At 35.3% G+C, this 144,179-nt stretch overlaps 5 protein-coding genes across 6 annotated transcripts in view; 1 reads left to right on the top strand and 4 right to left on the bottom strand.

Annotated features, from left to right (window-relative positions):
• Nucleotides 1-11,466, bottom strand: part of LOC115975493 — a 12,427-nt gene extending 961 nt beyond the window's left edge. For both annotated transcript variants that reach the window (XM_031096279.1, XM_031096280.1), the window contains exons 1-8: nucleotides 11,243-11,466; nucleotides 10,986-11,037; nucleotides 9,825-9,898; nucleotides 8,300-8,401; nucleotides 6,319-6,462; nucleotides 3,773-3,824; nucleotides 2,517-2,590; nucleotides 35-130 (exon numbers count right to left, since the gene is read on the bottom strand). In XM_031096279.1, coding sequence (XP_030952139.1) covers nucleotides 35-130; nucleotides 2,517-2,590; nucleotides 3,773-3,824; nucleotides 6,319-6,462; nucleotides 8,300-8,401; nucleotides 9,825-9,898; nucleotides 10,986-11,037; nucleotides 11,243-11,367 — 719 coding nt within the window. In that variant the 5' untranslated portion in view covers nucleotides 11,368-11,466. The remainder of the gene's footprint in view (nucleotides 1-34; nucleotides 131-2,516; nucleotides 2,591-3,772; nucleotides 3,825-6,318; nucleotides 6,463-8,299; nucleotides 8,402-9,824; nucleotides 9,899-10,985; nucleotides 11,038-11,242) is intronic.
• Nucleotides 11,467-21,353: 9,887 nt separating this feature from the next.
• LOC115975491 (ras-related protein Rab7) lies at nucleotides 21,354-30,305 on the bottom strand. Its single transcript, XM_031096278.1, has 7 exons — nucleotides 30,060-30,305; nucleotides 29,946-29,972; nucleotides 29,601-29,700; nucleotides 29,337-29,483; nucleotides 25,229-25,309; nucleotides 25,008-25,153; nucleotides 21,354-21,705 (listed from the first exon to the last, which is right to left on the bottom strand). The coding sequence occupies exons 1-7, from the start codon at nucleotides 30,110-30,112 to the stop codon at nucleotides 21,642-21,644; spliced, it is 618 nt and encodes a 205-aa protein (XP_030952138.1). The 5' UTR covers nucleotides 30,113-30,305; the 3' UTR covers nucleotides 21,354-21,641.
• A 19,446-nt stretch (nucleotides 30,306-49,751) lies between these two features.
• Nucleotides 49,752-81,848, top strand: LOC115975490 (cleavage stimulation factor subunit 77-like). Its single transcript, XM_031096276.1, has 23 exons — nucleotides 49,752-50,016; nucleotides 50,135-50,218; nucleotides 50,304-50,366; nucleotides 52,587-52,696; nucleotides 53,897-53,997; nucleotides 55,940-56,001; nucleotides 56,522-56,662; nucleotides 56,805-56,933; nucleotides 57,595-57,641; nucleotides 58,353-58,416; nucleotides 60,382-60,502; nucleotides 60,797-60,855; nucleotides 60,944-61,012; nucleotides 61,669-61,809; nucleotides 62,667-62,731; nucleotides 62,885-62,981; nucleotides 66,170-66,229; nucleotides 67,296-67,448; nucleotides 77,674-77,740; nucleotides 77,836-77,937; nucleotides 79,147-79,302; nucleotides 79,616-79,837; nucleotides 81,539-81,848. The coding sequence occupies exons 1-23, from the start codon at nucleotides 49,999-50,001 to the stop codon at nucleotides 81,700-81,702; spliced, it is 2,295 nt and encodes a 764-aa protein (XP_030952136.1). The 5' UTR covers nucleotides 49,752-49,998; the 3' UTR covers nucleotides 81,703-81,848.
• Nucleotides 81,849-96,168: 14,320 nt separating this feature from the next.
• LOC115975489 (laccase-15-like) lies at nucleotides 96,169-114,747 on the bottom strand. The gene is made up of 10 exons (XM_031096275.1): nucleotides 114,492-114,747; nucleotides 113,823-114,071; nucleotides 112,555-112,706; nucleotides 108,143-108,387; nucleotides 102,008-102,133; nucleotides 101,292-101,892; nucleotides 100,819-101,177; nucleotides 99,913-100,124; nucleotides 99,055-99,103; nucleotides 96,169-96,343 (listed from the first exon to the last, which is right to left on the bottom strand). Exons 2-8 carry the CDS (start codon nucleotides 113,913-113,915, stop codon nucleotides 99,919-99,921), a joined length of 1,782 nt encoding a protein of 593 aa, XP_030952135.1. The 5' UTR covers nucleotides 113,916-114,071; nucleotides 114,492-114,747; the 3' UTR covers nucleotides 96,169-96,343; nucleotides 99,055-99,103; nucleotides 99,913-99,918.
• A 19,894-nt stretch (nucleotides 114,748-134,641) lies between these two features.
• On the bottom strand, nucleotides 134,642-140,619 carry LOC115975488. The gene is made up of 2 exons (XM_031096274.1): nucleotides 140,129-140,619; nucleotides 134,642-135,163 (listed from the first exon to the last, which is right to left on the bottom strand). The coding sequence occupies exons 1-2, from the start codon at nucleotides 140,480-140,482 to the stop codon at nucleotides 134,951-134,953; spliced, it is 567 nt and encodes a 188-aa protein (XP_030952134.1). The 5' UTR covers nucleotides 140,483-140,619; the 3' UTR covers nucleotides 134,642-134,950.
• Between the last annotated feature and the right edge of the window lie 3,560 nt (nucleotides 140,620-144,179).

Below are 144,179 nucleotides of genomic sequence, written 5' to 3'. Positions count from 1 at the left end.
AAAATTCAAAAGTCAAACACTTTACATGTGATACCTGTAGCCACTGTAACTATTCAATAAAACAAGGTAGATTGGATCTTGGGAATTGAGCTGGAAAAGCTTCGAGGCAATGTAGACAGATGTGGTAATGCTAAAACAATGAAAAATACAATATATTAGTAATCAATCCAAACTACATTGGAATCGAGAATAATTTTATGCCCTATGCTGGTGTTAAAAGAGCATGCACCCAAAACAATAACATAGGAACCTGTCCAGTGAAAAAGCTTCACACTTGTAGTTTAATATTTTTGTTATTACTATAATGTTCTACTGTAATAAGACGAGTAAATTCTTATCTCTTCTTCTCACAACTTTATCAAATGAACATTCTCTAATGATGGTGTAAGCCTAATACTGAAACACCCGTCCATCTATCTCTAGACATGGTAAAAAACAGGTACGAGTTTTGGCAAAACACATGATATGCAATCTTGAAAGAACAAGAGAGAGGCAATGCAGTAGTCAACGGCAAATATCTAACATTGAAATTGTAGAACTTTATCATTGACAGAGAGAAATATCAGGATGCAATACTGATTTAAAGGTCAACTGTTCAAATTCAAAGGTGGGGACAGGTAAAAGCCAAAGTCATATCTATATCCTTGAAATTGATGCATCAATTTTTCAGCTACAATTTGTTATAAATAAATTATTAACAGCATAGATTATTAACATTAAATTATGAAAAAACAAAGAAACTCCATTAGATAAATTAATTCATGGTTTCTGTCCCAGATAGGAAGTAATAAACAACATCATATCATCATGTTTTCTGTCCATGATAGGAAATGACCACAGCAACAATAACAACAACAACATCAGCAACAAAATGCCGGATGTCAAAACCATTGTTTTCAACAACCATTGTTTTCAACAATCATCATCTTGGGAAACATAGAACTAAGCAGTATTATTTTATTTTTATTTTTGATAAGTAGGAAAGATAGAACTAAGAAGTATTGGCAATACGAAAGTAATAAAATGGGTGTATTTGGTTACAATCCAAAAATCAGCATATGTGCTAGTTATGATTGATGTATAAAACAAGAATGATGTTATCTCATAATTTTATGTTGGGTTAATTGCAGAAATTCACCCTAAATTATGATGGTCCTTACACTTTGCGTTCCAAATTATGAAATTTGCAATCACCACCCCAATTGTAACAAATCTTGCAAATTACAACCCACTGTCTATCTGGATGTTAAGTTTAACGTTCAACTGCTTTGCACTAAAATGACAAAACTGCCCTCCCAAAGTGAAATTTACCAAACAGCCCACAGGCCACAGGTCTGTTGCAGAAACTCAGATTTTGATTCCTTTCTGTGAAACTAAACTCATAGAGGTGTTTTCCATTATCAAAATTGCCCCCATATTTTAACTTCTTGAAAAATGAACAGTGACATGGAGTTTAGTGGCCGAGTGGGTGAAACACATAATTGTACAATTATTTAAATTTTTAAGATTTTAGATTTACAGTGACAATCTTGCCCATTCATGTGTAGTTATAAATATGGGTAAAAAACCACCCTAAACCTCTCTCGCTTCCACTCTCACTACAATATTTTATTTTAATTTCAACAATCTGTGGGTGAGCTCAAAATTTTGTTTGCAGTCAAAGTCTGGGTTCTTTTGTGTTTGGTATTTGATGGACCTGCAATTGGTAAAAATGGGTTTCGATTTCATTCATAATAGAAAGAAGTTGGTTCTTCTATTCACCGCTTTTGGCTTCGTCATTTACAGTCTCTGAATGGTTTATCATCTACTTTCAGTAACTCACAAAAGTGGGAATTTAAAGCTTTTTGTCAGCCTTGCTTTCTATAGCCGAAGCCTTTTACTATGCTGGGTCTAGATTTGCTTTTCTTGATGTGGGAAGATGAATTGTTTGAGATTGGGTTCACTCCATTTACAAGAAATGAGCTATAGGGGTGCACTAATTTGAAATAGGGAGGCAATAAGAATGGAGGGTAGTTTAGTAAATGTAACTGTGGGAGATCAATTTTTACATTTAACTGGCTGAGGGTTTACACATGACTTAAGACTTAACATCCAGATGGTAGTGTGCAAAAGTTACAAGGTGTATTACAATTGGGTGGTGACTTCAAGTTTTCATGGTTTAGGTTTTGGGGTGCAAAGTGCAAGTACCCCAAAGTTTAAGGTAAATTTCTACAATTAACCCTTATATATTTATGTAATAAAAGTCCAAAATTTGCTAAGTACATTATAATATAATTACATATTTATAAGCAAAAAATTATAGATTTACATAGTTTACTAGAAAATTTTAAATTTAATGAAGGAAAATCCCAATATTGATTTGCATAAGGCATTTCAGTCAATAAAGTTCCACATAGTACTCATCAAAGACAGTGAAACTCTAGTTTCATAACATTACACACGTAACAAATTACATGTTTCCATTACCAGATAAATCAAAGGGCAGCTAATATTTGAAATCATGAGTGAGAAATTACCTGCCAAATGATACCAACAGAATTATCCAGATCATTGCAGAAATCCAACTTGATTCCTTGTAATAAACCCAAACCTGATATTTAATACAGAAGGATGAATATACTAATTATTCAAAAAAGAAATCATAATAATGATACAAAAATCCAAAAATGTCATGCACTTACTTTCTAGGAAAACTTCAGACATATTGCTGTTGTATTTCATAATCTCAAAAGTTTTTTTTTTAAATAATTAGGAAGAAAAGAAAGAAAAAGTTGAATTTGAGTAAAATTATTGTTGAGCAACATATTACTGATCCCATTCATCCCAAACCAACTGTATAAGTCAAAAAAATATAAAATTTTGCAAGGGGCTCAAAACACACTCAAAGTTCATTTTGAGGTTCTGCATCATTGCTATGGGAACCATTTGCACCTTGATAGTGCTCTCTTGAACATCTGACCAGCCATTAACTGTTTGCTTTTTACAAATAGGAAGTTGATTAAACAACCTCTCACTACTACTCTGCCTAGATTTTAAAGGACAATTGCAGGCAATGAATACACACTATATATTTTTTGTATTTATGAAAGATCATATGTCCAACAAAAGATGGAGCTTAAAGCAATGAATTAACATGAAATTTAGAATTTTGTATTGCAATACTGTTATCATATACTCCCGTTGTTCCATTTTGTTTGTTCAATAGATAGTAACATACAAGACTATATATATATAGTAAAAGATATGTGGTATGGAATACATATTATCAACTAGCAAAAGATATGTGGTACGGAATACGTATGCATTTCATTTAGTTCAAGGTTTTAAATAATGTTTTAAAAATTCGGCATAGCAAACATATATTGACATACATACATATAGATATTTTACATATTTGAATAAATGTTTTACATATTTGTTCACTAACTATTGTCCATTATTCTATTTTTACTTTGCCCAAAATATTTGTCCAGTTTTAAAAGTCAATGGTTATTAATATACTGATTTCCAAGCATACCCCTTCCATTTTGAAAAACGTTTATATGTTTCTTTAAAAAAAACAAAACACAAAATGATGTTCCCTTTAAAAGTGAAAGTTTGTAAGACAAACAAAACAGGACGTAAGAAGATGAAAGTTTCCATGCACATAGTTACTTCTAAACTTTCTAATTAAAGTTGACCAATTAATTCTCCTTCATCGCAATTTAATGGTGACATTATTTGCTTTCAAATAGCTATGAAACTGCAGAGATGAAGGCACTTAGAAACATACCGATAGGGCCACAACATTGATATAAAAGTCAACAAGTGTTGCTATCATCCACCTGCAAGTATTTTATCAAAATCATTACATTCACCTTACAAGTAAATGACCTTCACAGACAAACTTGAAAAGAGACATATTACAGACACAAGCATGCAAACGTTGCCAATGAGCTTTAGCTCAAATGGCATCTCCTCCAACTTAGAGAACAAGGTTGCTGGTAAGGCCTTGAGTTGAAAACCCATTGCATGAGTAAAACATGCCAATTTAAAAAAGAAAAAAAGCTAAATGCAAAAGTTCTGCCAAATATTGCATAGTTAGTATACCATTTGAGAATGACAAAATTGTTGAAAATGTACACATATTTGTTACAAAAAGTGAATGAAATGATTAATATATATATTCTTTTTTTTTTTCTACTAGTTAGGCATTGGAGCCTCGACCTAAAGCTGACCATTTAAAAAACCCATTGAAAAGCTTCTATTATAACCCACGTATAGAGTGCTCCACTTAGCTTCTATTAGCGCAGTCAGCAAGGCCATAAAGTATTTAGTTGGAAGCATAAGCCCGGAAGTTTTTAGAAACTTTCACTTTCAACACGCAAAGAAGATGGTTATGTCACTAAGCATGCCAGCATAGAGGACACTAAAAGCATAAACAAGACAAAAACTTACTGCAGACTTAAACAAACTTTCAGTCCCCCTCTAGCATTTATCTAATCAGGTCATAACCTAAGAGGTCTTTTTATAGGGAGATTCAGGGAGCTACTATTGTCTCTTTCCCATGGAAAGGTATTTGGTCCATGAAGAATCCCAAGAGGGTGTCATTCTTTTCGTGGACAATAGCATCAGGAAAGATTTTTACTTTGGATAACCTTAAAAGGAGGAATTTGTCATTGTTTAATTGGTGTTGTATGTGCCAAAGTAATGGGGAAATGGTGGATCATCTTTTAATCCATTGCAACGTTGCTTATGCTTTATGGGGAGATCTCTTTCAGATGTTTGGGATTCAGTGGGTCTTGCCAAGGAATGTTGCTTCTTTGCTATTTATCTATATAAATTGGTTTGGCAAATAGGGTTCCGATATTTTAAACATGGTGCCAGATTGTTTGATGTGGCTTGTTTGGAAGGAGCAGAATAGTCATACTTTTGAAGATATGGAGAGCTTATTGGATCAATTGAAAACTTTGTTTGCTTGTACTCTTTTGATTAGTCCTAGATTTGGGGTTTCACACAATGTTCTTCTATTTTAGAGATTCAAGTTTCTCATAGATTTTCATTTTGAGTTTTCTGTACTTTTTTAACACTTTTTGTTCATCATCGTGAACATAAAGTTTATTTGATCATTAATAATACTACATTACTTACTTATCAAAAAAAATAAAAGGGGAATGCCAGCAATCTCCAACAAAATCAGACAACCCAACCAGAGCATTCCATATCAAAATATAAAATTTAAGAATCCATGAAATAATTTCTTATTATTCTAGATCTTAATATAATTTCATGTTATTCTAGATCTTAATATAAAAGACAGAATATTCATAATTGAAAAGTAACATACAACCAGACACAATAGACAAAATTTTACTTAGTGCATTTCTCACAAAATTAATAACAAACTAAGAAGGACTCATAGATGTTTAAAAAATTCTGACCAGATTTTTCCTCCTCACTCCAAAAGAAAAGCCTAATGAAACAAAACTTGAGCACATACCACTGGTTCATGTAACGTGAGTGACCCTGAAACTATCTTATCTTATGCTAGGTGCATAACCTGCCATCCATCCCTTCAATGTGCAATACTAATCCATGTTCTAGGTGACTTGCAGATTTACCGTGACATTAGCTACTGAAAATAACTAGTAGGAATACAACTTAATTTATTATTTAGAACTACCAATTTGAATATGATGTTTAAGATAACCTAGGCATTTCATATGGCTCCTAAAAGATAAGATGGAAGACTAGGGAAGACATTCCTGGCCTGTCTCACTAAACATGGGGTTGGGGTATGTTTAGATGTCTACAAAGTTCAGTCATGCCTAATTCCATAGGCAGAAACGTCTTAAAACATAGACATCATAGCATGACAGTATCAGAGCCTGATAACCAAAAATAATTGCATATGACACAAGGTTAGGCCAAGGACTGGAAAAGATATGCTATATTCTACAAAATTTAGTGCAGCAGGTTGCTTGCCTGTACTGACATGATTAGAGGTAACATCATGTTTTCTAAATATAATTTAAGAATTCGTGCTAAATAATTAATATTTCCAATCATCTGACGAATTCTTTTATATAAAATCTTTTTGGCAAAACTAAAACTTACCTGTTATCCCAAACATAAATACAACACAAGAAGGAAAAACAAAAGTATGAATACAACATGCATGAACTCTCTTCTTTTGTATTTGTTATGAACATTTTTTCTACTCTAACAAAAATGAGAAGAACCTGATGATATACCTATAAACGATAATATAGAACTGTTATTGACAAGTAGCATAACCAGAGGATGGTACTATCCATAATGATTAAAATAAATACTTACGGAGTTAAAAGCTCTTTGCGAAAGGGAGAACCATCAGTCAAGAGAGTATAAACCAAAGTTCCCAACATCAAACAACCCAAAATAACGAAAAGGATCCTCAGAGTCACAACAAAAGAATGATTCCTCTTTTGTTGTGTGTCATCCCTACACAATGAGTATTTTTGAAGTAAATCACACTTTTGGAGAAAAGTGAATGGAAAAAAATAAATAAATAAATTTACTGAAACATGCAATCACATCTTTCTTCATTGACAAAATCCTACAGCACAAAAAGGTATGATTTATCTAGTAACCCATTGAAGAAGGCAATAAAATAATGATTTACCTGGAAACTTACTAAGATTACTAAAGCAAAGCTCCATCCTTTTTTTTATATTATAAATTCCATCCAAATTTTTATTTTAAAGGATGCATAGCATAATTTTCTGTTTACACAAAGACAGATGATCTATCACAATTCAAAATGATACATAAATAATGCATGGAAAGAGATGTTTTAACTCAGGGATAGTGATTTTAACTCAACCACTTGTTCAACATGGTTAATCCATTCCTCTCTCTCTCTCTCTCTCTCTCTCTCTCTCTCCATATGAGACAGAGAGGGACAGGATGCAAATAAAACAACTATTGTGTCTCTCATACTTTCTTTTCCAGCTGAATAGCACATCAACCGCCTTATTTGGCATCATCCTTTGAACTACAAATAAAGTGAAGAGAATGATCATAACACTCTCACATAGTAGCAGACCATCTAGTGACTCACTACTTGATTTACTCATGCAACAGCAATCCAAAAAAATAACATTCCTTTTGATGAAATTACCCACAGTTAGGATCTTTTCCGAGGCAATTTCTCTTGGAACTTTTGTATGCCAGATACTCTTCCAAGGAAAATCACACCCATAAAACCCTCTAATTATCTTATAAAAATAATGGACATCACAGTGACCACTATGGGTCAACCTCCAAGCTATCCTATTGGCCATACTATTTGATGGAAGATCAGAATATAGAAGATCAAAAGACAAATAATATAATTTGAGGTCCCAATTCTGACACACGCATACAAATCAGATTCCATGCCTGAATCCTCCCACTGTCCAAAGAGTCCTAAACACTGGCTAAAAGGAACAAATCATAATATAGATCATTTGGCAAAACATGAGCACAACACACTTGTTACACTTCCTGCTAAACTTGATAGACCTTAAACCTTGCACCCATGACAGCCTAACACTTACGACATCTGCCATAATAAATCCCTATATCTCACACATAGGATGATCCCCCTCCACATTATAACCATTTCCCCAGCTATGTGGGATCATAGGTACTTAGTTTTCTAATTCCCAACCTTCCAAATCTAATGGGAGAGCAGACAAGATTTCAATGCACTAAATCAAATTGCAATTTATCTACAGCCCACCCCATAGAAAAATCTCCTATATAACTTCTCTAATCTATTAGTCAAATGGGTTGGGATGGTGAAAAGGGAAAGAAAATAGAAGGTAAGTTATATAAAGTACTTTGATGATAGTGTTCCTTGAAAAGTTCAATTTTTCCCATCCTATCAAGAACCTTTCTATCCTCTCTACAATAGTATTAGTAAAAATTTAAACTCAATGAATTCAAAAGAAATTTGGTACCTTTTTCCACTCTCAGATAGTACACAAAAACAGCTTGTGAACCATACTGAAATTGTAAACCAACAAACTGAAGTACCTCAATCCTCTTCAATCCAGTAAAGGAACAAATTTAAGAAATTATAAAAACAACAGTGAACTGAATCTTCATGCCTCCACAAATCTTAACAGGGAAAAACTAAAGGAGAAAAGGGAAATTGGAATAACTCCAAAATTTAACATAGAAGACAAGCTTATAGATGATTTAAAACCTACCATTTTATTTCAACACAAGTGCATAAGAACATCTACCTGCATAAGAAAACTAAAAATGCATACCTGTAAATTTATATACATACTTGCCTGGATGCCGCAACAGAACATAATCCATGGGATCTTGTAAATTTTGTTCAGATGGAACCTTGAGGAGTTGCATGAGAATGTAGGCACAAGTAGTAATGCTGAAAATTAAAAACCATTTTACTTCCATCGAAAGATTGGTAGTGCCATAAGCATGATAAAAATAATGCTCAAAAGCTCATTTACAAATTTGATACTTCAACAATAACACAATATATACATAAAAAACTTAAAATCTTTGAAGATGCAAAGGAATCAAAGGCTCTCAATGCCGCTTTCACCTTAGAAATATTAAAATATATATATATGAACCAGAAAATCAGCGAGAAACATGTTCATAAAATGAGTGTAATGTTATGATGGATAAATGGAAATACAAGAAAAGAAAAAAGTTGAAATAGAGAATTTTGCTTAATAATAGGAGTGGCCCCTATAATAAAAGGATGAGGAAGAGTCACTTGAGATGATTTGGTCATATACAAAGGAGAGTGATTAATGCACCAGTTAGGAAGAGTGAATTGATTCAAGTCAAAGGGGAAAAAATATAAAGGAAGAGCTAAAATAGCACTAACTAGTAAAAAAGGATATGACAATTACGGAGGTGACAAAAATTATGATTTCAAATAAGATAGAATGACAGAAAATTATACATGAGGGCAACCCCAAAGGTTTGGAACTAAAGTTTGTTTGTTGTATTAAATAGAAAATATTGAGCCAAATTTGCAATTATGAAAAAAAGGAGAATAACAAAATAAAACCAAAGCTTCAAAAGCACAAAGCAAACTAAATAATTTCAAAAATGAAGCAGTCAGAATAATGAGATAACATAAATTTTTCTGTTTTGAATAATATTAACAACTTTTCTAAAACATACGAATAAATAAGACAGCATAAGATAATTGTATCTCATAGATCATATCCAATGTCAGTAGTACTTCAGCATTACCAATTAATTTTTTCCATGTTTCACATATGTCAATCATGTCGCTTGATTCCATAACCAGAAAAGTACTACTGTTTACATAAGTCTGACTAAAACCTTGACCATGCGAAAAAAGAACAAGGAAAATTCTAGCAAAACATTTTGGAGAAAATCAAAATATAAAAACTGCAGAACTAAAGAAGGAAAAACCAGGTTCCAAATACAAGAGAAGTAGCAACTAAAAAACAAGTGCGTAACAATCTTTGTCAAATATTAGTCATGATCCAATCATTCATTGAACTCAGCAAAATAATTTTAGAAAAGTACTCTTTTTTTTTCTTTTTTTTTTTAAGTCTATGTCACTCAAATAATCCCCCATTCCCTGAAATAAATTAATGTTCAAACCTATTCTTGTTTCTAATACTTTGATGTTATGTTCATTTGAATAACAGAAAATAGTTTGTGGCTCAACATAATCTCATGGGATAACTGAACACAGCCTTCAAGTCGATAGACCTTCCTACAATATGTCGACCCTAAGTTGTAACGTTTTCAAACAAAAAATAAACTTCAACAGATTTAAAAGCAAATAACAAAAATACCTGCCAAAGCATACTAGCAGAATTATCCACGGTATTGCAGTGATCCATTTAGGTTCCTTGTAGAGAATCCATGCCTGATATGGTAGATGAGTATGTGAATTCAAATAAAATTTTATTCAACAAGCATAAATAAGACTGAAATTTTCTAATAAGACAATGTCCTATGACTATAATTAGGTATCTAAGCTTTCAATTAGTTCATGCACTTCATGTATAGTATAAGATACTTTGGAATTTTTATTACACATGCATATATTATGCAACAAACAATTATATGTCCATTTTGAAGTAGACTTGAGGACATTCTATATATAAATTGATAGCATCCAATCATGGTTTTAAATATCAAACGAAAAGCCCATAAGCTCTTCAAGCACTAAAACAACAAAACAACGAATTCATGACCCTTCCATCACTACCTCCAACTTAGAATCTTCTACAATAAACTCTAGAAATAACATTAAAAAAAAAATCCTAGATAGATTGCTTCATCATACCTTGTAAAAAATTAATGAAATTTTGATGGTTCATTCATAGTACTAGCTAGTTTTTTTGTCTCAAGTTTCTTAAAACATATGTTCACAAGTTTTCCTTTGTTTCATTTTTTTTAAGCACAATATTAACTTAAATGAAAAAAAAAAAAAATATATATATATATATAGGATTTAAACCTACAAAACACATGCTCCTCCATGATGATTGCTCTTCATCTCATACTCTCTATTTGATTAGACAAAATAGAAAACAAAACTTTCATTGTTCTATCTTATCATTCCAATTACCCAACTCTTAATTTAAAAATAAAAAGACACAAAACAACTATTGAGTTTCCAATTAGGGGGCATTTGGTTTACCGTGATGTTACGTTATGTCATAATATTACATTTTTATAATCTTATATTAACGTAATCTCTAGAAAAAAAAATATAACATTACTTTTACTTACCTATCAAAAAAATATATATATATATAACATTACATTATTTAGGAAGATAATAAAATTAAAATAATATGATATATTTTATAATTTTAAATTATGATAATGTTAGAAAAAATAAAATAAACTAAAAATTTAATTTCACGTCATCGCAAGGCCTCGTCACAGCAAACCAAAAGCCGTGAAAATGTAGATGGTGAATAATACAATTGCAAAAAACATACCGCAAGAGGTACAACGTTGATATAGAAGTCAACCAAGGTTGCCACCATCCACCTGATCATTCAAATTTCAATTTTTAGTTTTGGTGTTTCTTGAACCAAAAGAAAAGAATTATCTCTAAATATATATATATATATATATATAACCCTTAAAAAGTAACAGATTTTAACCAAGAATAAGCAATTAATCCACAATAAATTAACCAAAAACTAAGGCTATTTTAGTAACATGGTGAGAGAGAGAGAGAGAGAGAGCGTACGGGGTGAGGAGGTCTTTACGAAAAGGAAGATCATCGATGGAGATGGTGTAGATGAGAGTAGCCAACATAAGACAACCCAACACTGCGAATACACTTCTTAACCCAATTTCCAATGAACTCGCCATCGCCCTCCCTTTTGCCAACTAAACAAACTAACTAACTAACTAACAAATATTGCTGCCAAGGCAAACAGACTCAAAAAGAGAGCATCGTTGTTCTGAAAAATGAATATATATATATATAAAGAAAAAGTGGACACCACTGCTCCACGTTGCTTATCGGGTAACCTCCTGCAATTATCCGTTATTAAAATTAGCTTCATCACGCACATTTTACGTTTTATATGTAGCTTTTTTATTATTATTTTAAGTTTAATGTAATTTTTCAATTTAAATTTATTTATTGTTAGTAAGGTTATATAGAAATAAACTTTTAAGAAACTAAAATTTAAGATTTGAAAATAAGTAAACGATTAGGTTTAGCATGCTCTAGTTTTTAGGAATAAATGTATTAAACATGCGTGATATATATTCAAACAATAGTGTGGGGCCCAAATGATTTATGGGCCAGACCCATCTACCCGGGGAGGATCCAAAGGCCCAAGCCAAGGAGGGCTATGGCCCAAGCTCGACAAGATAGCCTATGGATACCGCCGAGGGCAATTCAGTCCTCGGCAGACCCAAAGTCCTCCCAGAAAGAGGGGTAAAAACGGTATAGGACTTAAACTTGGAAGAAAGATCAAAAATATCCAGGAAAAGCTGCCCTTACTGCCATTCAATACTCTTAACCTGACATAGCCGCGTTCTTTGGCTTTTACAACCACCCCCAACGACTTTGGGTATGGGCTGATGGGACAAATATCAGCCTTGGAAATGTTAACTCTATACGTGGACGAAGGACAGTGAACACAGGCGAATATAAAAGGAAAAATCAGTAACCTAGAGAGGGGGCTGGGAAAAATGGCCAAAAACCAGAGCCTCCCAGCCCACCTCCAGGAGAAAGACTCCATGGGTGAAGGTAACCTAGACACGCACGAATACCACGAAAAACCCACCGCCTGGCGATCAAGGCCTAGCCTTTTAAACCCACGCTCTACAAATGATATTGTTTGGGCCTTTTTACGTGGCGCGAACCCGATACTGTTACGGTCCATCGCGAATCGTGTCCTTACAATTGGGGCCGTCTGTGGGAAAGGCTTGTGTGTTGGTATAGGAGGTGGGTCGATAGAGTTTCTTTGTTATTTCTAACCGTTGGTTATAGAGTTCTAGTATAAAGTTCTGCTAGGGGCTACGTTTCTTGACTAGGGGCTTGGCTGAGGAGCTAACTCCCTTAAAACCAAGGTCCCCCGTAAAGAGCAAACTAGGCACTTGGTAGCGTTAATCGTATGGATAAACTCTAGGGGCTTGGCTGAGGAGCTAACTCCCCTAAAGCCAAGATCCCACACAAAGAGAAAACTAGGTTTTGGACAGAATCAAGGCATTGCATAGTCCTCGGACTCAAGCCTATGGGAAAACCAACTACCTGGATGAGGAAAACTAGGTTTTGGACAGAACCAAGGCATTGCATAGTCCTCGGACTCAAGCTTATGGGAAAACCAACTACCTGGATGAGGAAAACTAGGTTTTGGACAGAACCAAGGCATTGCATAGTCCTCGGACTCAAGCCTATGGGAAAACCAACTACCTGGATGTGGAAAACTAGGTTTTGGACAGAACCAAGGCATTGCATAGTCCTCGGACTCAAGCCTATGGGAAAACCAACTACCTGGATGTGGAAAACTAGGTTTTGGACAGAACCAAGGCATCGCATAGTCCTCGGACTCAAGCCTATGGGAAAACCAACTACCTGGATGTGGAAAACTAGGTTTTGGACAGAACCAAGGCATTGCATAGTCCTCGGACTCAAGCCTATGGGAAAACCAACTACCTGGATGAGGAAAACTAGGTTTTGGACAGAACCAAGATTGCAAGCCTAGACTCAAGCCTATGGGCAAACCAACTACCGATGGAGGAAACGGTTTTGGACCAGAGTCCAGAGCTTGCATAGCATCGGATCAGCCTATGGGAAAACCAACTACTGGACAGCACGGAAAACTAACTGGTTTTGGAAGGTTGCCATAGTCCTCAGGCTCAGCGCTATGGGAAAACCACTACCTGGATGAAGAACTAGTTTTGGCAGAACTAGGCTGCATAGTCCTCGGACTCAAGCCTAATGGGAAAACACTACCTGGATGCAGGAACTAGGTTTGGACAGACAAGGCATTGCATAGCTGGACTCAGCTATGGGAAAACCAACTACCGTGGATGAGGAAATTAGGTTTTGGAAAGAACAAGGCATTGCATAGTCCTCGGACTCAAGCCTATGGGGAACCAACTACCTGGATGAGGAAAACTAGGTTTTGGACAGAACCAAGGCATTGCATAGTCCTCGGACTCAAGCCTATGGGAAAACCAACTACCTGGATGAGGAAAACTAGGTTTTGGACAGAACGAAGGCATTGCATAGTCCTCGGACTCAAGCCTATGGGAAAACCAACTACCTGGATGAGGAAAACTAGGTTTTGGACAGAACCAAGGCATTGCATAGTCCTCGGACTCAAGCCTATGGGAAAACCAACTACCTGGATGAGGAAAACAAGGTTTTGGAGAACAGGCATTGCATAGTCCTCGGACTCAGCCTATGGGAAACACGACCTGGATGAGGAACTAGGTTTTTGGCAGAACCAAGGATTGCATAGTCCTCAGGACTCAAGCCTATGGGGAAACCAACTACCTGGATGAGGAAACTAGGTTTGGACAGAAAAGGCATTGCATAGTCCTCGACTCAAGCTTATGAAAAACCAACTACCTGGATGAGGAAAACTAGGTTTCTTGGACAGAAACCAAGGCATTGCTAGTCCTCGGACTCAAGCTAATACTTGATGAAGGGAAAATAGGTTTTGGAGAACCAAGGATTGCATAGCCTCGGACTCAAGCCTATGGGAAAACACCTACCTGGATGAGAGAACTAGGTTTTGGACAGAACCAGGCTTGCAATAGCCTCGGACTCAAGCCTATGGGAAACCAACTACCTGGATGAGGAAAACAAACTAGGTTTTGGACAGAACTTGCATAGTCCTCGGACTCAAGCCTATGGTAAACACTACTGTCCTCTAGGTTTTGGACAGAACCAAGGCATTGCATAGTCCTCGGACTCAAGCCTATGGGGAAACCAACTACCTGGATGAGGAAACTAGGTTTTGGACAAACCAAGGCATTGCATAGTCCTCGGACTCAAGCCTATGGGGAAACCAACTACCTGGATGAAGAAAACTAGGTTTTGGACAGAACCAAGGCCTTGCATGGTCCTCGGACCCAAGCCTATGGGGAAACCAACTATTTAAAAAAAAAAAACTATGGCACATAAACCTCAAAATCCATCCGAAGAGAACTCCTCGTTAACAGTTGGGTTAATCCCTTAATTGCACGGATTCCCCGGTCTACCTTCGGATCCCCAGTACCAAAGGGGTTGATGCGATACGGTGCAATATATTACCCAAAAGCACAATCAAAGTCCCTCGCTACTCGGCTACCCTCTCGGACGAATTATTTAGAGTTTATCGTTCTCGGACATTGGTCTAGCATGCATCGCACAGCACTCAGCGGTTATCCCGTTTAGTTCCAAGAGTTTAATTTATTGAGGATTACCCTTGTTATACTTGATAATATTTGTGAGTTTAAACCAGTAGGAATCTGTGTTAAGGCATTTTTCTGCCCGGAATATCATTAAGGGCAAGCTTACATTTAATATTCATGCACCAAGTAGTTGTTGCAGAGAAGAAAAGTATGTATAAAGAAATAAACACATCTTTTATTAAGGCAAAGGAACAGTACAGTGTACAATGAAAAGCTGAAACAAGCTTACATTAAAGCTAACTACGTAAGTAAAGAAAAATACAAGAAAATGAACATAAAGCCGAGGAGGTGGCACAGAGGAGAGGTTGGCTACTGCTTCGAGACCTTATTCCTCCTCAATGCTTTTGCACGCCCATAACTCAGGCAGCAAAAGAACCCAACGTGAGCCTCACACCGCTGAAGGAAAGGTGCAGGGAGCCGGAAGTTGAGGAGCCTTCACCAAAAATTTGCCTGCAAGAAGGCAGAGGCGCTGATGGCGGAGAATCTTTCTTCTGACACACCAAAATTCTGGCATGAATAGAACCTGCTTCGGATTTTGACTAAAAGGGGGAGAAACACCCTTTCCCCTCCGTTGAAACGGAATGTTCCCTTGAATTTACGCCTCCTTTGCCCGTACCTCACTACTTTGAGTCTTAGGAGGACACGGCGCCTCCGTGGCAGATAGAGTTCCTTTTTCCCAACCCTCGCCTCAAACATGATATACCAAGGGAGGAAACTGAAGGATTTGCACGCAGGTAAGGCAACTTTCTCTCCTATTTATTTAAAAAGATAAGGTGGTGGCATTTAATTCACGCAGCGTCCCAAGGAACGCTACAGACAAAATGTCTCCGGCTCGATTTCCCACGCCATCTGCAACCATGAGATTAAAGGAGTCTCGTGAAGGCGCACCTCGAACACTGGGACGCCAAAAAGTACCGCGTGACCAAAGACTACGGAAATACCTCTTAATTTGTGGGCCCAGTAAACTTGCGGCCCAGGCCCGTTCTGCATGGGGGCCCAGGGACAGAACCAAGACATTGCATAGTCCTCGGACTCAAGCCTATGGGAAAACCAACTACCTGGATGAGGAAAACTAAGTTTTGGACAGAACCAAGGCCTTGCATGGTCCTCAGACCCAAGCCTATGGGGAAACCAAGTACAAAAAAGAAAAAATTACAAGTTTTGGACAGAACCAAGGCCTTGCATAGTCCTCGGACCCAAGCCTATGGGGAAACCAAGTAAAAAAAAAGAAAGAAAGAAAAATTACAAGTTTTATAACTGCTCGGATGGGAAAAGTCCCCGGCTCAGATACTGTAAAATGTTAAGGCCAATAATAGTGTTAGGATGATGGTGGGGCACTCCACTATTCGGTAGCCTAAGGGGGCTGTTCATTTTTGTGGGTGATATGTCTTCGAACGATTACTTCCTACACCGCATAGAGCATCCAGTTCTAATCTCGGCATTTTTTCGGGCAATTACCGTTATTCATAGGTACGCATTGCTAGTTCAAGCAATTCTGTTAAAGTTGTGGTGACTTATTTTTATTAGCAAGTATTTTGGCCTTAGTTGTCATCGATTCAAATGCTATATTGTTGTGCTGAGCAGCGTTTGCAAATTTGTAAAAACATAGAGACAGAGCATGCGAAGTAAAATAACAACAATTTTTATTAATATGAAAAATTATTACAACGTACAAAGAGGGGCTCAAACAAGCCTATACAAAAGGTGAGCTGCCGAAACAACGCTAACATTCGCAGTACAGATAAGTAAACAGCCAGGTGTCTTTTAAACTCGTCTTCAAAGTCTCTCCAATTTCTGCCTCAGTATTGCTCATATCGAAAGAAGAACCTTCTTTGGAAAAAGATGAAGGAGAAGGAAGAAGAATTTGAAGGAGAAGGAAGAAGAAGATGGAGGAGATGAATGAAGAAGATGGAGGACATGAGTAAAGAAGGAGGAGAAGAAGAGAGAAGAGATGAAAAGAAAGAAAAAGGAGTAAAAGAGGGAGAAAGAAAAGCACCAGGATGGAACTGGTGCTGGGAAGACTAAGAAAGGGAGGCAAAAGGAGGCGCCAGTGAACGAAGAGAGGAAGAAGCAGGGGCACTTAGTCCCTGCCTCGATCCTGACTCCCAACACACTGGAGCCATATTAGGTATGCTCATGAGAGCGCGGTTGGTACTGATGATGGGTGTTCTCGACTCAGTCACGCCGAAAGTTTGACGTGACGAGTCCCTGCTTCGGATTTTGGCTGAAAGGAAGGTAAGACGAATCTTAAGCCTCCGCCATCCTTGCCCTGACCGAGCCATTTCGAGCTTTATTAGAACATGACGCTTTGAGGAGGGGTATGGTTTCTTCATCATTTGTTATGGTGAATGTACTGTGATTTAGTGTATAACTACTGGGTTAAGTAAACGCTAAGGGAGGCAAAGGGTTTCAAATCTCAGAAAAATAAAAGGGTCTCTGCACGAAAGTGATAGCCTCCTACTTGTCTTCTTATAGGAAGAGCAAAACGGAAGGCATTAAATTCGTTCAGGTTTCCAAAAGAATCTGAAAACGAAGATGTGTCCGTTCCATTTCTCCGCCTCGTCAGACGAACCGTCGAATGTAAATGAGTCTCGTAAAGGGAAGTCATTAAAAGCGTGTTTTGAATAATCAAACGACGAGAACGCGTCAGGAGTAAAATCAAAAAACGCCTCGTAGATCAGTATATTTCTTGGACAGACGGAAAACCGTCAGCATTAATGAAGGGCCGAATTAAAGGAGCCATCATAAAAGCTCGGCATTACCAAAATCCCCTTTCCAACCAAGAGGTTGGACAGCCGGGTTTTGAGGGGCTATTGTGGGGCCCAAATGATTTATGGGCCAGGCCCATCTACCCGGGGAGAATCCAAAGGCCCAAGCCAAGGAGGGCTATGGCCCAAGCTCGACAAGATAGCCTATGGATACCGCCGAGGGCAATTCAGTCCTCGGCAGATCCAAAGTCCCCCCAGAAAGAGGGGTAAAAACGGTATAGGACTGAAACTTGGAAGAAAGATCTAAAATATCCAGGGAAAGCTGCCCTTACTGCCATTCAATACTCTTAACCTGACATAGCCGCGTTCTTTGGCTTTTACAACCACCCCCAACGACTTTGGGTATGGGCTGATGGGACAAATATCAGCCTTGGAAATGTTGACCCTATACGTGGACGAAGGACAGTGAACACAGGCGAGTATAAAAGGAAAAATCAGTAACCTAGAAAGGGGGCTGGGAAAAATGGCAAAAAACCAGAGCCTCCCAGCCCACCTCCAGGAAAAAGACTCCATGGGTGAAGGTAACCTAGACACGCACGAATACCACGAAAAACCCACCGCCTGGCGATCAAGGCCTAGCTTTTTAAACCCACGCTCTATAAATGATATTGTTTGGGTCTTTTTACGTGGCGCGAACCCGATACTGTTACGGTCCGTCGCGAATCGTGTCCTTACAAATAGTATACTAATTTTTAGGAAAAAAAGTTTATTACATAGTTTTTTTTGTTTTTTAATTTTTTGAATTACAATTTTAACCCTACTTTTTATTTTTTTAAGAATAAGGATTATTTAATTAGATTAGGGATATTTTTGACATTTTTCGAAGGTATAACTAACTTTCTAAATCCTCTTAACATATAGAAATAGAGATGAAATATCACTATTTTTGTCATACACCTTGTGAATAATAATAAAAATTTAAAAAAAAAATTATGGATTCATGAAATTGACTTACTGCGTTACAAACTGTCACTTATGATAATTGTGACAAAATTTGTGATTTTTTATGTAATACTAGAATTACTCATTATGGTGACCTATTCCATAGCCGCAACAAAATTTCTCAACATTTTTCACAACATTTAAAGTGTCAGGCTGTCAACCCCATCCTATGTTAAAATAAAATAAAATAATAAAATATTTATTGAGACCCACCTCATGAATGAGATAAAAATATTATGACATTTTGTTGTGTCTTTATACTTTCTCAATTATGACATTTTGTTGTGTCTTTATAATTAGAGGAATGTCTATTTCCATGTCAATTACCATCATTAATTTTTCTCACATTGCTTACGTGGAAACACCAAATTCACAAGTCACAAGTAATTATTAAATGTTCTCGATATGATACTCTCTTCTCTCACATTTAACATAGGAGGGAGCACAACATGTTGATGTTACTTTTTAGATAAAACTTAAATATAGTGCTTAGTAAGTACCTTTTATACAATACATTAGATTTTTTAATCAAATTCAAATGCATAACTGTTTTAAATTAAGTTATTCTTAAAAAAGATAACATTGTTTATGCTTCTTTAGTCAATGCTCCTAATAATTTGGCATTTGACATGTTTGGAGTTCCCAATGCTTGAAATGTGGTAAATTCCTTAATTTGCTTAGTTTAAAAGTATGTTTAAAAATGGACCTCAAATGACTCTAAATAAATGGGTGTTTAAATGTGCACTATTGCCTCCTTAAATTTCATCATTTGTTTATGCACAAGTTCCTCAAAAAACTGACGCTGTCTTGCATAATTTAATTGCTTTACAATTACATGACCAGTTTCAAAATGGTGTCATTTTGCGTTTTTTAATGGTATCCAAAAATAACGTTGTTTCGGTGGTTACATGTTCAGTATTATTTTTCTTTTTTTGAGAAAAATGTTCAGCATTCTTTATTGTTATATTGGTTAATTTTTGGTAACATAATGTCGCTAAGTGATATGATAAAATGATGAAAAGGGAGAAGTCATAAGCTTTGGTTTGAAACAACGACACTGGACTGGAGATCATTGTTCGAATTCGAAATACTATTTCAGATCACAAGCCTCTCTTCAATTAAATGGTTCTTCTCACATGTAAGTCCTTCAATAATCAACCTAGAGTAACAAAAGGAATTTTTGTTAATAATCTAAAGGGAATGGCGTTTTTCAATTTCATGGAAGTACAATTGTTAGGTGCAAAGACCAAAGTTGGATATGTTGGTTCTATCAAGACTCTTGAATTGATATGGGAGATTGATAGCCCAAATGTCACTTTCAAAATCAAGTGATATGTATTTTTGATGTGTTCATGACATTGAAATATTGAAGTCCTTCTACGAAGTCCATTAATATGTCAGTCTATCCAAGTTTGTTCAAGTGTAGGCAAAATCTCCAACTTCCATCTTTGGCTAGTTTCACACTCCCTTACATGCCTTGTGACAATCTTGCTCCGTTTTTTTTTTTTTCTAATAGAAGTGTCTCTTGGCACTTTTTTGTGAAGATTTCTTATAGCCAAAGTTTCCAACTGTGGAGGAGTCATGGATGTGCTGCAATATACTTGGCTTTAAGGAGGATTCTTTTCCCAACAAAGACCCTTACTTTGTAGAGCATGATGCCATTCTTCAAAAAGAATCCCTTCAAGCTGTTGTGTTGTCACCTTTCTAATCTTAAGGGTTGCAAGGATGCCCTTGCTGTCCTCATCCTTCTCATAGCATATCTGATCTTCCAACTCTTCAATCCAAAGGGTGATGAAGTATCTGCTTCTTCTGTCGGGGCTTCCTCTTCTTTTATGGACAAGCCATCTTATCACTCTATTGTCCTTCCCCACTCTTATACTCAACCAAAAACATGTAGCCAATAATTTTTTAGCTTTTAATTTATGTGTAGGGGTGCCAGTTTTCTATTCTAATATGAATGTGACTGGTCAGTTTTAATAGTTAAAAGAGTTTACCTAAAAGTTTCTTTAACTGCAATGACCGATGCCAAGAGCTTCTTATAAAAGTGAACATATGGTTGTGAAAGGTTATGGACCTCCTTTCGCGAATCAAGCCAGCTCTTAATTATGTACTTGATGCATCACATCTTTTATAAATATCTTGGAAAAATCGGTAGGCCAAGAGCCAGTGGGTTGGAGACAACTTTCTTGAGTTCTTCAAACGTTTCTTCCGCTACATCATTTCATTGAAAGGACTTCTTTTTCAATTAGGTTTGGTTGATTCTTTTGGTTCACCCACGGACCAATCAAAAATATTTTAATCCCATATATTTTGATGCACTTTAAGATTGGTTTTCAACCAAGAAAAATTACAGTATTTCACAAAAATGGGTAAAACACACGCACAAAAAGATGTACTCCAAATCTTCAATTTTTCACATTAGAATGGTCTCATGATTTGCGAGTACATTACAATTTAGTAGTTCTACCCATTCTTCAGGTTAACCTTTTTTTTCCTTTTTTTCTTTTTTGGGGAGTGTGGGGTGGGAATGCTCTATTCTGCTTATGGTAAAAATAAAAATAAAAGGCCAATTAGGTTGTGCATAGCTAATTAACAGATAACTACAAGTTACTATAGCTTTTGAGTAGAGTTGTGATGTGCCTTTGTGTTAGAACCCCTTTCCTTCTCCCTTGTATGTGTGTATTTGTTTCTCAAAAAAATAAATATAAATAAAATAAAACAGATAACTACAAGTTCAAACACTCTTTCCCTAATCTATGCTTAAAATAACTCATGGTGAACCAATCCAAGATAGGTTTCTACAATTCCGGATTCTTGAAGTCCATCCTAACCAAAACAAGACTACTTTTTTCCACATGGCAATTTCAGTGTCAAGCATGAACTTGCAAGAACTTAGTTAACAGGGTGTACAAAACCAAAAAAAGATGAGAAAAAAAAGGAAAGAATCACAAGGCCCACAAAAAATGACGTCGCAACCAAAAACATTGGGTCAGTCAAATTATTTGATATGCCAGATCAGCATGCACAACCACCCCTTGGCTCGGACTCTGAAACAGCCTCAGGGATTCCTTGGAAATATCTGCAATTTAAAATGGAAGAATGAGCGTCAAAAAAGTCCATTGATGCATCTCATAGGCTGCTCCAAAATCTTAATGATATTAGGATATAACACCAATAGCAGAGAGAAGTACATGACTTCAGTATTATCCATGGATGATTCATATTTAACAGAAATTAAAGAGGGAAAAATAAAATCCCAATTCCCAACTATCTGTTGCATTTTAATACATACTATGGTATAACACAATAGAGAAGGGAAAAAACATCACAAGAATGCTCCATTGTACTAATGAAACAGCTGAACATAGACACCTTTTTTTTTCCCTCCCATCTCCAAAACAAGCTTTGTTTTTTAGCAAACAAATTGTAAAATAGTAATTAGGTAATCCAAGGAAATTAAAACAGTCCATTATTTTTAGATAGTATTTGACGTATTTGACAAGTATAAATATTTTCAAAATACAGAATATATGCATCACAATAATACCTATACTGGTTTTTTTTTTTTTTAAATGGTAAGTTACACAAGCACCCAACCCTCATCCCCACCCTCCACCTAGCACTTAGAAGGGGAGGAGGTACCAGTTGAGCTAGAGCTCAATGGCTTACTATTGAGTCGTTTTTGAAATGCCAATCTGCCCCACAATGGCCTTAATGAGAAAATATGAATGAACTTAAATGCTACAGAAAACAAATAAGGTATATACCATGTAATAAACAAAATGCTGAACAATAACTTAGATAGACTCAAATATGAACAACCAACCAACACAACAACAATTGAGATATAAAAGACAAACATTGAATTTTGCAAAAAAAATCACATTTTTTTTTATAGATAAGAATAATTTTATTAAAGAGAGGCTACTTCATGTACAAAGGACACAAAGTAGCCTAAAGAATTAAAAGAATTATATACAAAAAATCAACGACTATAAATGATGCAATAGAATCACTAATTGTAAAACCCCAAACACGAGACCACTCATATAAAGAACTAGTGAAGGTTGCTACAACAGAATCCTCATACTTTACACATCTTCAAAAGTGTGCTGATTATGCTCCCTCCATATATTCCACATCAATCATAATGGACAATATTCCAAATATCTGACTAATGCTTACCAACCCAATTTCTCCAACCAAACATAAGGTCAATGACCTTTTCCAGTAGAACCTACTGTATTCCAAAGAATCTAAAAACAAAGCTCCACAGGTCATATGCAACAGTACAGTGTATCAATAGATGATCCACCTTCTCCCACTACACAATTCTTAGTCCAAAAACTTACATGAAGAATATATCTTTAACTATATGAAGGAAAAGAAGGAAAAAATATATTAATGAAAGGAAATTGAAAATGATACATGATCATTAAATGGAAATGCAGTTGTAGGACCTTGTTGAGAATATATTTTCAATTTTTTCTTATCATTCCATTTTTTACTTATCAAAAAAATATAACTTCAAGATAAATTCAAGTCCCATAAACAGTAGTACTAACAAGTAGATCAGAGTCCAAAATCTCAAAATACAACTACATATTCTCTTAATATCAAGGCATTTAGCTTAACTGCCAAAAGAAGAAGAGAAAAAGAAAAAAAAAAAACCAGATAGAAATAGGTGTCATAATACTAAGGTTCAGAAATTTTCATCTTCCCAAAAGAAAATGAAGTAGTTTGTCCGAAGGAAAACTTTCCATAACTTCAAAATCTATTCATTTTCACAAGAAACTCAGAATTGATACAATTTTCATAATCTGGGGAGTTGTAAAACCCTAAAAAGATTAGTTGACCATGGGTCCAACACCTTCTACAAGGCAGTCATCATATTTACTTGCCGATGGGTTGATTTCCTATCAGATAAAGAAGACGAAAATCCTCATAGACAATCTTCATTGCCATTAGCTTATGGTCAGCAATTACCAATGTATATGTAATGCAGTAAGTTGCATCACTACCACTGTGCAAACAATGGCCAGAACCAGCTGAATGGCCACACAATAAAATTAATCACTGATATGCATCATCATGCACATCTAATTTTTGTGCTCACCGACTGTTCCAATTTCCCTTGACCTTTCTCACATCTACCAAGCTATTCTTAAATTTGATCATAAATGCCACCCTCTTTTCTTCTCTTGGAAATGGTTTGTGATTAATTCTGTTAGCAAATATAAACAATATTCAAACTACCTAAAAGACTAAAAGAATATCCATAGTATAACCTCAAATATAGCGTACCACCAGACCTCATGGCATTTTCTTATGGGATTTTCCGCGCCTAATTATTTCATTTTACAGAATTTATTTTCCACCCTTCAAGACTTTCAACATCTTATTACAACCATAACTATATGGGAATTATTCAGACATCAAGGTAACGGCTATCTTGATCATGTGGTGGGCCCCCAATGTGATGAAGGAAAGGATCACAGTGTGAGAGAGATCCGGCATGTGAGAGAGAGAACGTTGTGTGATAGAGCAAGACTTCGAGAGAAAAAGGGAGAAAAAAGTAGTGGATAAACTCAAATAAATAAATTAAAGCCAATTGCTAAGTACAGTGCTGGTCAGAAATGGATTAACACTACGCTCACATACATTTTGCCTACAGTGCTGGACTAACTGAATGGCTAGTCCTATGTGGTGCTCTAATACCTTTCATAATCATAAAAACAGTTAATACATTTTATTGACAGGATAAAATGATACTAGTATATATTTATGAGCTAATGAACATAAGTTGAACACTACCAGTGGTAAATAGATCTTACCAAAGATAAGAGATAGACAGGTACTTCAAACATAAGCTCATTTATTTTTTTAACTAAATTATATGCATTTCTCACTTCCAATAAATGAAATTTAATGTGGCATTGTTGAACTGCACAGGTTTGAAGTCCTAATAAGGGTAGTTTTTCTTCTTCTTTTTTTTCTTTTTTTCTTTTTTTTGATAAGTAAGTTCTAAGGATAGTTTTTATCGGGCGCACACCCTTGATGCAGTACAAGCAATGATGACCTCTCACTAGGAATATCTCATATTCCTTGACCCCAATTTTTATCTCTTTAATTGTAGTAATTGTAGCCACAAAAATCATGCCTTGTTAGACTCCTGTAAAATATGATCCAGAACTCATTTCCATGGAGTGCTTCTGAACCCATGTTCATCTCAAAACTTGTGACTGTTAATACTTAGAATATTACTAGCACTGTATGTTTGCCATGGGGTTCATTTCAAACCTATGCCTGTTAGTACCTTACAACAGTGATATATAATGGCAAGCCAATCAAAAAAGATATCAACACTCAAAATAAACTTACATGTCCTGTTCACGCTCATTGGCTAGAGCAGTCTTGGCAATACATAAGAATGCAGCGTCAACATTATAATCCTCTTTTGCTGATGTCTCAAAGTAAGGGATGTTGCCTTTTGAAGCACACCACTCCTTTGCTTTCTTCTCAGAAACCTGGACAGAAGATAATTTAGGTTAACATCTAAGGAACAAAGAAACATGGATAGCACTGCAACTGTATATCCTTACCACTCGACTATTCCCACCATCAACATCAATCTTGTTTCCAAGCAATATAAACGGAAATGTCCTTGGGTTAGGTGGATTTGCCTGAAAAACAATGAAGGTGGAAACCAGTTCAACATTCAAACGGAAAAAGATATAAGCACCTTTTGAAAAACTAAAGCAAAAAATCATAGAGACTAAAACTAGAAATAAAAGAATCGCAAATAATCAACTCAAAAACTGCAGACTGTTAAAATTGCACAGGAACTGATCAACAAAGCATGTAGTCTGCATTTAAAGGTGATGGAGGAATCAAAATAAGTGAAGAAATTATATTCCTACAATACTTCAACATGTAAAGCCAGGTATTAGGATATAATGATGCAAATCATCATATCAGTGGATCATGTAAAGCAGGGCTGTCAATGGATCAGCTCAAAAACCATATACAATCTGAATTCAAAACAGTCATAGTTCCACTATCATGCTAAATCAGTTCAGGCACTAGTAACAATAAAATCATATATGTGTGGGTAATTTTGTATTATAACACACCTATTAACAAGAGAAGGAAAGTTTAGATTTACATTATGAAATTTTAAAGACTCCAAATCTGAATTTTCAAATTTTGTCAGATTCAAATTCAAGTGCATTTTTTTTTATGATTCCATTATGTCCAGACTTTCCATTGGATTCTGTAATATATAATCAGATCGAACTTGAATCCTATTAGATCCAAATCAGCTCCAACCTATTGACAGCCCTAATGTCAACTTACGAGCTTTACTGAATAAACTTTAACCAATCCACTTAAGCACCTAGCCAAGAGGCTTGAGGCGACAAAAAGGTGCTAGCCCAATTAAAGCAAAGCATGAAATTATAAATATAATTATTATACATATATAACTTAAATCATATATACCTAATATATTATAATCAAATGTCTTTTAATTGATTTCGGTCTATTAATTGATTTCAAAATAGGCTTAACATGGTTTAGGCTCTAATATTTTTTTTATTTTTTTCATAAATAGGTTTAGGCTCTAATAATTATTCTAACTATATATTTAATTAAAAGCTTTTAAAAATTAATTAATCAAATTATAAGTTTTACAACAACTTTCTGTAGATTAATTAATCTAAAAATAGGTTTTCTAAACTAATAATCTAAAAATAGGTATTATGACAACCTTCTAAAAAAATTTATATATATATATATATATATATTTAAATGAGGCTCTTGCCTTAGTGCTTTTTTCATGGCTAAAGGTGAGCGTCTCACTAAATGAGCCTCGCCTTAGAGCCTTAGTGGTGCCTCACCTCACGTCTTGCCTTAGAGCATTAGCAGGGTCTCACCTTGCCCAAGCGGCTCGCCTTTGACTACCATGAAAGGCATCGAGGGGTGCAAGAAAAACCAAAGGCACCAAATACAGCAACCAGAATCGACCATAATCATCAGTTTTGATTGGTATTCTCTCCTCCATCAGAACTATCAGTGCTGGTATTCAGAAAACCAAAAGATTTAGTTCAGTGGTCGGTTTTGTAGGTCAGCAAAATGATATCCTCCAAAACTGACAGAGATGCCCCTTAGATGGGAGATAATGGAGATGTGAGAGAGGGAATCTCAGACACACCAGCATGCTTGGTTTTAAAGGTCAGTCTGCAAAGAGTGAAGGATAAAGGGTTGGGAAGGCAAAGTGATTGAGCAAGGGAGATGAGGTTTTGGGCCATTTAACTTGAGACCGTGTTGATGGGGGCTTAATGAGATAGTTTGATTTCCCAAAATTCTAGGCTATCCAAAAAGAAGACATTAACAGGCCCATTACTTATGGAAGAAATCAAGCCCACTGTTCTACATAGAAAAGCATTTAGGTTTGTTCCCTTAGTTGATCTCCATCGTCCATTTGAATTTTCGATCCATTATATCCTTCTTTAAGAACTTTGACCGGAACAAACCAAAGCAATGCAACATGAAAATTAAAGAATAGAAAAATAAAAGATAGAGAACCTAGGAGGCAGCACCTATGTCTGGTTAAAGTCAACACCAAGTAAAAGAGGAACTCTAGGAGTTAGCACCTAGGGGCTAGGGTTGGGTGGAGTCAGTACCATACCATTGAGACAATTTCAAGAGAAATCTGTATTCATCATCAAAAGAATCCATTGAGCCCATTCAAGCCCCTCTTGCTGCGTAAGGCTTCAAAGGTACTCAATCTACCACTACCAACAAAATCGACCAATGAACTGATATTCCTTCAGTTTTAGTTGATTTGATTTTTTAATCTGCCAGCCAGTGATCGGTTTTTAAATTTCAGAAACTGATGATGTCGGTTCAGTGGAACAAATTCCTCAACACCAACCGAATTACACTTGTAATAGTGACTCTTCAATAAACAAAAGCATCATCTTCCTTCAACTTTGAAAACTGACAAACACATCAGGGCCTAAGATCAGGCCGAAAGGTGTAGTCGATGGACAACAGGTGAATATTCCTGTACTGCCCCTTGTTGGTCCCAAGGGACGGAGGAGGCTAGGTTAGCCGAAAGATGGTTATCGGTTCAAGGGCGCAAGGTGCCCCTGCTTTTTCAGGGTCAAGCAGTCTAGGGAATCAAATTAATTTTTTTATCACTGAGATTTTGGCAAGCTACTGTTCATGGTTCTAATAAAATTTTAAAATCACACCCCCCCCCCCAAAAAAAAAGAAAAAAAAAATGAATAATGGAAAGCTCCAATGGCACAAATTCTAATAAACACAGATTTAATTCTATTTGAGATGGGGGGGGGGGGGAAATAAATCTCTCCTTACTGTATAAAGTACAAAAGCTGACAAAATTTTTAGCAAAAGAACAAATAAAGTAAGCAAAAAGTGTTATAATGATGTACTGTGAAAGATCATGCTGAGACAATATCTATTTTAAAATTCAGACAAGAATGAGCCATTTGAAATGCAATGAAAATCATTATTGTTTCCAAAAGGAAGGTAAGAGTTCCAAAATTTTCCCTTTCCAATGGCATTGCCTAAACCTCTCTAACAAATGATGTACTGTGCAAGATCATGGTGAGACACTATCTATTTCAAAATTCAAACAAGAATGAGCCATTTGAAATCCAATGAAAGTAATTGTTTCCAGAAGGAAGGTAAAAGGTCTGAAATTTTCCATTTCAAATGTCATTGAATAAACCTCTCCAACAAACCATTCATAACTATAGATAATGTCAATCTTAGCAAAAGGAAGTGCCATTTGAGTTGGAGCTTGTTGGCATGAGAGCCTATGTTAAATGATTTCAAATATGAAAGTCTAACAAAAGCATGTGTCAACAATGGGATTTGTTTTTTTCAATAGAAACCAACAAGATATCAGATGCTAGTAGGGGAACTACAATTGCTGCACCAACTAAATCTAAGAAGTTTTGGTGAAGTTCACACCTGCCTGTTAATTAAATAGCAGAAGATATCGCTTTCCCACCTACTAATCCCATAGTTCAAGCAAGAAAAATTTTCTCAATTTGAGGACCCCCTTAGGAAAAGTAACCTCCTTTCCACATTGTTTCATCTTGCATTCTCTTTTTTAAGAGCTACAATAATGGGGTGGGGGAGGGGAGATTTGAACCCTAGACATCTCCATTGGAAACACTAGGAGGTGCTAGTTGAGCAACAAGGCCCTTGATTTGCATTCTTGCACCATATTGCAAAAATATTGAATGAAATATAAAGAACTAAAACGCAAATCATATATTTAACAAACCTACTCTCTCAAACAAATAGTTTTTGCATGAATCAGTAGTAATGAAATAGACTAGAAAGTTATACTTATACCTAGAAATGAAGCACTCCGAGCCAAAATAATGTGTAACTAACACTTTTTCTTGTACTTTCATTATTAAGTGATGCTCCCACTAGAACATTTCAATTTCTTCCTCTTATATTATCACTATTAAGTGAATGCTGCCACTAAAACATTTCAGATTCTTCCATAAACATTCCAATCACTCAAACGATAACTGACAAACTAAAATTTTTTTTTTTACGTGAAATAAAACAAATTGCCTTAAAAAGGAAAAGTGGCTGTTAGCAAATCATCAAAACCAACAAGGCATAAAGATTGAATAAAGGCATTGACAAGTGACAACCAACCTGTTTAAGAAACTCCTCATGCCAATTATCAAGAGTATCAAACGACTTCATGACGTTAACGTCATAAGCTAGAACACAGCAATCTGCGCCTCTATAAAACGCAACTCCAAGACTTTGAAACCGCTCTTGGCCTGCGGTGTCCCATATCTACCAACCAGCATGAACCCACAATGATATCAGACATTAAACATTAATCCCCCATTAAAAAAAAAAAAAAGAAAACTAAAGTTACAATTGAATAAAGCCCAAATACCATTTACCCACTTGTAGAGTGACGAGCCTGTCATCAATTTGGAGCTCTTTCGTGACGAAATCGGCACCAATTGTAGCTTTATACTGCTGACTAAACTTCTTATGCACATATCTAACAGCTAGTTAAAGATCCACAACTACAAACATTACCCCATAATAATTTCTTAACCATATTAACAAATGGCTCAGCTACAACACACTATATATTCAAAATTTAATCACCCAAATTAGCAAGCAGAACCATTAAAGAAACCAATCCAAAAAAAAAAGAGGAAATTAAAAACTATAAATCGCTTAAATATTGAAATACATATATGATAATCTCACAGATCAATGAGTTGAAAGTTGAAAGGATACTGATTCATCAACGAAGTCTTGCCGACCCTGAAATCCAAAAACTAAAAAGAATTAATACAATAACATAAATAATAATAATAATGTGTAAAAAGAAAGAAAAGGCAAAGTACGTACCCACTGTCGCCGAGAACGATGACCTTGAGCAAGGTACGCCTACGCACTGACATGGCGATTTGATTTCAGAATTTTTGAAATCTAAAGCTTCTTTATATATATATATATTTTATAATTTGTGCGAGTAGACAAGTTCCTTTTTATAGAGAGTGGATGAATTGAAAAGGGAACAACGAATGAATAAAGCGAAATAAAAGGATGTTTCCTCTGCTTTTGTAGTTTTGTTGTGTAACTTTTACAATCGATTAATTGAGAGTTTGAGTTTTGGTTATGATGATTTGTTGTGTATAGACACTTGGAATACTGACACTTGGACATGTTTAATTCTGCACTACCGGAATACTTTTGCACTAACTTTTTTTCTTTTCTTTTTTTGAGAAAATTTTATTGTTTTTTTTAACAAACTGTAGATGTGGCCAATATTAATTGGATCAATTTTTCACTTACAAATAACCAATAACTATATCAGCAATTTATAACTTTATCATTTTTTTTTTCTAGAAGAATGTTAAACTATTTTACGACAGTTTTATAGATTATTATTATAACAAATTTTTACTAAATTTATTATTAATGTCACTTTTTTATTTATTAATAATTATTTAACATATCAGTCCGTAAAACATTTTATAAAAGAATTTGTAACTCTAACATTTCCTCATTCTTTCTCAAAAAAAAAAAAAAAACATTTCCTCATTTTTCTAATATAGGCAATGCAAACAACGACAACGTCATGCAGAGAGGAAGGTTCTTGTAAACATAGCATCCAAAATTCCCAACTTCATTCTAAAAAACAAACAAACCCTCATTTATCTCATCTAGGGCATTCGGCATTCCCAACAACCCTTTCTTGACCCAGCGATAGAATTATTTGGGCTTAACACCGGCCCAAATGTCTTCTTAAAGCCCAGATTATTCTTCAACAATGCTCACCATATCAGATTTTTTGAATAGGCCACATAAATCTACTTCGGTGTTGCCTCTAGTGGGCTTTGGAATTGAGCCCACTACCAAAGGCCCAACTTGCTGGGTAAATTCCACGTGGCGCTCACTTTATCTTAGGAAAACTAGGGCATGTGTTTAGCATTAGTTTATTTAATTTTTTATTGATTTTTTTTTTTTTTTTTGATAAAAATGTACTCAAATATCTTGTACTTTGAAAAAGTGAGAAAAATTAAGAATTCAAAAAACTATACATAAAAACTAAAAATTTGTCAAATAAAACTATAGGAAATGGCTTTTTAAGCTAGTATTTAGTGGAAAATCTTGTATGAGATGATCTCATGAGACAATCTCAATAAATACTTTCTCATGTTTAGCTTATTTTCTACACTATTTGCAAACATCACATGGATCCCCATGAAAGAAGTTTATTTCAAGTTTCAACTAGCTTATTTCTACTACTATTGCGAGTCCCACTTAGCTTGTTTTTGTTCAAAAAGTCACTACTTTGCAGGTTCCACTCTGGGTGTAAGGGAGTACATCTCGGCCTTTGGGGTGGACCGTAGCGGAGGTTGAAAAATGAAGTTACCACCCAAATTAGGTCTAGGGACCATATTGAGCCTTTTGGGCCAATCACTTACATGCATAGGTCTGCATACCAAATTATGGATCCGGAATTTTGGTACAATTTGGAAAGGTGTTAGGCATTCAAGACCGCCCGGTTTGTGGGCCAGCCTCCATTATGTGTTGCTAGACCATATTTAGATAAAGAAGTTATTAAAAAGCTATAATATTTAACCTAAACATACATCACTTAAGGAAAATAAAACACACAATATATTAAAGATCACATCACATTATAAAAGGAAACAAATAAAACACAATCATACAAATATATTAAAAAAGGAAAAGATAACAAATAAACAAACGTAAAAGGAAAAATATCACGTATAAACCAAACAAGGAAAATAATTAAACACAATTAACTAACCTAAACGAGTCAAACAGAATCAAAGAACATGTGAAAGATGATTAAAATAATAAAAACAAGATTTTGCCTTAATCTAGGTTCGGGGTGCATACGCATACTCAACTATAAGTACGCATAGCCGAAACCATATGCATACTGTAACAACCTAAAGAAAAGCGCTAGTCACATCTGCGCTATACTTCAAAAGAACTAATCACAAATGAGGCTCTTTGTAATTGTTAATAAAACTCAAATCTACCCAATAAATACCCGATGTGGGACTCATCACACACCCACACACATCACACAATCAATCAAATTGGGACATTACAATCTCCCCCACTTAAATCTCTAACGTCCTCGTTAGGGCCCACTTTGTGGAGTAGTGTCTTCGAGCCCACACGGGGTTATCGGGCCGACTCTGATACCATATGTAACGACTCAAGGAAAGACGCTAGCTACATCTGTGCTATACCTTAAAAGAACTAGTCAAAATTGAGGCTCCTTGTAGTTGTTAATAAAGCCCAGATCTACCCAGTGAATACCCGATGTGGGACTCATCACACACCCACACACATCACACAATCAATCAAATTGGGGCATCACACACACATACTTGATAATGCGTACGCATCCTTTAACACAAAACTAAAAATTCACATTTTTATTGATTTAATCATTCAAACATATTAAAACATAAATCAAATAAGCGTGTTAGAACCCTAAACACTAAACTAGCACAAAGAAAATAACACAAAGCATCAATATAAACAAATAAACATAAAACAAAACAAATAGCAAACTAAACTAACACAAAATAAATAATCATGTTAAATTTTACATAAAACCAAAATAATAAAACAAGAACAATGAAAAGCATAATATAATCAACCTAAAATCATATTAACACATATCAAAAGAATTAAGGTCAATAAACAAATCAAATAAAACAAATATAAAAACTATGTTAAGAAACTCAAGTGAATCATATTAAACAAAGAAAGAATTCATGAGAAGAACACTCGCCTTGCTTAGGATTATGAGTTTGAGATTATTTAACTAACCCCTCAATGCCTACAACATAAAGATTAGATTAAGGGAGCAAATGAATTAAAGAAAACAATAGTTTTTAGAAATCACAACCCAAGAACAAAGTTTAATTGAAAAAGGGTTTTGAGAAATCAAATTAGAACATTAGTTTCTACCTTAGAACTAACAAAAGAGAGGTTTTGAATCTGTAAAAAACGTGCTAAAGGACTGTCTTAGGGTTTTAAAAGGGAAAATAGGGTTTTAGATAAGATGGAGGCCAAAAAAATAATTCTCTCTAGCTAGGGTTTTGATTGGAGACATAAAATGAGTATTTATAAGTTAAAATTACGGTTTTTAAGGCTTTTTAGAGATTTTTGGACATTCCGAAGGGTCTAGGGCTGCCCACATCAAAGAATGATGTTATGGGCCCTAAAATTGAAGTTTTGGGCTTCTAGAAATGACCCTATGTATGCATGGTCGGGGCATGCGTACACATGCATGATTCATGAGTATGCATGCATCCCCAAAAACCCTACCTAATATGACAACTCTGATAGCCCACTTTAACCGGCCATAAATCACTAAATATAAATTCAAATTAGGCAAATTTTGTGTTCAAATCACTACCCAAGATGTCCACTTTCCAATGAAATAAACCTCACTCAAAAATTATCTGTGTATAAAAAGTTATGGTCAAAACAATGAGTAAAGGTCATTTTTCAGTAGTGATTTCAAAGTGATTTGAGCAGTTTGAGTTGTGATTACTTCCAAACTATTGTAAAGTCTTTAATTTCCCTTGATTGACATATGTCAAGCTCATCACAGGGGTCAGGGACCAAAATTTATTAATGGGGTATGAAATGAGGTGTCTACACCCACTCCTTGGTTTTTGCTCACCTCTTTGTTTAATATTGATCCCACTCTTTATTATTTTTTTTTTACTATAGTGATTTTAACAAAAAAAAATCAACTTTATAGCTAGATAAGTTATTTCTAAACGAACACTTTTAGTTTTAGCTTCCTTTTTTTCTCCTACTCTTTATGGGTCTCACGTGGATCTTGCAATAAAGGAGGTTGTTGTTTTTTTTTTTTTTTTTTTTTTTTTTTTTTTTTTTTTTTTTTTTTTTTGGTAGTGTAGACACCCTATTTCATTCTAGCCTATACTTGGTGTCCCCAGTCTCAATGATGAAACTCAAAATTTTACCAAAATGATCAACACCGTGTCTTAAAGCCCAACAAATAACCCTAAAAAAGGCCCAGACCCATTTGTAAATACTAAATTTCAAATTTGAGAATCAAACAATCAAAATAGTTTCACAAATGAATATTTGTATTGATGAATGAGTTGGTATAGTTCCCTAAAATTAAATCCTATTGCAACCTAATACTCCTCTAATTCGATCTTGTTGAAAAATCTTTGATTCAAGTATAATATTGATTTGAACATCAAATGGTCATCAATTTGATTGGGAAACATATCAAAAGATCTTTGAAACAGAAACAATGAATCTCTAATTGTGTGTTTGTTAGGAATCCTTCGTTCTTTGCATTCTTCATGTGTTTTTTGAATGTTCTTTGTCTTTGAAGATTGTAATGGAAGTTCTTTAGGAGGCTTGAATCCATAGATCTTCACTAGCTTGTAATCTCTTTAAGTTTTTGAAAGCTTTTGAATTTGATTCCAGTGCACTTTAAAATCTAGGAAGATGACTTGAATGATTTCTCTTCAAATGTTTTTTGTATTCAAGTGTTGAAGTTCTTGAAAGCTTTGGAACTTGATTCCAGCAGAGCTTCAAGTCTTTTGAATGTGCTCTCACAACACTGAGGAGGACCTCTATTTATAGCAGTCATGGGGAGGTGTGATGACACATGATTAACTAACATTGATGATATGTATCATAATTAAAATGGAGGGATTTAAGGTTTGTTTGGATACCGTTTATTTTGCTGAAACTGAAAACTTATTACTGAAAGTACTGTAGATAAAGGTAAAAATTAGCTGAAATAGTATAGTGGGGTCTACGAATAGTACCAAAAAGTGTAGTGGGGCTCATGAATAATAGCAAAAATAAGCTGAATAGTGAAATAATTTTCATTTTTCATTGGTATCCAAACGAAGGCTTAGGATATGTTTGGTAACTGTTTTTTTCTCTTATTTTTTGTTTTCAAAAACAATTTTCTATTTTCAAAACAAAAAAACTTGTTTGGCAATTCAAAATGATCAGAAAACAAAAACTGTTCTCAAAACTCAATTTGTGAAGGAAACTGAAAACATGTAAAAAACTGTTTTCAGTTTCTAATTTTCAAAAGTTAATGAAAATACGCATTTAATTTAATGAATCTGTCTCTTTTAATGAGTTAGCATTAGAGTTCAAATTCTAGTAACAACATATTTTAGTATTTTCTATTTTTTTCTTCAAAATTCTTTTTTTTAATTTCAACTAACCAAACATGTTTTTGATTTCAAAAATACAAGAAAATTGTTTTTTTCTTTATATTCCCAAAAACAAGTTTTTGAAAATAAAAAATGAAAATTGTTACCAAACATAACCTTAATGTCTTGTTTTCTAAGGAACACATGACATTATTTGATTAGTCAAAGTGTCTTAATTTAAAACAACACATGGCATCATTTAATTAGACTGCTTATGTTATTAAATTAAAATACTAACACATGTCGACTTGTGATTGGCTCTTGGGTATTCTTTGTAATTCTTATTCAATGACACTTGGAATATTTTCATTGGTCTTGTCGATACTGTATTTTGTCCAGCCTAGATTAATGCATCAAAATAATGTTTAAAACTCGGAAAAATGGTGAAAATCATGATTTCTAAAGCCAAAAGTGGGGAATAAATTAAAGCAATACAATTTACCCCAATCGGACAATGAAGCAAAAATCCAAAATCAATTTAGCTACTTATGGCGAGAACTAAGACCAAAAACCCTAATTGGGGATGGTAAAAAAATTGACTTTTTATCCGACCAACCGATTGGGATAAATTTTGGACCATCTTGTAGTTCATATTTTTTCCTTCAAAATGATAGTTCACGGGCCAAAATTGGATGAGATATCAATAAAATACCAAAACCCTTATTAAATGTTTCACTATTTTTAGGTCAAAAAGAGCTGTTTTAGGGCCATTTTCGCGCAAAAAACTATACCAACTCAGCAACAATTGGAGCAATATGCCAAACAAGATTGAAGTGTGACGTCTCAACTACCTTCCATAAAAAGGGCTTGACAACATCGGATTGGGAGAAATGAATTTTCCAAAGAAAAGTGACTCAGAATTTCCTACACTGCATCACCTCTCTCCCAAATGCGATATCTCAACGACCGTAACTCCAAATTGAATGAGGTTAGAACCTGTGGAAACTAGACATCCATGCCTTTCTAGGGACACCAAATTTGAAGAAATCAGAACTCAACTACTATTAGTGCTTTAACAAAACGTGCAACATTTTTGGTCACATCATGAGTGCAATTTTTTAATCCTCTTTTATTTATTTATTTAGAAAGTGCTCTTTTTAATCTTAAGAGGAATAGGGCTAGGTTAACAGGATTAACAAGAAATATCATCTTCTTAATGAAGTTTGTAGCCTAACTTTATTATTATTATTTTAATCCTAGCAAGGATTGGACTGGGTTAATAAGAATAGGACTAGGACTACGCTATTTGAGCATGAACCCAAATATATCACCATGGTCAAATCCTTCAGTCACACTCATACATACATACATACATACATAAATACACACACACACACACACACACACATATATATGCGTGTGTGTGTGTTCTTAACATACATGCCAATCGGATGTAATTTAAGCAATCGTTTAATCACCTGATGTAACTTTTAGTAATATTACATCATCCAATAACTTGATATTGAATTCATATTTTGAAAATCCAACCATTTAATTACATGTTCTATATGTTCTTAACATACATGCCAATTTTCATGCCAATCGGGTGTATTTTACCACTTGATCCATAAACTCATCTTTTATACATTATTTTAAACTACAAAAATTTGAATTTAAACAATTGATTGATAACATAGCTATTGATCTTTGATCATTTTTAGATTTTGTAAGCATAAAGAATATATGAAGGTAATATGATCCAATGGTGGATTTATCAAAGTTCATATCTAGTTAAAAAATATTGGATGGTGTAACTTGAACCCAACTTTATATATATATATATATATATATATATATATATAATTTAGCATTAAAAACATGGTTTTTTAAATTGAACTGAATCAAGTTCGAATTGGGGTAATTGGGAAGTGGCCACCAATCCAGTTTTTAAAACCCAAAAAATCGTAAAACATTTTTTTTTCCTTTGAATCTTTCTAATTTTTAGTGAAGATTGTTAATTTATAGAAATATATATATATATATATATATATATATATATATATATATATATTTATTTCATATTTATTAAGTATTACATCGTCACAGTTTGACCTCATTTGAAACTCAGTCCAACCTTTAAAACCTTAAAGGCAACCTCTTTCCTATCCAATTCTTTGAATGATTTGATTTTTAAAACCATAATTAAAAGTCCAATTTAGCAATAAACTGTCTGTTTTGGAGAGGGGTAAATTGAACTTTCAGTACTTCATTTTGTCATACTTAACACTAAAACATATGACATGAGGGACATTGAAATAGCGTTATAACTTTGGAAGATTAATTGTTCATTTCGATATTTCTAAGGGGTAAAGTGTAAAAGTGGGTGTAGTTTAGGATGGCAAAAGTGCAAGTTCCCTATTGTTAATCACCATTAAACCCTTCTTTTTTGTACTAAGGCTTCAAAGATTGTTGGGAATTTGAATTCGAATCTAAAGAGAAAAGTAAGAGGCTGTTTGGATGGCTTGTTTCCATAACTCATAACTCAAAAATGGTGGGACTCATAGCTCAATATCCGTTTGGCTGCACAATAACTCTGTTTCCATCACTCAATTCTCTGATTTTTGAGTTATAAGTTATAGAAACTGATAACACATTTTAGCTGTTTTCAGTTTCCATAACTCATAACTCAATGGCATTTCCGTAAATAACTCTACATACCTGATACCACAGTCAGAACAATTCACGTGAAGCGCTCCTTTTGATGTTGTCTTCAACGGCTCTCTTCAGCTCTCTCATCTCAGATTTCTCTCTTTAGCAAAGCAGAGCTCTCTCATCTCCATTCCACTACCACCACAAGCTAAAAGAAGCTCTCACCGCCCTTACCTCCTCACTTACTATTTCACCGATCCAAGCTCAACCAACCTGCGCCGCCGTGTCACAGTAACGTAGTGCTTCACGTGCCAACCACCGACCTCTTTCTCAGCTTTTTTCACAAAAATTCGAAGGTATTCTTTACATTTAAGCTGTTTATATATCTGATTTGTTGGTAATAGCAAGGTATTTCGCATCTTTTACATCGAATCAAGGATTGGTGATGAGAAGTTTGCTTCTCTGCTTTTTTTTTTTTTTTCCTTTTTTTTCTTTGTTTGATGTTTGGGTTTTTGCATCTGATTTAACTGTATCAACCTGTGATGATGGGTTTTCAACCCGTGGTGATGAAAGTTTGCTTCTCTGCTTTTTTTTTTCTTTGTTTGATGTTTGGGTAAGCATCTGATTTGATCTACTGAAACCCATGGTTATGGGTTTCAACCGTGGTGAACCTGTGCTTCTCTGTTTGCAGTTTTTTCTTTGTTTGATGTTTGGGTAAGCATCTAATTTAATCTACTAGATTCCCGTGGTTATGGGTTTCTTTTTTTTTTTTTTTTAATAATTTATGGAACTAATTTATGGTGCTTGTCTGTTTGATTTTTTTTTTTTTTTTTTTCAATTAAGCTGTCTATTCTTATTACCAACCAATTGCTCTGTCAATGATGGTTCTACCATGAGAAATCAATTAATGGAAGTTTTAAAGTATTGGGTAAATATTAATTTTTAAACCAAATAATTTTGTGGAGTTTCAAATCAAACCCTATAATTTGGTTAGTTTCAAATCAAATTCTAAATTGTTGCAATGTCTATATGTAAGAAATGCATCAATGCTTGGAAAAGAGCATTGTCCTTGCTCAGAAGCAATAAAACAAGTTGAGTCCTCTTTTGATATGTAATAATGCTTCATTGAAAATAGATGAAAGAACACAATGAAGTAGTGTGCTAAGTTGAGTCCTCTATTGAATGCTATTAGATCAGATGGCAAGAAATTCCATACGGGGAAAGCAAATAAGGAAACCTAGAAACCAACTCTAGAATTTTCTAGGAGACTCAGGTGAAAGAGTTTTAAGAGCTTGGATAGCATTGATTCCTGAAAGTCAATCCAACAGTGACAGAAGCTTTAGCATTTAGACAAGCTATCCTCCTTGTTAAAAATGAAAATTTCAATAATGTTATTATAGAGAGAGAAATCAGAAATGCTCTACAGGTAGTTCAAGCTATTCAAAGAAAATCTCAACTGTTTTGTTGGGATTTGGGTAAAATAATATAGGACATCGAAGATATTTTGCAATCCATGCATGGTAAAAGGGTGAATTTCAATTGGGTCAGAAGATATTTTGCTCCTTAGCAGCTTTCATGGAGATACGATTTAAGCCCTGTTGTATGATTCCTTTGGGTTTTGTTAGATTTTTATACAGCTCCATATTGTGAGGAAAAAAAAAATTAAAATTTCATATTTCCACCATTGTGAGTCTTAAGGTATTCCAAGTAGCATTATAAATACATTATCATAGTGAGAATCATTGTATTTTTGTTTCTCTTAGTTTAGTTAGTATCTACTCTTTGTTGCCTCAAGTCACAGGTTGTCCAGTTTCTTATACGATCTTGAATGGTGAAAGTTTACCAATCTCAGACCAAGATTGTTTCCATTTCAGTGTTGTATGGTTTGTAGTCTATTGTCCTGTTGTGACCTTAATGTTGATTTTTTTTTTTTTTTTTCTACTTTGTTTGGAACGGTATCAAGCCAAGTTGTTCGTCATTATTTGTTGAAGGGGGTCTGTCAAAGAAATATATATATATAATTTCCCCTACCACAAATTGATGGTTTTAGTCTTTGTAGACAACCTTAAGTTGTACCTAAAAAAAAAAAAAAAATCACTGAGACATGCTGTAACCTAGGTTCCATACTTCAATTACCAAAATATCAGATTAATACAATCAAGCATCTTTTTTTATTCTTTTGTTTGCTATGAATTATGAATCTTAATGTAGTAAGTTTACTAGTATTCTCCTAAGTTCGATGGCAATGCATTTTTTGTTGGCACAATTGCACTTTTAGTCCCTATGTTTTGAAGTTTTTCCATTTTAGTCCCTACATTTTATTTTTTTCATTTTTAGTCCCTAAAACCAATTTACGCTTTCCGTTTTAGTCCTTTCCGTCAGTCAACCAACGGAAATAGCTGAGGTGGCAGCCGGAACAATTAAAATATTATAAAAAATGCCACATCACCCTGACAAATTAGCATATATATTTTAAAAATTAATTTATTAATTTTAACTAAATAAAAAAAAATTAAAAACGAATCATTTAAAAAAGAAATTAAATTAAAAAAAAAAATTTATTTACAATATGTTCTTCCCAGCCATCATGAAGAACAAGTTCTTCCTCAAGGTTGTTGAGGAAATTAAAAAAATCAAGAACATGCCAACATGGGCACAGATCTACAAAATACAAAGACCTTCAAAGATTCAAAACATAAAGAACACAAACCCAAACCCAACCCTTAATCTCTAGCAAACCCAGAACATCAAATGAAAAATCAAATCCTCCATACAAACATCAAACCCAGAAACAAACCCATAAATTTCAAACCCAAATTCAAGAAACCTGTAAACAAACCCAGAAATTTTAAACCCATCGATCTATAAAGACCCACTGATCTGTGAGAGATTGGAGGTAAACCACCGCCGATCTCAGCCCCTCTACTATCACACACTCAGCCCCACCGTCCTTCACATCGACACAAGACACAGCCCCAACGTGTAGCTCCTTCGCGGGGACCGAGCACTTGGACTCAAGCGAGGTGTCGACGGCGTTGGCGAAGAGGAGGTGGAAGGAGTTAGAGAAGGTGGAGGCGGCAATGAGGGGTTTCTGCGTTGGGGTTGGTGTTGAGGGAGGGGATTCGGGAAGGTGGAGAAAATGTGGATTGAGGGGTTAAGGTTAGGGTTTGGGATTGGGGATTGAGGGAGTGGATTTCGAGAGAGGGGGTGTTAGAGTCGGAGTCGAAGAGAGAGAGGACGGCGAAGCAGTCGAGGGCGGAGAGTTGAGGGAGCTAGCGGACGGCGTCGATGTATTTGGTTTATGGGAATCTGTGGATTTGAGGTGGGTCTCGGAGAGCTGTGCTTGTGGCTGTGGTTGTGGTTGCCATTGTTGGAGTTCCATTCTCTCTAAACCATTGCCGGCCCCCTTCCTCTAGATCTGCTCCAAACCGCCGGCCTAATCTCATTCTCTCCCTCCCTCTCTCTAAACTCTTTTTTTTGGGTAGAGCTCTCTCTAAACTTAGATCATGGTTTAAAAAGGTCTGATAATAAAAAAATAAAAAAATTCGTTTGATGCTTTTGAATAGCTCACTTAAAGAAAAGTAAATACACTTAAAACTAAAACGATCTAATGATAAATTTTTGTTTGGGTTGGTTGAGATGAGAGAATAGTTTGCTTGGTTTGATGATCTCAAAGGTGTTGAATTTGGGTTTTTTCTTCTTGTTTTCATTTATGTCTTAATGATCTGGGTTTGAGTTCTTAGGTTGCTGGGTTTGTGTTCTTGTGATGGATTTGAGTTCTTGGTTGTTGGGTTTGATTTGGGAAGAACATGAAGAACAAGTTGTAAAATGAAGAACAATCTGAAGAACATGAAGAACAATCTTAATTAAGGTGAATTTTGATTTTTAATTCTGTTTTTATTTTTTTTATTTAGTTAAAATTAATAAATTAATTTTTAAAATATATATGCTGATTTGTCAGGGTGATGTGGCATTTTTTATAATATTTTAATTGTTCCGGCTGCCACCTCAGCTATTTCCGTTGGTTGACTGACGGAAAGGACTAAAACGGAAAGCGTAAATTGGTTTTAGGGACTAAAAATGGAAAAAATAAAATGTAAGGACTAAAATGGAAAAACTTCAAAACATAGGGACTAAAAGTGCAATTGTGCCTTTTTTGTTTTAAAAATATTTTAAATGTATCTTGATTTAGAATATGCTTCTAGTTTTACCCGATTATGGTTCCCTGTAATGAGCTTGTCTCCTCATGGCTAGCAAGATACTTGCAGAGAGGACAACAATTAAATAGCTTCATACAAATTGTTTCAAATTTATGATGCATTGTTCCTTGTCTCTAACTAACATACACGCTACCATGTGCAATAGGATTATTTTCATATAATTGCAGCTTAAAGCTTTTGATCCCACAAAAGGTTACTTGGTGACTCCCGAAATCGGTCTTAATTTTCTTCTAATCTTTCCTTTATTGAAACAAGTTTGTGACTTGCATTACAGGTACATTCTTTTTCTATATATTTTTTTAAAGTCTATTAGTGGTTTGGTTTTTCTTAGAGTTAAACTCATCCAACAATCTTATAGGGGAGTAGGGGTAGCACTTGGACCTTTTTCTTATTAAATAGTTGAGAAGTAAATTTTTTAAGAAGTCTTTTATTTATTGGCTGAAAAAAAAAGTTCATATATCTTGGGTTCAAATAAAAAGGGTTAATTTATCCTAGAATTTATCATATCTCCTCAACCTATCTAGTGCATTGCACCTTAATTAAACCTGATCAAAATGTCACAGGCCTCCTTGAACATCTTCAAGTAAACAAATACTGGTCATGGTTTGAGGTACAAAACATTCCCTTACTTAACTAACTTCGTATAACAGTAAAATAATATGATATTTGATATGTGCTTGCTAAGATTAATGAAAACTTTCATTTGTAGAGATGTATAAGAGCAATTGATGGAACACACATGAGTGCCCGACCTCCTGCAAATGAGACTCAAGCACACAGGGACCGCAAGAGCCTTATAATAACTAATGTGCTGTGTGTATGTAACATGGACATGCAGTTCACATTTGTCCATGGTGGGTGGGAGGGTGTGCGAATAACTCAAGGGTTTTCGAAGAAGTGATCAGTGACCGGAAGCATGGATTCCCATGGCCACCAACAGGTACTATACATTTCTGTGACTTTAACTAAAATTATTTTATCCTCCACGTCTAAGTAGTATGTTTATGAACAATTTAATTACGTGTTTGTTGGTTGTGTATGTGTGTAGGGTCGTACTACTTGGTGGATTCGGGCCTACCAATTGACACTAGTTTTCTCCCCCCTCACAAGTTAACTAAGTATCATGCACAAGAATTCCACTCAAGCGGTAGACGGATAACATCAAAGAAAGAGTTGTACAACTACAGACATTTGTCCTTACGAGTGGTTATTGAGTGGTCTTTTGGAGTGCTGAAGGCCCATTTCCCTATTCTGAATTTAATGCCAAACTTTAATCCAATTAGGCAGCGGTACGTGGTTATTGTATGTTGTGCTCTACACAATTTCATACGCATGAACAATCGGAGTGATGAATTGTTCAAAACAATAGAGGAGAGTGTTGGCGAAGGTAGTGTGACCAATAGCGAAGGTAGTGGCGATGATGGAGCATCAACAAGCTTAGCGACCCAAAGGCATGTACTAGAAATGTCAAGTGCATTGAAGAGAGCAATGGGCCAATTTAGGGACAATATCACTAACACAATGTGGGATGATTATGTTGCCCGTGGCAATGTGAGATGATTATATGTTGAAAATGGCAATTGACCATTTACTTCGTTGCAATGTAGATGATATGAGTTTGCAGCTTAATTGTTTTGGCGCTATAATATGTGACGGAAATATTATTTATGTAGGTGGATGTATAACTTAGTTCAACTTGTAACGTTACTGCACTATTTTGGAATGACATGACAACGTGCAGATATGTTCTTCGCATAATTATGTAACGTAATTCGAATGTATCAATCATTATAAGATATATTTTTGGAAAGCATGGTATACCCATAGCATGTGTTCACATATATTTGATATGTGGTATAAAAAATATTGTTGGATGATCAGACATAAAAAAATATTGCCACTACTATAAGATGATATTGTATGGTGCTGCGGAATTTGAAGAGTGTAAAAGGGGGATAGATGAGGTCTACAATGAGGCTCTTGCAATATATCACGTCATTTATGATTATGCTAATCAACAAAGAGATGTCAAATATTCTTTTTTTGGTACGTCACCCAAAGAAAACTAGAACTGGTTAAAATTGTCTAGGTTCCACGTAGTGGAAATGACAAATGAATTATAAGTACATAATATGTTATATCTAGCTCCTCAAACTACCTAAAAAAAAAAATATATATATATATATAGTTCACCAAAAAAAAAAAAACAAAAAAAAAAATTAAATGCATAACTAAATATGAAAGATATGTACATTACACATGTGACCATCAATGGGTCATGGCAGACGCAGTTGCGTATAGCCATGGCCCCCAAAAGCAGTAGAGAATACAAAATAAACTCCAAGTACAGTCCAAGACAAAAATAAAGCTAACCTATACTTGTAGACCTTGTCTTCAACAATCTGGAGTGTGAGCTTAGTTTTTTCAACCTTGCGCTTTGCTATCCTTAGGAGCTCCCGTGCTTCTGCTTCCCTTGCATGAGCCTTATCCCTTTCATTTCTTGTAGCTACGGCCTCAACCTTATATCGGGTAATCCTTTCATGGACAAGTGGTGCTGTTGCACGGCCACATAGGTATGTGTTATTGTCCAACCATTTGAAGAACTTACATGCCTGATCGGCGTCCTGCATACAACATTGAAGGCATATAAAAGATGGTAAGCAAAGATAGTAAGAAAATGACAAGTCAAATATATAATGACAATAAAATCATGTAATACTAACCAGCGACCACTATTGACATCCATAGAACCTCCTACCAAAATTACGGATAGATAGGGAGGTCCTTTCCACATACCGATCCATATCGCACATATGACCGCTAGAAGTGGACTAATAAGTAGTGGCAGAAGACATATTACAGGCTGAAAATATGAAACTCATGCAATAAGTCCAATAAGGAAAATGGAACTCATCCAAAAAGCAACCTAACAGTTTATGATGTCAATCAAAGATACATGCTAAATGAAGTGAGAACATAACTACATGCTACTCCCTGTCTATAAATAATAATTTTTACATTTTCTTAACCCCTTCACATGAATCTAATATTGGTAAAAAAAAAATTGAGTTATCAAGCATAAAAAGTCATATCTTGCAGTTGAAAACAATAAATTATACGAATAACTTCACTATCAAATCTGCTTGAGACACCTTGACAGGGTGTTAATGATTTATCAAGCATCAATACAAATGAGAGATTGTTGAAGTTTTAGCTCAACAAGGACTGCGTGTGCACTGAGCTAGTTGCAGACCTTTTGTTTTAATGTATTAATATTTAATACATCTTTTATGTGTTGGGATCTCACAAGTAATATAGGAGGACAACATTGGTTTCTTTAGTGACTTAGACCTTTTGTTTTTGTTTTCGTTTTCTATTCCACAGAGTTTAAACCAGCCAAACAAATAATCGATTGCGAGTTAAATTGAAATCAGGCTGGCCGTGTGGTAATATAGGGCGCTATAACAAGAATAGGTTTTGAATGTCTTTGTTCTAAGTTCAAGAATTAGAAACCTTAGGTGTAGTGTTGTTTGGAATTAGTGTGTGTCTTTTACTCAAAATCCCATTGTGGGTCTGAATTTATCGATCCCCATGTATGTGTGACCGGCCTTTTAAAACAAAACAAAAGCCTATGAACTCATGTTACATGTGTGAATAGGCTGGTTTTTTTCTTATTTAACCAAGAAGTTTGACATATAAAAAAGATAATAAACTTGGAGTTTCAACAATAAATACATATAGGAAAGGAAAGGAAAAAGCTTAGTGCACATACTAATATGGAAAACAAACATGAGCTAGTTGCAGCCGGTTAATTTGTTGTTGTTCTAGTTCTATATCAGACTCTGTGTGTGTGTGTGTGTAGTGTGCCCTTAGCTTAATGAAAACATGTTGCAACTATGCATTATTTTCTTATCATGTTGGGTCAACAAATTGATTGTTTTAGCATCTTTATTCATCAGATAAGAACAGAATGGAGAAAAAGGGGGAATTTGTGTGAGCAGGTCAGAAACAATGAGATTGGTAAAGTTAATTGGTTTTAAATGCAGTTTGGAATGATTGGTAATCAGAAACTGTCTGCAAGATCCTAAAATCCTAGACTTCTTGAGTTTCTATCATTGCTAAGCCAACATATTTCCTCGTCTATAAATCTTAATTTGATTAAGTTGCCTAATTCACCACAAATAGCCAGTTTTGTCGACTCTTATCCATTTAAATGAAACATAGCTCATTTAAGAATCAATATGTACTGAGAACTAGTTTCAGATAACGGACATATTGAAGCTGGAACCTGTTAGACATTACATCCTTCTAAATAATCAGTTAAGCATTTATGTCTAAAATAACTTCTAATTATCAAACATATCTAATATTCTGATTCTTGTTTCTAACCTTTTATAAAAATTTAAAAAAATTCTAGCATTCCTTTCTACTTTTTACAAAGCATATTCCTCAATTAGATCATTTCCCACAGTGAAATTTAATTGACATCATCCATGATCTTATCTTCTACTTATAATAAGTCTTTCACTTCAATGTATTTTGGAAAATCAAACTTGATGAGTCAAATTAAGAGAACCTGACTCACAGTCTCACACTAAGGCAGTGAAAATGTTGAAACATGTTTTTTGGGTTCCCTAATGCCATAGCACTCAATGATAAGCAAGCTTGAAGGTCACTTGAGTTCTTTCAGAGAAAAAAAATGGCAACTGTAAATGAAATAATTAGCAATATAAGCTACCCACCACAATTTCAAAGGCAACCATCGTCAAACACACTTGTAATCTACACTTTTCCCCTCCCTCAAATCACTCTTAAGCAACAATTGATGCATAAGAAAAAGCATATCACTCGTATTAAACAACAAATTTTTATTTAAACTTTTCCTATAGTTTCTCAAGAACCAAGCAAAAAAGAGAGTGAGAGAGAGCAGAAAAGAAAGACAGTGGGAAAATGGGTTATTTAGAGTAAAACCCATTTGCATACTTCAAACCGTTGAAGCAAACCAGCAATGGGTAAGCACAATAATATCATATAAAAAAAAAAAACCAAAAAAGCATGTCCCTTTATTATTTTCTCACCAACCAAATAACGGGGAAAAACAAAGGCAAACAGAGTTCAAGTTAAAATCGTTCATTTTTCTCAAAACCCAAATGCGAATCACACAAATCAAATAAATAAACAAGGTGAGAGAGTACAAAAAGGGATGAAGTAGCACTGTCTTCGGTCGGAGAAGATTGTCCGTGACAAAATGGGGAAATGGGTCATGTTTCTTTATGCTTGTCGGCGTCGTTGGTAAATGGGTCACGACGGAGGAGATCGCGCCGCCGTACACGTCGGAGAGCTGGGTGTTGTTCATCGGTGATGGTCCTGACGAGGCGAGGGAGCTTGAGAAATTTTTATGGGTTTGGGTTTGTGCTTTGGGAGAGTGACAGGGCTGAAGGGGGAAGGGGAAATGAGAAAAGAGAAGGCTAATGTGGATGAAAACCTTTCGCGAGTAACAAAACAGAAGTGCTCTGACCAAGTGACAGGTATGGGGCCCACAAATAGTGTGAAAAATATTGAGTGATAGAAAGTGGGTGATGGTGCCAAACGGGTGTGAAAAATTGAGTGATGAGTGATGAGTGATGAGTGATGGAAATTGAGTGATAGAAAGTGGGTGATGGTGCCAAACGGGTGTGAAAAATTGAGTGATGAATGATGAGTGATGGAAATTGAGTGATGAAATTTTTGCATCCAAACAGCCTCTAAGGGTGGACGTTTCCAAATTTGCGCTCCATGATTTTTGCAGAATCATTAATGCATTTGGCATCAAACTGATTTGAATTCACCAATTTATCTTGCGTCAGCATGTCACTGGTTGGGGGTTCTACCTTTCTTTTATATTTTTCCGCCAAGATATCTTCACCATTGCATGCTTTCCCTGACACTACCGCTGCATTCAAGCAAATCCCTTTATCAATTTTTTTTTACAGAATCTACTTTGCCACCCTGTTAGAGTTGTACAATTCCCCCTGTTGTCGATGTTAACAATGTGTGTGATTTCTATTAATTTCCTCAATTCTGCCCCAAGCCGTATCATGCACTCTTCTTTTGGCCTTTTGAGATAATGACATTCCGTCGACGACCACCACCCTTCAATTCTGTAACCATTAGATAACACCCAAACCTATTTGAGTTTCTTTGAAAAGTAAATGCATTATCATCTTCTCTTATCGTTGCAAACTGTTTTGTATTTACATTTGACACCACTCTTATGCAACAACCACTTTATAGTTTTCTTACCCATAAACATGGAGTTCATATAACCATTTCCTCTCTCATAGATTTTAAGAATAAAAACCTTCCTCCTCTTTTAGGGACATAGTGGATAATAAACCCCTTAACTTTTATGTTATTGCAAAAAAAGGTTAAATTGGTGAAAAAAATAGTGAAGGAGGTTTTACTGTTGTAATATCAAAGTTTATGTATTAAAGTGGCAAAAGAGAAAGTTAATGCTACAATACCAAAAATTATGTACTAAATTGGCCAAAATAGAAGTTCCCCCTTAAAAATAAAAAACACTATAGGAGTTAATAAATTGCTATAGCCTATCAGATATTTTTTTTGATAACCTATCGGATTTTAATTACAAGGGAAATTTGAATATTTTTTGAAAAAAAAAAACTATGAATTTTTGTCCCTTTTTTTTTTTTTTGGAGTAAACAGAAATCTTTAGGGTCCATTGAGATTCGTTTATTTTATTGAAACTGAAAATTTGTTGCTAGAAGTATTGTAGATAAAGTTAATGTTACAATACCAAAAATTATGTACTAAATTGGCCAAAATAGAAGTTCCCCCTTAAAAATAAAAAACACTATAGGAGTTAATAAATTGCTATAGCCTATCAGATATTTTTTTTTATAACCTATCGGATTTTAATTACAAGGGAAATTTGAATATTTTTTGAAAAAAAAAACTATGAATTTTTGTCCCTTTTTTTTTTTTGGGAGTAAACAGAAATCTTTAGGGTCCATTTGAGATTCGTTTATTTTATTGAAACTGAAAATTTGTTGTTAGAAGTATTGTAGATAAAGGTAAAAATTAGTTGAAGTAATATAGCAAAACCCATAAATAGTACCAAAAGGTATAGTTGGACCCATGAATAGTAGTAACAATAAATTGAATAGTAAAATAAGTTGGCAAAAATAATTTTTGTCAAATGGATACTTATTAGAACACATACGAAAATAGTAATACTAATATTTTAAATAAACTTTATAGTACATTACTTAATCAGGGTATAACTACAGAAGAATCTAACCTTTGTAGTTATAGATTGTGATTATAAATTGCTGACACTACTTTTTATCTTTCTAGAAAGGAAAAAAAAAAACTCCTACACCCTTTCTGATATCTTTTTCTAAAACCCTATATATATATATATATATATATATAGCTTACTTTTTTTTATTATAAAATATATATAGCTTACTGAAAAAATTGATTTTGAAAAAGTGATACCACATGAGTGAGTTCATCAAAAAAAGAAAAAAGAAAAAAAAAGAGATACCAGTACCACATGAGTGAGTCACAAGACCGACAGAAGCCAGAAGCTCCCTTATTAATTAGGTTGTGTTAACGTAATTCAAAATAGAAAAGAAATAAACTTTATCCAGCAAACCGGCGCACTGACAAGCAAGCAGTGTTCCGGTGACCGAAAGTTTCGGTTCACGGAGGTTTTAGCAAGTGTCGTGTCTTTCAAATTTATCAAATCAAATAATGTCTTCCACCACCACGGTACTCTCTTTTTTTTTTGAATCTTCAATTATTATTTATTATATATATGCCTCTGTCACTGTGTTTTTCGGTTTCATCTTTTACCATAATTTTATGTAAATTGGGGTTTTCTTTTCAGGACAAACCAATGGACTCCGACAACGTAATTGTCGATGATAAGTACAACATTGAAGCCGCAGAAATTCTTGCCAATGAGGCTCAGGTATACCCTTTTGATTTTTGATGAGGGCTTTTTGAATTTTGCATAATTTGTTTATGTGTGTGTGTGTCTCTCTGTCTGTCTTTAGCATTTGCCTATTACCGAGGCGGCGCCGTTATACGAGCAACTTCTAACACTGTTTCCCACCGCTGTGAGTTCCTCTATCACCCTTCTTTTTGTATAATAATATTAATATCTCACTTCAATTACCTATCAAAAAAAAAAAAAAAATTCTGGTCCCCAAACTTTAACACGAGTGATTATAGTTACTGAGTTTAAAATGATCTCATTTAGTTATCTAGATGACATGGCCAAACTAATAATTGATACATCATCACTGAATATGAGTTATTTGGGGGCTAAAATCAATCACTTTAAGTAATTTAGGGACTAAAAGCGATCACTTTAAGTTATGTAGGGATTAAAATTGATCATTTAAGTTATTTAGGGATTAAAATCAATCACTTTAAGTTATGTAGGGATTAAAATTGATCATTTAAGTTATTTAGGGATTAAAATCGATCACTTTAAGTAATTTAGGGACTAAAAGTGATCACTTCAAGTTATTTAGGGACTAAAATCGTTCTCTTTTAAGGTTTTTTTTTTTTTTTTTTTTTTTTTTTTTTTTTTTTTTTTGTGATTACTTTAAACTTTAGGGACTAAAATTGCTCATGAGCTAAAGTTTAGGGACCAAGAGTGTATTTTGGTCAATTTTTTTATTACAATGTTTGGACTGATATGATTTTGCTGAACTGTAAATGCGTCTCTGAGGACATTGTATGGACTTCCATAGATCATGGTCATCTTTTCTATTTTTATTTTATTTTCAGCCTTCATTTTTCTTTGTATTTTCTGTTATGCAGTGGGTAGCTTGTATTTCAAGAGTGTCATCATGCATGATTTAGCTAGTTTTAAAAATGGTATTGGGCATAGGAATTGCTTTTTTAGGAATAAGAATTAAAGTGCATGCTATTTCTAGTAGGAGGTTTATGACTTTGAGAGCGGTCATTATATGAGCTGTTGCTGATATTTTGATATTAGATTTAGAAGATAAAGTTTTGATGATGAGCTATTGCAGTTGAGTTGTGCAAAAATGCTAGAGACTAGTTCTACATGCTTAAATTAAACCACTCGTAAAAAGAATCTTCCAAACAAGCTTAGATGCTAGAATTTGGGTAGTCTACTGTAAAAATGAAGGAGAGTCTACAACTAGATGGTAAGAATAAGGAAAGATCATGACTTGGATGCAATGATGGCGCTGTCTAACTATAATCATAATGCTGAATTTCTTGAGCTAATAATTTTCCAACTAGCTGGTTGTTGAGGACTTGCATGGTTCCAATAAAGGAGGTAGGAGGAAGCCAATTGAGATATAGGGGGAGAGAAATTAGAGAAGAAGAGTACATAAGAGCAAGAAAATAAGCAATTAGATGTAATTATCATTCTTTTGTTGAATATAAGGCCATGAAAGAGGTTTATAAGGAATCCCTTCTTCATGTTTGGTATTTCGTGGTGGTAGTAGATGAGAGGTTGTTTGAATTTGTGAGCTTTGAAAACATCATCAATTGTAACCCAAGAAGTTGCTTTGAGGCTTCTCAAAGAATTTATTTAGCAGATGACAGTTCCCTTTCAATCTTGTTTTGGCGCTTGATGTGCTTCGTATAATTCTTCATATAGTAATGTCACTTATTGTTATAGGTTGGCTTATGATTTTAGTTATTTAATATTTTTATGATCACTGTGCCAATGAGCTCTAGCTCAAATGGTACCTCCTTCTGACATTATAAAACGGGTAGAGGATGAGGTTGTTGGTTCAAGACCCACTAATTGCATGTATAACTTACCATTAAACAAAATGTTTTTGATGGCATTGTTTGAGGCAGGATGAAATTGAGTCTCACTCTCAACCTAGAGGAACTTCAGTTCTGAGATTAACATGGTTAAACGTGTATTAGCTAGTAATATTTTTGGAGCGAATAAGCTTTATAATATTTCCTTGCACAAGTTGAAGGCTACTTCATCCCAAAGTTACTGTAAAGGCTGTACTAATTTAGATGACATTACAACACACTTATCTTGTAGGCTATTAGACTCTTATTATGGAGAGCACGTGTAGTAGTAGACATGTCATATTAAAATTTCCAATTAATTTTTAAATTGACAATTTGTTGACTCTTGAACTCCAAGGTCTGCAGCCTGATCAAGTGACTTTATCCATATTAAATTTGATTGTCTCATCCATATATTGGAAATAGGTCTTTATCCTGTTTGGAGAAGTTTGGTGGCATAGATGATAGATTGCTTAATTTATTAACTGTTCAAAAAAAAAAAAAAAAAAAGATTGCTGAAGTTATCAACTCTTTATCTCCAGGCAAAATATTGGAAACAATATGTTGAGGCACACATGGCTGTGAATAATGATGATGCTACAAAACAGCTATTTAGCCGTTGTTTATTAAACTGCCTTCAAATACCTCTCTGGTATGTTACCTATTTTACATTCATATGGCACTGGTTGACGAATTGAATTGGTGCAGATTTTTAGATATTTGTTAATTATAAAAAAAGATGTTCAGTTATATGTTATGATAAATGAGGATTATGATTTTTGGTTCTTTAAAGGTTAATATTTTTATGAAAATTATTATGCTTTATTTTAGAATCTTGTAATGGCCACCTCCAATTTTGCAGTCTTGCGTAATTTCCGCTCTCCTTAACTCCACCATGCTGTTGACATCCAACATTGCTTCCTCTCTATTTTAAGTTTTTATTTATTTTTTATTTTTTTTAATGATAAGTATTGATTTTATATTAATAGAAAAGATTACTTCTTGCTCATGATGTTATTTTAAGTTGCTGGGCAGTTCAGCTCATATCTAATCTTGTTATATATCTCAGGAAGGATATATATACTGATTTCTTCAGCTTTCTTTACTTTCTCAAATAAATTCTACCTAAGGTTTTCTTTGTCAATTCATGATTCCTGACTTTGAATTTCACATTGAGAGGTATTAAGAACACAAAAAGATCAAGGTTTTATTGATCATTGTAATTTGCGTGCTTGTGGATTGTTATTCTTTATGTTTGGTTTTTGATTTAATTGATAATTGTAATTTGTGTGCTTGATTGTTTTTCCCCAGTTGTATACATCCTGTATATGTAGGTGACTGTTTTTTGGTATCAATAAAGTTTCACTATTTATCAAAAAAGTAAATAAACAAGATCAAGATTTATGTAAGTAGTCACTGGAAAAAAAAATATATCCACAAAAGACATGACAAAGCCTGGAATAAGTAAAGAAATGATTTTAACTATATTGTGTAACAAACCATAATATTGATGTCTTGCCCAGCTCTGCATCTTCTGACAATGATGGTTGCTAATATAGCCAAAGATCATACATTTTTATAGTGATGATGTCAATTAATTCTGTTAAAAAGTAAAACTAGTTTGCAAACTCACATTACTCGCCTTATCTTTGAATTCCTTTACAACCCTGAGGAGACAGCTTCTTCAAATGAAGAATCATTTATACTCAATGTAAAACATGGTTTTGTCTAAGCTGAGAAGATTTAATTGTTTTTCTTGTCTTATCTTATATTGTCTATTTAGTTAGAAATCTCTCTCTCTCCTCCTGGTATTGGTTTGAAGTGTTTCATTGTTTGCTTATCGGTCTTGTAGGCGGTGCTACATTCGTTTCATTAGAAAGGTCAATGAGAAGAAGGGGATAGAGGGTCAAGAAGAGACTAGAAAAGCTTTTGATTTTATGCTCAGCTATCTTGGTGCGTTATCTCTCTTAAGCCCTTTAAGATGTTTGTTAATGTAGCATTTTATTCATACTTGTTAATTTTTTTGGAAAATTGCAAAAATTTTTGTTCTGTTGGTAGTAGTATTTTGCTCTGTTTGTTTTGACATTAACATTTTTTGGAAAATGAGTTATTTTTCAAAAAATATTTTCTAGAAAATTATCTCATTTTCCTGTGTTTGGTAGCGAGTAGCGACCTTGAAAATGTGAACCTTTACTCCTTTGATATGACTTATTTTTAGAGGTTTTTTTTTTCCGATAAAAGTTTTTGGAAAACAAAACTCTCTTTTTTATTTTTATTTTTTACTTATCAAAAAAAAGATAGAGTTGTTTTCCAAAAACTTTTATTGGAAAAAAACCTCTAAAAATAAGTCATATTTTCAATAAAGTTTTCCATTGATCAAAGATAGTTTTCCTTTGTTCTGTTTTCTTTTACGCTACCAAACAAAGGAAACGTGGAAAAATATCTTCACATAAGGTTTTCCATTGAAACAAATGGAGTGACGATCACGTGGCAATATGAATTTCTTGATCAAAGGTCAATACATCCCATAAAACGAGAAAACCATCTTCACATAAAGTATCTAAAGAATACTCAAGTGTATCCCGAAGAAACTTGCCTTAGATTGTTGGTAGATCTTAATCAAAGGTATTGACATCCCATGGCAATCTGAATTTATGATAGTGGTTTTGATTATTTGACTTTGCGGAATACAGGTAGGAGTGTAAGTTATATTTCCTAAAACCCATTTGAGGTGAAAAGATATAGAAGGAAGTATGTGTTAATTCTTTGAGTCTCCCGTTTCTCATTTATAGAGCAACAGAAGTGTCTCGAAATTTTATATAATTATGTGTGGAACTTTTATTTCCTCAAAATTTAGTGTGCTTATAAGGAGTCTGTATGCAATGGTTCAATATATTCTTGGGGAAATTGGTGATTATGCTAGTGTGGGGTTCTGAGAATAAAAGTTGTCTTGGTGATTTCTTCTGTTTTGAGAATTGTGTTGGATCAAGGGAAAAGTTCTGTTTAAGTAAGAAATTGTGTTCTGTTGCTAATACATGAGTCTGTAAGGTAAGGTTTAAGACTTCTAATATTTGTCTTGATTCTACTTTTATCAAGGCTATATTGTCCAATGCAGCCATGAGCACAGTTATGCTTCTCACTTGTGTTGCAGAGTTCAACTTTGGTCAATGAATGCTCCAAATTATCTTGAATACTTATTCAGCATTTTGAGATTTTCTAGATTTTAAGCTGTGCAAAATTGTTCAAGTAATCATGCAGGAAGAGAGATTCAACCAATGTTTTGATAGTCAAATTGCATCGCTTATAAAATTGTTGGGGCATTTGATGTCTACCAGACTGGACTAAAAGTGAAATGTAATGTTTAAAAAGAGTGTCCTTATAGTTAGAGAAAATTATGGAGAGGAAAAAGATATTGACAAATTACAACCCATCTCTTAGAAAATAGTTTTGTCTAGACTGAACTCTGAGATTAAATTGCAGTGATGTATTCTTTTTCAAAAGGTTCTTTTTGGAAAACAACGTCATTAAAAGGCAAATGAGAAACCTTTAAACTAGAAGAAAGATTAAGTTAATCTTCTGTCAGTCTCATGCACTTATGGAGATAGGTTGTAATCGCAAAAGACCAGCAAGAAGGGGGGGGGGGGAGGAGTTGACAAGCTGTATATAGGTGGAATATCCTTCTTGTTTGCGTACATGCAGGAGTAAGTGAGGGATTTATTTAGTTAATCAACCATACTAGTTCTTGTACCATCTCAAAAAAAGAAAAAGAAAAAACAAAACTTATTATACAAGTAGAAGTATGTAATTAAGATGGATTCATCTACTGAAAAGACTAAACTACATTACTAATATTGAGCGATCAGATTGTTCTTATACTCAATGCATGTGTTTTCAGGAGCAGATATAGCATCTGGGCCTGTCTGGATGGAATACATCACCTTCTTAAAGACATTGCCGGTTTGTTGGCTTCTCCCTTTCTCTTTTCCTCATTGTATGATTGCACTATGGGTAGAATGAACCAGTAATGCTATTCAATTAATAGATTTGTTGTTTTTAGTGTCATTTCCATATTGAAAATGAGATGATCATTGATGCAAGGAGCACCAAAATCATTTAAGATTTTATTTTTTTAATTTGAAATTATTTTTGGTTTTGAATTTGGGTTTTTTAATATTAACGGTTTAATGGAATTTAATTGGATATTTCCATAGTGTAATCCTTGAAACCCTATTTAACTAATGCTCTTGTATGGGTGAAGGATATTAGAATTTGAATAAAAATTTATGAGTTGAGAATGTGTTTCCCCTTTGTTTGGTGCTGATGCCAAACGCACTTAGGTACTGATGCCTAAATTTTCTTTGCTTGGTGCACATTCCAAGCAAACCCCTAGGTGCTAATTCCTAGGGTTTTCCTTTTTCCCTTTGCTCAATTTCCCCCTTTTATCTTCATTTGATGTTGTCTGGCATCAATCATGCAGGCTCAAAACACTCAGGAAGAGTCCCAAAGGATGACTGCTGTTAGGAAAGTATACCAAAAAGCTATCATCACGCCTACTCATCACATTGAACAACTTTGGAAGGACTATGAGAACTTTGAAAATTCTGTTAGCCGCCAACTGGTAACTATTTCTGGATTGCTATTTTAACTTGAACTAGTTGGTATTATGTATGTAGTTATTCATATGTTATGCATGTGTATTTTACAATCTAGAAGGGGATATTTTTCTAAAAATTGGCACCTGATGATATAGTATTATGCAGGCCAAAGGACTGTTGTCTGAATATCAACCGAAATATAATAGTGCCAGGGCTGTCTACAGAGAGCGGAAAAAATATGTTGATGAAATTGACTGGAATATGCTTGCTGTACCACCATCTGGTTCTTACAAGGCAAATTTCTGCTTCGTATGCTGCAATTTATAATTGTTAACCCACAGATGGTTTTAGTAGTGGTTGGTTTTTGTTATTCATACACAATAAGGGTGCATGTGCGGCCCTTGATTTTCAAAGGAAGCAAACAATCTGAAACCGAACTTTTCTTTTCTTCAACAAGCTATCTTGTCTTTGAATTTTTGCTTGACTTGTTTGTACAAGTGTCTAAGAAAACATGCTGCAAGGATTTGCCTCGATATTCTAAGGCAAGATGTTTATATGCTTTTCAGTCTTAAGGAAGAGGTCAATGTGCCTGTTCTTATTCATAAGTAAAAAAAAAGAAAAAAAGAGAGAGGCAAACATGCCTGCATTGGTTTGCGGAAATTGAAACAAATTGCACCACTTTTAGCTGTGTTCCAAGCCCATGATACATGTTTACTTGATTTATAGTATCATTTGAATGGAAATGAAGCCCTTTATAACCTCATCTCATTTGTAGATGATAAGTTTTTATTCCATATAACAGGTTCTCTGCATCTCATTTTCAGATAAGAAGTTTTTATTCCATATAACAGGTTATCTGCATCTCATTGGCATATTAGAAGTTTTTATTCCATATAACATGTTATGTTTTCAGTTATATTTGTTATGGAAATTTATAATTCGTTTTTATTTACAGGAAGAACTGCAATGGATGGCATGGAAACGGCTGTTAGCTTTTGAGAAGTAAGAAGCAGGGCCACAATGTCCTTTTGTTTCAGCAGCATGCATCTAGATTTCAACTTAGACATAATTGTTATTATAGACGTTCACTTATACTTCTCTATGTTGTAATGGAAGATTTATATCACTTGGGCTTTAATTAAGTTGTTGAGGGTTCAGATTTTGCAAATAAAAGAAATTTTTTCTGAAAGATATACCATATTTTTAGTGGTGTTGAAATTACTAAATGGAAGTTTTTGTTCTTGGAAATTATGTAACAAAGTTATCAAATGCAGCAAGTTTTTCAAACTTTATTCTTCTGGACAAGGAAAGTTTGTATATTTTTTTTTCTTAACTTTATATATAAAAAATGTCTCTATATACTCAACCATTTTACTGCCATGAACTTTAATGCAAAAAAATTGGCAAACATTAGAGAAAAGACGCACTTTGGCAGATACTGATTATTGGTCTTAAATGGCAATCTGTTGGGTGTTATATCGCAGATCTTCATCTCTGAAACTGGGCTACTCTTTACTCTCTTTCCTATATAAGTTAACTTTTGAAGTGGAATTGAGATTTACAAATAGTTAAAAGAAATTTATGTGATTCAAGTTAAAGAACTTGTCATTTTGTAGCTGTGGCATGAATTTCCTGTTTGCTTTATGGATGTTGATCTTGCTGGAACTTTCATGGAAAATTTATATATTGATCTATTTATGTGTTGCATTCCAGAGGAAACCCACAAAGGATAGACAGTGCGTCCTCCAACAAGCGAATTATATTCACTTATGAACAGGTAGGAAAAAATTTGTTCGGTATAAAGTGTCTCCATTATAATATATGAATTGAAGCATCTGTCTTTGTTGGAAATCTACCTACCTTACATGCTCAAATCTTCGTAATTTTCCTAGATGTCATTTGCTTTTTAGTCTTTTAAACGTACCTATTGTAAGTGGTGGATATGTTGCTACCTGAGTCAACTGCAACCTGTTGAGCATTGCTAGTCACTGCAGTTACTGAGGTGTTGCTTGCGATCTGTCTACAAGTCTCATATATTAATTGTAGTTTTCTTCTCATGTAGTTATGAGACAAATATCTATGAATATTCTGTGTAAAGAATTATATTCTATGACAATTTTATCTATGATATACCTTATTGCGTGTGGTCCATCTAAGATAAATGTGGGTAGCTGAAAATTAGTACACATGTATCTCTCTCTCATATATATATGTGTGTGTGTGTTGTTACAACTTATTCTGGATCTCAGAAAGAACAAGTAAAAGGAAAAGAAATAATAAATATGTCTACGAAAGGTACCTAATTTCATAAGTAGTTTCACAATTTTTCTTTACATTCTGAAGTAACTGAGAATCCTTAATTTTTTCCCTGGTTGGGAGGTAGTTCAGGATGACTGAGAGAAAGTTTGAAGAAACAATTTTAAGAGAATGCTATATTTTTCAAAGTCAATCTTTCATAAGATTATGTGCGTGTGTTGTTATAACTTATTCTGGATCTCAGAAAGAATAAGTAAAAGGAAAAGAAAATTGTAAATATGTCTACAATAGGTACCAATTTCATATGCAGTTTTACAATTTTGCTTTACATTCTGATGTAACTGAGTATCCTCAATTTTTTTTTCCTGGTTAGGAGGTAGTTCAGGATGACACAGAGAAAATGTGAAGAAACTTTTTAAAGAGGATACATTTTTTTCAAAGTCAAATAAAATAAAAGATGGAAAAAAAAGTAAAAAAAAATTGCAACTAATATATCTGTTCTCTAGGTCAAAACATTCTTTAACTGTTTAACCAAAACATTATTGGACTGGCTGTCATCCTTGAGGGTTCTTTCTTTATTTTCTATTGCTGATTTATTAGATTTATGCAATTTTTGTTACCTTGTTTACCCCAGTATACTTGGGTGACACCTTTTCTGATTTATATATATTTCTATTAATTATAATAAAAAAGCTGTTTAATCAACTTGCTTTTCTAAGATACTAGCTGCTTGCTAAATTATATCGAGCTTTCAAAGTCTTCCTCGATCTATGAGAGCCACCAATGAGATGTGATGAATCGAAGAAATTGCCAAGAAGCAAGATAGAGAGAATACTCTTCTATTCAAAATCAATCTTTCATAACTTGAAGGCCCAAATAGGACTCATCCCATAATCTGCTTAATTCTTTAAAGGGAATGTTTGAAATGGACGGAGAGTAGAGGAGAGTCAGGAGGCTAGAGGGAAAGGTAGTCGGAATATACTAAAATTTAGCACATTCTAGTCATCTTCTCTTCTCCCCTCCTCTCCTATTCCCCCCATCTCCCTCTAACCAAACATAGGGTACGATACTTGCCGGTTGCCAAATTATATTGCACTTTCAAAGTTGTCCTAGATCTATGAGAGCCATCAAGTGTTGCAATCTCTATTGTTGATTTTGTTGATTCCCTTTCCTTTTGTATAAGATAATGATTATGTAATTCTTTAGGAGTACATTGTGCACTCATTCAAGGTGCATGAAGTACCTCCTCTATTTCAAAAAAAAAAAAAAATGCTTACTACTTATAGAAAAAAAGAAGAATCAATGAGATGTGATCTATGATTGGACCACTCATACGGCACATAGTGTTTGATTACCTCTCTTGATTTGTGCGGGTTCCAAAAGGAACCTCTTAGTTTTTGTTTTCCTTAAATGTGTTATTGCCTTCACTACTCTTTGTTCATTCAGTTTTGTTATATTTGCTCATTGCATTGTGCTGGAATTCCAGTGTCTGATGTATCTATACCATTATCCTGATATATGGTATGACTATGCTACATGGCATGCAAAAACTGGTTCAATAGATGCTGCAGTCAAAGTATTTCAGCGAGCTTTGAAGGCTCTTCCTGGTAATTTGCTTATTTTTGTGTCCTTCACTTAAATAAGATTTATGATTATTCTGTTACTTATAAAAAAAGATTTATAATTATTCTTTAGTAACTCTCATGGCCGTCTCTTCTTATCTTGCTGTACATGGCTGGACTCTTATCAAATAGGTGTCTAGTAGTTTGATGTGAATCTTGATTTTAGGGCAGCTTTTTTGCCTTTACTTTGTATCTGGCATGGCCTGTATCATTTCTTGCTTTCTTTTGCTCCTTTTTATTTTTCTCATTGGCTTTTTCTTCCTTAATATGTATGGTCAGACTCAGAAATGCTGAGGTATGCCTACGCAGAGCTGGAGGAATCTCGTGGAGCAATTCAGGTAAGTAGGACCTGACATGTTTTCTACATGCTTAAGTCCTTGGGTCTTAGGGTCTTAGTATTTGAACTTTGCTTCTGCTTTATTGTAGTCTGCAAAGAAAATATATGAAAGCCTTCTAGGGGATGGGGTTAACACAACAGCACTTGCTCATATACAAGTAAGTAACTTTGAATTGTTTAGTAGACATTTTTTTTTCTTTAGAGTAAGTTGTATGTTCGACAGTTGTAATGAGAGATGGAAATGTTTCTCTCGCATGTCTCAATGAGAGAGGTTTAGACTAAATGAAAAATAGAATCTATGGAAGTCTCATGATATTTAATTCTGAAAGTCATGGAGTGAGTCTGCATTCTGGTAAGTAGGAACTTCCAACTACAAATTCTTTAAGGTCCATAGCCTAGTTCTGCACTAAGGGTCAGTCCAAGCCAAGGCTTTGGACATTTCATGATAGTTTAGTCTAAATTGGGTCAAATATGCAAAGTTTTTGTTTGTACATGCTTGTTCCTGCATGTATGTCAGTGTTGCGTTTAGAAATTTTGATTTTGGTTGCCAATGAATGGCATAGAAAAGTGGTGAATCCACTGTTATCATTTATGCAAGCATAAATATATACCATGGATGACAGCAGATGCTAAATCTCTACTAGGTACTGTTGGCAATCCTGAATATATCAGTCTGTGTTTGCTCACATTACTCTCAAAGCATAATATTAAATGGTGTCACATTAAAATTTAGATATTTGATGACATGCATATTCCACAGCTTGTCAATATACTTTTTCCATGATGGATATCATTTTTGTTTTTCATGCTGCAGTTTATTCGCTTTTTAAGGAGAACTGAGGGTGTTGAAGCAGCTCGCAAGTACTTTTTAGATGCTCGAAAATCCCCAAACTGCACGTACCATGTTTATGTCGCTTATGCAATGATGGCCTTTTGTCTTGACAAAGATCCAAAGGTCCTTTTTTCTTTTTTAGTTTTAATCTTCATGTATAGAGTGTTACTCTATCTATAAAATGGTACTCCATAGTGATATGGTGGGTTATGTCTTCTACAAAAGCACTGCATTACTTATCATGATTATTTCTATACTCCCTCCATCCCTTGTTGTTAGTCCTGTTTAGGAAACCCAACTTTGGAGCCTCATTTAATGCATTATCTTTAATAAAAAGATACAAGTTCCCAAAACCACCCTCCTTAATTTAAATTCTGGTGAAGGGGAGTATTGACTTTTTAAATAAAGTAAATGGTAAGTTAGGAAATTTATTTATCGACTTTTCAAATAGGACTCCATTTTAGGACATGCTAAAATGGAGTAAAGGACTAACAGTTTGGAATGGAATGGGTATATTGGTGTGTGTTTGGAAAGCCCAAAAAAGCCAGCTTTTTGGCCTTTTTGAGCTTATTTTGGTGGGTCCCACACCATAAAAAGAAAAAATCCCCTTCTTTTCTACAGTAAGTGTATCCACACACTCTGAATTGAAAAAAATGGCCACTTTTCTGCCTACTGATTGTTGTAACTTGTATGTTGGTGTTGACTAGACATTGTGAAAGCTATCTTGTTCCAATAATATAGTGGTGAAAAAGCTAGATGAATTACAATAGTTTGGGATGATATTTGCTATTAAAGGCTTTCCTCTGCCCTTTGTCTCCTCCCCCCCTCTTTACTGGGATGCACCTACCTAAACAGATTCCTACCTTCTGGGTTTCAGAAACTAATTGACATAGATTTGGTACTTTCTGATGGTCTGTTGTGTTATGTTGGCTTAAGAGTAAATATTTATAAGCCATCATTTTTTTTTCCGCATCCTGCAGGTTGCACACAATGTTTTTGAAGCAGGATTGAAACGGTTTATGCATGAGCCTGTATACATTCTTGAGTGAGTTCATCTATCTCGTAATCAGAAATTATGCATGTTACAGAGCTTTGATGATGGACAAATGGGATACACTACTACCATTTAGTAAAATCATTTTGTCTTATTGGTAATTCAGCTTATAATTATCAATTAATAATGTCCTTGATGTCACAGATATGCAGATTTTTTGACACGCTTGAATGATGATAGAAATATCCGGGCCTTATTTGAGCGGGCACTAAGTTCACTGCCACCAGAGGAATCTGTTGAGGTAGACCCCAATACACACACCCATGAGCATGCATGTATTCTTGTATTATTTCTAGCAAGTTTATTTGACCATATGACATATGGCTTATGTTGTTCCCTGTACTTAAGTTTTTTTAAGGATTTTATGGAGATAAGAAGAAAACATATCAATTCATCGAGGAAAGATGCTTAAATATTTGAATGGTCAAAGTCGAAGTCCAATATAAATTTAGTGGCAGTACAAGGCATTTTAATCTTGAACAGGCACTAACTTCACATGCCTGATTATTCGTTACCCTTTTTGTGTTTGGCATGTTGGATCTTTTTTATTTTATTGGAAAATGCTACAAACAACTGGTGGTACATATTTTGAGGAATAAAAGGACTAAATGTGCGAAAGGAATTTAATTTTCAGTTAAAACTGTTAAAAGGCTATGGACTCTCAGAATGAGTTTGAAAAGACTGAAAAAGTTAGGCTAAAACTCATTTTACACTCTCTAAGTGAGGTAATTTAATTTTGGTCCTTAAAGTCTCAGTTTTGTCTAGTTCGTCCACAAAGTTTGTATTTATTGTTAATATGGTCCTTCCATCTACTACTGTTAGTAGGAATGCTGTTAAGGCTCTAAAAATATTGTCATTTAATTTTTTTTTCCCCAAATTTTAATACTGATGAAGGTAACCAAAATTTCTTTATTGGGTATTGGTAGATTTTTGGCAAAGAGTCCCTCAAGCCTAGTTTTTGGTATTTCTGTAACGGGTTTTTCATATTGGTACTGACAGAGAATCAGAAGTTACTATGACTTGGGATTTAAAACCCAGGGAAAGTTTGACTGATTATAATTTAGAAAGATTTCAGATCAAAATGGTGACCAACCTGACTAATGTCCTTGGTTTTCCATTATTATTATTTTTTTCCTTTTTGCCCCCTTCGTTTTTCTTTCGGGATTTTGAATATTGGTTTGTGTGGGTTTGGTGGGTGAGGATGGCCTTGGACAGCATTGGGTTGCTGGAATTTGCACCAATTCCATGGTAGTCAAGGGCGAGCTAGGCACTTGACTAGGTGCTCGGGCCAGGCGAGGCGCTGCTAAGGCGCCTCTAAGGCTCTAAGGCTAGGTGCATGCCTTTAGAGCCTAGGCGAGCAAGGCGACCACCTTAAACCATGAAAAAGGTGCTAAGGTAAGAGCCTCTGTTGTTGTTGTTAGGTTTAAATTTATTTTTATTTTTATAGAAGGTTGTTGTAATACCTATTAATTAGATTATTAATTTACAAAAGCTTGTTATAAAACCTATTTTTAGATTGATTAATTTACATAAGCTTGTTTTAAGATTTAGTGTTAGATTAATTTCTTTATAGAAGCTTGTTATAAAATCTATTTTTAGAATAGTTATTAGAGTCTAAACCATATTAAGCCTATTTTGAAATCAATTAATAGTTCTAATTTCATGCAAAACATTTTAAAAAAAGCTTGATTATAATTTATAATATTTCAGTACATTAGGTACAAATGATTTAAGTTCTGTATGTATAATAATTATATTTAGAATTTGGCGCCTTGCTATAATTGGGCTAGTGCCTTTTTATTTTTTCACGCCTTGGGCGATAGAAGGCTTTGGCTCCTTAATGTTGCCTTTTGCCTTTGACTACCTTGGCCACCAGATCTATTGTCTTCTCTCCGCCATTGCTGCTGCTCTTCTTCTTCTTCTCAAAATTTTTTGAAGTGTTGTGGAATTACATGTGATTTTGTTGGTGCAAATTGGTTTCTGATTTAGTTGTTAGATGCATATGTGATTTCTCAGCTCTATGGTGGAATTTCAATCTTGAGATCCTAGGAACAATGAGTGTCATGTGGAATCTTTGGTTTGAAAGAAACCAATGAGCCTTTGATGGTATCAAGCGTCCTGCTTATGTCATCAAAGCATATTTTGCAGACACTGTTTGATTGGATGCATGCCCTAGGTGGCATTCCTTCTATGTCTTTTGTTGATTTTATTGATTCACTACTGTATTCTATGTAATATGTATTAGGCAAGTACACACACCTAGTGTCTGTCCCTTTTTTTTTCCTTGTATATATATGTGTGTGTATAAAATGATAGTGTCAAGCAGTCCAACTCAATGAACAAAACCCAGAGCAAAATGAAAAAAGAACTCATAAAATAAATTGACCCCAGAATTGAAAATTACTATAAAAAAACCCATTAAAACAGTGACTGATTCTTCCATTCTGAGTCATTACACAGAACCCAGATTAGAAACAAAAAGAAAAGGTGAAATTCAAACCAAGTGCATAATGAAAGTCCTCAAAGCCTCTTTAACCCATTAGTGCTGTCACTGAATTGTAGCTGCGAACCAAACTCCTCAAAGTTGAGGAAGGAGATTGTGGCAAGAGCAAAGGAAATTGGGCTGGCGGAAAAAGGGAAAAAGAGAGGAGAGAGGTATTGAAGAAAAGAAGATGCTGGTGGTAAGGGATGAAGGGGAGGAGAGAGAGAGAGAGAGAGAGAGAGAGTTAGATTTGATTTTGTAATAGAAAAAAAATCTTAAATCCTATTTTTTATTAGAAAAAAATTTAGTATTTTTTCCCAGTATTAAAAATAGACAAAAACTATGCTGTTTTTGAAGCGTTTAACGGAAATATTTTAATGGCATGGGATGGAATTATCACGTTGACAACAAATACAAATTTTGAGGATGAAATTGAAAATTGAAATTTTAAGAACCAAAATGATAACTACCCCAAACTTACCAATGCCTTTGATTCCTTTCAAATAGTCCTCATATTAATTCTTGATGTGAAATTTTCTCTTCCTTAAAATCTCTCTCTTGCTCTATATATTTGATTTTAATAACTGCAATGTTTGAAAGTATTAACCAAAAAAAAAAAATAATGATGGGAATCTCAAAGCATAATGTATGTATGATGTGTTCATTGTAGCAAAAACGCATTGTGTTGATGTATTTAAATGCAAATTCAGCCAAAAAAAATAAATGCTGTAAATTTGTTTAAAGGTGTTCTAAATTATTTTGGGGCTTATGATTGAATGTTTGAAACCTTATAAGACTATGGGAGTTCTTATATATATTTTGTATTCTGCTATATTCTACCACTTACTCATTTTATATTTATTTGCTTCAAGGCATCATCTTGTTCATATCCAATCTTTTCATTGCTTGAGAGATTTTATGTGGTTTTTGTGTATACTCATTTGCAGGTCTGGAAACGATTCACCCATTTTGAGCAAACTTATGGAGATCTGGCTAGCATGTTGAAGGTAGTTGTTACTAAATTTAAATTTTCATGAAGATGAATATTCTTGTCCTCTTCTATGCATCATACTCTTTCATTTCCTTTGGAGTCGAGAGTTTCTATACTTGTATTTTATGTATTTGTTATTATTATTATTATTATTATTATTATCGTCATTAGTCATTACCATCATTTTTTTTGTTATTATTAATAATAACAAAACCATGTCAACTGTTTTGCACTTTAATCTTTAGGAATTATTTAAACAAATGTTTTTGCATGGGTTTGTTATTCATTATTAGGTACAGGAAGGTGCTATAACATATTTTAATTGACTGCAGTTCTTTTTTAGTTTTGTGCTACTTAAGTTGAGGTTGGAACCAGTGTCTAATCTTAAATTCTGTTGGAGCAATGCGCATTAAATTTGGAGATTCATCTGTTTGATTTTATTGTTACACTTCTGATAACCTAGACCAAAGTATACTCTTCCAGCCAGAATATACTTCATGGAATTTCATTTATTAATTCAAATTTCAGAAATTAGAATTGAGAGCATCATTGCAGGATAATATTGTTGAAAGAATTTTCCAGCCGTAATCTCCTACAGCCACAAACATGAGAAGATATGTTCTTTATCTTGACAGTATATTGAATAGTTTTAACTTATAATGAAATAGGAACTAAATTATTTCTCTTTGCTAGTGATTGTAAGTGTGATGGTATGTTATTAGAAAGTGTTTTTTTCCTTTAAAAATATAATAATTTTGGAAACTTTGGCTTCTAATATATGTTGTTTGCATTATATTTTTCTGTAGTTTCTTTGATTTAGGCTTGCATGCTTTATTGGAGACCATTTTGTCATTGTAACCCAGTGAAGAAAAATGATCACATGCCATAGTTTTATTTTGCATTCTTTTCTAAAAAGCCTAAGTATTGGTTCTTTTTCTGTAATTTTAATGGTTTGTAAGCTTCTAATGTTGAAGGTAGAGTGTGCAGGTAAGTGTTAAGTGATTCTTTGGATATCTTTCTGAATTGTGAGCGTCATTGAATTTCACTGACTAAATATTTGTTGACTGTTTAACATCATATAGGTTGAACAAAGAAGGAAAGAAGCTCTTTCTAGAACAGGGGAAGAGGGACCGTCAGCTTTAGAGGGATCATTGCAAGATGTTGTATCACGTTATACTTTCATGGATCTATGGCCATGCTCTTCAAATGACTTGGATCATTTGGCACGGCAAGAGGTATATTCATTTAGAATATTTTGTCGTCATTATGCTTTTTATTTTTTATTTAGGTAATAGAACTTTTATTGAAAAAATGAACATCGTGTTCATGATGATGAACACTTTGGACATGAAGATAATACAAAAAGCTCAAGAGCTAAAGCTAATAGCTAACAGATTGTAGAAAGCAGAAATTGAATACATTGTGTAAGACCCCAAATACGAGCCCATTGAAATAAAGTACCAAAAAGAAGATGTTTTAAAAGATCTAAAGATCTCTCATTATCTTCAATGATACTAAGTTCCTGCCAAACTAACCACAGTAGGCAACTTGTTATCATATTCTAGATAGTTGACAGGTGCTTCCCAAACCAATTGTCCCAAGCAAAAAAAAAAAAAAAAAAAGATACAACTGTCTTCAGCATTACCCAATGGACTCCAAACACATGACAAACTTCTCACCATAAAGCATAAGCCAACTTATAGTGAAGTAAGAGATGCTCCACAGTTTCCCCATCACACCACTCTGACACATGCAACACCAATTAACAAGGGACTGACCTCTCTTAACAAGATTATCAATGGTAAATATCCCATCCTTGATTGCTGTCCATAAAAAGAATGACAACCTTTTAGGCACCTTTACACACCAAATGCTTTTCTAAGGAAAAACAATAGTAAGATTACCAAACAACCAATTATAAAAGGAGCACACATCAAGCACACCATTTAGAGTCAACTTCCAAGATAGCTTATCCTCCCCCTCACCTCTCGGCATACAGGAGTAAAGAAGCTCAAAAAAAGAATCAATGGCCTCCAACTCCCAATCACGAGGAACTCTTCGGAATTGTAAATTCCAACTCCTTTCTCCCCCTTCGGAGGCACAAAAAATCAAGTAAAAAATCCAAGCTTCTTTGGATCGAGAATAAGCATTCAGATTTGGGTAAAGATTTTGTAGAGGTGTATGTCCACTGCATGAGTCATGCGAAAAACGAATCCGGTGGCCCTCCCCTACATCATACACTATCTGTCCAAAAAATCTCGCTGCACCTGTGCTAATACCCTTCTACATCTCACACCCATGAGATCTTCTTACACCTCTAGTACACTAACCTCCTCTAGTCACTCTATATTTCGTTGCTATATCTTAAAGCCATAATTGGTTACTTTCCTTCCCAAAGCACCACAACCACTTTCCAAGCAAAGCTTGGTTAAACAACCCAATCCTTCGGATTCCTAACCCACCTACCTCCACCGGCATACAAACATCTTCCCAAGCCACTAAAGGATATTTGAAACTTTCTCAGAAGCCTCCCAAAGAAAATTCCTCTAAATCATTTCTAATCTACCAGCCATAACTTGAGGGATAGTGAACAAGGATAGAAAATAGGTAGGAATGCTCAATAGAGTACTTTTTAAAAGATTAAGTCTATCGCCCTTTGACAAATAAAGACGTTTCCGACCTGACAGTCTCCTCTTCATCTTCTCTATAATAGGATTCCAAATCGATGAATCCTTATAATGGGCCCCAAGAGGCATACCCAAATAAATCACAGGCAAGCTACGCACCTTACAACATAAAACATGAGCCAAAACATTCAGATTCCTTAACTCACCTATTGGAACAATCTCACTCTTCCCAACATTGACTTTCAAGCTTGTAATAGCTTTAGAGAAAATCAACACCGTCCGTATGTATAAAAGTTGTTCCCTAGAAGCATCACAAAATAAAGATAGTGTCATCAGCAAAAAGAAGGTAAGGAATATTTATACCCCCTTGCACTCTTCCCGCTTGAAAACCACGAAGAAAACCGCCCTCTTCCGTTCTCTTCAACAACCTGCTCAACACCTCCATAACCAAAAGGAAAAAGAGTGGAGACAAGGGATTCCCTTGACGGAGACTACGAGAACTACCAAAAAAAGTTGGCAAGGGAACCATTAAAAAGAACAGAAAACCAAACTGTAGTAATACATGCCTTCATCCATCTCCCCCACTTTGCTCCCAAACCCATCCTCTCCATAAGATAAAATAAGGCATTCCAGTTCACATGATCGTAAGTTTTCTCAATATCCAACTTAACAATCACACCCCGGACACCACTCTTCATTCTACTGTCTTAGCATTCATTTGCAATCAAAACTAAATCAAGAATTTGTCTCCCTCCAACAAAAGAATTTTGAAAATCAGAAAATGAGTTTATCTAGAACTCTTTGAAGTCTATGTGCCAACACCTTAGACAAAAGTTTATATAGACTACTCACAAGACTAATAGGGCGAAAGTCTTTAATATTGATAGCATTAGCCTTCTTGGGAATCAAACTTAGAAAAGCGGCATTGAGAGATTTTTCAAAAACACATTGTCTATGGAAATCTGCAAAAAAAGCCAGGACATCCCCTTCCAACACACTCCAACATTTTTGGAAAAATGCCATAGTAGACCCATCAAGACCAAGGGCCTTGTCACCCTTAGCTTCCTTAAGAGCCTCAAGAATCTCCTCCTCAAACTCCTCCATAAAAAGCCTCTCAGTCTCATCTAAATTGGCAAAATCTAAGCCATCAATAGTAGGCCACCAATATTCCAGCTCCTGATACAACTTCTTATAAAAATCCACTACCTAATCCGGGATATTCGCATCATCCTCATAAAGAGTGCTCTACCTCCACACCCCTAATATGATTAATTCACCTATGAGAATTAGCAAGTCTATGGAAAAACCGAGTATTATTATCCCCTTCTTTATTGAACGGAGCCTTTGTTTTCTGCCTCCAAGAAATCTCTTCCTAAGAAGCCAAAAAATCAATATTAGATTTAACCACAACCCTTCTATCTCTATCCTCTTGGCTCAAAAGTTGCATCCCTTCTTTCACATCAGGATCTAAAAGCTCAGTCAACAGCCATTTTTTCCTAAAAGACACATACTCAAAAACATGCTTGTTCCAATATTTCAAATCCCCTTTCAAAGCCTTCAACTTATAGGCTAAGACATAACTAGGGGGCCCCATAAAGTGATAACCATTCAACCAAAGACGAACCTTCTCCCCAAAACCCTCCACTTTTAGCCACATTTTCAAATTTAAAGGCACTTTTCCCCCTCGCCATGCCTCCTGCCTCCAAAAGAAGAGGACAATGATTTGATACCACTCGAGGGACTATCCTTTGGGTTAAATCTAAGAAATGTTCCTCCCAGCCCACTAACACCAACACTCTATCAATTCTGGACATGGAAGGATTGTTAGAATCACGAAACCAAGCATACTCACCTCCCACCAGTGGTAAATCCACCATAAGATGCTTCTCAATAAAATCCGAGAATTTAAACATGGCTGGATTGAATGAAGTACACCCAACTCTCTCTGCCGGATACCTGATAATGTTAAAATCACCAAACAAACACCAAGCCAAAGTCCACCATGATCTCATACTATCAAGCTCCACCCACATTGAATTGCTAAGGCTATCATCATTTGGTCCATACACCCCTGAGCAGACCCATTCAAAGCCATTTATCACACCCTTCGACAAAACAGAAACTGAAAAACTACCAACCACACATTCAACTTTCTCAAAAATCCTTTTGTCCCACATCATCAGTACATCCCTAGCTGTGTGAATGGCATCCAAGACCATCCAGTCTACATAAGGGCTGCCCCATAGACTTTTGACAATGGTAGAACTAGTATTGTCTAGTTTGGTTTCTTGAAGACAAATAGCATCACACTTCCACTCCCTAAGTAAATTCCTCACAACATCCCTCTTATGAGGGTTGTTCAAATCCCTCATATTTCATGACAAAAGTTTCAAAGTCATGGACAAACAGCTGTACTCAGTCCAGAGGATTTCACACTACCTCTAGTATTCCTAACAGAATGTCCATCATAATTAATAGTGGAAACCAAATTTCTCAATTCCTGCAACCCTTTTTTATTTGAATTACCTACCCCATGTGTGCTAACAGCAGCAGCTTGTTTTTCCCAAACACTTGAGTTTTTGGAAGAAGGCAATGCACTGATTCTCACAGCAAGCAATAGGAAACCCCACATATGAACCAAAACCTTTGATCATCGTTCTCACCCATTCCGAAGGCTCCAGCTCATCCTCTGAAGAAAACCCATCAATAACACTCACCTCAGTACCAAAATCTGAACCTCCATTAGGATCCCACAAAGCCAAAGTTGCAACATCCAAAGAACAAGTTTCCTCACCCTTATCTGTCAACCAAGGATCTTCCCAAAATTGCCTAGGAACAGCAGCATTGTTCGAGTTAAAATCCAACTCAGATGGAGGAGAGAAGCGATTTGGACCCAAAAATTGTTGCCGCTGGAGCATTTCAGATAACTCCAAGACTGGGAAAGACAATGGAAGACCCACAATTTGATGGAACGATCACAGAACCACCATCGGAGACACCATGGCACTTAGACCAGCCTTGGAAGTCAGACCCACATCAACGCCAGGGCTGGGTGACACTTCCAGCTGCTTCTCTGCTTCATGGATGCCTGATTCGGATAGACCAACAAAATCAGCCTCAGAAGTGAGTCCCACACTGACGCTGGGGCTTGGAAGCACTACCTCCAGCCTTGCGTCAGCGTCGTGGAGGCCCGAGTCTTCACCAACCTCCCAAGCCGAGCCATCAAACCCACACACCCTTCATGCCGATTAACATGGCCAGCAATTTTAGGGAACTTTTTCTCATCAATTCCTAAATTCTTGTGATTGCTAACGGATTTTTCAAATCCACCACCACCGGCCACCACCTCTTTCCCTGGCCTAGAAACTTTTTTCCCCAAAAAAAACTTGCGTAGTCTCACTTCAAGTGAAGCCCAACCACCTTTCTTGACTTCCCTTAGAACCTGAAGACAACCACTTCTTGCACCATTGTGATACTCATAGAGATTTCCACAAACAAACCAACCCAAAATCGATCGACTGGTTATCTCCAAGATTTTTGAATTCTCACGCATTCTTTTGAAAAAATGTTGTTTGCTAAAATTTCAACCAGATAATTCTGCTAAACAAACAGTGATCCATTCGAAACCCAATCTTCCCACCTGAATAGAGCCATGGTACTTACCCCATGAATAGTGTAGGAATCTATTCTACCACCAACAAAAACTAAAGAAAAAACCTTAGAATCAATACGAAAGAAGACAGAGTTCCTCTGTATCTCCCTAGTTTGAGGGTTAGGCTTGGGTTGAGAGGATGGAGGAGAGGGAAGCTGAATCAGATTATTTTGTGGGGGAGGCTTGCTTTGTGGAGGAAGGAGAGCTGTGGATAGCGGTATTGAAACTGGAGCAGGATGGGGTTGTTGGAGAGCCTGACCAAAATGATTAGGCCAGTAGAAAGGCTGTGTGGTAAGATGGCATGATGTGGGAAGAAGGTTGGTTGTGTTGGGTAGGGTAGAAAGTGGGAGGGACCAAAGGGTAAAGGGGGTGGAAAGGAATGGAAAGGTAGAATGGCTCAAGGTTTTGTTTTTGTTTTTGTTTGTGTAAAAAGAAAAGAAAAGAAAACCATGGTGTCTGATACTTTTCATTTGTAATACCTGTTGGGTGATGTCCCCTGAGAATAGATACTTGTGTATATGTAAAGGAAGAACAGGAAAAAGAAAATGAAATACCCAATGTGGAGCTAACAATATACCGGTAAATCTTGTTTTCTTGGGCAGAAAAGGATGAAATATTTCACACTTCACCCTTTTGGGCCTAACATATGTGACACCTACCTTGCACCCACATTTCTGTAAATGAACCGAGTTTTTCTTTAACAGTTTCGGCTTGGCTCAAAATAAAGCTTGTTCATGTTTGTTTGAAAATAAGCCAAACTTGATCCTTATTATGAGACTTAGTAAATGAGCCAAGTTAAAAAAATTATTCTATTCATGCTAGACTAGTAAACATAGGGCTCAAGAATAAGGAATCCAAATCTTAGCTTTATGTGAGCTGGCTGATATAATATTTTAAAATATCTGAATATTTAGGGGCTGTTTGGATGAAAAAAAAATGATCATTCATCACTCAAATATCATTACTCATCACTCAATAACTCATCACTTATCACTAAAAATACCCCAACTTCCTAAGGTGGCATGTTTGGCACTTGTTTCCAACTTCTGATAACTCAAAAAATTTTACTTTTTGTGGGACCCACGGATTGACTTGGTGCAGCTTTTAATTCTTCTTCTTCTTCTTTTTTTTTTTTTTTTTTTTTTTTTTTTTTTCCCTTCAACCCCCGATACCCAAACTCACCAAACCCAAATTGCTCTCAAACCCAAAAAATTCATTAGCATCCTCGACAACCTAATGCTCCAACTTCATCAACAAACCCAAAAAAGGAGAGGGTTGGAAAGAATGAGATGAATCGTTGCCCCAATCGTTCTTTGGGTCTCTCTCCATCTGGGTTTTGTTTCCCAACAACAGCACCAAACCAAACTCATCTCCGATTTCAGACCACCCACTAGAACACCCAGTTGAAGAAATCACTTGGATCGGTGTGCTTAGAAGCTAGATCAAAGACATGCAAGACCGATTCCACCCCTCTTCTCCGCCCTTTTCCTTTCTTTCATTTCTTACTTCTGGGTTTTGTTTGTGTTTGGAGAAGAAATTTTTAGATTTATTGTGCGGATGAACATGTCTATGGGTTTGTGTTTGTGTGTTAGTGTGTATGATCGGTATCGTGTTTATGGGTTTGATTTTCTGGGTTTGAGAAATCGGTACCCATGTGTTTCATTCCTTTTTTTTTTTTTTGATAAAGTTACCCATGTGTTTCTGTGAAGAAGAAAAGAAAGAAAAAGAATGAAGAAGAAGAAAGAAAATGGCCGTTGGAGTGAGTCTGTGAAGAAGAAAGAAAGAAAGAAAAAGAAAGAAGAAAAAAAAGAAAAGAAAAAGCCGTTGAGTGAGTCTGTGAAGAAGAAAGGAGAGAAAAAGTAAGGAGGAGAAAAAAAAAAAAAAAAGTAAGGACATGACTTCTCTGATTGTGGGTCCTAGAAATGTGTGTATTTACCAAAATGCCATCATAACTCAGTTTCTATAACTTGAAAACACTTAAAAGTTGTTTTTAGTTTTGCTAACTCATCATTCAAAAATTAGAAAATTGAGTGATGGAAACAAAAACTGAAAACAAATCCAAACACACCCTTCTGCCGTGAGACCCACCAATTTTGAGTTATGGGTGATGAAAACAGAGTGATGGGTGATGGAAAACATGAAAACCAAACAGCCCCTTAGTCATGATTTGCTTTCTAAGCATACAAATTGTGTGACACCCCAGATTTTGATTGGATATTAATGGAATGTGTGTTGTCTGGATGTGTTTGGATTTGTTTGGAGTCCCACGTGCCCATAAACTGGGTGGATCTGGGCTTTAAACAACTACAAAGAGCCTTAAATGTGACTAGACTAGTCCTTTTGGGGTAGCGCAGACCACACATGTGCTTTTCCTTGGGTTGTTACATTTTGGTTCTTATTTACCCTTCCTTATTGACATCTTTTACATATTGTGCGTTTGGACTTGATGTAGTTCCAAGGATGGCCTCTCTAATAGTCTTTGGACTGTCCAAAACTCACCAACACACAATTCAAATCTTTGAAACAATCCGAACTAGCCTCTCAAAGAAGGGCCTTCTCCAAAACTAGTGTACTAAGGCCTGACACCCAAGCAACCCCACTGGATTTTCACCAGACTCTACTTTGCCTAGAAATTCCAGTTCATCACTCTAAGCGCTGACCTTGTCTGTGAGTACATTTGGTTGTGTCTAATTGATGGCAGTGGAAATGATGACTTTGTGTCAGCCCAACACAGTGTCATATCTCTCAAAATCAAAGCTGGCTTGGCTGTTTCTTTATTTTTATTTTATTTGAAATATAATATAATTGTTTTATTTTGATTATTGAGATCTTGAATGGAAAAGCTTCGTTAATTGTAAGACTTTGGATGTTTTTATTATGTTCTTGGAAGCTTGTCTGAGCAACTTCAATGGATTTATATGTACATAGGAATAGGATCAGTTACACCTGGTCTAAACCTTTGTTAGTATTACACCACTAAATAACTTTTTATTGATTAATATTTTGATAATATTACCTTTGGATTACATGTCTCTTTGTTGTTAACATGTACGACAAATTTAGTTTTATTTGGGTGTTATTTACTCTTTGATTCATAAACTCATATTTTGTCTATAATTTTTAAGTACAAAAACTTAATATTTAAACATTTTATAGATGAAATAGTTATTGATCTATATTCATTTTGATATTTTGCAATTTGGGGTATAAGGAGACCTGTAATCCAATATATATACACAACAACCAAGTCTTAGTCCCAAAATTTTGGAATCGGCTATTCATATTAAAGTGATGAAATTTTACTTTTGATATATTTTTTTTTTTTTTTTTTTTTTTGGGATAAGTAAATTTTACTCTTGAGATCTACGTCAATCCTCTTTTTTCCAGGCTTGGACTGCCTATTAAAAAAAAAAAAATGACACTAAGCACAGATACAGTTGCATTTGTAATCCAATATATATCGTTTCATACATGGAGAATTATCATGAGTTATGGAATAATTAGTATGGTCGGTATGCAGGGAGATTGAATAGTGTAATTTGGTTCTTTAAGGGCTGAGCTTGGACTTTGTATGAGCTTGAGCTTGGGTTAATTAGTGAAGCAAGTCAAGCCAAGCTGAGCTGAACTTAGTTGAAGTTTTAACAAGCCATATTTTAAACATATATGGTGAGCTTGAGTCAACTGCAAGCCAAGTTTGAACATCCTATTAGTCTTGTTAAGCTTAGTTCGATCATTCAATACTTGGCTTGGCATGGCATGGTTATAACCATAAGTCTCAACCATAGTTAATGTTATCTTGTCACTTTCATGAATACAGTAACTATGGGCTGCTATAAGTTCCCTTTTTTAATTAGGGGAAAAAAAAAGACACAAAAGAAGAACTGTTGTTTCTATTAATCTTGTCTCCATGGTGATTGTAGTAGGTCTCCATGGGACAATACCACTAGCAACACGGCTGTTGGTACTGTTAAGTACAGTGCATATGTACTGTATGACGACTGGACTGTTAAGCAATGTTTTGAATTCTGTTCTGTTCCGGCCAGAATGGCAGGAATTTTCCGTGCCAGTGCTAAGTCCGGTGCAAAGGACCCCCCTATTCTGTTTCGCCCCAAATGCTGGACCGTTCCGGTCTGAACCGGCATTCTGGGCGAGATTTCAGTGTTCCGGGCGAGACAAGCATTCCGGACCAAAATGATTTGTAGCCACTGTGTCCTTGACTACTACGTCTATGTTGGAATGGAGGAGGAAAACCAAGAGGATCTAGAAATCTTTTAAGTTCTACCCACTTACCTCTGGACTGGCATACGAAAAAAGGATATGAAAAAAAAAATGATGAAGAAAGAAAGAGGTACAGTGAAATCAAGGAGAAGAAGAAGAAGAAGTTGGGTTCCAAGAAAGAGGCACACTTCACGATGTGGGTTTGAAATGGTGAAATTGAAGTGGTTTAGGTGAGATAATTAATAGGAATAAACAGTAGGGGCAGGGACTAGGGAGTCACGTGGGTTGGAGTGAAAAAGGTGAATTGGAAAATGGAAAATGGAAAATGGAAAGTTCTTGGAAAGTACAAATGCCTTATGATGCTTGCTTATTTACAAAATGACCAATCTGATTCATTTTATTAGGACTTTTTTTTTTGGAAAAACATTTTATTTGGACTTTTTTAAAATGCACTATATATAATTTTTTATTTATAGTATTATTTATATTTATTATAATATATATGCATCTAGTGCGTAACCCCAGAACGGTGCACCGGCACACACAGTACCGGAATATTCCGTTCCCATGGCCAATCCAAAACTGCTTCCGGAACGGAATTCAAAACTTTGCTGTTAAGTACTAGGATTACACTGATAAGAAAGGGACTACGAGCTGAAATATGTAGTCACTTTACTACCTGAAGACATTGCTTACAAATAAATAGAGTCTCTTGAGTGTCCGATGATTTTATGTTGACAGGTGTGTTTTAGTAATAATAAGTTATCTTTTATGTCGAAAGGTGCAATTCTTGTTTTCGTAATAATAAGTATTATCTTTGGGGCAATACAATCGTCATTGCGGCACAAATGGATACACATTTTTATTTAAACTGTATAGACTCTATTGTTACTGCAAATATTTTTTTTTAATTGTTGTTTTTATATGTTTGTGCTTGATTCTAACTATTTTCACTTATTTCAGTGGCTTGCTAAAAATATTAATAAGAAAATTGAGAAGTCAGCTCTGCCTAGTGGACCTGGGTCTGTAGGTACTCTTCTTGTATATATGTACTGTTATCATTTATTCTTATAGTCGTTTTATTTATGCTTTTGGAGATTACTTGCCACCCTGCCCTTTGTGCAGATAAAGTTTCTACGGGCCTGATGAGCAATTCAAATGTGTCTGCAAAGGTTGTTTATCCTGATATTTCTAAGATGCTGATTTATGACCCAAGGCAAAAATCTGGTATGTGATTCTTGTTCATGATTCATTCACACACACACATTTTTTACATTATATAAATATAGACACACACACACACATATTTTACATTTTATTATTTTCTATTTAGAAGTTTATGGGTATGATGATGTGGCAAGTTTTGAAAGAGTAGGAGACAATATGGGGAGAATACACCAATTAATTATCAAACAGGCATCATATTGGCCATATCTGTTTGTGATGTGTGTCAAACACTGATACTCTAGGGGTTTTGAGTTTTCATTGCTTCATAGCCTGAGATAGATGAAACATGGAACTGATTAGGATATCTTGTAGAAATACCTCGATTTTTGGACTTTGGAGTTTCTACCTAACATTCTAATGGATTTATTTTATTTTATTATTTTATTTAAAATTTAGAAATATATTAATATTTAAGTGGCTTTAATTTATTCAATAATGCTTATATATGATAAAAAGAAACTACTGGGGTTCAACCCATTAACGTTGATGGTGGTTTACTGGTTTTCATGTATGCTGGTGAGTTTACTTGTATATCAAAATTCTTCTAATATATTTGTAAATAAAATAGTAGACATCCTTTAAATTTGTGCGACTTAGTGAAGCCAAATGGCTTATTTTTAACTTGGAGCTGAAGGATGGATAAAAGTGCTGAATACACACACACACACACACATATGTGGACATCAATGACGATTCTTCCAATTTGATTGGTATCTTTATATCTCTAGAATAAATATGGCACTTCCATCCCCATAAGAATGGGTGGAGGGTGAGTTTGTGGATTCAAGAATCAAAACCCATGGGTGCTTGTGTAACTGTCAATTTAAAAAAAAAAAGATATGACAGATTGCCTGCCATTACAGCCATCTATATGGTGTGACACTGCTGAAACTGAAAAAGGAACTAATGCATTTGATCAGAAATTTGTTGTTGAAAGCCTTTGGAGAGGTTGGATGATAATTTCATGGTGTTCTTTGAAGACATCAGCCCCCTTATCGTTTTGCTTTTTTCTTTTAGTAGAACTTTATTAACTAAAAACTAAAGGAAAGGGGAAAAGAGATTGACCTGGTCACATAGTCACTAATAAGGAATGTATCATGAACATTAAAAATTTTGTTTTCGTGGCAATCATAGTTTTTTAGAGTGTAATATTATACTTATTGCATCATATAGATACACTACTTAGTGGCTGATCTTTTTTGACTGTAGGGATGGAAATTCTTCCAAGCACTACAGCATCTAGCAACTTATCGAACCCAATTGTTTCAATAGTGGGAGGTGGAACAACAAATGCATTTGATGAAATACTAAAAGCAACACCGCCTGCATTGGTAGCATTTTTAGCAAGCTTGCCTGCTGTTGAGGGTAATTTTTCAACTATTAAACTTTGAATTGTCAATAAGAACAACTGCTTTGATTGTTCATACCAGAGTGAAACATCATGTCCTATGATAGAGAAGCTTCCTTTGTTGTCCTTTTATGCTTCATTTATATGCCAACCTTGCCTCTTTATTTATGCTAATTGTATATTGAATTAAAATCTTTATGCAAAAACTAGGATTCTTCATACTGGATATACACAATTTTAATTGATGGTAATGAAGGTGTATTATCGATTCATGGCCACTAATCACTTGCACTACTGCTGAATGAAATTACTTTCTTTGAGAATTTTCAGGTCCAGCTCCGGATGTGGATATTGTATTATCAATTTGTTTGCAGAGTGATATACCGGCAGGGTATTCTGGAAAATCAGGGGCTTCCCTGGCGCAGTTGTCAGGAGGTCCTGCTCCTAGTTTAAGCGATGTCTCTGGTTCAAGCAAGGCCCATCCCATCCTGAGTGGTTCATCTTTCAAACCAACTAGAGACAGACAATCCGGGAAAAGGAAAGATCTGGACAGTATGTTTAATCTCCCTTCTTTGTCACTATATTCATGCTGTTCTACACTAATATGAGTCATTTAAGATCATTGTACATGCATCTAAGCCACACCCCTTCTGAAAAGTTCTTGTATGTTCATAGTCCAAAATCTAGATAATTTTTTATTTAAAAAAATACTACTCAAAGATATTCAGAAGTGTGACTTGCAACAAGTTTGAAGCGATTTAACTAGGATGCTTTGATGTAGCGCCTAATGCTATACCACATTTATGGTTTGGCATAATTTTGGCCACCGGCACCTGAGTTGCTATTTATCCTGTGTATAAATTTCTATGGTAGTAGTCTACCTGTTGAACATAGTTAGACAAGGTCCTTTCAAAAAAAAAAAAAGTTTTCCCCATGCTAACCAGAGGCAGACAAGGTCATTGTTGGATAGGTAAAAGTATATTCTTAATTTCTAAGGTCACGGATGGACCATGTTTGAACTTTGAACCTTGGTTTGTTATTTGTGATTAGGTCCCAAGTCTGGGGCCAAGTTTGCTGTAGTTTAAACTCATGTTCAAAAGATTTATGCCTCCCTGATGCACACCCCTACGTGATTTTATCCGTCTGACTTGAGTTCCTAAATATATGACTCAATCAACTCAGCCTTGTACCTAATTAAATTGGGGTTTGCTATGAATCCTCATTAACTCATTGGTGTTCTCACTCATCTGTAACATATGTTCCTCTCTCTCTCTCTTAATATTCCGAGTTATATTTATTTCAATTATGCCCATTTTACCCTTACGTGATTTTATCCGTCTGACTTGTTCCTAAATATTTGACTCAATCAACTCAGCCTTGTACCTAATTAAATCGGGGTTTGCTATGAATCCTCATCAACTCATTGGTGTTCTCACTCATCTGTAATATATGTTCCTCTCTCTCTCTCTCTATCTTAATATTCCGAGTTATATTTATTTCAATTATGCCCATTTTAGAACATAGCTGTTCTTTAGACTCTTATAAAATTTTCAATGCACTTGTCTATCTTAATATATATATATCTATGAGCCACAACCTCAATCTACCCATGACCCCCTTCTATTCTTTCTTTATTGAAAAGTTACAGACTCGCATAATGGGTTTAAAGCCATGACCGTCCATCACCCACAATTTTTAATGTCTCTGTATTTATTTCTATTTTTAATATTTCTACTGAACTTCGATTCCATGCACTCAGTTCTAGTTCTACGGAACCTAAAATCTCCAAATTTTAGAGTATCACTCAGAATTTCAACTTGGAGTTAAGTCTCTCTAGTCTCATCAATTAACAGTTTACACGATATCATCTGTAAGAAGCATACATCCTACAATCTATCTTAAGATAAGAACTTACTATTGATCCTTGTTCTAAACCTAATGTGATAAGGGACAATTGTGATAACTCCATAAGTATTCATGTTAGTTACAGCTTCGACATCCACCCCCCCCCACCCCCAACTCTTTTTCTCTCTCTTTCAAAAATCCATCACATTAGGTGTCTTATCATATGCTCTCTATGTTGAAAAAAAAAAAAAAAAACCATATTGGAGGCCTTTCTCCATTAAATGCTTTAATAAGAAAATAGTTTTAATGGTTGACCTTCTTGCTATAGTACCAAAATGATTCTCTGATGTATTTGAGTTCCTAACTGTGCAAAACATTTTACTAATGCTACCATGTGAACACTGATAGGGCAAGAGGATGATGAAACTGTTACTGTCCAAAGCCAACCACTACCTAGAGATGTTTTCAGGATACGACAGATCCAGAAAGCTCGAGCAGGGACCACTTCACAGACAGGATCAGCTTCATATGGAAGTGCACTTTCAGGAGATCTATCTGGTAGCACTGGCTGAAGCGTTTTCCCATCTCTTTCTTTTTCAAATTTTCCCTTTTTTTTGTATTAATTTTCTCCCCCAATTTTTTATGTTTATTTTTTATTTTTTAGATCTTAGATGTAAATTATTCTTTAGTTATTCAATAAATTATTTTTGCTTTCTTACACATGTATAAGTTATTTTCCTATCATTCATGTAAACCAATTTCTCATCTTATTCACAAGTTCAATTTAGAAAAGTAAATTATAAAAAATAAATACATTTGTATTTATCCAATCAAGCCCTGGTTATTCCTATATATAATTTTCCGAGCTGAAGTGTTATTAGAAGCAGACAGGCATGAAAGTTGAGACGACGGTTGTTGTTGTGTATATTTTGTCCCACTGATTGGATTCTTCTGTATGTTTGGTTATATGTGTTTACAATTTCTTTAGTTTGGGCGCTAGAGGTTTAAAAAAAAAGGTAGTAAGCTATGAACAATATTGACATTTTGCACAATTATAATTTGTCATGTTTATGTACTCACTTAAACTGGCGATGGGATTTACACCATGAATTATGCACTTGGAATATTTCATTTTATTTGTAAACAAGTTGAGTAACAATAATTTGGTATTGTTCCAATTTTGTTGGATATCCACAATCCAGTGTAAACTTTGTTGATACATATTTGCTGTTACCAAAGTTAACTTCGGTTAGAATAAAATCTACAAGTTGGAACTGAAGGAAAAGACTGCACCCCTCAATATAGAATTGAAGAAATAGAGTTATGTCACAACCGGTTGGTTTCCTAGTTGAAGGGCATCAAGGAAAAATCAACAAGTTGAAAAGATCTATATATGGACTCAAAACAATCCTTCAAGAAATGGTATTTGAAGTTTTACCAGGTAATCTTAGAAACTGGTTTTGAAATGAGTCCATTAGATCATTGCGTTCACGTGTGGAGATGCGATAAAAAGTTATTAGTATTTTCATTATATGTAGATGACATAAAAGTTAATAGTATTTTCATTTTATGTAGATGACATATTGTTAGCTAGAAATTGTTCGCATATGCAGACAGGGAAAAATGGTCGGGTTGGGTCAATTGGGTTCAGGTTAAAAGCAGGTTTACAAGAGGGGTCATTTTAAGCGGGTTAAAAATGAGTTAGGTTATTTTTTTTGACTTGGTAAGCCATGTAACAAATTACCTAGTGTGAAGTGCATTATTTTAAATTCACAACCCTGATTCATGAAAGAGCTTAACTTAACAAATTGATGCTTTTTATTTATTTATTTTTTTAAAGAAAGAACATATTGATACTTGTTCAATAATAATAATAAAATTATACAAATTCCAGCATTGTTAATCAAAATAAATAACAAAAACACAAAGGAGTCTAGTCTACTATTTGAAAATCTAATTAAAACAAACACACAAGTTTCACAACTACACAATATCAACATTTCAAAATATATAACAAAATTATAAATGCCCAGTTGGATAGCTAATTTGACAAAGAATGAAAACATAGTGTGGTTTTTTATTTTTTTAAACAGCACACAGGCCCAAGTTAGGAAGTAAGGATCCTGGGCCTGATGCTTTGTGCTTTAAGGGATTGGGCTTGGTTTACCGTAGCTAAATTGGGTTGATTTCGAACCAAGTGGTGCACAAATCATGGATCCTACAACACATATATTGACCTATAGAAAATATATACGCATTGAATGACAAGGAACAGTAAAGAAAAAAAATGAAATAAAGAAAGGGGAGAGTAAACGTTAGGAGTCCTTAAAATAATGTGAAATATTTCATTATTTTCTTAGTTTTTGTGATACATCGTGCTCACTAGGATGTGTTACAAGGTTCAAATAGGTTCAAAAATCACAGACTTGGGTGGCTCTTCAGGCCTCCAAGACTTGTGAAATTTGGATCCCCTTGAATCCAAGTATGTTTTCTAGTGGTGTTTGAGGATCCCGGACGTTGTTTTCCCTCTCTTTTCTCTCCCTTTTGAATTCTGATAGAGTTTTCTCAAGTGTTTTGTACTCTAATTCACTATTGCTGAATGCCTTTCACTGTTGGTTGCTTCCCTTTTTATAGTGTCATCCTAGGGTTTCTAGGGTATCATTGATTCCCTCCATTTGCTCCCTTGGATACTAGAACCAATGTTGTGTTAGCAACATTGATGGCTGGTCCCTTCCTTGTTCTTCATTATTTTCTTCTTTGGAGGTTCCTTCTTCAAAAAGCCTTTAGTTGACTTTCCTGTTCTGAGGGGTCCTAGAAGACTGACCTTTGTTCTTTCTTTTTTTCAAGGCTTCTAGATTCCACCTTTTCAAACCCACCTTTTGGTTGCTTTCCCTTTCGCCAGTTTTCCTAAGTGAGTTGATTCTTTTCTACCGGGCTGAAAGATCCCCAGCCACCTTCCTTCATGATTCTTCTTCTTGGGTTTCCCAAGGTACCAGACCCTTACTCGTGAGTTGTTGGTTCCCAAGTCTTCTGATCCCTTTTCTGCATCATTGGGTGGCTGATAGGGACATATCTATTCTCATTCCTTGTGTTTCTTAGCATGCTCTCTTGAGCTGTCTCAATCCCATCTTGACCCTGCTGCATATCCGAGAATCCTAAGCTTCTGGGAATCCCCAGATATCCTGGTATAGCTTTCTCTGGGTTCCCTAATGATTTTCCCTCTTAAGGGCTGGGCTGAGCTTCTCATTTTCCTTGTTTCATAAGGCCCAAAACTTTACCCATTCATGGGTTTGGGTTACTTCCTATTGACCTTTAATGAATTTGGGCTTTACCCTTTCCTTGAGAGCCCAAATGGTTCTTGGATTTCAAATTTTTTGTATTATTTTAGGCTTTAATGTGATATTGTAATATTTTGGACCTCAACAATGGGTATGGGCCTTTCCTCTGTTTTCTTTATTGGAAGCCCAAATGTTTTACTTTCCTAGATTTCAACCCTTTGTGTTGTTTTTGGGCCTTGGTACAGTATTGTGATTTTTTAGACCTCAACATTTAGCCCTTCGAGCTCGTGGGTTTCCCTGCAGCCTAAGCGTGAGTAGACAAGACTCTTGATTTCTATAGGAATTCCTTTTTGGCTATTTCAATTGGCTTCAGGGTCCCCTTTTTCCTTTCCTTGGGATCCTGTTTCCCCACGCTATCCTCTGGCATCCTACTCTTTATGTATTACACTTCTTTCGCAACCTCCCTTCTTTCCATAGAATGTGGTAGTTAAGTGTTTGAGTGAACTTCCCTTCCACTTTTTACGTTTCCCGTAACTCCCATTAATAATTGTCAATAACTTTTTCTCTTAAAATTAAATATTGGCATCTGGCACATTTTTCCATACATTGTCTTCTTCAACTGCCCTTTGTGCCATTATTGCAGTCATCTCAAACCATCTTTTCACTTCCAGAGATTCTTTATTCTCAAGCTTACCTTCTCCATTCCTGTTTCTTTCTTTGTCCCTTCTCCTTTGTCCTTCATTCCCTCAACTTCTTCTTTCTTTTCCTTGCTGCACTACTATTCCATGGCTTCTTCTTTTTCACGAAAAAGGAGGGAGTGTACTCCCAGTCCTTTTGACGGTGAAAGCTCTTCTGGGCCCACATAGGGTGAAGTACAGGAGGTTGTGCCCAGCCTTCCCTTTACGGGATCCCTGGTACACCCCCAGCTTGTTCTTCCCTCAGGTGTCCCAAGGCAAGGCCCCTCCTTCCTCTCATACTTGGGTGTTTTCTGGCCAGTCTAGATTTTCCAATTCTGCCCAGGTTCCAGATCCAAGGGAAATTTCGGATCTACAGATTAGGTGAGGATCTCGTGAGGTAGTTCCCATCTTCTTCGACTTCGTCTCGGAGAAGATTACTGGTTGGTCTAGTTGGGTGGACAAGGAGCTTTCTGACGGTGAGTTTGTCAGTTGTTTAGAGCATGCTGGGATCCTGAAATCAGTGACGATTTCTAGGAATCTTGAAGGTTTTAGGGACGCCAAGGGCCTTCGACACTTGGTGTGCCGTTGGTGCCCTTCTCTCCACACATTCTTCTTTTCTGTGGGTGAACTCACCATCACTTTGGAGGATGTGGTCAACAATTTCCTCCTCCCAATGTTTGGCGACGAGAATCCTTTTGAAATTAGCCTTTCCAGCAAGGATCTCGAGATTGAAAACAAGCTTGTTAGCCATTTCGGTGGGCGTACTACTTCTTCAAGGGGGAAACCAGCCAGGGTGGGTAAGTGGGTAATGACCCTTTCCCAAGAGAAGAACAAAGCGGTTAGGCAAGCTGGGTTCCTGACATTATGGCTTAGTAAATTTCTATTCAGCGAGTTCCCCGGGTATGGGATCAAATCCATTTTCTTTCCTCTTGCAATCAGATTGGCTCAAGGTGCCTAGTATCCCTTAGCTCTTATGTTCTTAGGCCATGTTTATTCCCAGTTGGACTTGCTCCATGGAGATGAGGTTGAAGGCAATTCCTGCTACACTATTACTTCATCCCTCCACTGTGCCATTCTTTAGGTGTTCATATGGAACTGTTCTTCTGTTACTTTGGCAAAGTGTAGGAACTTGAAATATGTGAAAAATAAGTTCCAGGGATCCCCAGATGTGATTAAGGACCTGTGTGACAGTTCTACTAACAGCCACCCCATCATTTTCCACTGGTCTAACTTGAAGGGTGGCAACCTCAATTTGGTGGAATTGTTTGATTAGGCAGGGCACGTAAGTTGGCGTTCCTTCTGAGAGTTCGGTCTCGGGTTTGCCTGTGATTTTGTGTTGGCCTCTTTCCTTAACTCCCCAGGGAATGCCTTTGATTTGCGTCGGGGAGACAAAGGCAGCTTGGCATACTTGGCCTGTATCAGCCCATTGTGGCTTCCGGTGCCTTCATCAAGTGGTCCAAGGTACACTCATTACTTAGCACATCGGGTACTTAGGCAATTCGGTTTTGATCAGGACATCCCACTGGTGTTCAAAGAGGTAGTGCCTTCTCTCCCTTCCCTAGATCCGTTTCTAAGACTCCAGGCCTTTTCTTATTGGTCATAGAGGAGCTTTTAGTTTGTGGTGCCAAACTCCCAGAGGGGAGTCTTTGCTTCCAGTGGCTTTGCTAGCTACTGGAGAAGAGTTTTGAAGTCCTTCTCGGACTTTGTTGGTTCTAGTAAGATTGGGAGGGTTCCTGATCCTAGTCTTTTCTCTACTTCTACCTTCAACAAGCGTCTGACCCTCCCCACTACTGGCATTGTGTCTACTACAATAAGCAGCAAAACGAGATTCGCGGAGTGGCATGCCTCTAAGGGTGGTTGGGTGTGCTATACGAACAATTTTCCTGATGCTGGGTCAGGGTGTGACCTTATTATGGGTGCTTCCTCCGATGTGCCCATCAAGAGAGGGGTGGTAGAGGCAATTGGTGTTGTAACCCCTGTAGGCAATGGCAAGGAAAAGAAAATCAAGCAGGAGACTATCAAGAAAGCTGAGGTTGAAGGTAGTGTTGAGGGTACTGAGGCTGGCCCTGAGACTAAGAAGAGGAAAATTGCTAAGTCTCGAAAGCAGCTTGTTGTTTCTAAGGAGCCCGAGAGAGTGGACCCTTCTACAGTTGGAAAGGAGGTTGGTTGTTCTTTCATCCTGAAGATTAGAGTGAAGACTAAGGTAGAGTCTTCTGTCCTTCAAGTTCCTATGGATTCCTTTAAAGGAACCTCTTCTGTAGCTGTTACTTCCTCAACATATGGTTCTTCAGGGTCCCTTAACATCATACCCCAGTCTCCTTTAGGACCCTCTGGGCGTACCCGTAGTAAGCAAAAGACTGTTGAAAAATCTGTAGAGAGAGAGAGAGAGAGAGAGATCTCTTTTAATTTTTTAATTTTTTATACATCTCCCTACCTAGTTTGTTGTTCTGTTGTGTCTGCTCCTTTTTTTTTTTTTTTTTTTTTTTTTTTTTTTACTGATGAGTGGGCCTTTTGCTTTTTTGCAGTCTAAGCGCAAGTTAGACCCTAAGGGAGCAAAGAGTCAATCCTCTGGTGACGATGTGGTATGGCCTTCATTCACTTGAGCCTTTTTACTGTTTGCTTTCTTTCTTTCTTTGGTACTGTGCACATACTTTTTTTTTTGGTTCTGCCACTTACTTCTTCTTGGTCCTCTTTTCTTTTGCAGGTTAAGGTGCTTCCCCCTGTGACTGGTGGTGCCTTGGTGCAAGAGGAGGTGGTAGCTCAGCTCACTGCTGCCTTAGGTGTGGAGAAGGAGCCCCCTAGTGGTGGTGTGGTTGAGGAAGTCAGGCAAGTTGTGAAGGATGCCCAACCCGTTTTGCCTTCTGCTTCCCTGGCCGCTCAAGACCCTAAAGCCTTTCAGCCTCCTATTCCCTATGATCCTAAACCTGTAACACTTGAGCCCACAATTGAGCTTGCATTGGGCAAGGAGTCTTTGGGAGGTGCGTCCTTATCTACACGAGCAGGTAAGATTCATCCATCCTTTATTAGCATTTATCCTTATCTCCCTTATCCTTCCTTCCTAAAGGTTCTTGTTCCTTTCCCCCTTTGCTTCTTTTAGGTCAAGCCAGTGCCTAGTCTACCTTTGAAGTTGCCCCTTCCTTAGAGTTAGAGGCTTCTGAAGGTGTGTACTGCTCACCATCGTTATCCTTCTCCCCTTTTAGTTAATATCTTTACTTTCTCTCTTTCCATACTTCTTTCTTGTCTCTCCCTTTTATGGTGAAGCCCTTGGCATCCCTCCTTTCCTTTAGCAATTTCACCAAGGTTTCTTCACCTTTTTTTCAACGTGCTTTATGCCCTTTCACAGAGTCTTCTAAGAGGTCAGAGGGACAAGAGGAGGAGCTTCCCATGATGGCTGAAGTGGCTGCCGAAACTCAAAAGGAAGCTCTACCACAGGGGGTTGGTACTGGTTCTTTGCCTTCCCCTTCCTCTCTATCTTTATTTCTCCCTTTTTATTTTTTATATTTTTTTACTCTGTCTGCTCTCGTAAGTGCTGACACAGGTGCCAAGGATCCCTAGCTTGCAGTTACCAAAGAAGCTAAGGAACCTGTTCCCTATGTCTAGATCGTTGAAGCTTAGTCAGGGATTCCCCAGACTGAAATCCTATGCATTTGTTATCGTGGCAATCCAAACATGTAGGGGAAGTAAGTCATACCCTTATATTTTTTTTCAAAGATCTTGCAGTAGTGCTTATTTGCATACAATGTTACGTTTTCTTTTTCTTTTTCTACTAAAATCTATTTTGGTAAATCACTTTTCAAAATTGATTGAAAAAAAAAAGTGAGTAGAAGATGGAATTTATTTACTCTTATTTGGTCAGTATAGCTAAAGACGAAAGGCAACCTTAAGATGTCTGTCAAGGTCTTGCATTGCCTTTAGGCAAAAGGTGCCAACTTGAGCGAATGTGTACCAAATTCTAAATAGTACTTGTAGAGTTTAAATCATAATAAGTACGTATATAAATGTTACGCTTCAGTTTTTAGATATATATAGATTAGTGCTAAGAATTTGTATTTGCGTCGAACTAGTATCTTTTTTTGACCTGGGTAACTAATATAAATTGATGTGATATTAAATTTAGTCATAAGTTTTACAATTTTCTGCTAAATTAATAAAATATTTAAATAAAAAATTCACATAAATTGTGTCTAATATTTGCCATGGTAGTTTTTAGTTTGTTGAAGTTGATGTTGGGTAGAAACGGCCAAAGTGGTTGTTGAGGTATTTGATGAAAGGAACTCGAGTATACAGAACTCGTGTATGGAGTGAGTATAGTACTCGAGTCTAAAAAACTCGAGTTATATACTTACTAGCGCTAACCATCGTAATGAATGCGTAATGAATGGTACTCGAGAATAATAGACTTGAGTATTGTTCTTTTTAAACTCAAGTTCTATGAACTCGAGTATGTCTTAACAAGCTAACACCAACTTTCAACTATTTTCAGTATCTACCTTTCCAAATTTGATACATGTGACAAGGCAAAAGGCTTATTGGTTTGAGAAAGCAAAAGCTTTACTAGTAGTTAGGTCACCATCTGCAAGTCTTTGTCTCTCAGTGTCAGTGTCTCCATCCAAGACCAACGTGCTGTCCATTTCCACCTTTGGGTCAACCCTACTATGATCAGTACATAGAGGTAATAGTTAAATGCTTAGTTTTAGATTGTGATTGCATGTGATTCGTATGAGATTTTTATGCATGGGGTGTATTTTATGTAATGAGTTTTGCAATATTAACTACGTACAACTGCTTATATATATATATATATAACTTTTTTGTCAAAACAAATAGAGCACAAATATAAAAGAATCAAGCTTGACCATATGATAGTAAATAGAGAGCATGCATAATAAGATTATTTTATTCAAAACCACCATGTTAAGGACACATGAAAAAGTAATTGCTTGTTAGCTAAAAAATATGCAATTCCTTTTAATTTGTAAGTTACACACGTAGACGTAGTGGAGGTGTAAACACAAGAAAATTTAGCAAATCCTTTGAAAATATTCAATCTAACAATACCTTCAGAATAAGCAAGTGCTAAAACTATATATATATATATATATATGTAGGCCTGTCCATGGGTCGGTCCGGGTCGGGTTTGTGCCCAACCCGGAACCGACCCGATCACTTCGGGTCTCCTAAACCTGGACCCGCCGCCGACCTACCGAAGGTAGCGGATCGGGTAGTCGGATGTCATCGGTTTCCGGTCGGGTATCGGTCGGTTTCGAACTCTGTGAATCATCGCCGGATTTTGCCAAAATCTCTGGTTTTTGCTGGATCTGACCGGATCTCATAGAGATCTTGGCGGATCTCAACGAGATTAGGCCGGATCTCAACGAGATCAAGCCGATTCTCAGTGTAAGTCGAAGAGATCGGGCGAGATCTCGGCGGATCTCGACTAGATCAGGCCAGATCTCGACAAGATCTCACCGAATCTCGACAGATCGGACAAAATGAGGCCGGCTACCCACTCCAATCGGCGGAGAACTGAAATTCCGATGTGTTTTCCGGTCGGGTCGGTTGAAAATCGGTTTTTCATGTTCAAACCCGTCAACCAACCCGCCGGTCTCGGGTTTTCTGGGCGGAGACTCGCTGCCGACCGTTGCCGGCGACGGGTCGGACGGTTTTCAGGCCGGGTTGGGCGGGTTGATCGGGTTTCGGGTCTGGCTGGACACCCCTATATATATGTACACATTTATTAGTAAAGGTTAGTTGAATTCCCAATTAGTGACAAGTATAGTTCACGTGTGGCTTAATTGTATAAAACTCATGGGTTGATAGATAGAGGTAATATGGTATTTTGTTCACTTTTACAGTAATATGGGTGTTCATAATAATATGAATTCATTACTCAACAAAGAAATTGGCTTAATATAATAAGGTCGAAATGGTTGACCTTTTATTATTTTATATGTGTATAAAATATATATATGGTTAAGTGCACATTATGTCTATGTGTATAAATTATTTGAATGATCGAGATTCAATTATTTATATGTCTATACACAAAGTCGAGGAGGTTGAGTTTGAATATAATTTTTTTTTTTATCATACGCCAAATTTATTTAAGTGGTTATAGATTATGACAACTACAATATTCTTTGAATAGGTTGGTGATAGATTTTCACTATTTCTATGTGTCCTACAATGGAGAGATGTATTGTCATGAGTTGCATGGGTTGTCATACCAAGACTCGAACCAAAAGCATAAATGTGTTAAGGTGAAGCGTGTGATAGGCCTTATGAAATTGCAACGAAGAATATTGATGACGATGGGGTTAGACCACTCTAGGCATAACATTTCCATCGTGTATCGAGCACCTCAACGAGTTGTAGACACCTAGGTTTTCTACAATTCACTATAGTTATCGGGTGGCGCCAAAGTGAAGATGATGTGGGAAGTTGTTGAACAAATGGTGGTGAAGGGATTCGTTATTTCGGATCTCTATGTCACTGTTGAGCACGCTATAATAGAGGTTGGAGAGGGTTCACAACGTACTATTTTGGATGAAACTGTAGATGAGCACATTGACTCAATACCGTTGCAGTCTTTTCGAGGGTATGCAGAGAACACAAGAGATATGTATGGCAGTGAACCGTGGCAGACATTTCCGTATGTGAACTCGATTAAGGAGGAGGAAGGGCCCCAGCAAGTGCATGAAGGAGAGCATTTATCTCATGATGGGGGCCCATCCGAAAATGAAGGTGATCACGGACTTGGTTATGATGCAACCCATATTGATGTTACTAAGGATGACTTCGAGGAGCTCCTAGATACCATGGGTGAACATGAGGATGTTGATCATATCGAAGAGGTGGTTGTAGAAGAGAATAGAGACACATGCCCCGATCCAGATCTTATGCCAAAATGGTTCACCAAAAACACTTGGGATAATATGTTTGATCTATCACCGATTATGCAAGCGGAAGTATTAAGTTGGATGCTTAAGGAGCAACCAATGAAAGGGATGGTATTCTCGACTAAATTGGCGGTGCGACATGCGTTGACCTGGTACACAGTGCAAGAGAATTTTAGCTTCAAAATTGAGCATTCAGACTCAGAGAGGCTTATGGTGAGTTACGAGGATGATTACTGTCCATGGTTAGTCCGTGCGATCTGTTGCAAGGGAGACAATGTTTGAAAGATTGCAAAATGCAAGGGCCCCTACACGTGCGACAAAATTCAGAATGCTCATGATGGTCGGATGATTGATTTGGCGTTCCTAGCATACGTACTTAAGCGCTATATATGAGAAGACCCCCGCGAATAAGATAAAGAACTTACGCCACCTTGCTTAGGCAGAATTAAAACACAAAGTATCTCACTACAAGGTATCCTTTAACTTGCATTCTTTTTTCAATACAATGTAGGGGCATCAGTCTTCATGGAAGTATTAGCATGATCTTTTTTTCCAAAACCCAGGAATACCTTATATTATGAAAAATGAAATTGAAAAAAAAAAAAAAAGAGAAAAAGGAATAAAGAAAAAGATATATTATCTTTATCTTATAACCTTACAAGTCTTGATTTGTTTTCTTCAACTATAATTATTTAACTTGTATTCATTTCTAATGTAATCATTATGGTTCACATACAAGGTATAAGATGCCAAACAAAAGGCTGTTGCAGCTATATACGAGGACTTTAAGGAGTCTTATGTAGAGTTGCAGGGTTTTTTGGCAGGACTTAAGGATGCAAGTCTGGGTACAAAATATAAGTTACTAGTGGACGATAATTATGAACGAGGAACCTGTAAATTCAAGTCTGTATTTTGGGCATTTCGTCCATGTATTGTTGGGTTCAAGCATTGTAGGCCTGTGATTAGCATTGATGCAACCCACCTCTATGAAAAATATAAAGGGAAATTGATGATTACAATGGCGATAGATGCTAATAATAAGATTTATCCACTAGCCTTCGCTATTGTCAAGAGCGAGAGCACAGAGACTTGGGGTTGGTTCTTGGCTTGTATAAGAAGGTATATTATTGATTGAAGCAAGCTGTGCGTCATATTTGACAGACACCCAGGGATACAAGCTGTCTTCAGAGGCACTAGTCGAGACTTTTTGCAGCCTCCCATGATAGAACATCGTTATTGCCTTCGTCATCTATACAGTACCATCAACACTAGATGGAACAATGAAACTTTAAAGAATCTAGTATGGAGGGCAGTAGGTGCTACCCAGGAGCGAAAGTTCAATGTCATCTTCGAATTAATTGAAAATGTCAATCGGGATGCGCACCAATATTTGAAGGATTTGCCCAAAGACAAATGGGCTCTAACTTTTGACGAAGGTTATCGTTATGGGGAGATGACTACAAACGTCTCCGAGTGCTTCAATGGTGTTCTAAAGGGTGCTCGCAGCCTACCCATTACGACAATGGTGAAATACACATGGTTCAAATTGAATGCTTACTTTGATGATTGTCGCAATAAGAGCATAGCACAGTTGAATTCGGGGAAAAAATGGTGTAAATATTCTTGGGATATCTTCATGAGAAATAAGAGAAGGCGAACCATCGTAGGGTGACGAGATTGAGCGCGCAACAACAATCATATCAAGTAGATACACCATATAATCTAGGGACTGTTGGACATGGGGATCACACAAATGGAGTTAATCTACTGCAAAGAACTTGCACATGTTAGAAATGGAAACTGTACAAGATACCATGTCACATGTCATTGTAGTTTGTATTAGGTATCGACCCGATGCAGAGCAGTACATTGACCCATGCTATAGCGTGAATGCACTATTCCGCAGCTATGCTCCTATTTTCTCTGCGTTGAAAGATAGATTATCATGGCCGGATCCTAAAGAAACTCGAAGGGTTGTCCCTAATCCCCAATTGTTCCAAAAGAAAGGTTGCCCTGTCTCAACACGAATCAGGAATGAGATGGACAAGGGCGGGAAACGACCGAGAACCACACCATGGAAGGAGGGGGGGGGGGAGGATGGTGCAATGCGGGTTGTGTAACCAAGAGGGGCATAATCGAAGAACATGCCCTAAGCGGAATGAGGTACCGACGAGTGGTGGTCTCGCGGACTAGGTACGCTAAGTTTGAATCGTGGCATCCTTCTAAATGCAACTTGAAACAAAATGCATGATATATGCCATTAGATCAAAAGGCATGCTATATGCAATTCAATTATGTATTTTTGAAACTTGAGAAAAATTGGATAAAATTTTAAGGACCAAATATGGCATTTATACTATAAGCTACTTTTCCTATAGGATGCATCCAAAAAGTCATTAGCATTGCCATTTGGTTTGTTGCAAAAATTGCATACTAATTGTTTGACGTAATGTAATGTGTAACTGCCCTATGTGTAATGTAATGTTTTTCATTTTTTCCTTTCTCTTAAGGGTGTTAGGTCATTTGTGGGTTGGCCATGATTTCACTTTTCTACTCAGAAATACATGGTCTTCATACCCCAGGACTCCCTTCAGATATCAGGAAACAAAAAACTACTGGGACTTTGATTTGGTTTGTTGTAGATTTAACTAAGATTTAATCATTAGCTGTTCAGTCTTACCTTTTAATTATTTTGGACATGCACACAACACTATGGGGTCATTTCAATGTTAATACTTAATATTCCTCTTTACAAGAAATTATGACTTATGGACACTTCTAAAAGTAATGTAATTTATACATCTACTTTCTTGTAAAAATTGTAACATTCCTTTCTCTGTGGTCAAATGATTTTGTATTATTTCTTACCATCAGAAAATTTTGCATTCAATCCCCATATATAGGTTATTTGCTGTGTCTTATGTGTGTTTCTTGTTTTATATATGTTGTAGGCATCAAAGCTCTCAAATAGACCCATTTTTCAACGTCCCCCCACACATCCAGAAGCGGAGAAAATATTGCTTTTGTAATTGTTTTTACCATTTATAATTCCTCCCTATATGTAAATGTAAATGATAGATCATCAAACTTGGTTACTGTTGGAAATGCTGCATATAGTAAGGTGGAGAGATTGATGGCCATATTGAACATTTTCATTAACTTCATTCAAAATGATGTACTTATTACATGAAAGAGATTTTAATTTTGACTTATGCATATGGATTTATATAAAAGCACTAAGACCTAAAATTTTACTTAGGTGACATAACACAATTTGGTCTGTGACTCACCCAAAATTGTGTTAGGGTTTTAGACATTCGTTGGAGACTTACCAAGTAATTGATATCCTTTATCAAAATGAATTTGTGCATGTCTTAGAATATGCATTTTGCTTGCTCTTTGAGGTGCACCTCTTGGGGTGTTTGATCAAACTCAAGGTTACTTTTGTAACCATCTTCACATTGTGGATGTCATGGATCCTTAGGCATACATTACAACATTTATATTTACTTGTTTATTATATGAATTTTCATTTCAACAGTCTGTGGGAGTCCTGCTAACACAGTACTCGAGTCCAATAAACTCGAGTACGAGTCTAGTTGTTTAGTTGTTATACCCGAACCATACTTGAGTTTGTGGAACTCGGGTACTGTATATGTAAGATTACACAATACTCGAGTCCACCAAACTCGAGTACAAGACACTCACAACTCAAGTTTAAGAGGCTCGAGTACTAGCTGGCATTTTTTAATGCCCAAAATCCAGCTCAACCACTGCCACAGTGGAATGCTCACTAGGAACTCGAGTTTCTTAAACTCGAGTACCATTTAAAACTCGATTTTGAGAAACTCGAGTACTAGAAAAGTGGTAGATTGCTATTTAGTTCCAAAACAGTGCTAGATTGCCATAAATTTTGTCAAAATGTGGTATTTGGCTATTTTCACCAAGAACATGAATATGAACAGTCATGTTTTAGGGAAGAACACAAAAAACATATATGAATATGTTATCCCGAAGAAAATAATGAAAGGAAAAGAAAATTTTATTTGATTTGGTTTTAAAAATCATAGGTTTAGAATTTTGTTTTAATTTTTTTTCTTGATGTGGCTTTTAAAATGCTGATGTGGCATTATTTAAATGTTAATTAAAATTTATTATTATTATTTTAATGGCCATGTAGGCGCTTTATATGCCAACAGTGCATTCCATTTGCCACATAGGATATTTCCGTCTTAAATACAAACTCTTGAAATAATTAAGCGTAAAACTGCCAAAAGAGAACACGATATTATTTGAAACTAAAACCCAACTCTTACAAAACTCGATTAAGGTTCTTGTTGCTCCTTCAACAGATAAGACCTGCTCATTGATTTAAATAAAATAAAATTGGTGAGCTAACAAAACTCAGTAAGGGTTAGGTTGGCATGAGAATTTAGTAAGAATGCATAAATGAATGTAAACCAACTAAACCAACATGTGGGTATGCTTCAAGATTAACTTCTTTGAGCATTCTTAAATAATTGTTTATAAACTTCATAGTCTAATCTTTATGCAACACAAGAAAATAACTTCCATATTTTCTTTACAAATATATTTCGTTACATAAATTAGACACTTTGCTTATAAGAAGAAGAACATTAAAATCTTAAAAGAAAATTTCTTAATATCTTATGAGAAAACCTCATTCTTGAGAAATCATGAACAACTCTTTAGTCACCACAATTATATTTCCATCATTTGACATCATATAACACGTTTCTTTAAAGATTTATTTTTATTTTTTTTATTAATACCATTCATAGGAAATCAGGAAACAATATTAGAGTCATTACAAAATGTGGTGTAATTTTTTTTTTTTTTTCACTCAGGTTCGCTTCTAAAATCCCTTGATCATGCATATATCACTCTTATCCCTAAAGTGTCCTTCCCTAAGAATGTTACACATTATGTCCTATTAGTCTATGCAATGTGGTGTATAAAGTCATATCCAGGATACTTGTCAATAGACTAAAACTGTTTATGGACAACCACAAAACCACCTTCCAAAATGCTTTCATCAAAGGGAGGATTATTACGGATCCTCATTGCGCATGAGATCTTTGATTCTTTGCGCAAAAAAAGGGACAGGAAAAAATATTTTGGTGCCTTAAAAATAAATATGAGCAAAGGATATGATAGAGTTTATTAGAATTTCTTGAAAGCTGTTCTTTTATTCATGAGATTTAGTCCAAAATGGGTGAATTGGATTATGGAATGTGTTACAACCGTGTCCTATACTTTAGTCATTAATGGTAGCACTTCTAAATCCTTTATACCTTCTAGAGGACTTAGATAAGGAGATCCCTTATCCCCTTACCTTTTCCTCTTGTGTGCAAACATCCTATCACTTTCACTAATGAAAGCTGAGAACCCCAAGAAAATTAAGGGTGTCCAAATTGGGAGAAATGGGTTTTCTTTCACCCACCTTCTATTTGCTGATGACTGACTCTTATTTTTTCAAAATGATAGTCACTCTTTGTCCAATTTGCAGAAAGTTGTGGATTGGTAATGCTCAATTTCAGGACAAAGTATTAATTTTTCAAAATCTGATCTCTATTGTTCCCCTAATATGCCTAGAGAGGGCCAAGATATTCTTGCCCAAACCCTTCCAGTTAATCTAGTCCTAACTCCAAGCAAATACCTTGGTTTAAATTTCAGGCTTAGGGGGAAAAGAGTGGTTGATTTTCAAGTCCTGGTAGATAGGCTCCAATCCAAACTACAGGGTTGGAAAGCAAAACTGCTATCACAAGCAGGCAGAACAACCCTCATCCCTTTGCCCTGGTCAGTGCAGAAACTATGACTTTCACCAGGAAACCTGGAATTTGATTTGGAAGGTGAAACTCCCTGTGAAAATCATTAACTTTGTGTGGAAGATTCTACATGACAGTCTCCCAATGAAACTAATCTTGAAAAATAGGGGAATACCAATTCCAAGTATCTGTCCCTAATGTGAGAATGAGGATGAATCTATATCTCATCTCCCTCTTTGTTGCCCGTTTGCTAGAGCTGTGGCATGGACCCCCTTTGGCTGTCCATACTTCTGACTTAAATGATGTTGACTTTTGAATGTTGGATTGGGACTATTTTCCAACTATTCAAACAGCTTGACCAAGAGATGATGTTCTACATTCAATCTTTATTCATCCTCTTGTGGACAATCTGGAATCACAGAAATAAAGTGGTTCATGATGGTATAAACCCCAACCCAATGGAAGTTATTCTAACAGCTCAGTGTTTGACTTGCAGGTACCAAGATGCTTTCTCCAAAAACCAAGATCCCGACAGAGCCAAAGATCATCAAGCTCTGAGTTGTGGTAATGGGAGTAACTGGCAGCTAATCATTAAAGTTGCTGGAGCCAGAAGAAAAATGCCTAACAGAGGTGGATATGCTTATGAAGCTACCACTCTGCAAGGAAACATCATGTTCACTGGTGGAGCAAGTTGTGCAGCTATATCAGTTCATGGTGCTATTCAGGAAGCTATTGTGGAGGCGTTACTTAAAGCTACAGTCTTGGCTATAAATAGATCCTTATACTTATCGATTCTAAGCGATTGATCCAAGTTTCTAATGGAGAAACTTTTCCCACCTGGAAGGAGAAAATCATGCTCACAGATCTACACTCTCTCTCAGAATGGACTGATCTATCAATCTATTTGTGTTCCAAAGATGATAAAACACACTATTGACAATTAAATAATTAATAATGTCTTTTATTATAACAAGAAACATAATTACTGATGAGTATAACTTTCCATGAATTAGAAGGCGCCAAACATTCCATGGAATTTCAAAACTGTTTTTTTTTTTATAAGAGATGGTCCACACATACCATAAAACTTATCAATAAAAAATAATATTTCTCAAACTCCTCCTTTTTCATAACATGTCTATTTAACATAGCACGTTTACTAATATAATTGCATAAAACAACACTATGTATATAACCTTCATTTATTAAAATGTTATAATGCAATATAAGCTTTTCAAAATGTGTCATGACTGACCAAAAGCTCATAAGCAATTCATGTACCTGAAAGCAGAAACGAGAGCTTGAACTTGAAGGAGCTCAAACTTGGGTTCTTGTAACACCAAAACAAAAAATAAAACTTATTAGTTATTACTCTTAGTTCACAAATCTAAAGGAAAATCAAACATAAAACTCCCAACCTTAAAAGCATATGTAACTCAAGAAATTCCTAACCCATCTAAATTAAGGTGGTTCCCATAACAAAAATTACATACATCAGATGTACTACTTCAAAGAGTATACAAAATCATGCTTTTATTATAAAAGAGAGGTGAAGACTTAAAGATAGTACAATTCCTAAAATTTTTTAGGGGATATATGTATATATAGACACACACGTGTGAAGAGATATATATATATATATATATATATTTTTCTATTTCAACATGTAGGTAAGAAGGATTCAAATCCATATTCTCCACATAAGAAGAACTAAGTAATTACAAACAGCCACAAGACTATTGGTGTTGAAAGAACTCTTTTACTCTTATTACAAAATTTAAGTTGAATTAATTCTTAAAATAAACTCTTTTATGTTGTTTTCATTACTCAACAATACTTATGGTCTGTTTGGATACCACATATTTTGCTGAGAACTGAAAAATTATTGTTAAAAACATTGTAGCAAAATAATTTTTTAAAGCTAAAAATGATCCGTGAACAATGCTGTGGGACCCGGGCTCCAAAACCCAAAACGTAAATACTATGTTGGTAAACGCACGCTTAGTTGAATTGATAAATGTCCAATATATTAGACTATCTCTACAAAGAGAAATTCTACCTACAGAGAAATATGTTACTTTATTGTGAAATCATATATTTTTAAATAAAGTCTAACCAAATAGTTTATTCAAATAATACCTGACATTATTTGCTTTCATACTCGTTCCTGACTTCATGAGAATCATCGAAGTCCTTAGGCAAAGCGAGGGAAGGTGGTGGTCTACATGGAGGCATATAAGTTGGGGGTGGGCGGATACTTGTCTCAGGTGTGCCTCCATTTTTCACTATCATTACAGTGTTCATGCCCCAATCAAGATGTCGTTCAAAATGACAATGCCAAAACCACACACCTATTACAAATCATCCCATGTATGTAAGATTCAAGCAAGGAAAAATCAAGGTTAATCTTTAAGGATCAAAGCATGAACTAAAACATGTTTATCATTCAAAAATAAGAAATATACTAAAAATCAAAATTAAATTAATACATGAAATTTCAACCTTCATCTATTGAACATTAAAAATATATAATCAAGATAAAAACTAAAAGAATTAATTATTTCTTAATATATTTCAACGCAATCATTTATCAAAATGAAACTTGATTTTCTTTTATTACAAAGCCTAATTGAGTTTTCCATTATTTTTAAATGAAATAGAAGTCATATTCTCCTTCTTCTTTTTTCCCTATTCAGTTAATGTAAGTAAGAGAATTCAACTCGATCTTGAATCCAAACCCCATCAAATGAGACGTGTTTCCTAGTGTAAGTAAGGGAATTCAACCTCTGGATTTAAATTCCACATGAGAGGGATGCCAGTAGGACTTATGACCATTGACATTCTCTTTATTGTTGTATTGCCTTTATCACTTTATTTTACTATTGTGTATATACTATAATTTCTAATAATATATACGAAGTAAAATTGTGCGATTTTGGTAAATGTTTGTGCCAAATTTGGCCTAGGTGAGAACCAAACACAAGATCAAGAGTTAGAGCAGCTAGGCGGAGTTGTAGTACAAGCCTAAGTAACTGTAAATCTTACCAGGATTATTTGCTTTGAATCTGATGGTAACCCATCCATCCTTTGGCACTTCAACAGAATTCACTTCAGGTGGATCGACCAAGTTAAAGTTTTTGGGGTCTGTCTCATTATTAAAATTTCCAAAACCTGATCCAACCACATAAAAGCTATACCCATGCATGTGCATTGGATGATTTTGTGGTATTTTCAATACCGCAGTCCCTTGAAAAGTTATCTCCACCTCTTCATTGTAGTCTAACATCTTAACCCTGGTCCCTTGAGTTGGTATTGTAGTGTTTAATGGCAAATCGTCCGCAGTGAAGTTAAAGAAAGATTCTGGCCAATTTGGAAAATCTGGGGTATAAATGCCACTCAAGTTCCTGCTTCATATTTAGAAACTGTGTTATGATCAATAATAAGTATTTACAAAATATATAGAAAAAAAATAAAATAAAATGATAATCCTCAAAGGGGAAAAGTAAAAATGGGAATACCTATAATAGGCAAGCAACACATCAGTAGTGGGGTTCACAAAACTCATGTTGCTTAAGCTACTTGCTATCATATTTCCATCTATACCCGCACAGGATGCATTTGGACAGGGAAGATAGTTCATAGAAATTGTGATAAGCATTCTTGTAGTTATATTTAATGGGACATTTACTGGGTATTCTTTGCTTGCTAAGCTCCGTAGGCGACCAATAAATTTATATGCGGCATTATTGTCCGTATAGGCAGGAATGTTGCTAGGAAAGAGTGGAACATCTGGGGCAGTATAGTTGCCACTATACATAAGAATTGCTGTAGCATTTGTGTCATCAAACCCGTTAAAAAACGACTGGTCAGTGTCATATTGTCTAGCGACAGCGTAGTACTGGCCCAAAGGTTGATTTGCTGTTAGTAAGAGATTCATGGTTTGTCCCGGGCTTATCACTATAAAATCGTTGACTATGGGTTTTACATAGCCACCGTCCACTCCAACAACTGTGATATTATGTTTAGCAATTGCAAAGAAGAGGTCAGCATTCATAGCAGCATTGATTACTCGGACAAGATATGTCTTCCCAAAATCAACCACCCAACGATGAGTTGAATCTGTATCATATGAGTAACAACAATCAAAACAAATTTTTGGGTCTTTTCCGATCCTAGTTAGAAAAATTTTACATATACTTATTTGAAATGATAATGCTTCTTATTTTTTACTAACCTTGGGAGCATGGTAAGAAATCTCCCGGTTGGCCATTGATCACATAAGAATCTGATTCGGGTGCGGATGCACCAGTTTTAAGGTCCTCCAGTACCAACGCGTTAATGTTTCCAACATACCAAGATCCTGCGTATACAATATAAGGGGATTAAGAAGTGTTTTTTTTTTTTTTTTCCTAAGGTGAGGATAGATCCATTATAATAACAAAATATATAGAGAAATGATATGTCCATAATATTCTTACAATAAATCTTAAGCGGCAGGTTATTACTGGTTGTTATTGTTGAGGCAAAAAAATAATCTTAATATTAAGTTCAAATTTGAATTAATAACAACTAATCACTTATGATTTATTGTGAAAATGTTGTGGACGTAGCACCTTTCAAATACACATACACATTCATAGTATATGATTGAATAAAATACTATTTTGATCCTTCAACTTTACCAAAAGTTTGTTTTTTGTCCCTAAACTTTAAAAAATTCTTTTTTCATTCTTAAACTTTGTAAATAGGTTTTTTAATAGTTTTTGAATCAAAAAAATAGGAATGAGAAAATAACATTTTTCAATAGTTTAGGGATAAATTTTTTTTTTTTTTTTTTTTTTTTTAATTTTAAGGATAAAAAGTAAAATATTTTCAATAATTTAAGGACAAAAGCCGGACGTTTTAAAATTTATGGTCCAAAATTTACCCTATAAGATTCTGTAAGGACACGATTCGCGACGGACCGTAACAGTATCGGATTCGCGCCACGTAAAAAGACCCAAACAATATCATTTGTAGAGCGTGGGTTTAAAAGGCTAGGCCTTGATCGCCAGGCGGTGGGTTTTTCGTGGTATTCGTGCGTGTCTAGGTTATTTTCACCCATGGAGTCTTTCTCCTGGAGGTGGGCTGGGAGGCTTTGGTTTTTGGCCATTTTTCCCAGCCCCCTCTCTAGGTTACTGATTTTTCCTTTTATACTCGCTTGTGTTCACTGTCCTTCGTCCACGTATAGGGTCAACATTTCCAAGGCTGATATTTGTCCCATCAGCCCATACCCAAAGTCGTTGGGGGTGGTTGTAAAAGCCAAAGAACGTGGCTATGTCAGGTTAAGAGTATTGAATGGCAGTAAGGGCAGCTTTCCCTGGATATTTTAGATCTTTCTTCCAAGTTTCAGTCCTATACCGTTTTTACCCCTCTTTCTGGGGGGACTTTGGGTCTGCCGAGGACTGAACTGCCTTCGGCGGTATCCATAGGCTATCTTGTCGAGTTTGGGCCATAGCCCTCCTTGGCTTGGGCCTTTGGATTCTCCCCGGGTAGATGGGCCTGACCCATAAATCATTTGGGCCCCACAATAGCCCCTCAAAACCCGGCTGTCCAACCTCTTGGTTGGAAAGGGGGTTTTAGTAATGCCGAGCTTTTATGATGGCTCCTTTAATTCGGCCCTTCATTAATGCTGACGGTTTTCCGTCTGTCCAAGAAATATACTGATCTACGAGGCGTTTTTTGATTTTACTCCTGACGCGTTCTCGTCGTTTGATTATTCAAAACACGCTTTTAATGACTTCCCTTTACGAGACTCATTTACATTCGACGGTTCGTCTGACGAGGCGGAGAAATGGAACGGACACATCTTCGTTTTCAGATTCTTTTGGAAACCTGAACGAATTTAATGCCTTCCGTTTTGCTCTTCCTATAAGAAGACAAGTAGGAGGCTATCACTTTCGTGCAGAGACCCTTTTATTTTTCTGAGATTTGAAACCCTTTGCCTCCCTTAGCGTTTACTTAATCCAGTAGTTATACACTAAATCACAGTACATTCACCATAACAAATGATGAAGAAACCATACCCCTCCTCAAAGCGTCATGTTCTAATAAAACTCGAAATGGCTCGGTCAGGGCAAGGATGGCGGAGGCTTAAGATTCGTCTTACCTTCCTTTCAGCCAAAATCCGAAGCAGGGACTCGTCACGTCAAACTTTCGGTGTGACTGAGTCGAGAACACCCATCATCAGTACCAACCGCGCTCTCATGAGCATACCTAATATGGCTCCAGTGTGTTGGGAGTCAGGATCGAGGCAGGGGCTAAGTGCCCCTGCTTCTTCCTCTCTTCGTTCACTGGCGCCTCCTTTTGCCTCCCTTTCTTAGTCTTCCCAGAACCAGTTCCATCCTGGTGCTTTTCTTTCTCCCTCTTTTACTCCTTTTTCTTTCTTTTCATCTCTTCTCTCTTCTTCTCCTCCTTCTTTACTCATGTCCTCCATCTTTTTCATTCATCTCCTCCATCTTCTTCTTCCTTCTCCTTCAAATTCTTCTTCCTTCTCCTTCATCTTTTTCCAAAGAAGGTTCTTCTTTCGATATGAGCAATACTGAGGCAAAAATTGGAGAGACTTTGAAGACGAGTTTAAAAGACACCTGGCTGTTTACTTATCTGTACTGCGAATGTTAGGGTTGCTTCGGCAGCTCACCTTTTGTATAGGCTTGTTTGAGCCCCTCTTTGTACGTTGTAATAATTTTTCATATTAATAAAAATTGTTGTTATTTTACTTCGCATGCTCTGTCTCTATGTTTTTACAAATTTGCAAACGCTGCTCAGCACAATAATATAGCATTTGAATCGATGACAACTAAGGCCAAAATACTTGCTAATAAAAAGAAGTCACCACAACTTTAACAGAATTGCTTGAACTAGCAATGCGTACCTATGAATAACGGTAATTGCCCGAAAAAATGCCGAGATTAGAACTGGATGCTCTATGCGGTGTAGGAAGTAATCGTTCGAAGACATATCACCCGCAAAAATGAACAGCCCCCTTAGGCTACCGAATAGTGGAGTGCCCCACCATCATCCTAACACTTTTATTGGCCTTAACATTTTACAGTATCTGAGCCGGGGACTTTTCCCATCCGAGCAGTTATAAAACTTGTAATTTTTCTTTCTTTTTTTTTTACTTGGTTTCCCCATAGGCTTGAGTCCGAGGACCATGCAAGGCCTTGGTTCTGTCCAAAACTTGTAATTTTTTCTTTTTTGTACTTGGTTTCCCCATAGGCTTGGGTCCGAGGACCATGCAAGGCCTTGGTTCTGTCCAAAACTTAGTTTTCCTCATCCAGGTAGTTGGTTTTCCCATAGGCTTGAGTCCGAGGACTATGCAATGCCTTGGTTCTGTCCCTAGGCCCCCATGCAGAACGGGCTTGGGCCGCAAGTTTACTGGGCCCACAAATTAAGAGGTATTTCCGTAGTCTTTGGTCACGCGGTACTTTTTGGCGTCCCAGTGTTCGAGGTGCGCCTTCACGAGACTCCTTTAATCTCATGGTTGCAGATGGCGTGGGAAATCGAGCCGGAGACATTTTGTCTGTAGCGTTCCTTGGGACGCTGCGTGAATTAAATGCCACCACCTTATCTTTTTAAATAAATAGGAGAGAAAGTTGCCTTACCTGCGTGCAAATCCTTCAGTTTCCTCCCTTAGTATATCATGTTTGAGGCGAGGGTTGGGGAAAAGGAACTCTATCCGCCACGGAGGCGCCGTGTCCTCCTGAGACTCAAAGTAGTGAGGTACGGGCAAAGGAGGCGTAAATTCAAGGGAACATTCCGTTTCGACGGAGGGGAAAGGGTGTTTCTCCCCCTTTTAGTCAAAATCCGAAGCAGGTTCTGTTCATGCCAGAATTTTGGTGTGTCAGAAGAAAGATTCTCCGCCATCAGCGCCTCTGCCTTGTTGCAGGCAAATTTTTGGTGAAGGCTCCTCAACTTCCGGCTCCCTGCACCTTTCCTTCAGCGGTGTGAGGCTCAAGTTGGGTTCTTTTGCTGCCTGAGTTATGGGCGTGCAAAAGCATTGAGGAGGAATAAGGTCTCGAAGCAGTAGCCAACCTCTCCTCTGTGCCACCTCCTCGGCTTTATGTTCATTTTCTTGTATTTTTCTTTACTTACGTAGTTAGCTTTAATGTAAGCTTGTTTCAGCTTTTCATTGTACACTGTACTGTTCCTTTGTCTTAATAAAAGATGTGTTTATTTCTTTATACATACTTTTCTTCTCTGCAACAACTACTTGGTGCATGAATATTAAATGTAAGCTTGCCCTTAATGATATTCCGGGCAGAAAAATGCCTTAACACAGATTCCTACTGGTTTAAACTCACAAATATTATCAAGTATAACAAGGGTAATCCTCAATAAATTAAACTCTTGGAACTAACCGGGATAACCGCTGAGTGCTGTGCGATGCATGCTAGACCAATGTCCGAGAACGATAAACTCTAAATAATTCGTCCGAGAGGGTAGCCGAGTAGCGAGGGACTTTGATTGTGCTTTTGGGTAATATATTGCACCGTATCGCATCAACCCCTTTGGTACTGGGGATCCGAAGGTAGACCGGGGAATCCGTGCAATTAAGGGATTAACCCAACTGTTAACGAGGAGTTCTCTTCGGATGGATTTTGAGGTTTATGTGCCATAGTTTTTTTTTTTTTTTTTTTTTTTTTTTTTTTTTTTTTTTTAAATAGTTGGTTTTCCCATAGGCTTGAGTCCGAGGACAATGCAATGCCTTGGTTCTGTCCAAAACCTATTTTCCTTATCCAGGTAGTTGGTTTTCCCATAGGCTTGAGTCCGAGACTATGCAATGCCTTGGTTCTGTCCAAAACCTAGTTTTCCTCATCCAGGTAGTTGGTTTTCCCATAGGCTTGAGTCCGAGGACTATGCAATGCCTTGGTTCTGTCCAAAACCAGTTTTCTCTTTGTGTGGGATCTTGGCTTTAGGGGAGTTAGCTCCTCAGCCAAGCCCCTAGAGTTTATCCATACGATTAACGCTACCAAGTGCCTAGTTTGCTCTTTACGGGGGACCTTGGCTTTAAGGGAGTTAGCTCCTCAGCCAAGCCCCTAGTCAAGAAACATAGCCCCTAGCAGAACTTTATACTAGAACTCTATAACCAACGGTTAGAAATAACAAAGAAACTCTATCGACCCACCTCCTATACCAACACACAAACCTTTCCCACAAACGGCGCCAATTGTAAGGACACGATTCGCGACGGACCGTAACAGTATCGGGTTCGCGCCACGTAAAAAGGCCCAAACAATATCATTTGTAGAGCGTGGGTTTAAAAGGCTAGGCCTTGATCGCCAGGCGGTGGGTTTTTCGTGGTATTCATGCGTGTCTAGGTTATCTTCACCCATGGAGTCTTTCTCCTGGAGGTGGGCTGGGAGGCTCTGGTTTGGCCATTTTTCCCAGCCCCCTCTCTAGGTTACTGATTTTTCCTTTTATACTCGCCTGTGTTCACTGTCCTTCGTCCACGTATAGGGTCAACATTTCCAAGGCTGATATTTGTCCCATCAGCCCATACCCAAAGTCGTTGGGGGTGGTTGTAAAAGCCAAAGAACGCGGCTATGTTAGGTTAAGAGTATTGAATGGCAGTAAGGGCAGCTTTCCCTGGATATTTTAGATCTTTCTTCCAAGTTTCAGTCCTATACCGTTTTTACCCCTCTTTCTGGGGGGACTTTGGGTCTGCCAAGGACTGAACTGCCCTCGGCGGTATCCATAGGCTATCTTGTCGAGCTTGGGCCATAGCCCTCCTTGGCTTGGGCCTTTGGATTCTCCCCGGGTAGATGGGCCTGGCCCATAAATCATTTGGGCCCCACAGATTCTATTACATTAGTTAATTGTTAGACATTGTCTAAACATCAAGATGCTCGAAGGTTTTAGAATACACCTAGGGGTTGAGGGGGAGATGAGGGGTTCAGGTAGTGACTTGGAGATTTCTAGCCATTTATAAAAATAAAATAAAAAGATTAAAAACAAAGGAAAAGATGCTCTCGAAGGTTAAGAATAGCGCTGTAACACCGATGAAGAATAAAAATAAAAATCAAATAAAATATAAGGGTTGGTAGAAGATTCATATGTGAGCTACAATATTAATTATATGAGTGACGTGGTTGGTAAAATATTGAAGTCACACATCGGATAGTAGTGAGAAGAACAAGTGATTAATATAACATTATTGGATTTAAATAATTTCTTATACTTTAGATTAAGGTGGTTACCGAGCATGCTGTAATAAACTCTCACATAAAGGCTCCCTAAGATTTTAAGATGGTTTTCTATTAAGTTGTAAAATAGAGAAGAATTCATATTGCTTGCAAGATAAATGATCCAAAAAAACTTGACATACCTAGTATGAAAATTTCTTCACCATCAGGCTTCGGGTATGGAGTTGTTGTTCCTTCTTTGGGATAAATAACTATGGCACCATGGACACTTGATCGTGTCCAGTTACTATGAGCATGCCACCAAAGAGTTCCTTCCTCAGTTGAAAAAATGACTTCATATGTGAAGTTTGTTCCTGGTTCTATTGGACATTGTGTGATATACTCAGGACCATCAGACCATGGGTTTCTTGGTTGTTTTACTCCATGCCTGCAAATAGCTTCAATTTATCATTATTGAATCTTCTTGAGCATTTATTATTATCATTGTTATTATTGTTGTTGTTGTTTTTTAGCCTCTTCCTCTTCTTGGTTGATTATCTAAAGAAATTCCTAGTTAAAAAATTCAAGGGCAAAAAAAAAACTTAAGGTGAATTTGATGCCTTGCGTAGGTGCCTTAGAAATGATTTTCCACTAGAAAAAGAAACATGTTGGTTTTGGGATGGAAATAACCATTTCTAACCCAAAAATCTTTAAAAATATTGTACATACCAAAACCGACTAAAAGTTAGGAATTCAATTTCACGCTCATCCAATTTAAACTTAAAAATCTCAAACCCATCCCAAACCCCTTCATTTATCCAACAACAAGGCATGCACGAGTCGAATCAAGTAGATTAACACAAAAATGAACATCTAAAATAATATTTATCTAAATTTAAGTATTAGTAAATAATTTAGCGCATTACATTAAACAATATGCTAAGAGAGAATAAGTCTCACACACACACATATTATATTTAAAACCAAAATTAAGAGAAAATCCAATTAGAATTTTAATTAGACTCAAATTTTCAACCACGTGTACTATCTAAATATGTTAATTTTTGTGCCAAGTAAGTTATTCAAAAACGAAAATATTTTTTTGTCATGTTAACAGGTGCCATTAAAAGTTAAAACAATTGTTAATAAACTATATTAGGAAAATTTTAACACCATTTTCATGGAAAATATAAAAAGCAATCAGAAAAATTAATTGCTTTATCATTTTCCTATAAAATGTTTTTAAAAATAGTTCTTAAATCAATGCCCTTAGTGCATATGGGTTGGATCTAGTTTTCTTCAACAATAAAGTTCCTAATGAGCATTGTCATTTTTTTCTTCCGTGTAACGGTTGGGTCTTAGTGCAATAACAAGTTTCTTTCACAAAACAAGAAGTCAATATGGTGTAAATCTTCACCTTCACCCTGACTACCAATGGAACCACTACCTCTAACTTACCGATTGTTTCGTGACCATTACCGCCACCTGCTCTCTTCACTCAGACCTTTCCTCCAAACCCCTCTCTAATTCTACAACCAAACATGTTTTATTAGTTGAGTTTTGAGTTTCATTTGAGGCCGAGACTTAAAGAGAGTCTAAAAGGCGGCTTGTATCAGGAATTTCTGAATTGTAGAATGGTTTTCAAAGTGCAAGGGGTTTCAAGGTTGCTCCAACTTCTAAGATACGATGCAGCACTTGTATGGTTAAAATTTGATTCTTTACAACTAAGGTAGAATCCTTAGGTGGCCACAGCCACAAGTACGACTTCACTTTAATCTTTATTTTTTATTACAGTAATAAATATATTATACAACATAACATCATAATATATGAAAACTATATTTTTTTTCTTAAGGAAATGAAAACTATTATAAAACTATAATATATAAATAAAAAATAATGCAACATTTTCTTGGCTAAGAAAAATAATTGATCATTATAAAAAAAATAAAAAATGAAATGTAATTGATCATTTGATTAGAGTTTTTTATCCATTGAGATTTAAATGATTTTTTCATCCATTATAATATTTTAGACTATTGTACATAATGTGAATATAATTAAAATATATAGAGAATTTTTTTTAATTCTTATTGTTTTATTTGGCCTCCCAAAAGCAAATTCCCGACTCCGGAACTGGATTTGTGTTGTAATAAAACAAGTTGTGTAGGTGCTTTTTAGAAGCTTCTTTATTTTTTTTTATAGGAAAAGAAAAAAAAAGTATTTTTTGATACTGAATATTATCTCTCTTTTTTTTCTTTTTGTTTTCATATGTTCAATTGAGTTTAGATTATATTTAAATTCTCAATTAGAATTTTTTTTTTTCAAAAATTCTAGGACCATGTAAAATATCACAACTTTTGCTACAACTGTTTACATGACAAATTGTGAGTAGTGGAAAAAAAATGGTGGGTCTATGTGAAAGTGACAGAATAATTGTGACAAAAGTTGTAGCTTTTATGTGATATTAGAATTACTCGTCTTTTGTTTTTTTTTTTTTTTGCTAAACTTCTCAATTAGAATCTTGTTGGTTGTATTTTTTAAAATAATCTAATATATAGTTCCACATACAAATACAATCAAAATAAATATATATTAATAATTATCATAATTATATATTTAATAGTTCCTTATAAAAACACAATCATAAAGATTACTTAATATTTCAAGTTGATTTCAATAGCCTACCTTAATAATATGCACTAATCTTTTTCTTTAAAAAAATAAGAAAAATACTTAATAACTACCATAATCAAAATAAATATCTAATCTTTCACACACACAAAAAGAAAAAAGAAAAAAAAAAAACGGTTAATATCTATAATTATCAGAATTATCAAATTTCATATTCTATACAAATGAGTGGTTTTTAGACGGTGTTTGTTTGGGTTAGCTAATTGAAAGGGGTGTGAGCTCCTTCCATTTAATACTCTGCCACTCTCCTATTTTAATTTTTAATTTCAATGAATGACCACACATAATCCAAGGGTTAAGAAAAGCCCCACGTCATCAATCTGGCCTCAATATATGGTAGATAGTGGCATTTTGGACTGAAGCGGTAGTATCAAGTATGATTCCGGTTGAGAGCGATGAGGGTAGGGTTCGTTTAGATACCGCTTATTTTGCTGAAAGTTGAAAATACTATAATAAAATAATTTTTAAATATGTGAATAGTACCGTGGAATCCATTTTTAATGAAAGATTGGTTGAAAAAAAGAGGTTTGTGGGTCCCGTGAATAATACACGAGACCTACTAACAGTGCCATTCTAGTGAAAAATTTGGACGTTCAAAAAGGTAGTGGGTCCTGTGTACAGTAAACAAGACCCACTAACAGGTCTGTATCTCACGTGAAATGCCCTTTTCAATAAATAAAAAAAAAAAAAAAGGAAAACACAAACACAGTGCACAGGAAACGCAATCCAAACGCATACTAGGTGTGTGTTTGAATACCAATGAAAAATTAAAATTATTTTACTATTTAATTTATTTTTCCTATTATTCATGGGTCCCATTGCACTTTTTGGTACTATTTATAGGTCCCGTTGTACTATTTTAATTAACATTTACTTTTATTTACAATACTTTCAGTAATAAGTTTCCAGTTTCAATAAAATAAGCGGTATCCAAATAGACCCTAGATCGACAAGGAGTTCCTCCGGTGAGTTGAATAAATACGGGTGGGTCTGGCGCTATGTGTGATTGATGGGTCACTTCACTTGTGCCTTTTTGTATTTTCAAACGGTGCAAGGTTGCAGAAAATTAGATATATTAGGGTTATATTTTCTATATATTGCAGGGACGGTTCCATTTGGAGCCTAGGAGGTTCAAAAACCCCCTTCACTGAAACCAATATGTATATATATATATATATATATATATATATATATATGTTTCACTTTTTTTTTGGTTTTGACAACTAAAATAAAAGTTTGAACACTTTGACCTTAGATTTTTTTTAAACCCAGTTGAAATAAGTTTGAATATAACAATATTTTTGTCTTTTCAAACGCGCGCAAAAAAAAAAAAAAAAAAAAAGCAATTTGATATAAAATTTGGAAAAAAAAAAAAAAAGCCCAACAACAAAAGTAAAATTCGTTAATCTTAAACCTTGAAAAAAACTCATTTAGATCTTAATAAATTTGAAACAAAATCAATCAAATAGGAGATTAATTGATGAATGATTGCTTAGTTGTGTATATTGAAAGAGATATAACTTGTAAGATTAATAATGAAGATATCATGCAACAATTTCAAAATATGAAACATCGTAATTAAAAAGCAATGGTAAAAACATAACCAAAAGTGCTACCAGAATAACTAAAAGCATAACCCCAATAGATAAAATGAAACATCTTCAAAAAAGTTTGTTGATTGAAATTATATTATGTGATTATGAAGTGGAAATTTCTCATTCATTATAAATAAAGAAAAATGTATATCAACGGGCAGATTTATTACATTAGTTTATAACATCTTAATTAAAAAAAATAAAAAAAAGATTGACAAATAATTAACTGGACTATATAAGTGCAACGGGTATTTATAGATAAAGCAAAATGCTAGATATAACAAAATTAAATCTTGGATATTAGCTAGGAGAGAGAGAGAGAGTACCAATGAATTGTGACACCATAATATCCTTCATTATGAACATTAACAAATACAGTATCTCCTTTATGAACACGGATTACTGGTCCTGGAAAACTGTCATTTACAACCAGCATGCTTTTTGTGCTGCACAGCCTTGTAAAATTTTTCTCCCTTAGCTACAAGAGGAAAAAGGAAAAAAGAAAACCAAAATAATAATAACTGTTATGAATATTAAATATTGAGAGGTGACTAATATAATTAGAGCCCTTAGAAAATAACTCCAAGTAAAATATTTTTATATATTCAAATATCAAGTATAGAGTATATTTATCTCACTTCTTTATATATATATATATATATATATATACCCAAAAAATGAAATAATAATAATAATAGAGTATAATAGATTTTTTATTTATTATTATTTCATTTTTTTGGGTATAAAGGCAAAATCATCAACTTATTAGTATTATTTATAAAAAAAAATTAAAGTTTGAATTTTAAAATGAAGCTCTGGTGGGTTGTGAGGCAGATTACACACAAAACTAAAAAGCAAGTTTGAAAAGAAGCAAAAGAGATAAGAGACGCAATGAAAAAGAAGCAAAAGATTCCATCGAAAATAAAGATAAGGGTAGCTATTGGATTAGCCGAGCCTGCAATTAACAATAGAATAATAACAAAATCTTAACCTTCAAAAGTAAAGATAGTGGGTTCAATGTTTACTAGTTGTCAATCGATAATTCTGGTCGGATTAGAGAACAAAATGGTGTATGAGTTCTAATTTAAGCTACACATTAACTACTTTTTCAAACAAAAAAATAAAGTTTATGAGATATATCTTATTTTAATTATTTAATTTTTTTTTTATAGGAAGATATATCTTATTTTAAAGAACTATAAAAATGCGGTATTATTATACTGTAAGATGAATTATGGGTTTTTTTTTTTTTTTTTTTGGTTGGGAAACTTGCAAAGTGTGAGTTATGGACAATTTTTTTTTTCCACCATTTATAAATTGTCACATGGTGAGCTGTGGAGATTTTTGTGACAGACTAATGAGATAACTAATAAAAAATTTCACAATTATTGTCACAACTTGTCACGTGACAGTTGTAAATGGTGAGGTCAAATGACAACTTCATATTTTCCCCAATTATAACTCATCACATGATAAATTTAATTAGCCTCTAGGTACAGTTATTAATTAATTTAAAAAAAAAAAAAAAGGGGCAAGAATTATATCATGAAATAGAAATTTTAAACACAAAAGCAGTGGGTTGTTTGCCACTTACAACAAAGTCGTAATAATGAACTGCACTTTCAGCCATGCGAAACAGAAATATATTCAAACAAGCAAGCCATAGGAGTTTTGAGAGCAGACCCATCTTGTTCAACCCAAATCTATTTTAGATAAATTTGTTTAACGACTCTTATCTTTACATAACATTGATTAGATCATCATTAGGAACACATTTCCATGGACTGAATTGATAGCTGGGAGTTCTTTCATTCGTTGGAGGGGATGACTTCTTGTTAACAGCCTGTAAACACAAAGAAACAAAAAGCTGAGCCTGCATTTCTTACTTAATAGTTAATACCATTATATAATCCTAATTCTTATGACTTTATGAGAACTTGATGCAGAACTACTGTTGCTTGGGAGTTAAATAATAAATGTCCAAACCCATCTGAAGACCCGATCCATCCGAAAAAACTGACCGGATCCGATCCGACACAGACCGACCCGACTACTCCGGCAGTCGGTGTCTGATCTTCTCCATCAGAAACCGACTCCATCGGGTTGGTTTCGGTAAATACCGGCCGAAATTCAAGATTCGATTCGACCGGCATGAATTTTGTACTTAAAAAAAAAAATCTTAAAAACTAAACAAATCTGTATTCTGTACACCTAAATACCTCAAAAAGGAAAAAATGAAAAGAAAAGAAATGAACAAACGTACCTACACAGCTAACAAAAAGAAATTCGTAGTGAGAAATTTGAGAGTGAGAACTGGAAAAGATGCTTTGGTACTGATAGAAAGACGCAGAGAAGAGTGACTGTTATAAACTCATAAAAGTGAAGATGAAGATGTAGGTGTGTTGAAATTCAAAAGTGGGTAGGGCATAAATAGAGGAGACAGAAGACGACGTGTGTGGATTTAGAAAAAGCAAAGAAAAAAAAAATCAGAAGAAAGTAAGATATGGATGGTGAGGAAAAAAAATAATAATAAAAGGTTGGAAATAAATTTGTTTAACGATTCTTATCTTTATATAACATTGATTAGATCATCATTAGAAGCATATTTCCATGGACTGAATTGTTAGCTGGGAGTTCTTTCGTTAGTTGGAGAGGATGACTTCTTGTTAACAGCCTGAAAACACAAAGAAACATAGTTGGAGAGGATGACTTCTTGTTAACAGCCTGAAAACAAAAGGCTAAGGCTGACTTTATGAGACCTGTCTGTAACTGAACACTTGTTGCTTGGGAGTTGGTGTATCTAATAATAGTTGTGAGTAGCCGAGCATCTGTTTAGCTACCATTAATTATTGAAAATTGAAAATATTGTAATAAAATAATTTTTAAATGTGTAAATAGTATGGTGATATGTAATTTTAAAAAAAAATATGTTAAAATTGGTATTTACGGGTCTCATAAATAGTGCACAGGACAGCACAAACGCAAACGCGTATCTAATATAATATTGGATCATCCTTTTTGTTAATTGGGTTATACTAACAAATGCTCTTAGGGTATTAGTTTAACAATTTATTTTAAGAAAATTTTGACACTACTTTTATAGGAAAGAAAAAAATATCAAAATATTAATATTTTTTTTCTTTTCCCATAAAAGTAGATGATATAATGAGTGTAACACCACTATTGCAGTAACCAACTAGTAAACTATCACACCATCACATATTTTTGGTGCGATGGTCATTTCACAAGTATAAGTATTTTTGAAATATGAAGGGCAATGGCCGAAATTCAAGTCTCCAGAAGGGAGTTTCACACACATATACACTTAGATTATGATAAAGTGAAATTTCTATAAAAAAAAAAAAAAAAAAAAAAAAAAAAAAAAAACCTAGTAAACTATCACTATCAATTTTTGCGGAAAAAACAAACCACTATCAAATTTAAATCTAACATTAAAATATTATTAAACTAAGAAAGCTTAGAAAGCTTAAAGCCCGTAGTACTGTAGTAGCAATGGTGGTACTGTAAAGTCTGTAATACACTAATATAATATCAACAAAGATAAAAACTAAATATAATAATTAATAAATATATCAATTTATGTGGTCAGTGGTGATACACGAGGTATGGACTTTTTTACCAAGTATATACTACTTTACATCTTTACCCAACGAAGAAAGATTTCAATAAAATTTGGCTACTTTAATGTGAAATGCTAACGAATGTCTTAGCGTATTGAATAATAATCAATTTTTTAAAAAAAATTATGAAAAAAGGAAAAAAAAATAATTAATATTTTAACAGCTTTTTCTATTTCTCATAAAATTGGGTGTCAAAACTTTTTTAAAATGTATTGTTCATCAATGCTCTAAAAGCATTCATTAGTAGGACCCAACGTTTAAAACATAACCCTAACTAAAAAACGCTAATTAGGGTTGCATATATGAATTATATATTGCTATATACACTAGCCTTTATAATTGTGAAATAGTAAAAAAAAAAAAAAATTCTTTTTTAAGTAAATATCCTCTCTTATAATTCTTATTCAAATTATTGAATTGTACTCGTCTTCAGCAAATAAAATGATTAAGACTCTTTTTTTTTTTTTTTTATAAGACTCTTATTATCAAAAAAAAAAAAGAAAAGAAAAAAAGATTAAGGCTCTTGCAAGAGCGGTTGAATGGTCGGCAAGCAGTCACCAAGTCACTTGGCCTATATATTATTAGTACATATACGAGTATTACTAAAATAATTAATAATTAATAATTAATATTGTTATGAATATTAGAAGAGGCAATTTTTTTCATATACGACATTTCAATGCATGTTCTTTATCTATAGCCAATACTATTTTTGCTTAACAGTGAAGCAGCCGGATGTGAAGTTGAGAGTTTTTTTTTTTTTTTTTTTTTTTTTTTTTTTTTTTTTTTTTTTACAAAATAGAAATTCTATTCTAACCTAATTTAAGTGTATATGTGTGTGAAGCTCCCTCTTTAAAACTTGAACGCTGGCCCTTGCCCTCCACACCCCACAAACACTTATACTTATGGAGTGATCATTGCACCAAGCATATACGGTGATGTGAAGTTGAGAGTTAGATGCAGATACATATGTGTATGTAATCAATACTATTTAATGATTGATTTTTTTTCTATAAAATAAATTTAATAGATAAATAAAAAAAGCTTTCTCTCTTTTCTCTCTCTCTCTTTTTTTTTTTTTTTTTTTTTTTGGGTGCTTTCGTCTCTTACTAACTATTTACTTTCATTTCACAACATGTTATCAGTACAATTCTCTAAGGCTGTGTTTGATTCAGCAGTAATTGATCTTTGGAAAATGTTTTACACCATTGATGGTGTTTGGCATCTCAAGAAATTATGGTCAAACTTGAACTGAATTCAGTTAACTGTAAAATACCCCCCTTAAAGTGTAAAATGTTTTACACTTTGAAATTACCTTCAACAGCAGACCCTTAGAAGCTAACTGTTGTACCTGAGAAGATGGTGCATGACCAAGATGAGAATGCCAAAGTGCGAGAGAAGGTAAAGAAGAAACTGCAGCAATTGCAGCAGCAATAGAAACAGGAGCAACAGGTGGAAGATGAAGATTGTCCACGGGAAACATACGCCCAACTCTAGGACCGGTCCCAAGCTCTTGCCCCATCCTCGAATCCTGCATAATACACTCAGAATAATAAAAAATAAAGCGATAACCTAGTTCAGCTAATTGTCCCACAGAACACAAATTATTGGATAGGTCAAGTACATGGAAGACTCTAAGAACAGAGAGGTTAGAGGTCGAAACAAAACCTAGATTATTCCTATGCATGGTGGAACCATCAGCTATATGAATATTTAAAGGATGTGGTGCAGGGTCAAGTTTGGAGAATAAGGATGAGTGAGATGTCATGTAATTGCAACAAGCAGAATCAAAAAGCCAAGTTTGAGACTTACCAGGTAGAACAGAGAGAGCAGTGGAAAGAGATGCATTACCAGTCATACGAACAACCTGAGCTATGATCTCCTGTAGTTCAGTGGGGGAGAGGTTGATAGTGGATCCAAAAGATTGGGACTTAACTGAAATGGAAGGCATCAGCGGAGTAGGCTTAGTATTAGCAACAGCAGCAGTAGATTTGTTGCGATGGTAACAAGTCTCAATGATGTGGCCAGGACGCTTGCAGTAGTTGCATAACTTTTTGTTGGTCTACTTGCGACGATTGCTAGAGCCAGAGAAATCACCTGATTGCTAAGGTTGCTCTATGGGTGGAGCAGAAGGAGTAATAGCCAAAACATTGAGCTTATTCTGGGCTTGAAGGGTTGCAAGACGAGCTTCTTTTCTAACCAACTCGTTCACAGCAGTATCAAGAGAGGGAGGAGGACTACGATTAAGAAGCTAACCTCGAATGGGCTCAAAGTCCTTGTAAAGTGACATCAGGAATTCATAGAGGCAAAATTCATCTCTAATGGTAGCATATTGCTGAGCATCCTTTGAGCATGCCCAAGTTGGATCAGAAAGGTCAATTTGGTCCCAAATGAAGCGAAGCTGATCATAGTAGTCATTGATGGATTGCCCTGGTTCTTGCCTGAGTTGATGCAATTCAACCACTAACTAATATTTCATGGATCCGTGAGTAGTGGAGTACCTTTTGGCCAACATGTCCCATGCTGATTTAGCATCATCAAAGCTACCCAACAAATTGGAGATGGAGGGAATGGAAGTGTTCCAAATCCATGTGAGGATCATGTGGTTGTGACTATCCCATTCAATCATGCAACCAAGGAAGGCAACATCTTCTTCACTTGCTCCTTTGATAGGAATAGTGATTGCACCAGTACAATAATGCCAGAGTATGCGACCCTTAAGAAAACTGCGCATAACTTTAGACCAAGATAAGTAATTTTTATTTCTCTCCAATATAGTATTGATGGGGTGAGGAAGAAAAATATTCTTTTTATCCATTTAGAGACACAATATGCAAAAATAGATTGCAAAAATGAAATCTACACGAAAAACTGGGTAAGGAGAACCTGGACAGCAAAAGTCAACCCTAGAGAAAAGTCACCGGTCAAAGTCAATGGTCAATGGTCAAAGTCAACACGATCAACGGTCAACGAATGACATCAGCAAGATGACGTGGCGCTGACGTTAGTAGATGACTAGATGCTGACGTAAGCTAGGGCTGACGTGGCACTGATAACGTCAGTTAGAGCTGAGGACAGCAGGTGTGGCGCGTGGGATTTGACGCAAAAGCTTCTAGCTGCATGTGAGGGCGCGTGCAGTCTTCGATGACTGCGAGGTTTCCACCGGCTTGTAGATCGGCGTAAGGCGATCTCAATGATACCTGTAGAAATGTAATCGGAGCAGTATTGACGGTAGTGATGACACGTGCAGTGGTTTGTGCGGTGTAGGACTCCTCAACGACAATTGCTGCAGGTTTGGAACCTAAAGACAACGGTTGGAAGACGTCAGAGGTTCAACGGCAAGAGGCTGCGGCGACTATTGTGACGGCGAAAGCGATGTTGAGAATGGAGTAGTACCAACAAAGACAAGACTGCTAGGAAAAGGTCAGAGCAGTGGCTCTGATACCATGTTAGAAATACTGAAATCTGTAGTATTGTATTTCATAATTAAAGAATATACATGACTGCCTTTATATAGGAGGCATATGTGTGCGGTACAAGTAAATATGTGTACATTACAAGTAAAAGTGTAGTACAAGAATGTGTACTATACAAGTAATCTAGCTGGGCCTAAAGCCCACAACACCAATACACGTTAACAGGAATAATGGAAAAAAATAATAATAATCATTCACAGGTGAGATGAATAAAGTGGGGGTATTTATGTAAAATACATCATTTAGCACTTTTTCCTCTCCATTTTTCTCCCAAATTAGGAGGATAAAAAAATATGGACCCGGAGGGAAAATTTTTCTCCCCATTTTCCGTCTTTCTTATTTTCTCTCCTGAACCAAACAGTAAAAAATATCATTTTCCACCATATTTTCCATCCTCCTTATTTTCATCCCAACCAAACATACCCTAAATATATTAAAAAGTAAAAAAGTGATTCAGTTGTTATCTAATAAAAGCCATAGCTAGTTACTCTGTTTCTATTTGTCTACATGTGCTCCACGCTAGTTCAAGTGCCTGAAGAGCATATCTACTGAAACACCTCAATAAAATCAATTCTTTCATTTTTGTCCACAAGATCTAGTTTCGTCGGGGTCATAGTTTACAGTTGTCTCTCAATTTTATCTCTACTACAAATCAAACATTAAAGTTACACGAATTCAACTGGTTCAATTCTTCTTATTTGTATGATACTAATAGGATTGTAAGATTTAGGTGCAGAAATATAAGTGCAAATAAGTTTTTTACTTTTTTTGAGAAAAAATAAGTAGTAATAAGTAATAACCCCTTTCTCCATCAAAAGAATTTAAATTATTAAGGATATGTATGACATAAAATTTAACATATCTGTCCAATATAGAGAAATTTAATAATGTAAGTAGTTAGTCAAATCCAACCATTCTTTCTTGCATAGTGAAGAAGAACAACGGGTTTATCTTCTCATCATGTCAAACCCAAAATCTAGGTGGTGACTGGTAAAAATTACTCTAATCAATCTTTCTTTCATAGTGAAGAAGAACAATGGGTTTATCTTCTCATTATATCAAACCCAAAATCTAGGTGGTGACTGATAAAAGTTACTCTAATCAACCTTTCTTGCACATTAAAAAGAACTAGTTTGCACGTGCCACCCCTAAAGTGAGAAATTTCAGACAAAGACAGTGAAACAATGATTTTGGGTTCACAAAAAGTGACTAAACCATAAAAAAAAATTAGAGACATAACAAAATATCAAAATATTTTTACAATAATTTTATTTTTAGTTGTGATGGTTTTTGGTCTGATAGTTTATTATTTTATGCTGATCTATAAGAAACTTACAACTTGGTAGTAGTTGTGAAAAATATTGTGACAACAACAAAATGTCACAACATTTTCACAATATCTTTATTTTTAGTTGTGGTGGGTCTCAATATAATAATTGTTTTTAATTTTATTTGAACCTATAAAGAACTTACACCTCAACAATTATGAAAATATTGTTACAACAATAAATTAAATGTTACATTTTCACAATACCTTTCTTTTATGTCGTGGTAGGTCCTGATTGATATTTTATTATTTTATTTTGATTTATAAGAAACTAATAACTCAACAGTTGTGAAAATATTGTGACAATAACAAAACCACCATCCACTCTCTTTCTTCATCCTCTCGAAAAAAATAAAAAAATGAAATTCACAACAACAATGCCGATGTATATTTGCACATGTATTATAGCGAAAATGTATTTTGCACAATAAATGCATAAGTTGATGTGGGTGACTTTTGGGGTTAATGGAAAAATTGGCTCTTATACCATTTTTCATGAGCTAATACGAATGCTCTAAGAAACTTAAGTTGTTCACAAGTTTCTTCCACCTAATTGTTAAAATACTATGATAACAAAAAAAATTACATTTTCACAAAACATTTATTTTAAGTTGGGCACGTCCTAGTATGATATTGTGACAACACCAAAATATCATAATATTTTCACAAGAGTTTTACTTTTAGTTATTGTTGGTCTTAGTGTGATAGTTTTTTATTTTATTTTATTTTGACTTATAAAAAACTGGAACCTTGAAAATTATAAAAATATTGTGACAATTTATTTATGTAGTATAATACTCCTCAATCAAAACACTGTATCAATGCTATAAATATTTAAAAAATAAAAATCGGAACACCAACTCAAAGGAAACTGGTATAAATGGTTATTTGTAGCACTACACATATTTTGGTTTTTAAAAGTAAAAAAAGAGGCCAGCTATGGTGAAACTGTGAGTCTTTTTCTCACCAAATTGACTCAAGTTTTGTTTTGGTCTATCACTAAAAGGAGACTATCGCTTTTTCGCAACAAAACGCAACGTTTGGACTCACAGAGAAAGACAAAGTACTTGACTAAACCAAAAGCACGGTAGAAACAATCATTGACACTTTTCATATAGTTCATAACTTCATATAGTTAGTAGAACTGTAGAAGTAGGGTAGCTTTTGGACTTCTAAGGCTACCTTTTGGATTTTTTTGAGATTCTCTTGGTGGGCCCTACAATTAAAAAAGACAGACTTTTTCCTCTTTTTCCTATATGTTACTTTGTTTGGTTTTTTTTTTTTTTTTTTTTTTTGGTACAAACTTTTATAATAATTTTAATAAATAAAAAATTAGTAGCATATTCAAACTTACTCTTTTTTTTTTTTTTGGTAAAAAAAATAAGTAAGAGAGGGTGACACTGTGACTTCCTTACATAGGCATAACTATTATACCCTTTGACCGCTCCCAACTTAAGACCTCATTTTGATGAAATTAGTAGCACATTCAAACGAACTTTGGTAATATAAAAAAATAATTAGAAGTGGATGACTAGTGTGGCTTCCTGTGGACGCCCCCAAAATTTCTTTGGGTTTTGTCGCACATTAGGCCCTTAGTGACGTGACTCTTGTGTGATTGTATCTCTAAGGTGGGGTGTGTGTATGCAAGTCCCTTTTTCTTATTTTTATTTTAGGAATTGTCATCAACTATTGGTTTTGTATTAGGTGTGATTGGTCACCTGGATGTTTAATACATTTTAAGTTACCTAATTAGCTAGACCAAATTTTAAGAGTTTGTTAATTAAGGTAAATCAAAAGTCTTTGAACCAAAAATCATGGACTCGGAAGTTTAGTTATGTGTGGGAAAGGTGTTAAGCACCCTACAACGCCTATCCGAGATGGTACCTTATTTTAATTTATTTCAAATGTTAACTTTTTTTGAAGAAATAGAATACTGGGAATTTTTTTTTTTAAAGATTTTTGCAAACAATATACATACATACATACATACATACATACATATATATATATATATATGTATATAAGTACCATGTGAGAGAGCATACAACTACACTTTAAATAGCATGTGAGTATTTATTTACTATATAGCTTGCATGTGAATACTAAAAAAAAAAAAAACAAACACAACACAAAGAAGAGAGAGGGTTGAAGAGTAGCATCTTGTTATCATCTACCATTTTCTCATTTTATTCATGCAAAAATATGACAAAAAGAAACTCATTAGTGCCAAGAAATATTAGGGACAATGTAAACTTATAGAGTGTTCAAAAATTCAAGAAAATGAGCCTTGAACATAAATCCTCGAAAAGGCTTGGAAGTATAAGTTACAATGTTAACTTTCATTATTTTGAAAAAGCACGTTTTTCTTAGAAAAGATTTTGTTGTAAGGTTTTGAGAAAAACATTTTTCTTATGTAGTAAAAACATTTTGAATTTTTTTTTTTTTTTCCTTTTTGGTGGAAGAAAGAAAAAACCCTTTTAAAAAAAATAAACATGGTAAAACACATTTTTCTTGAAAATATTCTGTTTTGAAAAGCACGTATCTTTTTGAAGAAAGCATTTTTGAAAACACACTTTTGTATGTAGAAAAACACTTTCGAAAACTTTTTTTTTTTTTAAAGCACTTTCTTAAAAAAAAATTGAAAATATTTATTTTATAATTTTTTTAGTTTCGGGTCTCTAAAAAATCAGATTTTGATTTATTTTCTTGAAAACAGATTTTTTTGTTTTTTAAAAACAGTTTTCGTAAAAAAATTTCTAAAAAAAAAAGATATTTGGTTTTGAAAACAGATTTTTATTTTGAAAAACAGTTTTTGAAAAAGTTTTATATTTTTTGAAAAAAACAGTTTCTGGAAACAGTTTTGGAAAACAGTTTCGGAAATCAGATTTTTATTTGAAAACAGTTTTATAAAAAAACAGGTTTGGGAAAACAGATTTTTATTCTTAAAACAGTTTTTTAGAAAAGCAGATTTTTTAATTTTGAAAACAGTTTTAAGAAAACAGTTTTTGAAAACAAAATTTTTTTTTTATTAAGAAAACATTTTTGAAAACATTTTTTTTAAACAGATTTATAAAACAGTTTTTATATTATGAAAACAGTTTTATAAAAACAGATTTTTATTTTTTTTTGGTAAAAACAGTTTTATATGGAAAAAAAACAGTTCTACATTTTAAAAATAGTTTTGAAAAACAGATTATTATTATTATTATTTTTTTTTTTAAGTTTCGAGTTTCCCCTTTTAAAATAAACATTTTTTTTTTATTTGTAAACTTTCTTTTTTTTATTTGAAATCTTTCTTTTTTTTTAAAAGCATAAAGAAAAGTTTTTTGTTTTGAAAACTTTTAAGAAGAACAAAAGACATTTTAAAAAGATCCTTTTTTTGAAAAAGACTTTTGTAGGGGTAAAGGCCCCAGATCAAACAATGGGCCTTGGGCCCCATATAGAGTTCAACCACGTCCAAGGAGAAAGTGTGGGTGCCGAAAGGGCTCCCGGCCCAATTCTTATGGGCCCAAACTTATTTAAAAGGCGGTCCGAGGAGGAATGTCTCCTCGGACGTGCCAAATATGACTCAAACATGCATCCTACCAACAATAAAGAATCACTCCAACGAGTATTAATAGCAGGGATGATTCCCACAAGCCCGGGAGAGGGAATGGAGTATAGGATGTCAAGGGAGAGACTACAACTGCCACATTAAATGTAGGGTAGCTACTTTTCTGGCCGCATTAATGTGGAAAGGACAGGTGAACAGTGTTACCTTGGCCACTACAACTCACAGAAAGATAGGGGAGATGTCCGATGAGACAGGCACTCAAGTGAAGGTCCAGATGATCAACAAGTGTAAAGTTCTGATGACTTCAAGGGGGCTATATAAGAGAAGGGAATCCCCATGAAGAAGGGGATCGGAAAAAAGAGGAAAAAAGAGCAGAAGAAAGAGAGAAAGACCATAGCCTTTGATCAGGAACAGAGGTGCACCCATACGTCTCCTCGGACCGAATATCCAGTGGACACGAAGGAGATATTCTTACGTTCAATTGTTGTATGGCCCAAAGTTAACTAACACTCACTTCGTTAGAGCCTAGTTCTGTAACCCGCTCTCTACAAATTCATTGTCTAGGGCTTCTTGGGCCAGAACCACCTACCTGTTGGGCCTGGGCCCCAAAACGAGGCCTTACAACTTTAATTTTAAAGAAAGAGGTGGGAAAAGATTTTATAAAAAGCATTCTCTTAGAATAGTGTGTAGGGGAAGTGTTTTACCCAAGCATATTTTTCTTATAGCACATTATTAATGAGAAATGTAAAGGAACAACAAAAAAATAAAGTGCAGAAAATAAATTGCAAGGAAAATGAAGAGCTTCAAATTTAAATGACATAAAAGTAAAGAACTTGGAATTTAAATGACATAAAAGTAAAGAGCTTGGAATATTGTAAAGATTGATTAAAAAGGTTTTTTTTTTCCCCCTCTTAAATAGATTTTAATCTATTTCAAGCCTTATGAATTCTTCAACATAAAGAAATGAGAGTTCTATGCCATCATGATTCTTATGAGACATACCAATATTGTGCTCTAATGGAGGTTTAAAAACCATTTAAGAGAGAAAGTAGAAAATCTTTTTTTTTAGGTGTCTAGATATAGTGTGTGTGTGTGTGTGTAAGTGCAATAAAATAAAATGGGAGAGGGGATGTGCAAGAAATTAAATGGGATGACATATAATAAAATCCATAGATGCCTAGGTAGGATGGGATTTCTTCCCCCTAAAGGTACTTCCCATACATAGCCTAGGAGATGGTCCAATACCCATCCAGGGATACAAACACAATAATACAAACCAACAACAATAATATGAACATTGAAATAAAGAGAGAGAGATATACACAATATGTACAAGAACATATTAAAAATAAAGCAACTATGAACAACAAGCAAAAGAAATGATTTTTATATATGTGGAAATGATGTTTACAAGATAATAAAGGGGTGTGATAGGTTTAGTTATTAAGGAACTAACCTATCCCTATAGCTTTACCCACAAAGATTACAACAACAAAAAAAGGATGAGGCTTTTTTGTGTAGGGTTTCCTAGAGAGAGAGAGAGAGAGAGAAAGGAGAAAGAGATTTTTTTTTTGAATTTTCTAAAAAATTGGGGGGGGGAGTATTTATAGGGTAATGAGGAAAATGAGAGGCTAGTATTAGTGTATCAGGATACACTAGTGCTAGCCGCCCATAGCAAGGGGCAGCTAGCATTGGTGTATCAGGCCTCCCACTTTTGCCACCTCACCAACCATTTTTCATCTTTTTTTTTGGGCACAATCTTCGGGCGGCTGTATGGAGGCCTTTCTGGCCTCCGTTTTCTTTGAATTTTATATGCACAGAAAGCTTTGGATGTTTAGTTTCCAATGGTCCTAGATACATTTGATGCTATGATTGTCGCGCCTGGAAGGAAGGTGACACAAAGTTGAAAAATTTTGGACTTTTTTTCTTTAAAAAATCATATCTTCCTATCCGAAGTAGATATCATCGAGTACTTTTGATGAAAATTAGCTAAGACCATGTTCTTCAAGATGGTCCAACCCGCTCATTCCAGTTCTTGCCCCATCAATATAGTTTATTGCGAGAAGTCGGGCTGCCAATTTTCCTGAAAAAACAATGAAGATTTTATTAGGGTTTTCAGTATTTTTGTGATATATCATCCATTTTAAATCCCATTTTGGCCCATAAACTATCGTTTCGAAGGGAAAAATATTCCCTACGAGACAGTCCAAAATTCAATATGATCCAACGATCGGATCATAAAGTCAACTTTTTGACCATACCCAGTTAGGGTTTTGGTCTTAAGTGCTATAAGATGGATTTTTCAAATGTTGTGACTTTTCGATCCACCATTTAATCATGTTGTACTTATTTTTACCCTTCTTGGCTTTGAAATTCATGATTTTACACCTTTTTTTTTTGTCTATGTTTTGATGCGTGAATCAGGGCCGAATAAAATACGGTATCAACAGCACCCTACCTTGGTGTGACCGCTTTTGGGCTAGGACCTCATTTTAATGAAATATAAGAAGTACCAACACATCACTAGGGGGGAGGAAGACTCAAACCCAAGACACTCCACCTAGCAAAGTCTTATTAGCCCAAGACCCCAGCCTCTAGATCACCAATTGCATTGGTTTTCAAATGAACTCCAAATAAGCCAAATGTGTGCATTCATAAACTTATGTTGAAGTTAAAATCAATTCTTGGTATTATCCATCCCAAGAAATTAAGAATATAAATTTAGTTTTCAAATAGGGTAAAGTCCACTAACATACACTGAGATTTGGGCTAATGCAACTAGGTTTAAGACTTTTCAAAACTAGCCAATTTGGTCCCTAAAGCCAACTTAGTCCATAAAAAATTAGTTACTTTTTCTCAACTATTTTAGGAACTAAATTGGCTTAAGGGACCAAATTGGTTAGTTTTGAAAAGTCTTGGACTTGGTTGGCATTAACCCAAACCTCAAGGGGTGTAAATGGAATTTACCCTTTCGAATAAGATGTCCAAATAAGAACATCCACACCCAAACTCATAAACTATTCATATCAAAAGGATTATATATACATAAATAAGTTGTAAAAAGTTAGGATAATAGATTACCTAGATAAAAGATTTAAAAGGAAAAATAAATTACAAAAGGGCCTTACTTATTTGGACTATATTAAGGAAACTCATTTCCTATCTAATGAGGAAAAATTAGAAAATGATCAACTCAAAATTAAGTTGGAAAAGACAACTCTTCCAAGTTGCAACTCGCCTGTATTAATAGCTAGTAATTGTCGATCAACCAGAGGAAATATGCTAGAGGTAGAAATCTAGAACTCTTTGGCTTAGAAAGAGTGATAGAAATTAAAATAAAATAAAATAAAATAAAAAATTCATTGAATTGCGAACTCTCATAAAAGGTTCAACGCCATAGATAATCTATTAGTGAATAAAGAGTTGAGATCAGACCTGATTTCCATAGTAGAATGCATTTCCTAGTTCTATAAGCAATTTTACTCTAAGAATGACCAGAGTTGAATGATTTGGAGTTCACTAGGATATCAGAGGAAGAAGCAACTTGGTTTGCAGAGGATGAGGTGTTTAGGGTGATCCATGGCTTTAATGGAGATTAGGCTCCAAGCTTGGATGGTTTCTCTACTGCCTTTTCATGTTGGCACATTTTAAAATTGAAAATCTTGGAGTTATTTCAGAATTTCCACACCCAAGCTATTTTCAAGAATAGTATTAATGTATATTTCCTTGCTCTCATTCCAAAAAAAAAAAAAGTGGATACTATGGATGTAAGATATTTTAGACCAATTAGTTTGGTGGGAGAAGTTTATAAAACCATTTCTACGGTGTTGGCTAATAGGCTAGAAAGTGTATTGCATGGAATTATTTCAAAGCCCCATAATGCTTTTTGTCGTAAATAGGCAAATTCTAGATTTAGTTTCAATTGTAAACGAGTGATAGTAGATTGAAGGCAAGTATTCCAAGAGTGTTGTGCGAATTGGATGTGAAGAAAGCTTTTGATCACATGTCTTGGGACTTTCTTGTGTATATGCTTCAAAGATGCAAGTATTCAAAAAGATTGAGGAAAAGGATTATGGTGCGTACATCCTCTGTTCACTTTTCCATTTTGATAAACGGTAGCCCTAGTTGTAGACACTACATTTTGTACCCCTTATGACTCAAGCTCCCGTTCTCCAATGATGTTGGAGTTCTAAAACCCAAGGTTGGTTTAGGGCTTGATTAAATTGAAATTGACTTAAGGAAAGTATTTTTGGAAAATATAACTCTTTTATGAATAAAATAAGATATTTTTTGGAAAATAAAGACCACAAAAACCCTAGGGCATGCGTACACATACACACGTATGCCCACGCATGCTTAAGCTCTGCGTATGCATGCCTCATGCATGCATATGCATACACGGCCATGCATATGCATGCTAGGGTTCTAGAAACTATGAAAGACAAGTTTTCTATATTAAAGTTTGGATTTTGGAACAAATCCCACATCATCTGGGAGCCATTCCAAACCCCCATTTTCAAACTATAAAAAGCCATACATGATACATTTTCAAAACACACAGAAAATCCTAAGGGAAAACACAAGATTCGCTAGAAATAGTGAATCAAAGAGGGAGCTTTTCATAAAACATTCTTAAGTCAATATTTTCTGATTAAGGCCTTTTCTGGCCCTGATCTTCGAGTTCAAGCTTTCTAATCACTTCTTTTATTTGATTGTGAATAGATTGACTGAAGGGAATGGTTAAAATCAAGCTAAGGAGCTTTGTGTTTTGAGGTATAAGTTCTAGCCCCTTTTCTTTCTTTGTTTTGATCTTCATTTCCTTTGCTTTTCTTGTTTGTTTGTGTTATAATATGTTTGTTTAGTTTAGGTTTCGTAGTTTTTCTGTTTTCAAGCATGCTAGGTTGTTGGATTTAGAGTTTCTGTCTGTTGTGTTCTTGTTTTCTGGGTTAGGGTTAGGGTGTGAATGCGTACGCATGCTTTTTGCATGTGCACGCATACTCGAAGTATGCATACGTGTACAACTGGGCTACGCACGCAGGCCCTATGTATGCGCACGCATACTTATGCCCAAAAACCCTAATCCAAGTCGTTTTGCTTCTGTTTCCTTATCATATTTATATCATATGCCTCTGGTTTGTCTTACTTTATGCTTTTGAGTCTCTGCTTCCATGTTGTTTGCTTTGATTGTTCTTCACATGCTAGATTAGGGTTTTATCTTCCAATTTTGTTGTTTTGCCATGAACATGCATATGATATGACTATCCATTGATGCATAGATGTTGTGATGCAATAAGGTAAGTGAGGTAAGTTATACATTCATATGAACATGCATTTGTTTAAGATATGATCTTAATCTTGCTTTGAGGAACATGAATGATATTTGCAAATGCTTCACCTTGGATGTGGTAATTTGTTTGTTTGATCTTGACATGCCTATGTTTGTGCCTTAGATATGTTATGTTTGTTTGTTTGCTGCCTTGAATATGATGTGTTGAATTGCATGATAGGTGTATGTTAGGGTTTTAGGATGAAAATGCCATGTTGATTGATAGATGTATGCAGGTATGTATTTGAGTCTAGAATGACAATATTGAATGTGCCTTTAATAGGATTAAGACGTAAGACACAATGAGTGGAAGCTAACCCACAGGTCAAGTAGGGTTGGGTGTCTAATACCTTCCCATCCCCATACTTAAACTCCAAACACGTACTCTGGTAATAGATCAGTCCTTCCACGTAGGCGCTATTTTTATGGTTCCTAGATCTAATCTAGGTGGCGATTCCATTTCTTTTCTCCACCCCAATCCACTCATCCGAGACATACTCCCCCCATTGCGCCCACAGTAGTGACTATCTTGGGAGCTCTAAGGGACTACGTCAAGAATACCCTCTTTCCCTAATGTTATTTGACATTGTGATGGAGGGTTTAAATCATTTGTTGTCTTAGAAATAAATGAGGGGTTTATCTCAGGCTTCTTAGTAGGTATCGTAAATAATAGGTCATTAATGGTGTCTCATCTTTTTATTTGCAGATGGCACCTTAATTTTTGTGATGCCAATTTGAGTCAAATAGCAAAATTGAAGGATATCATCTTGTTATTTGAATTTGTATTAGGTTTGAATATTAATTTGGGAAACTCTAAGTCATTAACAGTGGGGGGAAAGTAAGCAATATAGGAGATTTAGTGATTCTGTTGAGATGTAGACAGTCATTACTTTCGATTAAATATTTGGGTCTTCCTTTGGGTGCTAAATTCAAGGAGAAAATGATTTGGAATCCTATTCTTAAGGAGTTGGAATGAAGGTTGGCAAGGGTGGAAGTAACTATATCTATCTAGTTTGCCTACTTACTTACTTTCTTTCTTCCCTATTCTAGTGGAGGTGGCTAATCATACCGAAAAGCTACAAAGAGACTTTTTAAGAAGTGGGATTGGAGAGGAACATAAATTCCATCTAGTTAATTAGGCTCAAATTTGTGAACCAGTTGGATATAGGGGGGTTAGGTATAAGGAACTCGAGAAGATTTAATCAAGCTTTCTTAGGGAAGTGGCAGTGGAAATAGGGAACAAAGAGGGAGCCTTTTTGGAGGAGGGTTATAGAGGCGAAGTATAGGAATGAAGGGGGGGGGGGGACCAAAAATGTGTCAAGTCCCCATGGTGTAAGTCTTTGGAAAATTTCTGGATTCTTTAGTCTGATGTGGGTGATAGTACTAGAGTGAAATTATTGCATGAGGTGTGACATAGTGATCATGGTTTTAAAAACCGAACAAGTTGGTTTGACCGGTTCAACTGAGAACCAACCATTAATCTGGTCCGATTATGACTAAAATCGAAAAATAGCCAAAAATTAGGAATAGTCAAGAACCAGCTGGTTCAACTGTAAAAATCGGGAGCCGGTATGGTTGAATTGGTTATTGGCCGGTTGTGCTGACTACAACGACAGAGGCAACAGAAAACTGGACTTGGAGCTCGTCGATCTAGACATGGACTCATGGAGGTCAACGTGACCGTCTAAATCTCTAAGTTGCAGGCTTGCAACTATTTGCTACAACTTGTTGCCTTCACCGATTGTAATGGGTTTCTCACCGTCGCTTTCTCTTATGGGTTTTTTACTTTTTTTACAGACAAAGAAAGAAGCATTAGTATGATAGAAAACTAGAAATAAATGAGACTACGAAACTGATGAGTGGTGGCTGTTGTTTTGTTTTTGATTTTAATATATTTTATTGTTCTTGATATGCTGTAAGACTAAGAACTTTGCTGGCAAACATTTTCAAAAGTAAAAAATATTATAAAATAATAAACTTTTACCACACATATATCATCTGCCACACTTTGTTTTTGATGTTTTTCTTTTTATCTTTTTCCTCTCTCGAGTATTGTGTTTGTATAAAAAACAATCAACTATATTAAATATATATTTACTCTAAAGATGGAATAATTTGTATCTAAACATTAAAATAGCTTGCCAAAGGTCTTGTAGCTGAATTGGCACTTCTCCATGCACAAAGTGCTTGGGGGTCGGGGGGAAAGAGTTCGAGCTGCGGGGTTAATAGCATGTTGTAATTATTTCTCAAAAAAAAAATATTTTAAAATAGCTTGAATTTCTTATTGAAATAAAATAGCTTTAATTTAATCTTGGAGTCCAATTAATTCCTTTTAATTACGTAGTAAAACATATAAAGACAAAAGTTGTCATAAAAATAATTTTTTTTCGTAATGTTAATATTATTATTTATAATCTTTTTAGTATTATGAGGTGTAAAAACTCAATTAAAATTATTTATGTTCCATGGATAAATTTTTAATAAGTATTATGAGTTATTTTATTTTTGTTTTATTTTTTAAATTTATATAATTATTAATTAAATTATTTATGACATCACTGGTTGAACTATCGGTTCGACCCCTGTCGGAACAAAAAACTGATACCCACTCCCTTTTTCGATTCTTTGACCGTTCCGGTTTTAAAACCATGGTGGTGATTGCCCACTTAAAGTGGCTTTCCTAGAGTTATTTAGTATCAATTGTAATAAAGAATCCTCAATATTTGAGGTTTTACATCTCTCTAATGGGGTGCCCCATTAGGATGTTCCTTTCTTTAGATTGATTCAAGATTGGAAGTTGGAGTCACTAGTTACATTTATGGATCTAATCTATTACATGCTTGTTAGGGGTGGGGGATAGATAGACTTCGTTGGAGACCTACCATGAGTACGGGTTTTGAGGTTTAAAGTCATTATCACTCCTTTTCCTTGTCTGATGGCATTTCGTTTCCTTGAAAATTGGTGTGGCGATCGAATGTCCCCTCTAGGGTTGCCATTTTTTTCTTGGGCTATTGCTCTAGGAAAGATTTTATCCACTGACAATCTCCGAAAGGTGTGGGAAGTCCATGAATCACCTTCTTCTTCATTGTTCAATATCTTATGAGTTTTGGACAATGGGGTTTTGTTTATTCTCCAATGGGTTAAGCCAAAAAGGGTTATTGATATGTTCCCAGCTTGGTAGGGTTCTTTTTTGGCAAGCATAGAAACATAACTTTTTGGAAGGTCATGCCACATTGCATCATGTGGTGTCTTTGGTGAGAAAAAATCTAGAATTTTTGAGGGATGTGAATCTTCTCCGTGTTTCAGTCTTCTAGATATGTTTGAGCATTGTAATTTGAGAGTTTGATTGTACTTCTTGAGCTCAACCCGGTGTATATTCTCTTTAATTAAAATTTTTCATTACTTATCAATTAAAAATTAAAAGCATCTTTGAACTCCCTTTTTCTTTTTTATTGTAATACCTAGATTCTTTATGCGAGGATATTTCCATATATAAAGAAATAGAAATTGATAGATACAAACATCTCTTATATCAATGACATCAAATAGATATTAACTAAATGGAAATGATGATTGCATCAAAGATGCACTTGCTAATACTAGGACATATAAGGATAATTAATTGGTTAGTGGTAATAATGCCGAACGGAGGAACAAAGTTTTTTGCTAATACTAGGTGTGCAATTTGGGACAAGCTGAAAATTTCAGCTTATTTGCGATTTAACTTATTTTTGCTACTATTCATGGATTTCACTGCACTTTTTGATACTATTCATGAGTCCTAGTGTATTATTAAGCTAATTTTTACCTTTATTTACAGTACTTTCAGTAAAAAGTTTTCAGTTTCAACTAAATAAACTGTTTCCAAATGAACATAAGGACATATAAGGATTCTTAGAGCATTTGCATCAAAGGATGTAAAATTTTTGTCTATTTTGCCAAAAAAAAAAATCATACTTTTTCTATTTTACACACCCACTTTAACAAAACACTCACATTAGTTTTTGGGTTTGTGTATTTGGGTGGTACCACCTTGATTTTTGGTTGAGGCTGGGCAGGGGTGATTTTGTTATTGGAAGAAGATAGAGATCGATGGTTGAGGCTGGGGTAGGGGTGATTTTGTGGTTTTGTTGTGAGAAGAAGACAGAGGGGAAGAGCAAGATGAAGGAGGAGAGAGAAAAAAAGAATAAAAAAATCATTTACACATGAACAGTAATTGTGCATATATGCGCGGTTACTGTAGCACTTACGTATATATGCACAATTTTGCAAGCACTAATGTGGGTGTTTTTTTTGGTTAAAATGTGTAAAATTAACCACTTTCTGTATTTTGCACAATTTTGCAACCTCTAATGCAATTGCTCTTAATTGGTTAGTGGTAATGATAATGTCAAACGGAGGAACAAAGAGGGTTAATGCCACATTGCATCATCTGCTATCTTTGGCAAGAATGAAATGCTAAAAGTTTTGAGAGGCATGAACAGTACATTGAATTTAAAGCCTTCTTTTTTTATACCTTAGATTGGAGTGTTGTTTTTCATTCCCCTTGTTTTACTCTTTTAGATATGTTTTAGCATTGTAATTTGAGAGTTTGATTGTATTTCTTCTTGAGTACACCCCGGTGTACTTGATATGTGTCTTCTTTAATAAAATTTTATGTTACTTATCAAAAAAAAAAAGCATCACAAAACCACCCTTTTTCTTTTCTATTGTAATACTAATACCTAGATTATTTATACGAGGATATTTTCATATATGAGAAAAAGAATTTGATAGACTATAAACATCAATGACATAAAATGGATATTGACTAAATGGAAATGATGATTGAATGAAAGATGCACTTGCTAGTACTAGGACAAACAAGGATTCTTAATTGGTTAGTGCGAATAATGCCAAACGGAGGAACAAAGAATTATCCCAGACCTAAACTGAGGTATTGTTGTTGATTCCCAAAAATTGGGAAACATAATGTGATATAATGAAATATAATGCAAAAAAACAAAGACAGGAAATTGCATGACATATTAGATCCATTCCATGGCTTGAAAGAAATATAATGCAATAAAAACAAAGACTGAACTGAGGTATTATTGTTGATTCCCAAAAATTGGGAAACAGAATGTGATTAATGAAATATAATGCAATAAAAACAAAGAGATAGGAAATGTCATGACATATTTCACTTATCTAAATCCATTCCATGGCTTGAATGAAATATAATGCAATAACAAAGACAGGAAATTGCATCGACATATTTCACTTATCTACTTAAATGTGTGGATTATCAAGAAAACTTGATTTAGCCAAAACTTGGAAAGAGTTGAAGAAACACAAAAGCCCTAAAAGAAAGAAGGAAAGAAAAAAAAAAAGTAGGCTGAAAAGCCAATGTTGTCTATTCACCAACCATACTTTTTTAACAAGTCCTTGGTTCTTTTCCTCATGCGAGTGAATACGATAACCACACAAGCAAGGATCCATGGAGGGAAGCTCCCACCAAATATGTTGAATTTCTCAATCCATGCCGGAGTTTCCTTCAAAACCAATGCTATTAAAATGGTTATAACTGCTACCCCAATCAAGATCTTGGTCACTGGTTGGATCAGGGAGTCCTGCAATTAGAGATTATATAAATAAGAAAAGTCATAATCAGCGAAATATAGCTTAAAAATGCCTTTCTGCAAGTTCTAACATCAAGCACACAAACATACATGCAAAGATGAAGAAAAAATAAATGCACAAGATTAAGGTAACATTTTACTATCAATGTCCAAGATACTTTCACCAAGCAAGAAAGATCAGGTGTTTATTGATCCTAGGATACCTGAACACCCAAACCTTTTATATCATTAGTTTATTACACACATAACAGTGGTATGGGAAACTTAAAGAAAAGTAAGGTGGACAACATGATATGATAGATACATAAAAGGTGATAGAGAGATCAGGAAATCCTTAATAATATAATATCCTATAGGGAATTTATGAAATAGAAAGAAAGAAAACAAAAGCAAAACAAGAAGTTTCCGGGAAGATCAGGTTTCATAACTTTCATTTTCAGGTGGTATGATTGTGCTGTTCATAAGGTTATTCTCCAAATGATCCAAGCATAAGATTTGATCACTGAGATGTCCTTAATGGCCTCCAGTGGTCCCAGTTTCATTATTGGGGTAGCATTGTCTTGATGCTCATAAATCTTTCTCTTTTTTTTTTTTTTTTTTTAATAAGTAAATAATTTCATTAAAAGCCAAAAAAGATGGTGCCCAAGAATACGGGCAGTATACAACAGGCAGCACAAAAGGAACATGAACAGAAAGGGAAAAGAAAAACACCAACTAATGAGAAGTCATGGGATTCCAAAAAACCAAGAAACCCATACACGGAGAATGAGGGAATCAGTGAGGTCCATTCATACAAGGCCTTCAGGAAGTGATACTTTAATTTAACCACACTGATTTCATCTCCCTCAAAGCACCACCCACTCTGCTCATGCCAAATGCACCAAATAGAGCACTAACAAGGGGGCACAACCTAGATAGACAGATGTAGACATTAGATAATAAAAAATATATCCTAAGAATAAGAACTTTAGATGGATCAAAGAGTCCTCAACTCCTTCAAACATCCAAGAATTATGTTGCCACCAACTGCACCACATTAAACATAGACAAATACTGTTCCATACATCAGCACTTTAATGCCTCTTAATCCTCCACTCCAACATGCTGTAAAGATTCTCCACTGAACATGACCCAAAATAAAACAAACACAAGCGACCAAAGTTTCCTTCCATGATAGAATGCAAAAAGAAATGAGGATCTATCATTTCCTCATCAGTTTTACACATGAAGCACCACGCTTTTTAAAGGTTATCAGTAGTTAGGATTTTATCACGTGCTGTTTTCCAAGCAAAGAAGCTACCTTTCTTAGAACCTTTGTCTTCCAAATGGCTAGCCACGTAAAATCCCCCATAACTTCCTCACAAAGAACCCAATGATAAGATCTAACATCAAACTTCTCATTCTTAGATGCCTTACCCTACACTGCGAACTGCATATAGTGTAAAAGAAATTCTCCATGGATTCAAGCTCAAATCTTGCAAGGACCGGACTCTGATGGATAGCATCACCACTTCTGCATATTCTCTGCTACTGTAGCATTTTTATCAATTGCAATAGCCAACAAATTCAAGAAAAAAACTTTAACTGGCACATCACCACACCCCAATCTCATGCCAAAAGAAGATACAAGACCCATCTCCCACAAAATATCTAAAATATTATTTTACATTCCAGAGTCGTGCCTAATCTGATCTAAGCTTGCCAACCCAATGAAAATGCCACTTGATCCAATCTAAGCTCACTCTCCTCAATCTGATTAAGATCATCCACTTAGACATAAACAGAGAGAGAGAGAGAGAGAGCTAAGAAATGACATTTCTTTGATTCATTAAGCACTAATGGTGGCGACCACCATGTGAAAACCCACCACCACTCACCCACCATGCACCCCTTCAACGGTGACAACTACATCTATGACCCCCAGCTCCCCTCCGAAAGCTACACCTCCTCGTTCATCCCCTTTGATGACTAGGGACTCACCCATTCCCTTAAATGACATGAGTACTAACTCAAACGGTACAACAATGACATTTACAAGGTTCCTAAGCCATCCAACATGGACTATGTTTTGCCCTTCAAGCCTGCTGCTAGCAATCGGGCTGATGATGGGGCCTTTGTTTTGGATGGGCCCATTTGACACCATTGGAGGAGAAACACAAGAGGCTTTGCCATGTTTTCTACTAGAGAAAAACTCTGCAACACCCCCCCCCCCCCCCCGGCGGATATGGACTTTTGAAGACCAGATGCAGGAGGAGATGTTGAAAGGGGACAAGGAAGAAACTTAGAAGATTATTGCAAACAAGGCAGAGGAGGACTAAGAAGTCCCAGCTTGATCTAATCCCCACTCCATTCTATCCACACACACACACACAAAAAAAAAAAAAAAATCCCACTACCTGCTCAGGGTTCAAAAATCCCTTGATCATGAGATAATTTTCTTCTTCTGGACTAAGTTATCCTAGGACTGAAAAGGCCTCAAACATTAGTTGTAGCATCGCTCTCAATGATTTCCCCTTTACAAATGTTAGTTTTTCTAGATCTAGCTATTAGAGGGGCATAAAATGTTGTTTACAGGAGAAGTCAAATTTTTCTATTTTGATAGATAAATGCAACTCATGTAGACATGGGTTGAACCCATGAATTCACCCCAACCATTCATTTATATGGGAAGGAGATGCCATTTGGTCAAAAGGCCATTATGAATTGAGTTTCAAGAAGTCTTATATGTTGAAAAATAATGATCATCCACTCATTGTTTTAGAGTCAACCCAAATAAGGGGCCATTCTCTACTAGTTTGAGAACATGATGCTTGCTCTAGACATATCTACAAGACTGCAATCAAATTCAAGATATGGTTGGAGAACTTTAATGTGGTTGGAGGAAGAGATTAGATTAATATGAGGTCTAAGGAAGAGCCCCGTTAGTATAAAATCAAATTTTAAGAATCTTAAACACAAGTAGGAAGAAACCACAATGAGAAGGGAAAGGAAGGAGCATTTAACAATCTTCCCTTTTGCACTTTGCTGCAATTTCCATTTTTTAAGTACAGAAAGAAACATCAAAGGAATTTGACAAATGCTAAAATATTTACCTTAATCATGTGACTTAACCCAGACAGAAAGTTGAAACCAAATCTCTTTTTCTTTTCCTTTTTTATAAGTAATGAAAAATTTATTAAACTATCAAAAAAAGGGTCACCCAAGTATAAAGGAAGTATACATTTGGGGAGAAATACAATCAAACAAACAAATTACAAGCATCCATCAAAGTTGAAACCAAATCTTACCAGTGGATATAAGGCTTCGCCTCTAGGAAGACCTTTACATAAAGATAGTGAAAGGAGTTTCACTTTTGTTGATTGGTTTTGAATTTTTCGTTGTTGTGGGGGAGACAATGGATCATCAACTGCTTCATTGTGAGAAGGCTTATCAGTTGTGGTGTTCTATTTTTAGATCTTTTGGGATTTCCTAGGTCCTACAAAGAACGGTATTAGATCTTCTTTTTGGTTGGAGGAATTGGTTGCGGAAGCAGTCATCAAACATTTGGAATTTGGTACCGTTGTGCCTGACGTGGTGTATATAGAGGGAGCATAATAGACACACGTTTAAGGATGTGGATAGTTCAGGAGGCTAATTGCTTGCTTCATTTAGTGGTTATTTTTTTTATTGGTCTCAGGCTTGGGGATATCTAGTGATTCCCTTCCTCGGTTCATAAGTTCGCTTCTTTCTTGTATTTAATTTTTTGTTCTTTTCTTTTTCTTGCTTGTACTATTTGACTACTTTGTGCTCTTTTTGCATAAGGTGGAATTTTCAATAAAGACTTTTCTTACTTATTAAAAAAAAGATGACATTTGGCTTTTTATCAAACATAGAGAGTACAATTGTTTTGTTTCTGTAGACTAAAAGAAAAACAGCATCAGACCCAGTTGATTGGAGTTATTTGCCTTGAATTAAACTTTTCTGAATAACCAATCAGAATTTTTTCAGCTACATTTATATAACCAATTGTAAAGATTTAGTCTGTCGAGGACCCCTTTGACAATGACAGCTACATCAACTATGATCAGCTCTCTTCCCAATGCTACAACTCCTCCTTGCTCAACCCCTTTGATGGCTAGGCTAGGGGCTCATTACCATCACCACCAATTCCCTTCAATGACATCACATCTGACAACACAAATAGTTACAACAATGGCATTTACAAGGTTCCTATGCCATCCAACCTCGACTACATTTTTTCCTTCAAGTCTACAAGGCAATGGGGATGATGCTGACGATGGGGTGTTTGTTTTTGGTGGGTCCATTTTGCCACCATTGGAAGAGAAACACAAAAGGCATGCCATGCCTTCAACTGGGGAGAAGACTCCAAACCCCTTGGTATGGAATATGGACTTAAGATCCCCTCCAACTGACTTTAGATGTAAGACATGTGACATTTAAAAATCAAATAAATGCCACTTGTTGCACATCCGACTAAAAATTGGAGGGAATTGGAGGATTGGAAAGGGAGAAGGAAGAAACTTTGAAGATGATTGCTAACAAGGAGGAGCCCCAAACATGATCTTGATCTAGTGTACCAAATGGGATTACAGCATCTAAACTTTCTAACAGTCATTACCATGACTTTGCCGTACATAGAATTTGGCTTTGGCTTTTTATCAAACATATAAAGTACAATATTCTTTGCTTCTGTAATTAAAAGAAAAACTGCATCAGGCCCAGTTGAGTTAAATTATTTGCCTTAAATTGAACTTTTCTGAACAACCCATCAAAATTTTTGGGGCCGTAGAGCACCTAAATTTTCTAAAAGTCATTACGATGACTTTGCCGTACATAGCATTTAGCTTAGGCTTTTTATCAGTCATATAGAGTACCATTGTTTTTTGCCTTCAATTGAACTTCTCTGAATAACCCATCACAATTTTTTATATAATCAAAGTTTTGTTAATCATTTACCTTGGGTTCGCCATCGATGTAAATGGTTGCCCCGTCTCTGTAAGTCAAGATAGAGCGTCCATTCCTGGAGTTGAAGCGTATGGCGAGGCCACGGCCGCAAGAACCGGCGGGATTTCGATTGGGATTGAAGGCGAAGATGGATTTGAAGCTGTATTTGTCGAGGATGTCACGGACGTCGAGCTGGTCTTGTTCATACCCTACTAGCTTCGACTTCAACACCTCGATTGGACCCTTGCCACGCCTGAATACATGGATCTCCACCTCCGGAACTCGAGTCCCAACGCTTCTCGAGTCGTTACTGCTTTCCTCGATTTCTCCCTTTTCATTCTCCTCTGTCTTCTCTATTTGGCTCATGCTCGCTCTAACCAATTTTGATCGTTTTGTTTCTTCTTGTATTGTCTCAAGAGAGTCAAGAGAAGTGCCACTTCACGACATGCTAACAATTTCACATTAAATCCTACGGGTTGATATGTGAGCCCACTAATAACATCCGTCTTTTACCCGTCAATAAAAGTTTGCCAACTTGGATTTGTTGTAAAATTGTGGTTGACTTATGGGAAGGTAGAGAGAGAAATGCCAAAGACATAATTTATTACATAACTTTTGTCACAATTCATCTATGTCATAACTTGTCACATGGTGAATTGCGGAGTGATAGAAGTGTGGGCCTATATGAACCCATTATTTTTTCTTTATTACTCACAACTCGCCACATGGTAGCAAATTATGACAAAAATTATGTTATAAGTTGTGTCTTTAGTATTTCTTTAGAAGGTAATGTATGAGAGCCTAAGTAATTATTAGGTATTCGGTTCACTAATTAAATTCATAGTGTATGGATTCCAGTTAACTCAACTAATAAACTCTTTTGTTATCGAATAAGAGATTCGAAATTTAATCCTCACTTACATCAAAAAACCAATTGGTGTCTTAGTTTGATAATAAAGTAAAAGAGGTTAAAGAGCTATCATTAAAATGCCATAAGTTTTTTTTTTTTTTTTTTTTGAAACTTTAAGACGCCATAAGTTGAAACTATCTTTCAAAAAAAAAAAAATTCATGGCGGGTCCATTAAGAATATAAGAAGATAGAGCATCATATGACTAAACTCTTAGTGTAAGTTTGGATAGCATCCTGCGGTAGGTGTTTGCATTTTCCTTAGGTCCCGCGTATTGTTCATAGAACCCACAAGTACGGAAAATGCAAAAAAAAAAAAAAAAAAAAAAAAAAGCAATAAATCTGGGTTTCACAGGCACTATTCATAGTTTAAAAATTATTTTGCTACAGTATTTTCAGCAATAAGTTTTCAGTTTTCAGCAATAAGCAATATCCAAACAGACCCTTAGACTACTCAATAATTTTCCATGGTACCCACACATATTGTAAAAGGATGTCTTAACGAATGCCCTAAGGGCATTTGTTAAAGAACCATTTTGGGAAAGGTTTTATGGGAAAAGTATAAAGTAAAAAATAATAATAATAATAATATTTTGACAGCATTTTCTATTTCTTATAAAAAGTTGTGTTAAATTTTTTATAAAATGATTTGTTAACAATTGCCCTAAAGGCACCCATTAGCCCTAAAGGCACTTATTAACATGACCCTATTATGAATAATACACCCTACACTATGGAGCATGTCTCTCTATTCTAGACTTATGTTTGGATTTGATTTATCAATTCTTCAATGAAATTTATAAAAGAATTAAAGTGCACTTTTGAAGCTTAATGTCACCATTTGTAACATGTATTTTTACCTATAACTATAGGTAGGTGTGTTCACCAAACCGCAAAAACCACACCAAAACCGTCCGCAAAATAGAACAACTGCACTGCACTGCACTGCAAGTAAAAGTGCACCACAAGTAACAGTGCACCGCACTGCACCCTCTCTGTATATTAATATATTTATTTATTTTTAATATTAAATATATTATTAGTAGTTTAATAACTAGGAAAGTCAACCCAAAATAAAGAAAAACTAATTCAATAGTTTAATACTTTGCCTAAAATAAAGGGAAAAATTAGTTTTCGGCTAGGTAGGAAAAGCCCAAAATTTGAAAAATATACCAACTTCAAACTGTTCAAACCGCATCTTATATGCCGCACTGCACGTGTGACTGCAAAAATGAGGTACGATGCACTTATGGTTTTGGCTAAACTCTAAATCACACTACGTTGCACATGTGACCACAAAAATAAGGTGTGGAACAGTTATGGTTTTGGCTAAACCACACCACAAAGTGCAGTGCTAAAAATGGTCCAAAACCGCACCGTACCGCACCACGAACACCCCTAACTATAAGTCTATAACAATGAAATTCTTGCCTTCAACAGCATAAAATGGACACAGTAATGCCAAATGAAAACAAAATCAAACATTAAGGACCAAAATTAAAAAAAAAAAAAATTCAAAATTCAAATTTTCACAAACTTTAAGAGTCAAAAGTGTACTTTAATTGTTACAACTTTTTTTTTTTTTGACAAATGAGTGTAACCAAACCTTATTGATATCATGAGACCTTAAGAACCACTAAGCCAACCCTTTAGGGTTTAGCCACTACACTTATACCTGATGGAATGTGTTTACTCCAATAAAAGCTTATATTTACACAAAATTGATTGGGAGGAAAATTGTCCAATTAAAAGCTAATTAAACCATGTAAGCTTTTTGAGAATCATTAATCCATCTAATCTAAATCATGAATCCCAAACATATTCATTGAAAGCCCAAGTCCTAATAGGTAACATATTGCATTTGGGCAACAAAACTATAAAATCATGAGGCTCATGCGTGTTTCTTAAAGGCCACAAAAGTTGTAAAGGGTAAAAGTATTGCATTTAGGTCCAAGACAACACAACCCTTTAAGCCCTACATCACTAGAAAACAAAAATGTTAAATTGGGCAATAAGCTAGTCATGTGGGAGGCTTGAAGAAGCAAAAGACCAAGACTACCTCCACCAGAAGACTAGTTGCTAGCTCAAAGAGCACTCATCATCTTTTTTTCACACTCTATCTTCCTTTTTTGGAAAAGAAGACCAAATTTTTGATACAATGCCCATGTTATTACAAGACATTGGTAAACATTCCCCCTCCTCTCTCCTCTCTCTTGAAACTTCCAAACAAACTGTTAAGAAGTAAGTTATCAAAAATCCACTGCCCCAAGGGAGAAGAAAATCAGTCCTACACATTGGTCTTTCCCTCTCTTTCCCCTATTTTTAGTACTTGGATCCATTAAGGAAAAGTAATAGAAACGTACACCAATCAAGATCCTATTAATCACCTTCACCATCATATCCTAAAACATAAAAACTATCGTTCCATATTTCTACTCCTAGTTAAAAATGTGTCATTGAAAATTATGTCCATACTTCCTTACCTCATTCCTCACTTCACATCACTAAAAAAAACCCCTTCTTAAGTGAGGAAAAGAGCTCTTTTTGAGGGGATGCATATCTTTCTAAGCCAGTGATCAACAAGGGAACTTGGTCAACTCATCCTTGTGCACAATTGGACATACTCTCCCTCCAATCACACACACAAGCTTGCGCCTTTGATCCAAGAATATCATGGAGGAACTTATTATGGTTCTATCATTGGATCCATAATTTTGTTATTGAAGGACTTTCTATCACTTTACTAATATTTTATTGTTGAACTCATAAATTGCTTTTATCACTATTATCATGTTATAAGCTAATTATTTCTTTATCTTAAACTTTGCAACTGCTTTAACCGCTAACAAGTAAATTCACTTTTACTTCACCGCTGGGTGCAAGTTACTTTACTGCTATTATATACCACTGTACATGTGTTACTTCACTAATACTTAACCACTAAACACAAGCTATTTATAGATCTTTAAATGCAAGACAATGAATTGTAACCGTTGGGACTGTTATATTTTGTTTTAACTAACTTACTGTTGGAGACTCATTAAATCATTGTTATGTTTTCTTTTTACTGTTGAACATGTACTATTTTATTTTTATAAAAGTCAAAGGCAGATTACAACTTACCTACCTGTGATTTGGCCAAAATTTAAATTGTCT

This window comes from Quercus lobata, chromosome 2 (assembly GCF_001633185.2).
Source record: "Quercus lobata isolate SW786 chromosome 2, ValleyOak3.0 Primary Assembly, whole genome shotgun sequence".
Taxonomy (NCBI): Eukaryota; Viridiplantae; Streptophyta; class Magnoliopsida; order Fagales; family Fagaceae; genus Quercus; species Quercus lobata.
Note: the sequence above shows the minus strand (reverse complement) of the source record. Positions and strands in the feature narration are given on the sequence as shown.

Bases quoted from the DNA above. Each gene is read 5' to 3' on its own strand.
- LOC115975491 (XM_031096278.1), bottom strand. From the start codon at position 30,112: ATGTCAGTGCGTAGGCGTACCTTGCTCAAGGTCATCGTTCTCGGCGAC. The intron at 25,310-29,336 runs GTTGGTTGTCAC...ATTGTTTTTCAG, and splicing joins ATGAGGAGTTTCTTAAACAG to GCAAATCCACCTAACCCAAG. The intron at 21,706-25,007 runs GTAAGTTTATTT...TTTAAATTGCAG, and splicing joins AATGAGCGTGAACAGGACAT to ATATTTCCAAGGAATCCCTG.
- LOC115975490 (XM_031096276.1), top strand. The intron at 56,002-56,521 runs GTTTGTTGGCTT...TCAATCATGCAG, and splicing joins CCTTCTTAAAGACATTGCCG to GCTCAAAACACTCAGGAAGA. The intron at 62,982-66,169 runs GTAGACCCCAAT...ACTCATTTGCAG, and splicing joins CACCAGAGGAATCTGTTGAG to GTCTGGAAACGATTCACCCA.
- LOC115975489 (XM_031096275.1), bottom strand. From the start codon at position 113,915: ATGGGTCTGCTCTCAAAACTCCTATGGCTTGCTTGTTTGAATATATTT. The intron at 108,388-112,554 runs GTACTCTCTCTC...AGCTATTTGCAG, and splicing joins TATGGTGTCACAATTCATTG to GCATGGAGTAAAACAACCAA. The intron at 101,893-102,007 runs GTTAGTAAAAAA...CATATGATACAG, and splicing joins TTTCTTACCATGCTCCCAAG to ATTCAACTCATCGTTGGGTG.
- LOC115975488 (XM_031096274.1), bottom strand. From the start codon at position 140,482: ATGAGCCAAATAGAGAAGACAGAGGAGAATGAAAAGGGAGAAATCGAG. The intron at 135,164-140,128 runs GTAAATGATTAA...CTCTAATTGCAG, and splicing joins ACATCGATGGCGAACCCAAG to GACTCCCTGATCCAACCAGT.